This window comes from Saimiri boliviensis, chromosome 16, assembly GCF_048565385.1.
Source record: "Saimiri boliviensis isolate mSaiBol1 chromosome 16, mSaiBol1.pri, whole genome shotgun sequence".
Classification (NCBI taxonomy): Eukaryota; Metazoa; Chordata; class Mammalia; order Primates; family Cebidae; genus Saimiri; species Saimiri boliviensis.
Window position 1 is genome coordinate 53,098,420 of NC_133464.1, and position 144,179 is coordinate 53,242,598.

Genomic DNA, 144,179 nt, shown 5'->3' on the forward strand with positions numbered 1-144,179 from the left:
TATTTATGAAATCAAATACAATCACTAAAGCTGTACCATGATTTCATTATGTTTCTATGGCACATTCTGTTGCATCTCACAATTTCATTCTTATATTCTTTCTGAAACTTTCTGAGGAACAAGATAAGAACAGTAAGAGTTTGGGTTCAAATACCAGGGGATAACAAATTAACATAATAAAAAGTTCTTTCTATAATAATTTCTTTCAGTTGGGGCCCATATGTTCCCTGGAATATGCAAATATATTCTTGGGTATTGGAACATTTTCTCCCAGAACTTTTAAAGTATAGGTTTTCATTTTTTAAATAATTTTTAAAAATTAGTAAGTTTGAACCTAACACCATATTTGTAGGCTAAAGAGAAAAGAATAGAGTCATAATTAATATGTAAATGATGCATTCAGTCAGAAGACACTAGGCTATGTGTACTAATGAGTGTATTACAGTGGGTCAAAAACAGATGAGTGGTAGGAGATTTACGTCATTGTAAGATGCACAGTGCCAAACTCTAAACCACCTGCAGTCAGTCCCTAAACAGAGCACTGTTCTATATTCATTTTAACATTTCAAGTGGCAATTTGGCTTCAGCAAAACACAATTATTCATTATCTTAAATTAATTGTGGTTAATTTGAGTATTCTTTTTTAAAAAATTATTTTTAGTGACAGTCTTACTCTGTCATCCAGACTGGAGTGCAGTGGCAAGATCATAGCTCACTGAAATCTCAAGTGAGCTGGGCTCATGTAATCATCCCAGCTCAGCCTCCTGAGTAGTTAGGGCTACACTTATGTGCCACAATGCCCAGCTAATTTTCTTATTTTTATTTTGTAGAGGCAGGTCCCACTATGTTGCCCAGGCTAGTCTCAAACTCCTGTGCTCAAGCAATACTCCTGCCTTAATCCCCCAAAATTCTGGGATTACAGGCTAATTTGCATTTTCTTGGTGTTGTATTCCTGTTTATATATAATTTTTAAATGTTTTTGCTTTGTTTGTTATGTGCTATCAATATATGAAATCATATTACTTTGTACTTATTATACACAATTATATAAGTAATTTGTTATTAATAAAACTCTTAGACATATTTTTTAAGGAAGCTAAGTGTTTTAAAGAGACATTGAGAAATCCTCCTCTATAACATACTTGCCAAGAAATCATTCAATGTGCTTGACAGCAATTGATCAGTCTAGTCGAAAGCTTCCTACTAATATGATTTTCTAAATAAGTCATGATCTTTGAGGCATCCGGGTTTTGCATGTACTGCTTCAATTTCCTAGAATTATTTCTAGGAATTTCTTCATCCCTCCTTCACTGCACAAACTTCTACTTATTCTTTAAAACAGCTGTGTAATTACTTTCTGTGTCAATTCTTTTGAAAAGACATTTGGAATAATCGACTTATATGTGCTGTGGGTTAAAAAAAAAAAAAAAAAACGAATTGAGGTTGCATTTCCCAACATTTTCTTCAACAGTCCTAAAACCAAAAATCAAAACTACTATGAAACAAATTAGCTCCAAGCACTGAAATTATTGTGCTATACCCTTGTAATAGTATTAGTAATAATATTAGTTTTCCAGAGAACTAGAACCAGTAAGAAATAGATAGATAGATCTATATGTGTATCTATCTTTCTATCTAGAGAGAGAGCTTTATCATAAAAAAGACGTATAAATTAAATATTATACTCCTCAATATATAATTCAAAATAAATATATTAGTAAAAGAAAACATATTTGTAAGGAGACCAATTATTCTCCCCATAATCAACTTGATGCTTTAAAGATATCAAATATGAAAAATCATCTTAAACCTTTGCCTTTATTTTCATGCCACTTCCTACTTTGTGTTCTTTAACATGGGCATGGTCTACTTACTAAGAAATTCGTTGTATGTATCACCCATACCCCCAGCTGACCTCCAGTTGTGGATTCATTAAGTTCTTAAGTACTTAATACTAAATTGTGAACTGCATATCAACTTTAGTCATTATTTCTTGAGATCTCTAAAATGAAACAGTAATGAATAGAGATGGTTTCCTGAGAAAAGCAAAAACCAAGAAATTGAAATAAGATAAAGAAAGTCAGCAAAAGAACTGACTTTTCATGAGATATTGGCAATAAACTTTGTAGTAACTACATCTGTGCTGTCAAAGTATTAAGCAGAGTCTATTAGTGATATTTAAAAGTGCAGTAAATGCAGATCTGTTTTTGGTAGGTGAGGTGTGGAGCTCTGACTTTTGTAATACAATTCTTTCCTTCCCTTCACCCAATATTCAATAATGCTTAAATATTGTTTTTCAAATGTTAGAAATGACATGTAAAAATTAAAGGACAAATTTGGAGGACTGCTTTCCAGTGGTCTTTTATTTTATTTTTTAATTCTAGAACTGGCCTTGCAGGAACCTGTATATTGAGACATTTATTTGCGTTTAAGGATAATTTGGTCTCAACATAAATTAAAATAATTACTTGTATTAAATAAAATTATTCCCAAAAGTATATGTAACTCTAACATCTAAATTATGTTTAATATTTTTAAGGTTATGTTTTTATACACATTATACTTTGTAAAATGTTATTGGAAGTGCATGATTTGTGAGATAATACATATGTTAATTAGCTTGATTTAGCCATTCCACAATGTATACACATTTTAAAACATCATGTTGTATACCATAAATATATAAAATATTTATATAGTAATTTAAATAACAATACACAGTCATTTTGCATTTTATATTTTGTTTAATAAGTTTTTTATTTAAGCTTTTATTTTTAATGAGGTGAATCACATATAAATTGCTCCAATGTGAAATATTACCAAGAGTTCTTGTGGAATTCTGAGTTCGGGTATGCTAAAAATACAAGATTTTTATCATGGAAATTGTGTTATTTCTAGATATGATTAAATATTTTGCTTTTCTTTGAAAAACAATTGAATAGTTGTTAGGTTTTCTGATTTGAGAGTAAATCAGAAATTAAGTTGCTTTTTCCAGATAAGATACTAAATTTTTTAAATAACGCTAACTTTGCCTATGAACATTTAATTCTATTTTCTTATTTTATATTGATATTTAAAGCTGTTTTAATGAGTTTCAGTAGAGAAGAAAACTAAACACTTGCAATACTTTTCCTGATTTTTCCCTCTTAGCATCTTTTGTGTTTAAAATAATTTTATTGACCTTCAAGAAAACTTACTAATCTTTTTCTGTAGAGCTTTTAAAAAATAATTTAAAATAAAGAACGATTTATTTTTCCCCTATTAAATGATCTGTTCCCTAACCCTTTTCTTTCTTCCCCTCTTTTGAATTCTAAGCAAGCCTTTTCAAGTCCTTTTTACATTTTACCACCTCATTCATTTGTGATCCCTTTGTAATTTCCAGGTGCTTGGTTTCATGGATTGCAAAAGCTGAAATCATATATAATCAAATGCTTGCTGCAGCACTTTCAGTGAAACACAATTGTAAGTGATTTTGAGCATAATCTGAAAAAAGATCAATTTATTATTTTAAATCAGAAATAGTTTCAATGGTGGTACTTTTTAAAAATTCCATTGAAGACAATTTTCTTTTCTACCTGTTGATTTGACTTTGGGGGAAAAAATATACAGTTTTAACAACGTTATTACATAACAGGACTCAATCTCATCAGGTGGTATAAACTGATATGTTTAATAATGTAATAAAGATGCCAACTATGACAGAATTAGTTAGTTTGAAAATAGGGCAAAATGCCATTTCTTCCACAAATGTGGCTAATAAAAAAATATTGCTTACGATGTGACGAAACTTGTCAAGTAAATTTATGATATGCAAAATTTATAAGCTTTCACGTATTTCTTTGGAGTTTGCCAGCACAGGCAGTGTATATAGTGTACTCTCTTTACATAAGGGATAAACAAATTGAATGGGGCAGGCTGGCTAGTATGCAGTCCGTATTACAATTGATTAACTGGAAATATGTCATGTTCTGTGTCCAACTTTTGTCTAGAATATTCTTTGAAGAGTTATATATTTCACATTCAATTTTTATGTTCACTTGCAAGTTTCTCCGGTCTCACAATTCAAAGAGATTCCGTTGAAGAGGAAATTAGACCCTGTGATTCAGAATTCAGTGAGTCTAGTCCCTGCAGAAACTTGGCAGAGGCTAGAATCAGTTCTTGGGATGCCAAATTTAGTGGCCCCGAGCCAGATGCTAATTTTGAATGCATGGCACGCATCAGTTTGTGTCTCGATTAAGCCATGTCTGTAAGTCCCATGCAAGCCCAGCAACAGATTTTATGCAACATATGTATTAGTGTTCAGGGCATCATTGATTTTATTCTGGCTTTAAACATGTGACGACATTATTTTTATATATTATAACTTCCATCTCTTTAAAAAGAATAAGAAATGTTATTGACTTTTTGTTACCGATTATTTTTCTAAATTTTATATCAATTTTGATGATTTCTAATAAAGGCATATTCAGCAAAATAGAATTAAGCTTACCTAAATGTAGAAGGTAAGCGGAGATGATAGAAGAAAATTATTTTTCCTTGTCACCTTCCTGCTTTCGTGTATTAGAAATGCATTCATGAAATTGGATATATTCAGAAATATTTGAGAAAGCCAAGAAAAATTATGGAGCAGAGAAAATTAAAATCTTATCAGGGTATACCACTGTACTAAAAAGTTTTATTTGATTATTAATATTTTAACCTTATTTGAATCACACTGCTGTTTTCTCACCTGAATATCTTACCAGATTGCTTCTGCTTTCGGCGTCAGGATCCTAAAGCTTTCAGCAGGATCTGAGCCTACAGAAACAGAACCTTTTCTGGAGAAATATTTAGTACTTTTGGCATTGTTTTGTTTGGAAGTCATTGGCAAATACATATATATGTGTGCATTTTAAAATTAAATAAACAAATAAACAAAGCAGCTGATACATAATTTTAAAGTGGAAATTGGAGCCCCTGAATGACAGAAGATTGATGTGCTCTCTTAACGTACTCACCTTGTACTGTGCCAGCTTGCTCAGTTTTTAGTCCCCCTCCCCGAAAAAAAAAAAACAGGGTGATTCAGATACAGCTGGCTCTGTGAGTTACAACAGAGCACAGATTCTCACAAATCTATTGTGTGAGAGCTATACACAAGAGTCTTCTAGCTACACAAATACATTTTTTAAAAATCAAGCAATGTATGAGAAAACTTGACCTTTTGTTCAGAGAAAAAAAATCCATTAGTTAAATGATTGATTTTATGCTTTTTTTCTACAGCATTTTTTTTCTTTCTGTGTTCCTTTTCAGTGTGTTTTATGCAACTCTGAGTGTTTAGTCACCATAGAATACTTAAAGAGAATGGTGAGGAAAAGGCAAGGACAAAATTAGAAACTCCTTTTGAATTGTTGGCTTTTATTCCAGCCAATCTTCTTCTGAGTCAGAAATAATGTTGCTTTTTTTGGAGTAAAGGGGGAGGGAAAGAATTCAGTGTAAATTATATCGTTATTTTATAACATGCTTGCACTCACTGAAGGAAAACACAAATTGAAACAGAAGAAACTTTAGAAGCAGAGTGTGAAAAAATCAAATCATGTTTTCATCCAACATTGGGTTGACTTTGAGTGGAACTGGTCCAAATTGTGAGTACCGTGGTCATATATAATGGAGATGAGATTGGGTAGGCCTGACATCTCTTAATTTATTTATTCTACCAGGGTAATGCTAGCCACCTCCTGTTTTTATTATACCAATTTAATGCCAGCCATTTCCTGTTTTCATTAGACCATTGTAATGCTAGCCTCCTACTGTTCTCATTAGTGCAGGACTGTGTAATGGCAGCCACCTCATGTTTTCATTATAACAGAACTGTATGGTGCCAGCTGCCACTTGTTTAACTTTACTGAGAAGCATTTGACCATAGACCACATACTCCTACAAGCTAGTAGCAAACAAGGTAAAGGCCTTCAGATTCTGGTGAAATAATAATGCTAAATGCTTAAGTAACTTATTGGCTATTACTGTGTAAGGAATATAGTTTCTTGCAATGGCTAGGAGACTACAATAAACTCGGTCAATATTTGAACTGTTTTGTTATAGTTATTGTTTTGTCATATTTTGTTTTAGAAGGATTTGTCTGACAAAGACCTTCAACAAGATTTTGAAGTTATGTACTGTGGTTGGATGCAGATAGATTGATATTACTGAAAAGACCATTTGCAATAATGGATAATATTTCTTGAAAGATTATTATATGTACAAATAGTCCCAAGCTTTTTATGTATTACTTCATTTACTTCTTACAATTACCTCAGGAGTTACTGTTATCATTCATATTTTGCATACTAAGAAATTGAAGTAAATTGCAGTTACTTAATTTGAGAGCCAACCAATTTCTTCCATAAAGGGCCAAACAGTTATCTTTTTAGCTTTTGGGGACATACAGTTTTGTCTTAACAACTGAACTCTTTAGCTGGTAAACAGCCAAAGACGGTAAGTAAATAAGTGGGCATAGCTAGCTTCCAGTAAATTTACACAAACAGATGAGGGGGTGGATTTGGCTCAATGGCTGTATTTTGCTTATTAATGATACCAGGACACATAGTTGAGTGTGGCAGGTGAGAGTTGTGATTCTAATTGAGGTCCTTAAGAGTCTATGACTTCTCCATCCTCTACTTCCTTTCTGTGACTTTTTAACTGAAAATACTTCTGCAAATACTTCCTATTCCATTCATTTGGGAGCCTTTAATTGTGCAATGATTAAAGTTTTCAAAGAGAAAAATGACTTTGCTTAATTATGTGCATTTAATTTTTTATTTAATTCTGTATACTTTATGGTTTTGTTCCTAATATTTTTATTTATTAAGCATATAAGAATTATCTTTAGTAATAACATAAATATGAAATATATTATTGAAAATTCAGAGTTTTTGCCTAAGGATTAAAAAAATAAACTTTCAAATATGTTTTCACCTACATTTTCTTTTCTGTATGTAAAATTTTATGGAATAATGCTTCTTTTAATTCTGGCACCCCATCATTCTCAGATTGCTATGTTAACTTTCCCAATTAGGGTAATTGACACATGTGTATAAGTTTGTTGAAATGAATAAAAGCTGTTGAGACTTGTAACCTGTCAATGCTCGCTGGGGAACAAAGTCCTATCTGTCTCTTAGAAGACCCCCTAAATGACTGTAGTGAGTCACCTTTAAAATGACAGCTCTCACCTTAGAATTTGGACTTTGAAGCAGGAAAAAAGCCATATATATACATGTATATATGGGTTTTTATGTATAGGTTTTGTTGTTGTTGTTGTTGTTTTGTTTTGTTTTGTTTTGTTTTTGAGATGGAGTTTTGCTCTTGTTACCCAGGCTGGAGTGCAATGGCGCGGTCTCGGCTCACCGCAACCTCTGCCTCCTGGGTTCAGGCAATTCTCCTGCCTCAGCCTCCTGAGTAGCTGGGATTACAGGCCTGTGCCACCATGCCCAGCTAATTTTTTGTATTTTTAGTAGAGACGGGGTTTCACCATGTTGACCAGGATGGTCTCAATCTCTTGACCTCGTGATCCACCCGCCTCGGCCTCCCAAGTATAGGTTTATTTATATATAATGATACATGTGCTTCAACAAAAAGGGAAAATATATCCCCAGATATTGTGCTCTTAATAACATAAGAAAGTCAGAAAGCATACTTTTTTTTAACATCGTCTTGCTTTGTCACCTGGGCTGGAGTGCAGTATTGCAATCTCAGCTCACTGCAACCTCCTCCGCCTCTCCAGGTCAAACAATTCTTCTGCCTCAGCCTCCCAAGTAGCTGGGACTATAGGTACATGCCACCACACCCAGCTAATTTTTGTATTTTTAGTGGAGGTGGGGTTTCACCATATTGGCCAGGTTCGTCTCAAACTCCTGACCTCATGATCTGCCTGCCTTGGCCTCCCAAAGTGCTGGGATTACAGGTGTGAGCCACCATGCCTGATCCACAATGCTCTTTATATTAGGCTGTGATCTACAGTTTGGACTCCTGTTTTTCTGAGGCCAATAAAAGTCAGGTAGGCAGGAGTAATTTTAAAGATTGGTAAGTCATTCTATGTCTGCATGTAACTTCATACTTTGTCTTTAGCATTTCTCGGCATGAATACGCCCTTGTAATGAATTTGGTATGGCTTAGCATCACTTGTAAAAATTACCTTTATTGAACTGCAACAGTAGACACAAGCACTTGCACGTAAGCACACATACAGAGAGAGAGAGAGAAAGAGAGACAGACAGAGAGAGAGAGACAGAGAGAGAGAGAGAGAGACAGAGACAGAGACAGAGACAGAGAGACAGAGACAGAGGGAGCGGTGATTGAAACAGAAAGCCGGTACTGTCATACGCGACAGGTAGAAAGCATCCGGGTTTGGCATGCCCTATCCTGGCTGCCAAATTCAGTATTGTCAAGTGAGGATGCCTAACTGAGATGTTTCCAATATTTGTTCTCTTCTTAAACTATTTCTATTTTCACTGTTAGTTTTGGTGTTCCATCTAAGATAGGGCAGGTGGAGTAATAATATTTGTTGTGAAATAAAATGTAAATTTCACTATGCAAATAAACCATTAGGAGATAAATTAGCTTGAACAGTAGTGGTATATCACAGTTATATTGCTTTTTAAAATAGGAAGGCATACACACGTTTGTATATGTGCTGGAGTGGTTACTGAGTCTCCACTGGAAGGATCACTCCCAAGGCTGAGGCTGTAGTCTTTTCTTCTGCCTCCCTGTGTGAAAGTCTCTGTTTTTCAGTGTTCCTGGTCTGGTGGTAATATTAGGATTCACCACAGTGGATAATAACTTTATTTTTAACACACTTAGTGCATACTTAGCCAAATAAAATCCAGTCTTTAATGTGGATTGGCTATGGTAATTACTATTTATATTAATTAGCCTGTCAGTGTGCAGACTTTCAACTTTGCCACTGGAGTTCTTGTCAACCTTTTAACACATTACCATTATTATTTTAAAACTAGAGTCATTTCAAGTTCAAATTCATAAAATGTGCACTGGAACCGCCTACCCTGCCTTACAGATGGGTAAAACAGAATATGTGTCAAGATAAAAAAAACTTTTAAGTGACGTTTGCACTCACCTTCCCCTCACCTCATTTAGAATGTCAATCTGACTTTTTTTTTTGGCATTTCATGTTTTACTTTAAAAGAATTAAAATCAGTGTTTATGGTTAGAAGATACCTAAGAGATTAATAAAGATCTCCACTCATTCTGCAGCATTCAGGGATACATATGGTTAGTTAGCTTTCCAAAGTCATGGTAGAGACAGATTTCTCATATACATTCAGTCAGGTGACTTCAGATAGAGAATAGTTGGTATGCCAATCTGCCTAAAAAGCAACAGAAGGCTAGACCTTTGAGAGGGCCCCAGAGGCATATTATTTTCTCTCCTTTCATAGCTGGGAATTTTGTTTTACATTCCTTCCCTAAGGAATTCCCTAAGGAATCCATTTGGATTTCCTAAAGAGGAGTAGAGAAGGCAGGCACAGTGGCTAATAACTGTAATCTCAGCATTTTAGAAGGCCAAAGCAGGCAGATCATGAGGTCAGGAGTTCGAGATCAGCCTGGCCAACATGGTGAAACCCTGTCTCTACTAAAAATACAAAAATTAGCTGGGCAGACTCGCACATACCTGTAATCCCAGCTACTTGGCAGATTGAGGCATGAGAATTGCTTGAGCTCGGGAGGCAGAGGTTGCAGTAAGCTAAGATCATGCCACTGCACTCCAGCTTAGGTAACAAAGTGAGGTTCCATATCAAAAAAAAAAAAATCATCTCAAGCAACACCCTTCCCTTACATTCCATGGAGATTCTACCAGTATGTGTGCTTTCCTACTGACTAGGGCTTGAGATAATCCTCTAAGCTGCAGGAAGACACTGGCCCTGCCAGTCTCCAGAGAAGAATATATTCACAAGAAATTGAGAAGTACTGAATGCTAAGGAAAGAATCTCCAGAAATTCTCTCTAAACTCTGGGGAAAAAAAACATGTTATTCTATAGTTGGAAACTACTTATATTCTATTTCAGTGCCTAAATAATCAATTAGTACAAACTCCAGTAAACATAGACTATTATAGAAGAGCTAAGAAAGGACACCTCTATCAACTTGGAGGGTTCCTGAGACAGTGGACATACCTAAACAATTCTTAGGAATGAAATTATTCTGTGTAGCAGAATTCATGCACCAGATTTCAGGAGAGTCTTGGAGGATCTGGGAATATTTAAAAGCCATTTTTTAAAGGCATAGACACCTTTCCTATCATTCCCGCCCTTGATCTTCACCTCTCTCTTCTGTCTCTTTGCCTGCCAAAGCTTTAAAGATTATTTAAGATTTCAAAGGAAGAATTATTTCTGGGAAGTTGGAAATATACACACAAATACTCTGATGATGGTTTGAAGCTGAGAATTGCAAGATTCAGCAAAGTTGGCATTGCCTCTAGATAGTTGGACCTGGCCCAAGAACAAGGTGCTATTAGGCAGCGTTTTATAAAGAATGGATCACCAGGCAGCAGCAAGCTGTCCTAGTGTTATTTTCCTGAATTCACATTCAGCTTGGCAAACCTTCTGCAGAACTCTCCAAGCTAGGGAGCCTAATTCAGGTGTCCTTAGACTATTCTTCCTTGGGATAGACATCATGATGACATCTTCTAAGCGACACATTTGGAACAATCCCCACCTCATTCGAACCTACCTTTCTAACCCTGTTTAACTTTCTAATCAGAAAATATCCTGACTTTATTTAAATGTCTTTATACAGGCTGCCTCTCTCTTCTTCCAGAATGCATTTCCTGTAATTCTCTGCTGCCAAAATCCTGTCCTACCTTAAATGCTCAAATCAGATGCTGCTGTCTCCAAGAAGCTGTTACTGATTCCCTTTCCGACCTCTCATTTCCTCCATTGAAAGTACTTGCTTTTTCTTTTGGAAAAAAATTTTTGCTCACTGTGACTTTTACTTCTCTCATAGTACCAACTACAAGGTGTATTTTGTAAATATCTTCATTTCTCAATATATTATAAATTCTAGAGACAAAGACTAGATCTAGTTAATATCTGTATGCCCCATGATGTTGAAATATACAATACATGCTCCATGAATTACTGTTGAATTGAATAGGAATGTACATTCTCTGGAAGAAAAGGCACCAGAGAAGTCATATTTGACCCATTTATTTATTTCCTTTTCTCCTCTAGATTATAAACAGAGATTAATTTTTGTAGTTGTGTAAAATGAAAGAAATAATGAAATGCATGTAACTTTGAATTTTATAAATATTTAGGAAGAAATGAAGATTAAGAAATCATAAGCACATAATCTCAGAGGTTATCTTCTCTTACCCTCAAATCAAAGTCAAACACTTCACTTGTTGAGATCTTAAAATGATGATTGTTTAATACATAGGAATTGGTGATAATATAGTAAGATACTTTCTATCGCTTTTTCAATCTTTCAATGAAATAGCTAATCACTCCTGCATAAAGATTTTATCTGAGATTTGTCATCCTAACCTGTTTATCACTTTTTATACTTCCTTTTACAATTTATAATGCATGCTGTCCATTTTCACACTCCATGTAGGTTATAACTAAAGACTACTGTTAGTTTTCCTTCAGGTTTGCATAAGTAGTTTGGACATTTTTTACCTAATGTAATTATTAAGTAGATAATTATTATCTCCATCATTGCTTTACAACATGTGAACATATGCAGGTTATTTTAATGGAGAAATAAATAGATGAAAGACAACATAATATTTAGTTGTCATTGAGAGAATATTATGAAATGAAAATGAATATATGATAATAACACATGGGAGATAGTAAACAACCATTATAGATTGTTTAGTAATACAATGGACAAAAAGATATGGACATAAATTTGATTCTTAAAGGGAAAGGATAAAATAAAAGTTCAAAAATTTTATCTTAAAGTCCATTATTAAATTTAAGACAGCATTTAAACTGCAGTAGTAAGGAAAAATACTATCAAAATATGATTTAATACTGTTAAAGAGGTAGTATTGGGATATTTAGCAGATCAGTGAAACGAGTGAATATCCCATCTCATCTATTTTAATTTGGATTTCTAAAATATAAAATAAGTAATTAGTGATTAAAGAACATTAGAAATGTATTACTGCATCTTTTGAGAATAAGATGGATCTCTGTAAGTTATAAGAAGAGATATTAAACAATTTTTTTAGTAAGTTAAATTCAGAATTGGGCCAACCTCACTTGATTAACCACCCTGAAAGTAACTGCTCGCAATTGCAATATTACCTTTCCATCTGATCTTTGAAGAAGGCAACAACATTGCATTTATTTAATATAGATGAAGCATGTCAGACATTTTAAAATGTATTATTTATTTCTTAGCCATATTGCTGTTACCTAACTTCTCCTTCCCCTTTGTTTTATGATACTGGCTTCTGAAATTATTAGGCTCTCATGCCTTTATATGTGTGTGTTAATTCATATGTATCGGTGTAATATTTAAATATCTTTTAAATATTACTAGAACTTACGTAATCATTTCTAAGGAGCCAATTGATAATCCCATTAATTTTATATATGGAAAACTTTATGACATAAAGGAATTCAGTACAGTCTACGTAATTGCTCACATGAAAATATACCAAGCTCACTTAAAAATTCTAATGTGCCATAATATTTTTTAGAGCCCATATCACCAATGTTGTGAAATATCTTTAAAAATGGCAATGAAAAATTTAAGGCAATCTTGAAGAACTAATTCTGAACCATTAAGAACCACTAACATAGAGATGATCTAAATATATGATGTAACAATGAATTTGAAAAATCATATTAGTGGCATAATTTTAAAATTTTTTCAAATGATAAATTGAAGATACTAGAGAGGTAAGATATTAAATATGGCGAGAGTGCAGAATTCACAAAGTCTAAGATAAGGGGAGGAATTGAACTCTTAGTTCAAGTCTGGATAAAAGGCTTCCTAACTAGTTGCCCTTGAATAAGTCCATTGACCTCTTTGAGCTTCAGAATCCTTTCTTCTGTAACATCTTATAAATTTGTGAAAGTGTTCTGTGACTTGAAATACGCTCTAAAAGCAGGTTTTATTAGTATTAATTAAGGTTCTAACTTCTCCTTACTATCTGTAGGAAAATAAGCCTAATCTTCATATAAACAGCATTGAATGCCATTTTATAACAAAATATAATGATAATCTACTTGAAGTGAATAAAAAGGGGTTCAAAGTTTGGTTCTTTTCTTTACCATCTTTGGAAAATATTTTGAAATAATTTGAATTATGTAACTTCAGAAAGCTATATTTTTAAATATGAATCATAATTACAATTTAGTTTATTTGATTATTATACATAATTTAATGTGTTTAAGAAAAGGAGAGTGGAACAAACAACAAATCATTCCTCGCAAAGTGAAATGTTTCATTTTGTAAGAGAAAAAGTAGAGCATCTATTTAGAGCTAACAAATGGTAAGTTGACCTGTGTGATATAGTTCATAAAAGCTCACCATTATCTTCCCTCCCTTACTTACTCCTTGCATGCAAAATATTCATCGCCATAGTTTTGCCAAAACCTGATATTTTTTATAAGTCTTTCTTATATATTAAAAATGAGGAACATTAAAAGAAGCTGCACCCTCTTTTAGGAATACTGAGAATTTGATCCCTAATGTAGAATAGATTTCTCAAAATATCATTAGTGTTTAAAATGAACAGAAAATGATACATTTCATTGGCAAGTCATGTGCATCCATCTCGAAAAGCAGGTAATAAAGAGTTTTAAGATGGTCCATTAGCTGAATAATCTATTTGTATATGCCATATTGATGCTATACTGACCTTTACAAGTCAATTTTCTTCCTGTTCTACAAAGAATGATTCTATGGCCAAATAATTGTATCTAGTGAGCATACCTACTTAAGTAAATATTATTTGGAGGACATTAACATTTCATTGATATTGAGGAATATCTGTAATCTATGTCCCATCCACAATTTCCTCCCAAATGCAGCATAGCCAGATAGGGAACTTCATTTGAAGGACTCAGTACTCCCTCAGTCCTGGACAGATTGTTCAGGTAACTCAGTTAACAGCTTGGTCTGCTTGAGAGCAGTGAAGGAATGTCATGGTAAACATATAGTTTTTGTTATTCTTAAAAGTGAAGTAATTTTCAGTATGTAATGAAATTACTTTTATTAAGTAATAGTGTCAAGGTAGCATACGGTCAAGTCCTGTGATAGTAAATATCATCAAGCAAAAACCGTAAGTATTCTAAGGGCAAAATGTAATTGGCTTAGCTCTTCTTTGTACCCTACGATCCTTGTATAGTGCCTAGTGCCTAAGTGGTCTTCAATAAAAAATAAAAAGCAAGCAAATAAATAAGCAAAAGAATAAATATGCAAGTTATTTTGTTTATAACAATACATTTAACCCATAAAGATCTTCTTAGATATGGAAAAGCAATGTACTCTTCATGATATGTGTTATGCTACTGGAAGAAAAGTAAAATTAAAAAAAAAATCTGAACAGGCAGAATATTACACTGGTTTGAAATTTAGAAGATGTCACTGTTAGTAAGATGGCAGATATATGGGGTATGTGAATTAACTGAGAAAAAAATGCAAACAACCAAATCCAATTTATAAAGAGTACTGTGTATTAGAATGTACCTAATTACTTCTCCAACCAGATAGTAACCCGGAGACCATTCTTTTTTAATGTTTACTCCTGGGGCATCATAGCCCAAGGTAAAAACATAGTAGGAATGCAGTAGATGCTTGTTGAATGAGGAGAAAAGGAGCTTTATTATTTTAAAATGCCATGATAAATATGTGTTTACTTTAAAATACTGTGTCTACATATTATATATATGTTGGGTTCTGTACTATTTGGAGTTTCAGGCATCTACTAGCGGTCTCGGAACTTTTCTCCTGAGGATGAAGGAGGAATGTTCTATGTGCTTTCATAAGTCATATAAGATTATGACAGCGCTTATAAACTTACTTTTATGAAATCCTCTGGGATCTTATGCCAAATTATCTTTATGTCAATTGTAAATATTAAAAACCACAAATGTAATTAGGCTATGACCCCTTGGTAATTATTTAACTAGCCATTTTATCTAAGCTATCTGAAAGATTGTTAATCCATTTCTATTGAGAAACTAGTGATATTAATAATTTTTTTCAAAGTCTTATTTTACTGGCAAACAGATAACTAGCAAAATGAGTTGTGATGCCACCATTTGCTTTTCCAAAATAATTATGATCAGGGTCCCTGTGGTATGCAGTGTGTAACACATCCCTTCTGTGTTAATGAATTCAAGGGAAGGCAACACCACTATTAGTAATAGCTTTTTATTCGGAATCCTCATTTTCCAGATAGGTCACATTAAACACAGCCATTAAACAATAGCGTTGAGATAAATCCAAACAATGTATGCTGCTTTTGTTGTTGTCCTTGTTCACCAAGCACTTGGTGCAGCTAAGAACCTTATGGAGCGATGGGGCTGATAATGGAAATAGCCAACCTGCAAAACACTGGGGCCAGGAAAGTCAGACTTTAATCAGGTCTCATTCAATTATATTTCGAATCAACACATCTTGATAGCCAAAACTCTCATTTGAATTAATGCTCTGATAAATGCTGTCTCTTGTCAAGGGAATATAATTAGACAATTATGACTGGGCATATGTTATGCCAGACCTGTCTATTTGTTGACCTCAGTAACTTCTACTCTATTAGATAACACGCAGCTTTTAACCTGGTTCTAAAAAAGCATGTGCTCTATTACTACACGACTTTTTTATGGTGCCATATTTTAAATTGAGCAGTGTCTACATCCTTTCAAGGGAAGTCATGTTTTACAAGATTTCATCTAATTTTGGAAAACAAAACAAGTTAGTTTCTCAACCAGGAATTCAATTAACCTATGGAGTAGCGAGCCAATCTTTGTTTATTCCTGTGATAAAGTTAGGAATGTCAGGTTAAGAAATAACATGAAAGAATTCTTTGAAATTGCATGATGTCTCTTTAATATTTACTTGGTATAGGTATACCTAACAAGATTCTCACTACTTTTAACTTCGATGAAAAGGTTATTTTGTTACTGATTTTTTATTTTTAGTTCATCTGTAAGCAATTTTTAGAAGTTTGGGTTTCTTACTGAAATTTCCATGAAGTGATTTTTTTTTCTGTGCTTAACTTCAGTTACTTAAGGACCTAAAAGGCAAAGTGATCACATCACATATTTTGTATGTGTGAGATTTTTTTTTGAGGGGTTAGTACTTGAAAGATGTGAATTGATTTTTTTTCACATTCTAAATTATGCTAAAACCCCTTCAAATCTCACTGTTTGCTCATGCATCACCTATTAGAGCAAGTTGCTCCCTAAAGGTGTGATTTTGGCATCTCACAGGCTTCCTTGAAAGCCAAGCACCAGAGGTCTGTGATAAAGGCAGTTGCCAGCTAAATGAATAAAAGCGAGATTTCCTCAATTCAACTATAAAAGTTTAGAGTCCTGACTGCTGAATTGCCACCCACTTGTAAATAAATAATCACTACTAAATACAGATAATGTGTTAAACAGCTAACAATTGTAAATCACTGGTGACAGAGAGCCTAAAGGTAAACCCCTCACATATTGGCACAACCAATTCTTAAAATCTTATGATGTTTTCATGTCCTCAGACACATGTAATAAATCGAACAACTGGTTACTTAGCGTTAAGAATGTTTAAAAAATAAACCCTACCCTCTTTGCTGATTTCATTTACATACTGCTTTAGATTTTACTAAATGGTTATCTGTCTAGTAAGAGAGAGGCAACACTTGATAAGACTAAATGGAAATCAGTTTTCCATCAAATTTCAGCTATCAAGCTAAATCAACCTGTAGTCTTCTGGCAAAAATAACATCAAATAACAGAGACAACACATTTCAGATACATAAATTGTCCAAAATATAGAGAGTCAGTTAGGTTTCACATGTACAAGATCCCTTCTTTTCTAATTTAAACATTTATGAGTAATAAAAACCAAGAGTAGAGCTTTGAAAAGGCTGTTACTAGGAACCAAAATATAGTTCTCAAGAGAATAAGGCTGATGGGAGTTGTCCACTCTTCCCTCTCAAAGCAGTTTGCAAACGAGGTACAGTCTAAAATATTGATGGCATTTGACAGAAATATTTTCAGTAGAATTTTTTAAAGTTTAAAATTACAAAACTTAATTTAATTCAATGTTTGTTTTTGCTTTTGTTTTTGTTTTAAATATAAGAATTTTTATGACATTTATGCTGTTTCTACACTGGCTTGGTGGCCAGAAGAGAAGGCACAAAATTCTCCACCAGTTTGCAAATAATGCATTTTTCTGCTCCAGTGCTCAAACAGCCTTTATTTAACTCAGCACCACATTTTCTAAGGTATGGGCACAAAACTGTTTGTCATGAAGTTGTAAAATGCCAAAATTTTTAAATGCTGAAAGAAAATGTCAATCAAGGCATTTTCCCATCTGCTGCTACTTCTGCAAGTGCTAATTTTGTTTTTCCAAATTCCTGAAATTTGAGGTTTCTTAGCCTCACATGGAAGTAAGTTTGAAACTCGCTAAATGTCACAAGAAAAGGTGTAACCCAACGAAGGAATAGAAGGTGTATTGTTCTCAAAGGACACCAACAAAAAGAGGCAGAAGAGCACTGAGATAAAGGAAAACGTTTTGTTAAGACCCAGACCTCTTGAAAAACACTACACAATGCAAGTAACCACTGCTGGTACATACATGCATTAAAGCATTTTTCATGTTTTTGAAATATAATGGGAACACACATCTGAACCACTTAAAATACTTTTGAGGACCAACTGATGGTTTAATATCTACATAGGCAGAAGCTGTATGTTATTGAAAAAACATGAAGAAGTGTCAGGTATTGGTACAAATGTTAATTCTTGTGATTTAGCATGACTTTAATAAAAGCTTCTACAAGGACTTGCACATAACCATGACTGATGGATGTATTTTTTTTTGACCTTTCAGTTAGCTCCATCAGCTCACTCAAACACATTTTGAACAGATTATGTACTGTAGTACTTGGTAGACTATACATTAAACAAGAGACTTTGCTCTGAGGCACTGCTTCCCACACTCCATGGGGAAAAGGAAGCAGGAAAAAACAAAACTCATAGAGTTCGACAGCTACTGAGGCAACACTTGCCATTTACAATATAAGCCCAAATATTTTTGCAACACAACTATATATTAATTTAATAAAATACACAATATAGCTCTTATACACTCAACAATTTGGCTCATATGCACTGAATCTGCAATAAATCAATAAAAATATGTCATTTGATGTAAACACATTGAATCTTCTTACATTTGCACATTTAAATGGTCATGTGATTTGTGTATGTCTAAGACAATTTCACTTTCCTGAGCTATTTTAGTGTCCACAAATGAATAAAACATATTAATCAAGTTAATTTTATCTGAATCTTACCACTCAATGGTAACTATTTTTAAGAACTTTTCTATGTCAAATTTAAAACATACTCATCATTATTTAAATATTTGTTGGACACTAAAATGCTAAATAGGCATTTTAAATCTTTAAAATTTCTTCTCCTTTAATGACGTGAATTAGTCTACGTGTGTGCAGGACAAAATGGACTATATCTTTTTACATTTAACTTTTATACGACATGAGGTGTCTTACAAATGACCAAAGATTTTTTTTTTTGTTGTTTTTGTTTTGTTTTTGACTAATGATATGGAATGTTCTTTGTGTTTATATGTGTGTCAGGTAACTTTATACAGAAATGTTTACCACAAATATGTGTTAATGTTTGGTGTAGCTTGGACTACTGCAAGGTCTTTTCAGGACTTTGAGTAGAAGCCTGTGATGACTGCTAGAAATCCACCACAGATCACAAATTATGACCCTGCTTTGTACGGGGTTTTTCGGTAAACAGTTAAGTCAGCATAAATCACGGAGGACAGTCTGAGAGTGATCAGAAAAACTTCAGTTCTCACACTGCATACCTTCCTAACAGATTGTCAAAAGGTAATTCTTCTCCTCATCCTCCTTTTTCTTTTCTCCTTTTTCTTCTCTTTTTCATTCTTTTCTCTTTAAGCATCAGTAATTCTGTCCTAATATAAGTTTGGTCAAAACAAAACCATTGTTATCTCTGAAAAAGAAACAGCAGTGGAAAGAACATACTGTGGGCACTTCAGATGTTCACTAAAAGCCTTAAAGCAGCATTGGTCTTTCTTCATCCCTGTAAAATGGGTTATCACCAGGAGGGATCATTTTTAAATCAACAGAAGAGAGAAGAAAATGCCAATGCCTTTTTTTTTTTTCTTCACTTTCTCACAGCCACTGGGTCATTTCCCCGGCAGTCTTGCAAAAGCTTATCTATTTCTCTCACAACTTCCTCTGCATCCACGGACTCTCTGCCCAGATCCCTGTTGGGGTGGTCAAGCTGCTCAAGAACAGCACCCATCTCACTGGAATCCCGGCTGGCTCTGGAATGCACATCTGCAAAGACCCTTGCCATCTGATCGGAAGCCATGAAAGGAGGGTCTCTTGGTTGCTTACTGGGTGACAGATACTGACTGTCAGTGGGCAAGTACTGACTGCTTGCTTCAGCGAGGGCTCCTGGTTTTGCTTCACAACCATCCAGGGAGCCTTTTGTTGAGGTGCAAGGCTCGATGCATGCCTTGGTTGGGCTGCTCGATGCTGAGGGGACCTCTTGGAGAAGAGGGCTCAGGGCACGTTTGGCTTTTAAATAAGGTTTAACGTTGGCAATGAGAATAGTGTGCTCTCGCTTGTCTTTTCCAAATGTACAAAAAGTCTTTTTCCCAGTGGGATTCACAGTTTCGTAAGTCTCAGTCTCAACATTAGCTTCAACTGTAGGTACAAAGAGATTTGTGCGGTAATCTGCATTTTCAGCCTGATTGGCTGCAGGGAACTGTGGCATCCAACACCTGTCAGAATGACCAAGCACTCGGCATTCATCTGTGCAATTAACACACTCTTCCGGTTCTGCAAAACAAAAGAGAAAACAGCAAATCCAATCATTAGGGTTTTCTTTACATTTCTACAGAGGCTGTGATCAGCTCTTAATGGGCTTGCTTGACCTCTGGTCTCTTAATTAAAAAGGAAAAAACAATAATTAAAACATTTCAGGACGGTTGCATAAACCTACTTGTTGAGACAATGGTTTAATTTAAATCTATTCTCTAGATATTAACCGATTCCCATAGCCTGGGAAGAAGTAAGAGGTGGCCATTGGAGAATCATTCTCAGTAGAATAGAACATCACTGTAAACTAAACTCCTGGGACATCAGTTAGTCTTTGTTCTGTATAATTCATCTTAGAAACAGTGAACTTCAAAAAAGATTATCAGGATTAATTTTTCAAATCAAATAACAGGGCAAAAACTGGATTGCAAACTTCTATAACAAGTTCTAAGCTGCTCTTTAAAAAATGTTTTATCACTATTTTACTTGTAATTGTTATTTGGATGACAGTCATGAAATAAAAGGTTTCCTTTAAATGCTTACTTTTCCTACTGAGAGTGGCAAATGGAATTTTTTATCAGAATGTATTATGAATAAGCTTGTCAAAAAGTGCACATCCTTATTTTATTAGATAGGCGTATGGATCATGTAATCAGTTTTCTGTTCAGCTTTTTGTTTTGGGTGTAAGTAGGTGAAAATGCATTTACTCAACAGATATAGTTCAGAATGAATGACAAATCATGATTTCCCATTTTAAATAATAATACTTTCTGTGGGAATTTTTACTTTTTTCCATTGCCAGTGGAGAATCTAAATAAAGCATTCTTTCAATGATCTCTGTTTCACAGATGCTGAACATAGAATATGAGAAAAAAATTCCTTCATTATAGAACAGCTGTATACTTCCATTGACCCTAGTATTTTTAGCATTATATAACATTGAGCCACATCCTCCCAGTTGTCCCTTTCTTCTATAAGTGGTTGTTCCCCTTGTGGTTAATGAATGACTGTTTTGAAATCAGAGACTTTTTGGAGAGGATATTTACAATATACCTTTATGTCATAGGAATAGTAGTCCCTACACTTTTAGGAGCCCTTGGGATTGCCATTTAATTGGTGCTAGATGATCCCTACAAATTTAGAGTGTCCTGTGCAAGAAAAAGAAGTCCACATAAAAGATATTTAAAATAGTAGCAAATGTAATAGCATTGATAAATTTGTATATTACTTCTCAAAGTTATATATGAAACCTGAATTTTTATTTAAAACGTGTAAACAATTCTTTACATTAAAAAGCCCACAACCTGTTTTATCTCTAAAGATCTTAAGATAAAATAATTTCCTTATTTTATTTTAAATAAGATAAAATTTTGTGGGAAAAAAATTGTGTAGGAAGAGACAAATTTTGTAGGAAGAAATTGAAATGATATTTTGACAGAACAAAGATACTATGTGATTTATTCACATCTGTGAAACATCATAAAAGTATTTAAGTATCTTTCTTCTATTTCAATTGGTCCTTTTTTAAAAGAAAAATTTATTACAACTGATTTAATAATCACTGTTAAATTTATTGTGCAGAAAAGAATGCTGAAAACTAGCCTCACAGTGCATCCATAGACCCAAAGCCTTCCTACAAATTGAAAGACTGCTAGACAGACATAAAGAGCTGCAGAAACGAGGAATTAAATTTTTGTTGGAAGGCTCTATCTATGTATTTAAATTAGGGCTGAAAGCTTTTAAAAGGGGGCATCAGAAAAATTCAATATTGCCCGGACATGGTGGTTTGTGCCTATAATCCCACCACTTTGGGAGTCTGAAGCAGGAGGATTGCTTGAGCCCAAGAGTTTGAGACCAGCCTGGGCAACATAGCAAGACACCCCTCTACAAAAATAAAAAATTCAAATTAGCCAGGTGAGGTGGTGCATGCTTGTAGTCTCAGCTACTCAGAAGGCTGAGGAAGGAAGATGGCTTGAGCCCAGGAGGTCAAGGGTGCAGTAAGCCGTAATCATGCCATTGCACTCCAGCCTAAGTGACAGAGTTAAATCCTATCTCTAAATAAATAAATAGAAAAGCAAAAGGAAATGTTCAATATCAGATATCAGGCATTTGTTTCCTTTACCTACTCTAAATGGGAATCATAAATATTATCTCTATGTATATCTGCAAGTAAATGTTAGAAAAAACAATATCATTTTGACAAATAGATAACTTTCAGCAAATTTTGTCTTTCGCAAAGAAGGAAAAGTAGAAAACCACAATCTACTTCACTCAGTAATACCTTTGTATCTTCTAGCATCATTTTTTTAAATTCCATTATAACTCATACACTGTCTTTGAACTATGCTAATGTAGTTTTTTGTTTCATATTGACTGGCCTTTCATTGCAGCTATTTGGATAGCTAATATTGAATAAATTCAATATGAATTTAAGAGAGAGAGAGAGAAAGGAAGAATAATGCATACATATGAAAGTGAAAATCGACCTTAAATTTGAAACCAGCAACATAAAATGATTGTTTGCTTGTCACAGCTGAAAACCTGCAGCTTTTTACTTGACTCCTTTATGTCACATCGTGGGGAGCAAATTTTGAGTATTGATTATGATACATTACAAGCTGTTCACCTTGTGATTAGACTGTAATTTTGATGGCAGCAGTTCACAGACAGTGAAGAATATTGAATGGACACTTTTGTACAAATAGCAGAAACTGTAGCTTGCCTTGCAGTGAACTATAACTGTCAAGGGGCAAGTTGGAATTCATGAAAGAGGGGAATCATTTCTGAAGAAACATAAATAGATGAATAGGTAAATACCAGAAAAAGAGACATAGATAATATACACTGAATGGCTGGTTGGACAAAAAAAATAGACAAATAAAAAAAGAAAGAAAGATGAAAGGAAAGAAGCAAAACAAAGTGAAGGGAAGGAGGGAAAGGAGGATGAGAGGGAGACAAGGGCTAGGGGGAGATGAAGGGGGAGTGGAGTGTCGAGGGAGAAGAAGGGAAGGCTGCCACAAAGACAGGGTTTGTTTAAGGCAAGAAAATTTATATTAGCAGTATTTCTGCCACGTCTCCCTTCTCTTGTACATTTTTAAATGCTCTCAATAAGTTACGTGTGTATAGTGAAAAATAACATTGAGGAGTATTTACTTAAGCCCTACAGTTCTAAGGTAGATGATCAAACTGCTCACTGTACTTTAAAAGGAATGGATTCTGGAATAGATATGTTGAATTACAAGCTATAGAAATGAAAAAAAGCAAATTATTTAGATAGTCACCATTTGCATAGATTCAATATTTAGACCAGAAAACAAGTCCAGAAACCCCGGACAGAAGAAATCAAAACAAAAACAGTTGACCCAATATTCACTTTTTCCTTCAGATTCAATCTGGGATTACCAAGAGATTATTTACTTTTATTTTCCTACTTTCCTCAATATAACATGTTCACCCCTTCACAGACTGCATCCCTTGCCAAGAAACATAGGATAATCTAAATAGTATGCAGATCAGAGATACTAACAGATATGCATGTTTATATTGCAGAAAGAAGACAATTCTAAAGTCCACCAGATGGGACTCTGGGCAGTTCTGCCTATATTAGACACTGTAAACTATAGTGTTTATAGTTATAAATGATATAGTTATAGATATAGATATAGTTATATATCTTTTAAAAGCATGATTCCCTGAAATATATGACAATCAAATAACTTTAACACTTGTTTAGTATTAGGAATCACTTTCTATACTGTTCTTGCATCTGACGTTTATGCAAGCCTCAAAGGGAAGTGTCTAAATGCAGTAACCTTAATTAGTTCAATTATGTCTCTTAATTTATATGACATTTTTGCAAAACAAAGAGTAACTCAAAAGACTATTGTATTTACAGTTTAGCTGCACCGTAAACCAAACACACACTCATGGACACATATTCATATTGTATATAAACCTCTATTTTTATGTTTGTTATAAAACTTAGCTTTCTCCAAGACACAGTCTAAAAATTCATTCATAAAATTAAAAAGGTTAATTTTATAACCAAATGCATTTCTGATCATTAACTATTAGCAATTACCATAAGAGAAATGCAGGTGAATCACAGAAAGCTCTATATTCACAATATAAGGAATAACAGAAATAAGACAATATTTTATTGTTGTAAATAAAATAACAATTTTTATATATGTATTAACAAAGAATATATATATATTAATGTACACAGACACACACACACATACACATGTATATATAGATATAGATACAGATATAGATATAGATAAAACTTTCAGACTCAAAGCACCAATAAGCAACATTTTAATCTTTCCTTTACCGCAAGCCTGGGTGCAAAACCTGTGATTAGATGAACACGTTAACAGTCTCTGATTTTAGAATTTCATGTAATTAAAATGGATTTGGACATAAAGTTACCCGAAATCTGCATATTCATATTGGCTGATAATATCTGAAAGCTCTCTATCTTTCTCTTTTTTAACATACACTAAGCAGTTTAATAGCTTAATCTTAAGGATATCAGGCCAGCAATCATTTTGTGACAAAATATACCTTCAGAGGAATTAAGCTATTGTGAAATTATTCTAAATTATATCTATATGAGGAAAAAATACTTAGATAAAACACCAAATTATCTGCTTTTAAATTGTTGGGTTTTAATAGTCTCCCACAAATGTTACATAATTTAATTTTAAAATGTGTTTTGATTTTGTAATGTCACTATATCACAGAAGTGCATAGCTAGTTCAATAATGCAAAAAATGGTCATGTATGAGATGGTAAGTTGAAACAAAAATGTTATTAAAATTGACAAAGATTAACCAAGACTAAGTGGGCCTCAGTTGAACACAGTTATTTTGGAAAAGTCAGGGAAAAATTCTTGTGGGTTCTGGTTTTGTGGTGTCCAATGCAAAGGAAACATGCTTAGGAACCAGCCAAAAAAAGTCTCACTTTGGAGAGAATCTACCTCTTTATTCTATTCTGTCTTGCTCTCAGGCAGAAATTTGTCACAAATAAGAATTTTAAACTTATTTTTTCTGTCTTCAAAGCACTACAAAAGTAATTTGTGACCACTTAGGGAAATTTTAGAGAACATAAAAGGATTTCCTCTCCTGAGTTTCAGACTCAGTTGGTGCCTTGGGAATTCACATATTTGTACAACTGAAAACAGGCATATAGTTTCCAGCACTGGAGTTTCCTATATGCATCCAGTATTTGCCTCTGATTTACTTTTCTATAATGATGAGATAAATGTCTGCATTATAGACATTTAAAAGCCAAAATCTATAGATCATGGCGTCAATAAAGAAGGTTCAAATTGTAGCCAGGGGAAAAAGACATTTCTGAGAGTTATCTGTGCTTTATGACTGTCAACAAAATGATCTTATTTCTGCTTTGTAAACAAATTTAAATAAAATAGTGCTCTTCTATTACTGTGGTAGTTGGTATTGTTTCTAACAGCATCTTAAAATTAGAGTTGTTTCTAAGTAGACAACTCTATAAATAGAAGTCCAGTTTTTATTTGTTCCCACTGTTTTTTTGTTGTTGTTGTTTGTTTCTAATTTACCTTCTTTCCCCAATGTAAGCTTTTATAATACCTAATTAGCTGTCTGAAAAATCAGAGAGCAAGTACCCGTCTCTATTTATGGTCTGCACAAGTGTTCCGTAGATTAATTCTACAGAAAGCTAAGTACCCATCACAAATTCCTTATCTATCTGCAAACCAAGCCTAGCCAAGACCTTTGGCAGGCGGTTCATGTGCAGTAATAGTTTTCTGTTAAGAGGTTTCATGCTATGACAACAACTTGATTTTATGGTCTTTTTCTTTCTTTAGCACATACACAATTACACACAAATGCATGTGCACACACTTCCCTATGGTCAAAACAGATTATAATTTATCCCAATATATACTAACATAGAGAAAAACATCAATGCTAAAATAGAAATCTCATCAGAAAATAGTCCAACAAACCTCTAATAAAATGGATTTTTCTTCCAGTGAGTTGGCATAACTTACAACATCCTGTGAACTGACACTTCTCTGACATAAACAGTTCTTTCTTTTTTTGGCTATGTTGACTATTATTCACTTACTTCCTTTTCCTATCCTATAAAACCTTTACACTTGTTATAATGGTGGGGAAAGTCATTCTGTATAAATGATAACAGTCTATATTCATACATATTATTCTTTACACTTATGACTTCTATGTCCCATTTACTTGTATATTAGTTAAAAATAAATATTCTGATCTCACTATCTGACTGAAAGGAGTAAAAATTTCACTTTCAATATTATTTCTAGAGACAGTTTTGGAAAAGTAAGTTGTCTCCAAATAATTTTTTCCTGTGTCAGATTTTTAAAAACTGGTATTCTAATATTACAAATCTTCACAGATAATTTTCTCTACTTCCAAGTTTTATTTTAACACGATTTTTAATAAGCTTGTTTTATCCTTTATGCTGAGAACAGGGTTGGATAAGAAAAAATGTTAATGAGAAGAATCCATCGCTTGCTTAGCTAAACTATTCTTCTTTAATATTTTATTTCCCATGTGTCTCACTAAGCACAGGGATACATGTTGTTTCTTAAGTAGCTAATATACAGATACACAGATATAGAATGTCTTTTTGCTGCTTTGATTTTTTTAAATATAAGGGGGAAAATATATCTTGTTATGATACCCTTATTTCATGAGGTTGCCTGTTAGCATGTTGGCAGTGATATAATAAGAAAAAATTAGACATAGGACCCCAGGAACTAAAACCATTTTTTAAAAATAATCAGCCCTATAAAGAATTAGAAATTTAAAATATAGCTCAAATAATACAAATACTATGAGAATAAAATGTATGCATTTTGAGGACCATGCACTGCTTATCTGGCTTCCAGATTTTACTTTAGTTGTGAAGTGCCATTCTATCTGCTTTTGATAGCAGAGAGCACATTTTGAAGAGGAAGTTATTATAATGCTATCAAATAGTTAAACCATGGCAGCTTTGAAGTACCAATCCTCTAGCATGCACCTGCATCACACAGTGCTTCTGAATGTATTGCCATGGCTGCATACAGACACCAGAAATCACTGTCCTATATCATAAGCAAGTGAATCCAATCACAGCTGGGTATTTGGAGCTGCTTGGAGCATTTGCACTTACTATTCAATGCACCTGCACACCTTCAGGGATGGTTTTAAGTGTTTGTGACCCTTTGGACATAGTAAAATGTTTACCAGAGTAGAATCTTCTGGCGTATATATTGACCACACATAGATAGTGCTCTGAGGTGAAGAGAACTTAAGACAAATTGAAATGAAATTTATATTAATGAATAAATGCAATAGAGAATAAATGCAATACAGATACAGAAGCACTAGGACTACATAGCAATAAGAATCAAAACCATGCCTTGGAAATTTATGGCACAAATATAATTCGTGTCCCATGGCATGCCTCTTTGAGATTAACATTGAAAATTGAATCTGCTCCTTCCCCGAATTCCCTTCTGTAGGGACAACCATCACCTGGGGCAGCAGCAGGTGCTTGGAAGTGAAGGCACAGCTAAATGGGACCAGCTTTTTCCTAACAGGTACCCTGAAGAGAACTGGCTCTAGGTTAATACTATACCACTAGAAGAAGGTTTATATTCACTTTGAGAAAAGTACACTGACAGCGCGTTTCAAGGAAAAACAATACAATTCAAAGTCCCCACCAGCGTAAGCACAGCTCCCATTTTCTGGGAGCATTAGATGTGTGTAGTTCAGCAGTTACTGTAAAGAAGTTACATGCAATAATGTATAAGGTAAGAATGCAGTAGACACCTCCCCCTCCCCATGCCTAGGAATTGAAAGTTTTCAAGGAGGGGTATCTTGGATAGAATGTTGTTGAATGAATGTTTTGTTGGGTAGAGGTAAATAAACCTAGGTCTATCTACTTTTAAAATTCTGAAGTCTGTAAGACTAAATCTCTTTACTGATGAGTTTAAACTTTGACTGGAAAGTAAAAAGTGGATGTGAAACCACCATATGGGAAATAATTTATGATCAATTACATTTTGAACTATGTCATATGAATGTCAAGTAGCAGAAATACAGAGAAAAGCGTAGGTTGTAATATTGTGAAAGATGTTATGCAAGAGGTGGTGTCTGAGCTGTGATTCAAAGGCTGATCAGGGTTTCAACAGAGTGGAGAGCAGAGAGAGGGCGCTCCGGGTAAAGGATTAAGGAAAGAAACACTCCTCACATAGGAATGAGCGCTTCACAGGGCAGTAAGAGATCAACTTTATAGGTCAAAGGACTTAGGCTGCAATGCCAACACTTGACATAATAATGTAGAGAAAATTTGCTAGGATCTGAAAAAAGAATGGAAACGTTCTAAATAAAAGACGAAATTTAATGCAGCAGGTAATGGAGCACTAGTATAAGTATTTGAGCAGCGTATCATGTGTCTCAAAGATTCTTGAATTATTTCGGTGCTTGGTTGGAAAGATATCAGACACCATTTATGAACTACAGAACTGGGATGAGTTATAGGGCAAATAGAATCCAAATCAGCATTATTTCTAAAAACAGATACCTAGAGTTTTTGGCTCAACCATAGTATCTCCAACAGACACAACAAGACCTGAACGATTCACTGGAATAGGCATTCCAGCCCCCAGACTCAGCTTTCAGCTTTCATCTCATCCTGCTTCTTCTAAAGAAAGTCATACTGTGCATTTAAACTGATATTTTATGTTACCACTTTTGCATTTTTTAATTCTTTTTTTTTTTTTTTTTTTTTTTTTTGAGACGGAGTTTCGCTCTTGTTACCCAGGCTGGAGTGCAATGGCGCGATCTCGGCTCACCGCAACCTCCGCCTCCTGGGTTCAGGCAATTCTCCTGCCTCAGCCTCCCGAGTAGCTGGGATTACAGGCACGCGCCGCCATGCCCAGCTAATTTTTTGCACCTTTAGTAGAGACGGGGTTTCACCGTGCTGACCAGGATGGTCTCGATCTCTTGACCTCGTGATCCACCTGCCTCGGCCTCCCAAAGTGCTGGGATTACAGGCTTGAGCCACCGCGCCCGGCTTTAATTCTTAATTAGAAAAATTTTTCCTACATCTACTTTATATTTCTTCCCACTTCCTCTAATTTTCTATTATCATTAACCAACTGTAACTTTTCATATGATAAAATATTTAAAATATTAGATAATTATTTTAGAAGACCAGAAAATGGAGAGTCTGGGACAAAGGAGATTCTTTAGTATTGAAAAGAGAGGTAAAAAATATATCAACAAAGCAAAGAGAACAACAATACGTAAGATGGATGTTGAATTTCAGAACACTTTTCCAATCTGATACACCCTTGAAAAGGTTTTTGATACACTATATAAACAACAGTAAATTTTAAAAATTCCCATTTTTAAAAAATAAGCATTTATATTTTGTTTGAAGATAATGTAATAATTTTCCCATTGAATTATATTACAACATTACTCAGCATTCCTTATTATTTTTTTATCTATTTACATAGAGACCCTAAATTCTCTTGAGATCAAGATACTACAGTATAGTCTTTAGCATTCCATTCCTTGAATATATGACACACTCTATGTACACTCTGAATTTGAACAAAATGCTTTAATTGATGGAAAGGAGCATTAAATTGAAAGGTGTCAAATACTATGGGTAACTTATAATGGGAACAACTATATACTTTAAAAATTACTCATTTCAGTACCATTCATTTGTGAGCCTAAAATGTCAATTTTCAGAGTGATCTCAGAACCAAATGAAGTTGTACATAATAGCTGTCTATTGCTGAGAGATACACATTACTTACAGTAATATCAGATGTCTGTTAGAAACAATGTTTATATAGAAAATGTAAAGTTCTTTATTTATTATTGAGGATACCTTTCCAAATTATGAGATAAATAAATCCTTCCTGACATATATGCTACTCAAACATGGAGGTCAGAATAATTTCCCCTTAGGAAATTTTTAAAAGCAGTGACAGTGTTATTGAAATCAAAGTCTATATTTAAATAATCACCTTTTTATAATTTTAAATTATGGAAAACAGTGAGTATCCTGAAAACTACACGTCAGCACCTATAGGTTTTTTTCTTCTCTGTTAGGTTTCTCTTTTGTTTTTTCTTCTACTGCATTGCTGTGTCAAATGAGACAGTTTTCTCTTTTAAGTGAGCTGTCTCTGTATCTTACACTTTAGCCAAAAGCTATCATCAACATATGAATTAATTAATAAGTCTTTGTAATTTTAGCGTCTTGAAATGGTTAATGCAAATCCCAAAAGAACCTGATTTATATGCAGTGAGAAACCTATGCTCTGACATGCAGTAGTTAGCAAAAGCTGTTTGGTTTACAAGGACAAATTTAAAAATCTAGCCACTTAAATAATACTGTGAATTTCAGACCCAAGACTGTTTAAGTATTCTGCTATTCTTCATTTTCAGAAAGGATGTTTTCCTTGTGATTTTATTGCCTCTGTAAGCTAACCCCATCTCTGATAATGACACCATTTTTGATGACATGCATGAATACATCTAAGATTCAACACATCCTCCTAGTAAAGTGATAATCCTGTAAGGTAGGTCAATGAAAACATGCCTATTAAAACAAATTCGTTGTAAGAAGCAAGCAAGATAGTCTTATTAGTGTTTTTCTCTGCCTGCTATCTGATTGCTATCGGGATGTATATCTGTTTACTAGTTTAAATCCTGTTGTTCATCTTGTTTCTAGCAGCTCTTGTTTCCAGTTGCTAGAAACAAGCAAACAGAATCAGGTGTCATTTTCAGCACTCTCAGAACACAGTTAATTCAGATGCAGTTAATCTTCTCTGGCTTATTATTTAGCAATCGGCCTCTGCCAATAGGATATGGGAGTTCCACAGGATAGATTTTTAAAGAATGTTTTAAATATTGTAATATCTTTAATGGCATTCTAGTTTTCAAAAGCCACTTATTAAACTCACAGAATTCTACTCAGGATAGATCTAAAGTTTTCTTTGTTAACTTAAGTTAGATGGACATGTGCAGAAGAACAGATGGGTGTCTTGCTCAGACACATATTTTCAAAAATATTATATTTTTGAAGAAAGAAGTAATACAAAAGTTTTTTTAAAAAAGATTCAAATGAGTGAGAAATATATATGAAACTATACTACTCCATAAATGATTCCTGCAAAAAGTACTTACATAACAAAAATGTAAAAACAAACTATGGCTAATGCCCTCAATGTGCTTGTACACATGTGTACATGTGCATCCATGCACAAACACAGAGAAATAATAAATAGGTACTTTGACCACAAATGTCACCTATGAAATGGAATCTTTCTGAGAGTACTATTAAAATGATAGTTTCTAAAGGTAACTTTTGAATAAAATACAGGCATTTGGACCTAAACAACTTGGATTTGATCTTACTCAAACATGTACCCCCTACCCCTAAGCTGCTGAAACCATGACTATTATGGCTACTATTATTTTAAATAGTCAAAAATATCTATAAGGAGTAGGAAAGGAACAATTACTGACATTTCAAATAAAGGCTGTTATTGGAATTAACTCCCTAAAACCACTCTGTTCTTATTACCTGTAAGTGTACTATAAATTTATTGGAAGCTGATGTGTTTTATCCTGTATGATTGGTTCATCCCAAGAATAAAACTTTAAGTAAAATCAATGCACTCAATATCCATGTTCTAAAGTAAATATACAGAAATGTTTCTTGTAATACATTTTACTGGCAATGACAAGCCATTTTTCTAGTAACAGCTTTAATGTTTTGCAATCATTAAAACACACTGAAGCAATGGAGAAATTGGTAAAAAGAGGTCAGGAAATTTACATATTAAAAGAGAGGAGATGTGGCTTTCTAGATTATCCTGCTATGTAATCAAACTGAGAGGGGAGAAAGCTACTGGAGAGGGCCTTTTAGAATCACAGTGAAGATAAAAATGTGTTTTTAAAACAAATGGTACCATGCATCCTGCAGTATGGAGATAGAAAAGTGTCCACAGTGATGTTTTAAATACTTCCTTATCTTGGAGAGTATTTTCTATGATTCCTTTGATAATCAGCCATAACCAGAACAAAGACGAGATAAGTGGTAAGAGTGAAGTGCATTTCTCAAGGGTAACATTAACAAGAAAATAAATACAAAAATATAAGGAATTATTTTATTTTCAGACTTGCAATCTGAATCTTCTCTAAAAAGGAATTCGTATTGATAGCACAAAAGAACTAATTAAGACAATCTTTCTTAATTCAGGCATGCTGTATTTGAGTTTTTCTTAGTAAAAATCTTTGCAATCAATATTAGAAATAAGTGATTTTTTTTGTTGTTGCTGCCAAAGATATTTTCAAGAAACTAATTAACAATTTTCGGGCCGGGCACGGTGGCTCAAGCCTGTAATCCCAGCACTTTGGGAGGCTGAGGCGGGTGGATCACAAGGTCAAGAGATCGAGACCATCCTGGTCGACATGCTGAAACCCCGTCTCTACTAAAAATACAAAAAAATTAGCTGGGCATGGTGGCGCGTGCCTGTAATCCCAGCTACTCAGGAGGCTGAGACAGGAGAATTGCCTGAACCCAGGAGGCAGAAGTTGCGGTGAGCCGAGATCGCGTCATTGCACTCCAGCCTGGGTAACAAGAGTGAAACTATGTCTCAAAAAAAAAAAAAAACAAAAAAAAAAAAACAATTTTCATATTCATTACCAAAAATGGATATATGATGAATATTTGATGTTCTAAGACCTCCATAATCTGGCCCAAATAAATTTTTTAGTCAATTCCATTGTTAAAGAGAAAACAAATTTAAATTCTAGCCAGTCAGATTTTTAGATTGGCTTTCACAGCAAATTTCTTTATAATGATTAGGAAAATAGCAGTAATCTTCTAACTGGACCCTAACATTCCTTTAGAAATACAGTTAATAAATCAATTGGAGAATGTGAACACTTCCATTGGACACATAATTGGGATCACAAAGTCTCTGCTCAAAGGAGAAAAAACTTGAATTTAAGTAAATTTCACTCTAACCTTGAATGTGTAGGTGACTTAATTTTTCAGGTTCAGATGAGTTTTTGACTTGAGTTAAAATTACCCCGTATTAAAATCCAAGATCTACCCATAAGTAAACTACAATTTAACTATTTGATTTGAGTAATTTCCAATAATATATTAATTTTAATACCCATTCTTTAAATGATAAAATTATTTATGATCATAGAGGAAACCTACCTGATATTATAAAATGGAAAAATTGTTAGGTTAGCAGTACTTGGTAAAAAGAAACTTTCTATCTAGGCTTTTTTTCTTATTGAGTATAGTTGTTTTATTACTAAAAATAAATCTATCTGCACATAATTTTGCATAGAATCCTCAATATAAATAATGTATTATTAGATTAATAATTTATTAAAAAGTGTACATCCTAAGATACATAACTAATTGGTATATTTATTACCTATAAAACATAGAAATAATATCTATGTGAACTGTGTATTTGGGAGACTATTTAAACAAAAATAAATATATTATTATTATTTTATAACATACAATGTGATTATATTATATTAATTTTATAATAATCAAAAATATATATGCAAAATTACATTCTGTAAGCCTCAATAATTGCATTCTAAATTGAAGAGTTTTACTGTAGCATATATGTTAATAGAACATATTTGCAAACTTTGCTATCCTGATTATCTTGATACTTTAACTGAGAAAATGTAAGTTTTAAAATAATAACTTCAAATATGTCACATAATTATCACCCAAGAAATACAGCTATAAAGCAAGTGTACATATAGTTATGCATGCACCCTTCATACACATGATTGTAAAAAATACGTTCTTAAAACAGATGGAAATGAATAGAAGGGTCCTTGCCTAATGGCAACAATCTCTAAGAACCATGTAGTGGACATATAAAATAAGACAATTTACCTAACAACAGCTTCCAGTTTTTCTGGTGATCAATCACAACACTGTCTCCATGTTTCTTGGTAAATGGCCATGGTTATGCACAGGCGTGCATGTCCCTGTGCATGTATGCACCAGTGAGCATTCACATACACTTCAGCAGAAAATGGATGTGACATTAAGACAAAAATATATTTATAAAATAATATATATGAATTTACATTCTGAAACAAAATGATTTATTGGTATGAATGGTACCTTTGAATGTAATTTTTGCTGAATAAAAAAATATAACTTATTCCAAATGATTAAATTTTAATCAATGTGGAATCACATCTATTCAGAGGTAACAAGGAAGATGTTATACACACCTTATATGTGTGTGTGTGCACACACGTGCACACACACACTTGTGTTTCAAACTTCTCACCTTATGACTCCCAAATGAAGGACTGGTTTAACTTTCCCAACTATAACCTTGTCTGTTTAAAGCTATTTTTTCTCCAATTTCCATTCATTTCCATACAAGTAATAAAGCAACTCTGTATCTTTCTCTGGCATGAATAAAGCAAGACAAACTGTGATTCTTAGATTCCTATAATACACATGTATGTTTTTCAAGCACAGCAACAAACTGATATAACCATTTTCTCCAATAGCAAGTGTTATTCTTATGTAGAGATTAAACTATTCAGAAACCAGTCAAATCTCCTGAAAGCATTCAAATGATTCAAAGACTTGGACAATATCCAGATACACAATAGTATAATATGTTGAGCTAAAATTTCACCTGAGATAAAAATTCTTTTTCCTGGTTTTTACTTAATTTTTCCAGTTACTTCACCTGTTTACGTGTTTTCCAAAATTATCTGAATCACATCAAGAGCATGGAGTTCCACAGATTTAAATATTTAGTTTCATTAGCCATTATAATTTATATAATTTTAGCTCTGTCTTGCCTTTAGGAATTATATGGAGGTGCTACGTAAAGGTTTTTGAAAGTATTGTGTAAAGAAGCCTTTAATATAATTTCACAAAATAACACTTAGCTAATATTATGTGCAATTGAGTCCAAAAGGAAAGAGGAATTTGGTAACTCACTTTCTCAGGTGAAACACAGTTCTTTAGGTGGTAACAGTGAAGCAGCTTGCATCACCCCAACTTACGCCAAAGAAAAGAATCAAGTCCTTTTTCCTGTACAGCCCACTTTCCATTCTATCAGTTTATTCTACACTATCTCCTAAGTGAAATTAATATAAGTGGTAGAATTTTCAAAATACAAAATAATTAAGAATTGGCACACTTAAACTCACTTAAGAATAACAAATATGAAAAACCAGGTGTAAGACTAGATTCTTGTTTCAACCATTAACACTAAATAGTTTTCCTGAAATGCTAAGAGCATTAATGCAGAAACAATAAAGAAAATTATTCACTTACTGTGCTATTTTCCTTTAAAAAACTAAAGTCCACATGTTCTGTTTTGCAAATGTATAGTTTTATGAGTGCTATCATCTAACAAGTAAAATTTGGATCACAGAGAAGAAAGCTAGCAGATGAAGAAATTGCTCACCTGGAGGAAGCAGATCAACAGACTGAAGTCTACTTGTGATGGTGTGTAGGGTGAGGATAGCAAAGGAAAGCAAAGTCGGGAATGCTTGAAAAATAAAATATTTTTAGTTAACAAATAGAAAAAAACAAGTAGGAAAAAGGGCCAACTGAATTATGAATCCTTCTCTACTGATTTTAACTTTTATATTAAAATTCCTTAGAATGATCAATATCTAAAAAATATGGTCACTGGTATTCCCTCAGCTTCATAAGACTTAGTCTTATTGGAAGAAAATTACTTTTGCAGGGGTATTTAAATGTAGATGAGATGAAAACAGTGCAAAGTAACCAGATGTATTCCTAGGCCAATGGAAAAAATACACTCATGATCATGATGCATCCATTTATCTTAAATAAAATAATTTTCTGAAATAGTGGATAGAAGATGTGAACAAGCAGGACACCAAAATTAAAATCACAAACTATTCTATAATATCCCTAGTTACCAAGGTTTGAATAAAAATGTGTACTGCATCTTAATGTTAGTTATACAATATATGATGTCTAGAACTTGAAACGAGACTATTTGTAATTTATTCCTTACTCAGTCACCTATTTTAAGAATGTATTGACTTTAGCAATGAGAAATATATATTTATTTTTCTAACATCTTCTGTTTTTTTACCTGACATGAAACATGTATGTAATACAAAATTAAGAAAATGCTGTAGTATAGTTTAGCTTTTGTTTTTGTTGTGCTTTTTATGGGCCTCTAACTTAGATATGTTATGCACATGCATATTTACTTCTTAGAGTAAAACAAACAAAAAAAGAACATTTTGTTTTGCCTTAATGTTATTGAAATGCACTGTGAATATGAGAAATCAATTGCTGCCTAAAAGTCCTGCCAAAAAAAAAAAAATGCCTTTTGGTGAGCCAGGTAACTTTATTTTTAAAATAGTCTGAATTTCTGAGATTCAACCTTTATTCAACATCTGTTGTTTGCCCCTCCCCTGGAATATAATTATGTAGGATTCCAAGGTAAAACAGGTTGGGCAATTAATAACAGGCAGCTCAAATGCTTTTTTTCTCACTGTTGCCCTGGGAATGTTTCTTTCATTCTTTTCTTTTTCCCCTGGCTTTGTGTTTAATTTGTATATGTTTCTGTCCTATTTTTAAAATATACTCTCACAACAGATGGAAACACCTGAAAATAAGTCTGCCTCACGCACATGTTTAAATGATGACTATTGGAATATTTAACACAGTAAAGAGAATACCGAATATACTGAATGTTTAGGAAAAAAGAATAATGTATAAATTGCCTTGTTATGCTCAGCTTGAAATTCTCAAAAAGCACTAGTTCTTGCCAAATACATATTTAAAAAAGTTCATAGTCTACAACTTTCAGATATTCTTACTTTGTTACCAAACTCATTTGTCTTTTTGGCATGTAACATGACCCTCTTAGATTTTCAGTCCTACTAACAATAAGGCTTTTTAATATCCATTGACTGTTTTACTATGCAGAAGGTACTTTACATTTACTTGATAATACTCCGAACTCAATAGTCAATATTTAATGTATTTTAGATATTTTCAAAATATTTCATATATTTTAAAAATTATATAAGCAGAGTCATATAAGTTACATGACTCCTTAAATCAGAAAAGTAGGTCTCATCCAAGTTGGAGAAAGAACAGCTATAGGCTGTGTACTTGATTGAATACTGCCCCCACCCTACCCTGCCCAATGTATGTCAACCAAGAACATCAGAATATGACCTTATTTGGAAATAGGGCCTTTGCAGATGTAATTACTTCAGATGAGGTCATGCTGGATTAGAGCTGACCTTAATCCAAAGACTCGTGTCCTTGTAAGAAGAGAAAACAGAGACACAGAGACAGTAACGTAAGGTGAATATCACAGGACCATCAACACAGAGACTGAAATGTGTGTGTCTAAGATTGGTGGCAATCACCAGAGGCAAGGAAGGGTCCTCTCCTAGAACTATCAGACAGAGCATGGTCCTATTGATACCTTGATTTTGGACTTTTAGCCTCCAGAACTATGAGATAATAAATTTCTGTTATTTTTAGCCACAGAGATTGTAGTACTTTGTTACAGCAGTCCTAGAAAACCATTACTAATTTTGGTACTGTGAAGTGAGGTGCTGCTGTAAAAAATATCTAAAAATGTTGAAGTGACTTTAGAATTGTGCCATGGTTAGAAGCTAAAAGAGCTCTCAGGTGCTTGACAAAAAAAGCCTACATTGTTTTGAATATACTATCACAGGAAATAATGACATTAAACTTGATTCTGCTGGGGGCTCAGAAAGAAGCAAAAAGAAAGCTAGAGAAAACTTTCACTATGACCATATAGATATATCTGGTCATATATTACAAACAAAGCTACAGAGAAAGCTTTTTATGAATATATGTATATATATACACATTTCCATTTGAGACCATTTCCATTTATGACCATATATATATATATATATATATATATATATACACGTGTATATGATCAAATACATATGTGTGTGTATGTATATATATATATATATATACACATATACATAGTCATAAATGGAAATGGTATCAAATGGAAATGTATATATATACTCATAAAACATATATGTGTATATATATTCATACCATATATATATGTGTGTGTGTGTATATATATATATATATACACACATGTATGTGGTTATAAATGGAAATGGTCTCAAACAGAAATGTTTTTGGACACTGACAGTAAGACAACCCTTGTTATAAAGTGGCAGAAAACTTTGCCAAATTGTGATCTATTACTAAGTAGAAGGTAGAACTTGGAAGTCATAAACTTGGATGCTTAGTCCAGATCTCCAAGCTAAGTGTGATGCATGTGGTGTGGTTTCTCCTTGATGCTTATATTGGCTAGGTGGGAAAGTACTTGTGGTTTTGGCAATTTCTATAATGGCAAAAAACACTATTACTTTTGGCCCAAACTATGTTAAGATGAGCAAAGAAAATTGAGAAAATTAATTAAAAGAAAATAGAATAATTGAGGAATAAACTGTTAAGCAAAATGGAAGCAGCACTTGATTTGGAAAATTCTCAGCTGCCATTCAGATAGTATGCTTTGGAAACAGAGCCAAGGGTGGCTCAATAACCATTTGCTGAAGAGATTAAACAAGTGACTTATGGATCCAATCTGCCATTTCAACAGTGGTCTGGATTAGAAATGGAGTTACTGAACAAAGATCTATGGAGAACTATTTTGTGTAAGTGGATCCTGTCAATACAGAAGATCAACAAAGTTTTTGAGAATTTTATACTAGCAGAAACATTGCCAACTTAAACTGAAAGGACAGAGATGAGATGAAATGAAGAATATGCCATTAGGGAGAGCATGGCCCTGCTAAACCTTGATTTTGTTATGTAGAGTCTCCAGAACTGTGAGAAAATGAATTTCTCCTGTTTTGAGCCACCTAATTAATGGGACTCTGTTATAGCAGCCCTAGGAAATGAATCCAGGATACTGAAAAAGAAACTTCAAAACATAAAATACCTACATAGCAATAAAAAAACAAACAAAAACTGTTGCTGAAGCAGGGTGCTGTGGCTCATGCCTATAATCCCAGCACTTTGAGAGGCTGAAGCTAGTGGATCATGAAGTCAGGAATTCAAGACCAACCTAGCCAACATGGTGAAAACCTGTTTCTACTAAAAGTACAAAGGCATGATGCCAGGCACCCATAATCCCAACTGCTCTAGAGGCTGAGGTAGGAGAATAGCTTGAACCCGGGAAGCAGAGGTTTCAGTGAACCAAGGTTGCGCCACTGCACTCCAGCCTGGGATAGAGCCAGACTCAGTCTCAAAGACAAACACACAAACAAACAAACAAAAACTTCTGCTGAGAATGACAGTGGGGCCATTTAAAAAGTAGGTTGTGAAAAGATAAAACAAGATTAAAATGAAAAAATTCAATTTTTGTCTTCTATATTATGGTTCATAAATAAATAATTTGGCAAAAGACATAAGTACATACACCAGTAAAATTGATTCTGGTGACTGTAAGACTCTATTCACATCAGCCAAGAAACACATATGTAATTGTTCCAAATCTTACCAAATACTTTGAAAAAAAAAATTTCTTAAAATGTCCACAAATTAATTGCTATGTTTGCTTGTTTCTTAAGACTACTGAAGCTTCTCTTTTCAGTTTGTGTACCGTGTTTGATATTAATGTATGTTATATCAGATGTTTGGTATCATCTCCAGGGCAAATTTACTTAAAATTTCTATACATACTGGTGAGTTATTAAATGAAATGTGTGACAATACATGTGCACAAAATGTGTGCATATGAATATGAGTATTTGGATTAACGATAAAAAGAGATAGTCTTCTGTAAGGGGAAAACATGTGTCTATATTTGTAAATATAGCTCCATATACATGCATGCTCTCAGTCATATATTTAATATAGATAGTATGAATGGATGATGCCAATAGATGATACTGTGTTTTTTCAGACAATATATTAATAATTTCCCCACTTTTCTAGAAAATGAAAACTTAAACATTAAAAATATTTTATTCATACATTTATTAAGAGGTATTGCTTATATTTTTCATTTGATAAAAAAGGCATAAATATATTTCCTTAAGAAAGATAATGCTAAATTTTACTAAAATGTACTATATGTTAGCAATAGTTACATGGATTATTAGCAAAGACATTTCTCAGTTTAGCACAAATGCACATATTTTGCTTCTTTGGGGTTTTATATTTATATTAATATTAAGTCATATTTTCCCTCTAAGGCATTCTACTACATGAAATAAATTTTGTGAAGGAGGAGAGGAGCATAAATGTCAAGTAGCTTTAAAAAGAAATTGAGTCAAACTTTAAAACTGATTGGTTGTGGGTTGCTAAAGAAATTCTATATCACATGTATATAAATACACACATATATATGCATACACATATACACATTATATAATGTATATGTATATATAGTATTCACATGTCCTAGCAAGTGCAGATCTTACAAATCAATCTATATCCAAGTTACATAATATACCTCAAAGTGGTTAAACCTAATTGTGTGTAAAATCTGACAACAGTATCTTACACACAAATTCATTAAAATATCTCTTACTGTCTTGTGATATTGTTCAAAGTAGAATGTTTCTGCCATGTTATTTCAATTTCTTTAAATGAAAAATCAATGTATGTTTTATTGTAGCATAGCAAATTACCCCTTGTGATTTTCTTTCAAATAATGCCTTCCAATTATTGTGCCCATATCTTGGGTTTCAGTAGCTTTTTTTTTTTTTTTTTTTTTTTTGATAGAGATTTGAGTCAGCAAGTGAGGATTTACAATAGGAAATAGCTATTAAACTAAAATTATTCCTAATATTTATCTATCAATCATTATGATGACTCAGAAATATAATGCAAAATTAGATTTTAAAAATGGTTTAGGTTATCAGAATTATAATAAAAGGGAAAAACGCTTGATAGATTTTTGGTTTTCTACAGAATTTTTGCTGCCTACTAGAGTGCTTTAGAGAGCAGATTTTGTTATCTGTAATGCCTACCAAAAAGTCATGAAGACATAATAAGCTATGTAATCATCATTATTCTTGACAATGGCTACAAAGAAGAGAGAAACATTTAAACCATTTCACTTTGATGTCAAAACAAAATGGCACACTGACAGGTACAGCTGGGTTGTGATTAAATTTTAGAGACTACGAACCTATACAGCTGAATTCTCATTCATTTTAGTCTTGAAATCAGAGAACAGATATTTAAAAGTATAAAAATATCCAACTAAGTCAAGAATAAATCTTATCTGAAAAATTTTTTGTGACTTTCTCTAGCTCAACAATAGTAGCGGCAGTAGTAAAAGTAAAAAGGCAAGTTAATATTCTTACGACAGAAAACAAACATCACTGGTCGACTATGCAATCAAAAATTCTGAGTCTATATGTATTCTACAACTGAGAATAATTTATTTTATGAAAGTTTATTCTTTATTTTGACTTTTAGAATTCAAATAAAAAATTTGCTACATTAAAAAGGTCATAAATAAGTAGATTCTTAGTATAATTTACGAAAACATGCTAAACTCAGGGTTGCTGAATTATAGTACTAACAACCATGGTAACAATATTAGCTCATAACATTAAGTTTATTCATTTAGCTATCGTTAAAGGTATGGTACTTAATTAATAGCTATATTCAACATACTGTACAATTGATCTAAAAAAGAGAATAGTAACTCAGGCTAATTAGTTTGAAGTTCTAGCAATTAATCTGAAGTCTGTGAACAGAACAATAAAACATAATAGGATGTGCAGGAGAAAAAGAGCTACTTTCATTCTTCTGGGACATAGACATGATTTTATGAAGAGGCATGACAGAAAAGTTTGTTTTACTCCAATCTCCTTTGCTCACTCCTCCTTATCTTTCCTCGACTATACACTTTCTTGCATCCCTAAATTTATTAGAATTTTTTGTTAACCTAACTGGGAAATGTCACCTTTAGTTATTTACTATGCCTAGAAATTCTCTATGCATCCCAAATTACCTATAGGTTTTCCCTTTTCAATAACAATTTTTTGAATGCCAAGAAGTTTATAGCTGGAGTTTGTTAGGCATAAAAGCAAGCTGATTAAATTAGATTCAAAGTCATGTGGCTTAAAAAATCCATAACCTCAAATTTTAGAGAAAAAGAGTATGCCTTTTATGGACTTTTAAATTCATGTCTTTGCAAAAGAGAATGTGTCGTTAAAAAGCAAGGAACAATTACAGAAGCCAGTAAACTCCATCGCTTGTGAAATTTTAATAAAAGTAGACTGGTGACATAAAAACGAAAACAAGGCAAAACACACATATGCATATGTGCACATGCAAACACAGCACGCACACAATACACCTACACGCACTTACATGCTTTTGCAAGGAGATAGGCAGAAAGGTCAGAGTCAGGTGGAGCCTGCCAGCATCTCTAATTGTGCCTGCTTCTATTAGCTATTTTTTCTAACCATTTTTTGAACTCATCATCAGCAGTAGCAGTTCAGAATGTGACAAAGACAGTAAGAGTAGGACAGTGTTCTCCTATGGGTCTATATGGGTCATTTACAGTCAGAGACTGGCTGTCTTGCCACATGCAGCTGCATATGATACTGCTGAGCTCTTTCAGTACTTGCAGAGCACCGTGGAGGCAAAGGGAGAATATGTTTACTACCCATTGACTCTAGCAGCCTGCTTTGTTTGAGGAGTTGAGAATTTCAACTTGAAGATCTGGCTTATTACACATGTAAATGATGTCTGGCAGTTAGAACATTGGGGAAGGAGAGAGGTTGAATTTGGCAATCTCAACCGGATTTAAAGTTTTACTATAGGTGTTCTAGATCAAATATTTTATGCTCCATGTTCTTACACTTCCTCCTCTGTGAAATGGGGATATCCTCACAGGGTTTCTGTGGGACTAAGTGAATACATGCATAAAAGCACTCAGTGAATACTACTATTAGGTCATAATGCCAAGTAGGGCTGGATGGGCCAATTGTAAAAGTACAGTATATTTCAGACACAAACTCTGTTTAAACACGGAGTCTTTTGTGAGTGAAAACCATTTATTTTGAAGCTACGTTTTAGCATCAAAAAGAAAAACAGGCCAGGCACTGTGGCTCACGCCTGTAATCCCAGTACTTTGGGAGGCTGAGGCAGGTGGGTCACCTGGGGTCAGGAGTTCGAAACCAGTTTGGCCAACATGGTGAAACCTTGTGTCTAATAAAAATACAAAAATTAGCGAGACATCGTTGCGTGTGCTTGTAATAATTCCAGCTACTAAGGTGGCTGAAGCGAAAGAATCCCTTGAACCCATGAGGTGGAGGTTGCAGTGAACTAAGATGGTACCACTGCACTCCAGCCTGGGCGACAGAGCAAGACTTCCTCTCAAGCAAACAAACAAACTAACGAAAAACAGTTATTGTTGCTTTTAATACACTTACAATTTTAATACACTTAAAACTTCTCAAAATTTAAATATGTAATAAACAAATACACAAAACTTTTGAGGGTAGTATTCAATTACAATTTAAACAAAACTGTCATAAACATTCTTTACTTCCATGTCATTTCTGTAATGAATAGAATCAGAACTTCAGAGCCACTGGTCATCTATAACCATACTTCTCTAATAGGAGACTATGTTCAGGACACACAAAACTGAAAACAAGCATGGCACATTTTTCTGAAGAATAAAATTACTAGATGAAAAATAATTTATAACATTACTTCTCTTAAATAATATTGAAATTATAAGACATGTATGTTTTATTTTGCTTTAACAAAGTCATGGAGGTCTTAAATTTAAAATATGAGAACCAAATACTTCTAGCAGTTGTTGGAAGGCCCACAAGTATGTATTTACTCTTTTCTGCCTTTAGTGATCCTTTAGTGGAAAATTCTGAGAAGTGGGGCCAGAGCAGAGCAGAATGTAGAACAACATCTGATATCAGCCATACAAGTTATTTTCCCACCACCCTTCATTTCACTTCACTTCTACAAGTTATGTTAAAAAACAGACAAATAAACAAACAAACAAGAGGGAGAGACATAAAGTAGCACTGTGACAATGTAGTTTGATGAACTATGAAAAAGAAAAAGAATACTAGCTTTTGTTTGTCTTTGACTTTTTTGGTAAACTATACTTCATTTTTAAAAATTATTTTTCATCATGTCTTAATACTGGAAGAAAAAAAGGAAGGTTTATTTTTAGTCTAAACACCCAGTTATTGTTTATATATTATTTATTGATAATAAATGGTGACACAAGAACATTATTGTTGCTGTTATTATTATTTTATTATTATTATTATTACTGAGATGGGGTTTTGCTCTGTTGCCCAGGCTGGTCTCGAATTCCTGGGCACATTTTTTTCTCCTGCCTCAACTTCTAAGTAGTTGGCATTACAAGCACAAACCACCAGGTCTGGCTTAAAGTACATCTTATTTACTTCTTAAGTGAACACTGTGAAAATAACTCTATTTCAGAAGTGTTTGTTCTGAATTTTTCTAGTCTGGTCTAGTTCAGATTTTAATGTGCATGACTGACTGCTTCCTTGACAGTCACATTAATAGATTTACTTTATATTTTTTCCAAAGACAAATGCCTTTGGACAATATCAACCTAATTTCAAATAAAAGAAAGAATATATTTACTTCTACAATTTGGCTTCTTTAATCCCTCAAAACAAATATATCCATCTAAGCTTCCTCCCTTGCAGCTACTGTTCATATGTGTACATAATCTTTGTATAGTTTGAGTCTCAAAAGAGATGTAATTATGTGTGATAGTTTATGTTTTTAGGAGATGAGGCATGTTAGGTATCACACAATAAAATATATTTATTTTTCAGGTAAGAAAATTGAAGTCCAGGATTGTTAGGGCAGAACAAGAATTATTCAACTGATGTCAACTCTAGTCTCTTCCCACATTTCATGTATCTCTATATTTTTCTTTTTATGTTTCTTTGTGATGGTTACTCATAACAGGTTGACCACATAATGTATTGTCCAAACCACAGCAATTTTGAAAGTGATAGGAGCTGCTATTAATAATTATGTGAGAATATGTATAAACAGAGATTTTTCTGAGTGAACCATCACTTAAGATATACCTACTCATAAGGCAAAGAAGATCAAGTTTAGCATCCTTTGTTTTGTTCTGACAAGGTTGTTTTAAAAAGCAAAAGAAATGAAAATTTCATTGGGTTGAATAATTTTAACTTTTTTATGGAAAATAATATAAATTTGTAATATTTTAAAATTTAAAAACAGTTGTATATTTTTTGACTGAAAAGAAGACTCCTTCCATGGACGTGGAAAAATGTGGTAGAAAAATCTTTATTATTTTTGAGAGAAACAATAGGTACCACAAAGGACAGGAATAGGGAAATGGTAAGAATAGCCACAGAAAATATTAGGCTAATCAAAAAACTTTAAACCAAATAAAGACTTATAAAAGAAGCAATAAAAATATGCCTTGTTAAAAACAAATGTAATATATAAAGTAGCTAGTAAAGAACAATAGGTAAAAACAAAAGAAGGATAAAAAGGCATGAAGATCTGGAATGAAAATGCAAGTTTGCAAAGAGACTGTGCAAATTAATCATACAAAACAGGAGAGAGAAATGTAATGTGCAAATTTGATGAAAGAATTCTGGTGCCGCTCACTTGAGTAATCAAAGAATGACAGATCAATAATTAAAATTATTAAGATAGCTGGGAGAAGAGTTTCTTAGGAATTCAGGAAAATTAAAAGACACGTTCACCTTTTTTTAATTTGGGGAATATGAAAACAGAGATATAAGTTATTTCACACCCATACACATGTACACACTTTAAAAACACAAATCAATGAAACAGAGCTAAGTATGAACTTTCTGATAGCTCTGTGACAAAACATCAATGACTACAAGGGAATGCATACACATTACAATAATACAAGCTGAAACCATTGAGATGTACCATGGCTGGTAATTATCTAGGACACTAAAAGATCCTGGCAAAAGTTAATCTAATAAATCTGCCATTATCTCTAATACCTCAAATCTGTGCCGTGAGCTAAACAGTTGTCAGAATGGAGCTCTGTTTACATATAACTGAATCAGAGTCAGTGAAAAAAGATGTCAAGCCGGTTTTATCTACCGTTTTTTTTTTTTCCTTTTCCTTTCAAATTTTGACATAAAATAGCTAGTGTTTAATTCTGATTTTCTACAAGGTGCCATTGATCACTATCCATTCTTTAATTTCTCATAAAGATATGCTACATAATGTGAAGGTGACTGCTCCTTTGAGTTATTTCACTCTGAAAGCCCAGCATTAACAGTGTTGAAGGCCATTTTATAAGGCATCATTTCTGATCATTATATCTCTATGACCTGAATGAAAGCTTCCTTGTCAGCTTCAGAGTGAGAAACAATATGATGCACTTATTCCTGAGAGGATCACATTATTAAATGATTTCTGTGGAATAGGTAAACTTATTTCACTATATAGTGCTCAAAATTAGCAACTGAAATTGTGAAAAGCACAATATGCTATTTGGTGTCTTTCAGTATGAGCAGGAATAGTGCCCATACTGTATAAACAGCCTCTGTTTTCCAGGAAGATCGAGAAAGCAGCATGATTTTTCTCAACCCCTGAAAACCAGTATCTAAGCCCAAAATTTATCTCAAACAGAATATTTATGTGATAGGCTCTCTAGCCTCAATTTTTCTATAAGGTCAACAGGGAATATTTGTTTCCATGAATATATTCTAGGAAAGGTACTTAAGCATATGAATAAAGAATTCTGAGTTATTTTTTTAAAAATAACTAAACAGGACAAAATCTATATGTGTGTGTATATAGATATGTGTCTTTCTATATATATTTCTTTATTGTCTTCATACTTATATATAGAAATGATTCAATTGAATCAATTCAGAACATGTTACGCTGGAGAATACATTAGGGCAAGGTAAAATATTACTTGATGAAATGCTTGTGTATAATGTTACATCAAATGTATATTGCACAGCTTTTTGAAGGCCATAAATGTTCACTATCACTGAATTCAGATGCCCTACTTCTGTGATGTAGTTATCTATGGAAATAACTGAAGAATATCAGGACTACTAAAAAATATTTTAATAGATTTGAAATATTCACGGGAACCCAAAGTAAAATTATGGTCTATTTAATTTCATGTAATAAATATAATTTAAATTTATTTAACTTAAAGTACCCCCAGACTAGGAGTTTTGGTTCTGTGTTTTGTTACTAACTCCTATTCCAACTTTCATTCATCCCCTAAAACAAAATCACTTTTGTTTTGAGCTCTAGGATGAATATGTTAACTATATACTCTGTATTTTATTTCATTATTTGCAATCCATCTTCTTTTTTCTCCTAAATGCCATTTTTGATTATTTATCGTTTGACTCTATATAGAGCATATGTAATGACAGTCATTTTTATCCAGCCAATATGAATTGTTAACAGGAGGCTCACAGTTTAACTTTTGGAAGTTACATGTTATTACAAGCCTAACTATTAGATAACAATGGTAACATAGCTATTCATGCTGGATATTATAAATAGTTGGCTTCTTAAGATCATTTAGCCTATTTTGCCTATTTGGCAAGATTATTGCATTTTTTTTTCTATGTGAGTTGTGCACATTAGATATTAAATCTTTTAACACAAATCTAAAATGATAACTTAAAAATCCAGTATCTTTTGAGGAAAAGAGAAAATCATCTTAGATTTCTAGCACAGAACACATGAAAAAATTTGCTGAATCACTGTTCTGCACCATGGCTAATCTGCATAAAACCATTTAGTTTATGAATAAATAAGAACTACTATGTCTAGCCATGAGAGATCAGAAAGAATAAAAAACCGGCCTGAATTCATGCGGTTTTCACTTAATGAAAACAAGCTCATGCAGCTTAATGAAGAGAGGGGCATCCGAAAACTGAAGCAGATGCCCCATTGTATAGAAGATGGCCTCCATAAAGATTGGACTCCCTACCTTAATAAAAGCAAATGATCCCACTTGATGCATGTATTTCCTAATGATTTTTTCAAGTCTACTTAAAAATACAAAAAAATTAAGAATTATGTAAAACAAACCAAATGGGCAATTATCAGTTTGTTGAGACTGTCAGTCAGCTGTGGATGCTGGAGGAGTTTAAGTAGATGAAAGCACTGCCAACCTTTATATTTGACTCTTCTGCTAACACAGACAAAACCTTTAGCAATTTCACTGCATTTAGAAGGGAAAAAAAGGCATTTTCCTTATTTTGAATCTCAATTTATAGATCTGTTCTAATTTCCATTGTTAATACTCAAAATGTGTAAAATCTGGCATCTTGCTTAAAAAACAGAACCCTTAACTTTCTTTATCCCATGTAAATGACAAAATAAATTTCAATTTTATTACTGATTCTTTGAAATATATTTTAAAATATGGCATATTTTAATGGATACCATACAAGATAGACTGCAAATAATTCATTCTACAGCATGTAAAAACCGTCCAATTATAATCCACATTTGTATTTTTGCAGTGGGTAGATATCTGTATTTTTCTTTATTAAAATGATGTATTTTAAGTAACATTGACATTTTCCATCAATATTCTATTTTATCGTTATTTCTCTATACATTTAATATAATTCTCTTAAAATATTGGGAATAAAATACGATTAATTTACACAAAAATATCAATCTACTTTTTTTGAACATTTGTAAAATAAGAAAAATTTGGCTGTTTAAAAATAAATATTTAAATCATTTTGTATTATCTACAGTTTTTCCTTTGTAATCCAGACAGTATAGTTAGTATTAGCTAATATTTTCATCAAATGTTGTTTGTTAAAAGTCAAAAGTAACTAGTTTGGAAAATCAAGGTAGTAATTACAAATAAAATATAAAGATCAATTATATATTCCAATTTTTTACTAAGAACAACTTATATTGTCATATGTATAGAGTTTTAGGGTTCACACACTGTATTCACATGTATCAATACACTTGAACTTTATGTTGATACAGAGATCACTGCTAACAGTTTCGGATTTCAAATGAGGGTCCTGAATCCAAAGAGTTAAAGGGACTTGATCTATGTTAGCAACTGACAAAACTAAACCAGGTCCCAGATTTTCTGCTTAATTGTCTACTTTTATATGAAATAACAACATATCCTGGGTAGAGCAGAGACTTAAGTTACAAGAATGCTTGTTCACCCATAATTTGTTTTTTAAGTAACATGGAAATAAGATACAAATTACAAAGGTTTTAATCTGTGAGGATAGAAATGATGTATGAAAGGGCTGAATATAAAGTAGAGTCGTGGTAAGTGGTAATTCTATAATCTATCACATTGGCCAGTAACACTTAAATTTGGCCCCAAGTTCCAATCCTTAAATTGATGTCTCTTCAGAAAAGGGTAGTTTTGAGAAGGGAATTATAACTGCCAGACTATATGTTAAAAATTGGTTGATTTTCATTAAAATAGTTAGAGTAAATACATTTATTTCTCCTGAACACAAAATTTACCTTTAGAAACCAATCTTTTCCATCCTTTCCTCTGTGTCCCCCCACCATTCTGTCTTTCCTCTTTTCTTCCCTTCCTTCCTTTCTTTCTTTATTTCTTTCATTTTCTTCCCTTTCTTCCTTTCTTTCTTTATTTCTCTCCCCAACCTGAAATTTACCTAGTGTGCCTTCAGACAAAAACTCCAATTTGCCAGCATCTCAAAACCAAGGGTTTGTGCTAAAATTGCTAAATGAAGGAGAAAAATGTGCAAACTAAATATGATCATCTCCTTCCTTTTTGACAGTTACTTAATATTTTAAAATGTAAATTATCAACGTACTTGAAGCTTTTGTTTGATAACAGATACACTACAATAAATAGCTGGTAACTCAATCTTCCCTTTTTCTCTATATATTTGATTTTAATTTATTTAGGAAGAAAAAAAAAACGATTTCATTCTTTTTTCAGCCAGTGGGAGATTATTCTAAAAATTTAATTCAATTGGATAATTGAGACTTGCACTTACAAAAATGTGTCCTACTTAGCAAATATCCTGAGCAGCAATCAAGTGGTTAATAAAATACAAAACACTAAATTCTATATAGCACAAAAGGCCAATATCTTTCTATTCCTCATCAGGGAATTACAGAAACATCCTGACCCAGCTCTTTGGACACACAGGAGTTGCCATCCTGATTCAGATCCTTGATTAATATACTCTAGCATGATACATCTGGCAATGGCCTACATAGGATCTCTCTGAGGACTGGGGAAAAAATAGACTATTAAAATGGAACAATTATACTATTATATACTGTAACCATTTTTTTTCTTTTGGTTTTCAGAGAAATTTTGTAAAAGAATACAAATTTTTTAATAATAAAACGCTGACCTCAAGAAAAAGGAGTTTACTACAGGAAAGTATAAAAAAAAGAAAACACATAAAATTTACCATGTTGTAAATGAAAACCAGTGTTAAGTGCGTTTATACAATAATTGAATTTGCACAGGATATGTTTTAAAGGTTCAAATTTCCTTTTGACTTCAGCATTAACAAATGTTTTCTAACACTTTCTGGACATGCATTTTTTAATAGAAGAACCCCTATATATAAGAATGCGCAGGTTAGAAAGAGACAAAAGAAAAGAGAAAGTCCTTCATTCTCATCAAAATCTTTTCATATTCATTGCTCATTGGATTCTAACAATTGCTCTTTATGATAAGTATGCAAGATACTGCTGACATAATTCTATGAATAAGAAAGTAGGTATTATAATGTAGCCTTTATATTGCACTCCAAAACTATTTCACATAGAACTCATATCCATTGGGCATTTTTAACAACAAACATCTTTAACTGAGAAAACATAGCATAAACTCATACACCTGGACTGATTTACCAACTTCTAGCTTTCACATCCTGACAACTCAGTCAATACTCAACTCTTGCCAAATAAAGATCGGATTGATCTTACTCTACATCTAACTTGATCTAGATGGAAATATAAAACTTGACGATGAAATATTCAGGATGTGCTGCCTAGACCTGCCTTGTATGCCACTGTTTAAGTCATTTACCTCAAAAAAGAAAAGAAAAACACTTGATTGAATGCTGGAGTATCATTTCTAAGATTTACAATGTGTAAGTTGGAAATATTCCTGCAACCTCCTTTGGTTTAATTGGTCTCTGAAGAAAGAACTTGGATTGTCATATAGAAAGGATGAAATCTAAAAATGTAATAGTTTGAAAATTTTGTAAGTGAAAATCAAGATTTTGTAAAACTATTTTTTCTAAAGAAAATAAGAGATTTTAAAATGTGAGAAAAATAACATAAAAACCTATATAATTTAAAAAGTAATTATTTAGACTGAAATGCTATATAATAATTTAATCTTTCATAAAAGATACCTGTGTAGCTGAAAGTTATAAAAGCATGCAATTATCATTTTTAAATCATTGTGTCCCCCCACCACAATATTTGAAATAATAATATCCAAATGATTTTAAGCGAAATAGAATTTAAGAAACTTAAGAAATTTCATTTAAAAAATTTGACTTCATTCACCATTTCCAAATAATATATATAGGGCTCACATCCACTCTAACCTATCTGCAATTCCTCTAAGTTAAACCTTAAAAATAAAGTATGAAAGAGCAATGTAAAATTTTTAAATGAATCAGAATCTCAAAATCTAAGTATTCCCTTAGAGAAGATATTTTGTATCCTAACTCCTTGATATATATATGATATAGGCGAACAAATGTCACAAGTTTCTTAATTTTTTTTTACTTTGAATACTACTTCAGTCCACAATTAGTTATTAAACAGAAATGAAAAAAAAAATGTTAGTCTGCATTCAGGTGTTCACCTTTAGTATTTCAAAGAGCACTAACTTTCTAGGTGTTTGAAAATTGTGGAAATAAATGAAAGTGGAAATCCTGACAACAGGCACATCCTTTGAGATTAATACAGAAACTATAACCATCCATTCAGTCTGAGTCATGGATTTCTTTTTGGCTATGGAAAAGTTAACAAATTCCGCTGTCTGTATTTCTTCTATCGAAAAAAATCTTTATGCCTCTTATATCTATGTATTTGCAAGAGAAATGAGCATATAATAATTTGATTATAAAACAAGTTCAAATAAATAAAAATTCAAAGTTTTTACAATATACTTCATCTTACTGCTGAAGATATGTAACATATAAAATGTGTAATTTGTTTTTTAATTGAAATGGTACTTTTAAAAATGAGATTTATGTTTATAAGCTGAGCTGAGAAAACTAACTAAGCTTTTTTTCTCCCCTTCAAAAAGGAAGGCTTGAAATGGCGACTAAAAAAGAAAAGAGTAAGAATGAAAGAAAAATAATGCTCAATCCAAAATAAGTGAATATTAAAATACAAGCTAATTTGTGTTCTGTCTTCTTTTCATATTGCCACTTTTAGAGATGTGTTCCAATAAAAGGATATGAAATGCATATAGCATTTTAACATTCCCAGATGTAGCTCTTACATATTGAATAAAACATTTAAATTACTATAAAAGTAGCTGAATTAGTTTATGGCACATCTTAACTCATTTTAGTACAAAGGCTTTAAATGTCTTATTTCATTGTAAATAAGATCCCTAAATGTCAGCCTAGTTAACTTTGAACATCTTACAACATTTAAAAAGTAAAACTTTAAAGTAAATTAATACAGATATAATTAACTGCTGATAAGCCAAGAGAGCAGTTAGTTAAGGTAACATTCAATTGATGTATGGAAATAAAAACTGCCAGTATGCTTCCTGGGCATGGCTAAGAAATTGAGACTCTCTCCTTTATTTATCCATAAAATTGCAGACAATTTAATAATAAGCGTAGAACTATTATTCAAGGCATGAAAATGCTAAATATCAGTGTCTGGATACCAGAAAATAGAGGATGAAAAGAAATAGTAAGAGAAAATGTTATCAGCCTGCACCATGAAACATTATCAAGTTGAAATTATCTTCCTGATTTTATAAGCATTTTAACTTCCTGTTCTCACTGGCATTTATTAAACCATAAGTCACCTTAAATTGGTTTACTTGTATTAAAATTTAATAAGCTCTAGAATACTTTCAAAATAGACAGTCTGATATGCATTCAAATATAGGTTTGCCTTCAATTCAAAAACAAAATATCTTTATTAGTCAGCATTACAATAATTGTGTTTATTAATTAGGCAAAGGCAAAATATGTAAGGAAACTATATTTTCATACTGGAAGAAACTAAAATTATCCTAGAGTGGCCACTGTCTCCATAAATTAAAATTTAAATATTTTTTTTCTCATGGATTTCCTTTCAACTTACCCATTTCTACTTTTAAATACATAAGGGAGATGTATCAAGCTATTTGTAAAGCTTTTAAACTTTTAATTGATGTGTACACATACTACATCTATGAGTACCAAAAATAGCTTACATTCTTTTTAAAAATTAAAATGTAAATGTTAAAAGCTTTAACATTAAAAAATAATCACAAGAAGGGCAAATAAAATAATACTTAGTTTATTTCCCACTTTTTATCTCTCCATGGTCCTCATGTCTTTGGTTTTCTATATGATTACTTTTTATTCCATTATTTTAAAAAAATTATCTATTATTAGGCTGGCCATAAATTCAGATTTGTCCTGAAATATCTATCCCAGTGAAAGAATTAAACATGTCCCTTTCACCCTCAGAAATTAGCCATTTTGGATGGGGTGATGGTTGTAGCAAACCACCATGACACCTTTGTACCTGTGTAAGAAATCTGCATGTTCTACATATGTACCCCAAAACTTAAAGTATAATTTTAAAAAGTAGCCATTTTGAATTATAAGTTGTATGATCGTCCTACTAAATACTTTCAATATGTGGTATAAAAGTGGTCATGCACTGAGGAAATGAAGTTCATTTTAAAGGAACAAAATGTTTGCATTTTTTTTTTTTTTTGCTTCTTTCATTTAATAACAGAATTTTGGCTGAAATAATTAAATATTTCTTCATAATTATTTCAAATTTAATTTTGGTACATTTGACTAATGAATTGGTGAATAGTAACCAAAGAATTACTAATTTATTATACTTCCAATGAGCGAGAGTAAAAGAAAAAATATACATATTTCAGACACGAATCTGAGACTGTAATTTTTAACTCAAATGCATGCAATTTAAATGTCTGTAAAATGATACTGCCAAAATGTTGATACTGCATTTAAAAACCACAAGGGATACCATTTTCAAAGGTTATACAGTTATACTGTCAAATGAAGGGCATACTATATAGCTAGTTAGAGTAACGCAATTAGTGAACATGCTCTGCTTAGATTATCACAAAAACTGTATCTGGCACAAGGTAAAGATTTCATGATTTATATCACACATAAATGATACTACAAAGAACTTATATTTATGGATTATGCATTGTATCAAGTTTTCCTACCCATGAAAATTTCTGGGTTTATTTAGAAGTCATATTCTTTGATCCTAAGTATATATTATATATACTATTTCACCTAATGAAATTCATGATTTTGCTCTTTCTCACCTTTCCTATTTAGTTTCAGTTGCATAATTTGATAAAACAAGGTATAGTCATTCGTAAATATTACAGCAATAATTTTAGGTTTTCTAATCGGCTCTATCTAAAACTTGAACTCCCTTACACATCATTAAATAATCTCTTTACATTCTAATTAAAGAAACTTTGAAAACAACCTCCTACACTCTTTATTATATTAAAATAATAGTATAGTAATTCTTAAAAGTTACTCTAGATTCTATTCGTTCACCTGATATTGCTTCTTTTTGTATTGCCACTTTTAGAGATGTGTCCCAATGAAACATTATGAAAAGGATATGTTTTCACTAATTTGTGAAAACACTTGTGCCCAAACAATGCCAACAATACAGTAAAAACCCAGCATGAATATGAATAGGATGCTAGTCTAAATATTAAAATAATTATATTTCTTACATGATTTAAAAATCTAAATATGAAATATAAAAATCTAATTATATTTCCTTCTGAAAAGTATTTCCTTTTTGGATGCTGGCCTGGTTTTGTGAAAATTCTGAGGAATCTATAGTCTATTAATTTTATTTTAACTTCCTTTAGAGTTACTGTTTTCATCAAGAACCTTTAAAAATATTCATATCCTTTGAAACAATAATTTTGCCTCTAGTGTGACTTCTTAAGAAAATAATTAGAGATCTTATTTTAAGACATCTTTAACAGTATATTTAACAGTATAGTTACTATATCTGTACGTGTAATTAGAATAGCCTATTATTTATAAAAGTAATTATAAAATGCATGTGTATATGTATTTTTTCCCACAATAGAGGTATGCATCAATAAAGAATTCTTCACTCACAGTTCTGAATACTGAGTTGAATATGACTAATGATTTTGAAGAAATTTAGCAGTCAATGATTTGCTTATAATATAATGCTAAGTGTTAAATGTACAAATTATATATTTGGAATAAATCCAATTGCATTATGCATATACCAAAAAATACACTCAAAGATACTTATTTAGAAAATATGCAATGTATTTTTAAAGGTCTATGTAAATTTTATTATAATTTGTAATTTCCATGAAGGTTTTATATTTTACTGTAAGAGAACCTCATCTAGAGTATCCCTTTTAAAAACAGATTACAAACATCATCAGTAAGGTAATAAACCAGCAATTGTGCCTTCCCATTTTTCTATAAAATCCAATACAATCCTCTTCAACATTCTCCCTTCCCAAACTGAGACTTCCTCCGATCTCAAATTTGTCCCTTCTGCCCCAGCCATGCTGAACTTTGTGATTTTGATTCAGTATGTCAGACAATTGGGAAATGCACTGGTCCTTTTCTCCGCTCAGAATTCTTCCCCAGGGAGTTACTGGTTGTACTTTCTCATTTCCTTCATATGTTGACTAGAATGATGTATTGTTCCTAAGTATTGTTGTCTACCCCTTCTACAATGTACCTTGCACATTTGTACTCAGAAAAAGTTGTTAAATGAATGAATCTTGTTGTTCAGAAATATTTGTAATTATTAACACAGTATCATCTTTATCATCAGCAACAGCAGGATTGCTAAAATTTTTCAAAAGCAAAAATGAATTTCTTCACTAATGAATTTTTACTCATTAATATTACCCATGAAGAATTTATCATTGCCTCTTCTATACTAAGAAAATGTTTGGTGAAATTCAAGTAGAGGATGCCAATGCTTCAGTGGTGGAATTAGAGTTGAGGCTGATACAACAGCAAAACTTCTCCATATTATGTGTATATACACTGCATTATGAAGTGTTAAGATAAATTAGAGATAATCTAGTTAGAGATAAGATAATTTGATCCTCCCATTTATGGATAAGGAATTTAAGACACAGCCAAGTAAAGGAAAGTCTTAGCCAGAGACATAGATCTGCAGCTGGTATTATTGCTGAGTCAACACTACAAGTGAGCCTAACTCCTGATCTAACATTCGTTACAATGATGTGTAATGTTTCAAGTCTTCTGTTGTGCGTTTGATGCTAAAGTACCTTGAGATAATATACATCATTTCTGGAAATACTCATACACCCTAACAGACATTTTAATGTCAGTAAATATTTGAAAACTAACTTGTACACACACATACACATCAAAACACAAAATTTGAATTAAGGAGAAAGATCAGCTTTAATGAAAATAGCCATTAATCTTCCTTTTTTCTGATAAAATTTTTAAAATTGCATTACTATGTGTTTATTAGTACCAAAAGGAAAATTTTATTATACTTAGCACACACAAACACAATGTTTCACAGATATTTTTATATTTACTTTATTTTCGAGACAGGGTCTCACTCTTTCACCCAGGCTGGAGGACTGGAGTATAGTCATGTGATCTCTGCAGCCTAGTACTCCTGAGCTCAACCCAAAGAGTTCTCTCATGTCAGCCTCCCAAGTAGCTGAGTAGCTGGAACTACAGGTATGCAACACAATGACCGAGGATATTTTTAAATGTTTCAGCTATGTAACTCTTGAAGGAGCAAAGCCCATGACTTCTAAAGATATCAGAGAAAATGGTGGGGTGGGGGAGGGGTGGAAGAATGATTGAATTAATCTTTTTCACTGGAGAAAGTATTTCCAAAGATGTTAGTAGCTCATTGCCCTATAAGGGATACAAATGAACAGCCTCTCTCTACACAGTTTATCTTGACTATATACTCTCACAGGATTCCAACTCTCCTGAATATATTTGCACTTGATGAAGATGTAGGATAATCTGTCATGTGTGAGGACTTAGCTCCACTGGGGGAGCTCCCTCCACAACTTCAGCCTTGGACAGGAGTGACAGAGGGAAACAAGACGGCTCATCATTACAGAAGAATTTATGTTATTCATCCTTTCATGTGGACACAACTTTCATTATCCTTTTCAGGTATTCGTGGTCAAACTGGGGGTCTAATATTTAGTTGTTTTATATATTTTAATCATAATATTTTAAATTACTGAATCCAAATGAAAGGCATTATACAGGGCAATAATGAAGGCAAAACTTCTTTTTAATTTTTTTCAAGCAAATTCCTTCATAGCTACTTATTTGATAATATAATTTTTGATTTAGAAAAATGAAATTAGCTTCATTATTAAAGAATGAACCTCAAAAGTGAGTCAATCTATATAAAGCAAATGTAAATCTAATTGAGATTGAGATTGCATTTATTCCAATAGCCAACTACTTCCAATTTGAACACATCAAAACACCTACAAAAACATTCTAAGAAACTCCATTGAAATCAAAGGACTTGTTTCATACACCTAGGAATAAGTTTTAGTTCTCTCTCTCTCAAATGATATGCTGGTGTTTTCTTGGCCACTTTCAAATTCTTTAATTCCAACCATTTACCCTTCTTTTAATGTTTGAAAAGTAATTTACTTTTCACTTGTGAAATACAGAACATAAAGTTGTTTTTAATAATGAAAAGTAGAAATGTAAATGAGAATAAAATAAACTACCTAAAATTGCATTTTATCAACTGAATTTGGAATTGCACGATATGCCATTTTTAGACTTCTATTACAACCATTATTTAACTATTCTGAATACATATTAGATATTGCTCATTAAAAAACAGTCTGGCAGTTGGGAAATTCCCTATTTTACTTCTAACCCTTAGCTATACATTTAAAGGATGTGGCTCACTATGTACTTAAGATAAAATGCTGGAATTTCAAATAAAACACAATCGTCATAACAAAAAGATTTGTGAAACAGACCACAGTGGCATTCTAGGCTGAAAAATTCTAGGCATCCCTTGAGTTGAGTATTCAAGAGGTTTTCAAATTATTTAATCATAGACCATATTTCGAGGAAATAATTAAACTTTCACTTTGCCTTGAGAATTCAAATATAAGTTTTTTAAACTATCTAGTTTAATACCATTAACAACTGTAATTTTAAAGTCTAAATTTTATATTATTTTCATATTTCCAAATCTAGTTTTTTATATGATAATATATCCCTTCTCTAAATTACCCATACTTTGTTTTTCCTACAGATGTCATATCCATCTAATAACCAAATGCTGTTATTGATTTCAAACTATCTCAAATCTTCATCCTTCCACTCATACTAACCACCACATAAATTCTGATTCACATCACTTTATATGGAAAATAGACTCAGATTGGCCCCTTTGACATCATCTTTTTCATCCTACAATTTGTCTGTGGAGTCCTTGAAAAAGCTTTCCTAAATGACTGCATTAATTATGTTATGCTTCTACCTCCATATTTTTGATGGTTTCCTGCTGATCATTAAAAATGTTCAAATTATCAGGTTAACATCCAAGGTTCTGCGCAATTTGGCCTCAGTCCTTTTCTGCTAACATTAGTAATTTTTTAAATACATTCAAAATTTTTTAATTATTTCAGATTTATAGAAAAAATGAGCAGTTACTACAGAAAGTTCCAATTTCCTCACAAATAGTTGGCTCTATTATTGAAATCTTCTATTTGTATGGTACATTTGTCATAATTGAGATCTCCCTGTGTCACCCAGGCTAGAGTGCAGTGGCACCATCATGGCTCACTGCAACCTCAAACTCTTGGACTCAGGTGACCTTCCAGCATCAACCTCCTGAGTAGCTGGGACTACAGGTGCATACCACTATGCCTGGCTATTTTAGAAAATTTTTTCATAGAGACGGGGATTTCACTTTGTTGTCCAGGTTGGTCTTGATCTCTTACCTTCAGGAGATGCCCCTGCCTTGGCCTCCCAAAGGGCTGGTATTACAGGCATAAGCCACTATGCCTGGCTAAGCCCATACTTTATTGTGATTTCCTTAGTTACTGCCATATGTCCTTTTTGTGTTCTAGGATCCCATCCACAACCTGATTCCACAATTTTTTATTCTATTTAAAATGATTATGATTTCATTATACAAACTAGACACCCACAGGTAAGATAAATTTTTATTCCAACCAACTTCTATACTCAACTCCCATGAATTATTTGATATTCATATAGTAGATTTAAGATATTTTTAGACTGGTATTTATAACTAGCACAATCTCAAACTACATATTGTTCCAAAAGCTTTAACAAACACAAACACCAACTGAGGGTAAGTGAGCTTTAAAAGATCAGGAATTAGGCTTTAGACTTGTTTGTACATAATTTCACACCTTCATTCCTTATATAGTGGTACACATAACTGTTGAATCATGTAATGCAAACTATATTTGAGAGGGTCGAAAAAAATGTATACCACTTTGAAGAATCAGTAATGCTTTATATGTCAGTACCATAATTGCTATACGAATTTTACCTTGTCCACTATTTTAATAGATACTACATATTAAAAGCATAAAGATAATTATAAGGGTATACTTACAGTACTAAGGGACCAAACTAGTTTTAATCTCCCTCAAGTAAATTAGAAGAAAATTATAGATAACATACTAATTACTATCTATCATCTCTATTTATCTTTGAAGATTTTAATAAGAATTTATATGGCAACACACTATTGACTCAGGTTCAATTTCAGTATGATGTTGAACCAAAGCAAATAAAAATCTGACTTCCTTTTAAAGTAATTCATAATGCAGATAGATTCCCCCCAAGGAAGAATTAATTACTATGCTATATTATTAAGTGAATTTGGGTAGTTTGACATTATTGAACCGGTATCAGAAAAATTTGGTTATGTTAGAAGAAAATGATAGCATATCACTTGAACATTGCTGGCACTAACACATGTATCAAGCATATTCAAATGAACTGGTGATACGTTAAGTAACAAATATAGTAAAATGAATATACATATTTATATTCGTAACACCATAGTTCTAAAGCCAATTAAGTAAACTATTTATCCTCTATTCATAAAAGCATAATACTCATAATGTAAAACTAATAACTTGCCCCATGGCTTTGAAAAAGCAGTTTCTTTCATTCTTTTCAACATTCAACATTTTTAAAATGATGGTTAATGAAATATTGTCATATGAACACAGAAATAATTAGGTTGATAAATAATGGGTTTTGAATACTTCTGTGCTAACAAGTCTGTGAAAATGTGTTATTAACTATTGTTTATACACTTTGGAATTTCAAGGACAAGTTCCTAGCAACCTGGTATAATTTCCAGGCACAATTACAATATATTTAAGAAGTTAATAATATTCTGGTAGATGTAGGCTAGGTGTAATTTTTAAAATTTTAAAGAGCTTATGTCATTTAAACTTTGAATATAAAGGTAAGTGTATAAACAAAATAATATAAGTTTATATATATATGTGTGTGGCTATGAAGCAGAACATATATTTAGTAATCAAATATAGAAAGTCAAAACTGCATCTCATAAGAACAAATCTAGGTGGAGATTTATTTCTAACCTCTAGGATTCTATGTAGCCTAGTTTTTAAAAATCTCAATATATTACAGAAGGAAAGTGTCAGCAGAAACATAGTATTGTTTTCCTCATTAAAAATGCAAAAAAAGAAATCCGGAAAACTCTGGCCTCTGGAGAGTCCTTCTTTTAACCTTTATTATTTTAAATATGGGCTCTCCTACAAGTTTAAATTCAAGGGGATCTCACCTCGTGACCCAGAGGCACATTACCCCTCTCTTTAGAAACTATGTACATGTGAGTACTTTGCTGCTATTCCTTTTCTTGGTGATGTCTTCTGATTGCTTTCAGTAAATCTTTCATTTCTATCATTAACTTCTCTACATCTCAATCACTTTAGATTAACTTATCTAAATTGATGGTTTTTAAATCAGTGCATATATATGGCTAACTGAATCAGCATTTCACAAATAAATGCACACTACTATTTGGGTGTTCAAATCGAATTATTTACTTAGAAATGTGTCTTCTGGATACAGTAATAGGAAAGGCCATTTTTGAGTCCTGAGGAATCTTTACCAGCCTCGCCTGAGGTCCTTATTATATTTACTCACAGGATAAGTAAGCTGTTATTTTGCTGATTTGTCTCTTGCGTTTCACAGTGTCAATTTGATTCACTATTTTCCTGAAGGTGTCAGCTTAAAACTTACTGTAATTTTTGTATATACTTTATAGTACAAAATCAGTTATAGAAAATCAAAAGCTAACCTAAGTTTTCCTATCTTTGTCTCAAGATTACATGATATTCTGAGCATCTGCAATCACATATTTCAAGTAGAAGAGTCACACGTTTCAAAATAGATTGCACTCATTTTTTGCAATGTCCAGATTCTCTTTCCACTCTTCCTATTGAATCATTTGTTTTCTCTGCACGTTGTTTTTGCCAGCCAATACTACTTAATAGCCCAACAGTATCATTAAAACCTAACAGAACTTCTTAGTACTGAAAAACATGACCATCCTATCAAAGATATCCAACTCCCCAATAAAATGTTAAGGACTTTATTCTCCAAATACAATCATGCTCATGACTCCCTCTTAACTACCACCTAGGCTGGTAAGAACTTCATTATTTCTCACATGGGCTATGATCACTGTGAAATAATAAAAATGCTTATGAAATTAGAATTAGACATCCTAAGCTAAAATTTTGACTTAGTCACGCAAAAGCTCTAGTGGCCTTAGAATGGTTATTTCCTTCATTCCAAATGAAAATAAAAATGCCTATCTTATGAAACTGGTGAAATTTTTGTATGTTTCCTGAGATAAGTGTACATAATTCTATTCTTTGAATAGTTATTAAATTTTGTATTTGCTTCTGACTTCAACAGAATTGCCCTAAGGCTTAAACGTTATTAATAGTTTGATGTGTCATTTACAAGATCAAGATCCTTTAACATTTACCCACTATCGACTGCACGTTCTCTAAATTCTTCTCCTTAACAGGTGTTCTTAGTCCTCGATCAATCTCTTTTTTTCTTGTAATCTAATCTTTGGGAATATATTGGAGAAAAACAGAAATATTTTCTTCCCCACACAAAGCCTGCAGAATACTTGTGGAGACAAGTTGGTACAAAAACAACAACGAAAAAAAAAAAAAAAACGAAAAGAAGAAACTGCCTCGATGGCTGGTGTAGAGTGAGCTAGCAGGGTGACAGAGAGGATTTGTTGGCCAAGGTTAAAAGTTTACATTGTTTTGGAAGTTGTGTGCATTGTAATTGAAACAGTGAAATGACCTAATTTACATCTCCTGCAGATCACTTTCTTGCTAACTGTTGGTGATTGACAACGAAGAAAACAGGTGACGAACTGAGAGGGTATTTTGAGTAAGAAAGGTAGCCTGGGTAGGGAGATACGCTGAGGGTGAGTGAACTGAAGAAATTTCGAGTAGAACTGAGGTGTGGAAACACGGCTTAATGACAGTTGTTAGCATGAGGAAGAGAAAGGAAAAAATAAGAGTTCCTTTGTTTTTAACTGGAGTGACTAGGTAAATGGGAGGATTCTAAGAAGGAGGATGGCTGGGGAGGGCTTGGGATGGAAATGAAGATAATGCTGGCAGGTTTGGGATGGAGAAAACAATTCGTTAAATGGAAATCAACCAAGTATGTGGGGTTTCTTTGTTCTTGCTCTATTTTAATTATGCAAAACCTTTGAACAAGTACCTAGAGAATTGTGAAATTTCTTATGAACACAGAGGGACTACAATGTTTTGCACATTGTAGGGTCTCTAAAGGGGAATAAAATTTGTGTGTGTAATATAGATATCTTGGAAGAGTCTGAGATTATTCTAGACATAACACTCATACTAGCACTTAATAAATACCCCATTTAAAAAATTTTAAACAAAAGATCTTTATTGCTCAAAATTATCAGAAGTACCATTTGTCACTGAAAGGCACTGAATCGGGAGATAGACCATATACTTAGAATTGTTTCATTATATCTTGTTTTCACCAGTGGTTATATATTAATAAGCTAGGCCTCATATAAAAGGGTGGTTTTAGGAGTATATAGAAATTAAATTATTTTTAAATGGTGTTAATGTGTCAACACAGAACTTTTTGTGCATTCGGTTCATTTCCAGTGAGTCTGACCAGGGTTAATTGCAGAATCTGTAGCAATAAAATACAGATTATTCTGGGTAAAGGCAACTCATCTATATAAGCACTAAAATAATCACAATTAATCAGATAACTATAGGTGGTGCTGAAGTACTCTCCATAAATCTTTAAATTTAGTTATAAAGGGTACAGTTCAACTTGCCTTTTAAAAGCAACATATATCACTATTTTGCACACTCTCCTTTGCACATCACTATTTAAGACTGTAAATAAGCAAAAAAGAGTACAGACATGGCATAAGACAGAAAACTCCTGCACTGCTAAAGGCATCAAAATAGACAAGTTACTTCAGTTCTATGATGCTCAGGTTTTCATCCTTTAAAGGCGGTAGCAGCAATATCACCAATTTGAGGATGAATGTGTTTAAAAGCACTTGCTGCAATGCTTGACACACAGCAGATGTTTAATAATTTTTTTCTTCATATCACCTATTATTACTAGCTGGTCTTTGTTATCTGATTGAATAAGTTCATATGGTTTGTTATGTATTTATACTGTTTTAAGAGTTTCATTAGGAATTATATTTAAGGGAGGGGTGTCAGCTCTGCTGTAAAAGTGAGTGGGAAAAATCAACTCTGATTATCATCAACAAACAGAAATTGATATATTGTACAATATTTCTTGTGAGTTATGCTTATTGTTCAGAATAATTTCAATAAAATTCTTGGGCACAGCAATTAAATTACCTGATATTATAATACACAAAAATCAGAAAGTTTTAAACATGCCACTGTCCTTCTGAAACTTGATGAATGATCAGCTTAGGCATCAAGTTATTTGCATTTCCAATCCTCCTCAGGAGTATCATTAAATAATCATTCTAAAGTAACAACCTGAGTAGGTAACCACACTGAAAATAAAGCTTTTTGCTGAGTCTACAAAATAAGATTTATCTTTGTTAATATGGCATTCAAAGTCCCTCATAATGTGACCCCAACAAATTATTTTGGTCCAATTTATCTCCATTATAACCCTACATACCAATAAAAAATATTTTTATTTATTTGCCATTTCTAGATTATGCTATGACTTGCTACATCTCCAGTTGTTTGATGATGCTGTTATCCCACCTTTAAACACTCAATTCACTTTTTAAATTACTGTCAATTTTTGTAATTTTTATATTTCACCTGACAGAGCCTACTTTCAAGACCCTATTAAAAGCTCATCTAATTTGTGAAATTATTCCTTATTTACCTCTCTAGCAAAATCAATTACACACACACACACACAAACACACACACACACACACACACGTATATGTATATATAACATTTACCTAGTGGATTTAAGGCTAGATTAATAGAGAGTTGATATCCTCAAAGACAAAACACTTTGATGGCAAAAGTGTCATATACATGAGTGCTGAAGAAATATTCACCTAATTACTTTAATCATGTATTTATTAATGATAATAAGATCTGGCCTTCAACAAACATCAAAACATAACCCCGTGAGTAAAAAAAAAATTATCAGATTTCTATGTACTTAAGATGTAAACTTTTGTCTATTGTTTTTTAGCAGAGTGGAGTAATGCTTGCACACATCATGAAGTTACTCCGTTTGGACTAAAATTTTCTCAGGTTTTCTTGCCGTCTCCCATTAAATACTATAAACACTGCTAGCTTGTAGGGGTAAAAGGTCAGATGTCTGTATAAAGAATATTACATAATGAACACAGTAATTCATATTAGAAAGAAAATGACTCAGAACAAAAACGAAACAAAACAATCTTTTTTCAATATGAATTTTCAAACCCTCAAAGAAAATGAAATCTAGAGCAGACAAATCAATTTCCATTAAATATATATTTTGTTTCAAAAATAAACCCAGTGTCAGAGATAAGAGTGTATTGGTTATTGGTCTGCAAATCCTAAAAGAGCTATTCAAAATGATCCTATGCTGTGATTATACGTTATCATGTGCCTAGATTACTTTTTAGCTTCCATCACCACTTATACTCCTTTTATTTTATATCCAGTCCAAAGATTCCTAACTGCACAATTCTATTATGATTTCATAGAATATTAGATTAAATAATTTCTCTTGATAGTGGATAATTTTTTTCATTATACAGCTACATAAATCATCATCAATATAACTTGTCATCAAGAATTTTAAAAAGGAAAAGCTGTAACATGCAAATTAAATATAAGACTGCATATTCTTTGTTCATAATTTTAAAATAAAAGAAATTCATTTTTGGAAGTAACTTGGTTACTTTTTTGGTGAATAAAACGGACTTGAACTGACATAGGTTACTTATATTATTAGTTTACCCCATTTACTGTGAATATTCAGATTTTTCACTGGATAATGTTAATGTGTTTGATTACGGATACTGCCACAGATTCCAGTGGAAATACTACATAATGTATGTATAGGCACTATAGCACCTTTCTAAGATCAGAAAAAAAATTAATTCTGGAAAGCATTCAGTTCCAAGAATTATAGACCTATCTATCATTACATCAATTTTCAAAAATTCATGAGAACTCTGAGATTCAAAAGTAAAGAAAATATTAATTTTAACATGTTAAAATATTTTGTTTGATATATCATGCTCCTATTTCTTGTTTTTTTACCAATTATAAATATGAAATAATGGCCACATGTGTTTTTGACATGTGCACCTTGTGGTAGAATATCTTGGTAATTTTCCGAGTTTCTCTGAATTTTTACATATCTGAATGTCATTTATATAAATGTTTATGTGAAATAAGAGATTAATGGACTTTGCCTTGCACTTTATAGAAATTAGAGCCACCTATTATAAACTTTCAGTAATTGTTTACCCTTTTCTTCCACATCTCTGTTTATGTTTTTAAATTCATTTCTTTATTCTTTTCTTTACGGAAGGGTTTATCTTTACTTTAAAGCTAGCCTCCCCATTATGCTTCGATGAATATCATTTTCTAGTTCAGTCCTTCAATACTTCCTCCTAATTGGATCACTTGCCTCAGTATATTGATACTGTTTTCTTGAATAGTCAAAGCATTTTTCTCTTTTTATTTATTTATTTTTTTTTGAGACGGAGTTTTGTGTTTGTTGCCCAGACTGGAGTACAATGGCACAATTTTGGCTCACTGCAACTTCCACCTCCTGGGTTCAAGGGATTCTTCTGCCTCAGCCTCCCCAGTGGCTGGGATTACAGGTATTCACCATCATGCCCGGCGATTTTTTTTTCTTTTTTTTTTTTTTTTTGTATTTTTAGTAGAGACAGGGATTTCTCCATGTTGGTCAGGCGCATCTCGAACTCCTGACCTCAGATGATCCACCCGACTTAGCCTCCCAAAGTACTGGAATTAGAGGCTTGAGCCACCTCATCCAGCCAGCATTTTTCATCCACAACGCTATCTTCCTTAGCTACTCCAGCTCCTTCTCTTCTCCATTACTTGCCAAGTGTTCTTGAAACAGGAGGAAACTTTCTGTCTCCAATCTCTGACCATAATTACTTGGCATATTTCTCTTTTTAAAAAAAACCTATTTGTCATATACAGTAGGATGTTTTGAGGTATATATACATTGTGAAAGAGTCAAATCTGGTGAATTAACAAATGTATTACCTCACATAGTTATTATTTATGTAGGGAAAACACTTAACCATCCACTATCTCTGCATTCCTCAAGAAAACAATATATCGCCTTTTACCATAGTCACCACGCTGGACAAAAGATCTCTTGAACTTATTTCTCCTAACTATAATTACATATCCTTTGACTAGCATCTCTCTAATCCTCTAGCCCAACCCTTCAACCATCTCAGCCTCTGGTAACCACCATTTGACTCTTTACTTCTATGAGATCAGCTTTTTGGGATTCCTCATGAGTGAGATCGTGCAGTATTTGAGTTTCTGTGCCATGATATATCCTTTTGAAATGTCTTATCTTTTAACATCTTAACTTCTCTCATGGAAATCAGGAGTGTCCTGTCGGTTGTCAGATTGTATAGGTGTTTCTTGAACTTTATTGTGTTAGATTTCTTTGAAGAACCGACAGTGTGTCTTCTTGCCTAGCTTCGGCCACTGTGACTAAGTAGCTTCCTACCCTTCTCCTTCCTTACTGACCACACTTTCCTGTTCTTACTGAGAACTCTTCTTTCTCTGCCCATTCTTTTCTAAATACATCAAACAATTCTTTATCCCTCAAACATTACATATACCTTCTATATTCCATGATTGTTCATGCTTCTTAAGTTTCTCCTTATCACTCAAAGTAAAATCCTGTTCATCTGTTAAGTCCCAGGTCAAATTTTAACTCTTATGTAAAATATTCACTGAATAATTAGTATTCTATCCCTTCTGTTTAAAAGTCTCATACCTTTTCTTTTACACCTAAATGAAAATACATAATTTTCTACATTTTGCCATATTTTCAATATACATTTCATTTTCATTACTAGACTGTAAATTCTTTGAAATAGGTTTCATGAGTCCCAAGTGAGTCTAGGGAATTTGCTAGAAGTCTTCCCTGGACTGTAAGCTCTATGTGAGCAGGAATATTTATTTCACTTACTACTCAATCAACACTTGAAACAGTATCCATCACATGCCAGAAATGCAATATATATTTGCTAAACAAGCATTCAACATAGCAATTGAGACAGTCCCATATGCTTAGTGGGCACTAGACAGAAAGTTAGTTAAAAATTCAAAATATATTTTTTCAAGTAAATCTTTCTTTTTTCAAAATAGTGAGCTTGAAAAGGTTATACATTTATGCCAGTGACACATTATCACATATTTGGTACTGCTCTGAGGATTAGTTTGTGACCCATAAAATACAATCAGCTCAGTATACTCTGTTTTAAACAGAAACAGCACTATTCAACTAATCTATTGACTTAATTTGGCAATCAATTATACTTGGCTGGAAATGAAATCTAAGAACTGTAGGATTCAGTGAAATACTTCATCTATGGGTCTCTAGATTTTGGATTCCCACAGAACATACTAAGTATTTTTTCTTAACAGGCTGAACTGTTACTGACCTCTTCTTCTTCCTAGCTTCTTAGTGTTGTGTTCTGTGAATTTTGTTATAAACCCTATTGTCTTTTCTCCCAATATTCTTTCACATTAATTTACTTGGATTTAAGTATAATTCTACGCCAATGACTTGCTAGTTTATACCTCCTGACCTCTCTGATTGCCAAACTGCAATTGCCAGCTACTTCTTCTGATACTTTCATATGGGTGCCTCAGACATTTCTAATTAACATGTCTAAATCTAAACTCTTCTTTATACAGCCCAAATGTTGTCCTTGCAGTGACCTCACCCTGTCTTCACCACCTTAGTAAACTGGACCATTGTTTAGGCAGCTACTTAAGTCCAATCCTAAGATACAATAACACATCAAGTTTTATACTACCTAATTGTTTTCTGAAGGTTTTCTCAAAGATCTGGTTAGCTGAAGTTGTGTTTTGTCTTTTTCCTAGCATCTCTGAAAAAAATTTTAAATGCTCCACATTATTGACTCAATTCTAATAAACATATAAACATTGGACACTTACAGAAAATTAATACATAAATAACATTAAAAACTGAATTAAGGCATTAAATAATTCAATTAAAATTCCATTTATTTAGATATGAAGTCATTTTTTTCTTTAAAATTCCTTATCCCCAAAACTAATTTCAAATAAAATACTAATCCATCAATTACAATTATAAAAGTAGTGGCATATCTCAAAACAAGTTTTTAATTGTTTACTTTGTTTATTCCTCCTACCTCTTCACTACTCTGGGCCTCATTTTATCTTGCCTTGGACTACTTCCCAAGCTTCCTAATTTATTTCTTTCTCCCAAAACACTGCCAGAAACATCATCTCTTTAAAACGCAAGTTTGCAATGTTACCTCCTGAGCACCCCTAATGGCTCTCTATCAGGCTTCGCATCACTGGGCTTCCAGCCACCCCCCCAGTCTCGTATCTGCCATTCCTAGTCTCACACATCGCTACTCATCTGCACCTAATAGCAACTTACCATACACTGGTTCACTTCATCTGTGCTTCTGAGTGTTTCCTGTCATCCTGCCTCCTCCGACTTCACTCTGCCAAGTGCGCAGAAGGGTCTGCTCAAATGTCTCTTACTCCACAAATTCTCTTTGATTCCCTAAATCTGGGCTGGAAGATTCTACATGAATCTTGTGGACATATGTCTCACTGCACTGACCTCATAGTTCGTTTGTCGGATTCTCTTATGACAGTGTGAGTTCTTTGAGGTTCCGGTCTGTGCCTCAGCTCATCTTTGTATTCTGTGGTCTAGCTATTTATTTTAAAACAGTGAATGAATAAATAAATGAGTAAAAAGCTTCCTGTTTCCACAATTCCTTACAATACTAAGGAAAGAATCAACAAGCAACAGGTAAGAGAAATGCAGATATTGTGCATAGATTAACAAAATATATACATCCTAGTGTTCGGTGATAGCACGGTAGTGTCAGTGGGTACATCTGGATTGATGTATTTTAGAGCTTTCATTCAATATACATTAAAGGATCAAGAATCAGGCTCTCAAACATGACCACTTACATCTTCAGATTTCCTTCACGTAAGAAAATAAATCTAAATTCTTCTTTATATAGCCCAAATGTTGTCCCTGCATGACCTCATCCTATCTTCACCACCTTAGTAAACTGGACCATTATTTAGGCAGCTACTTAAGTCCAATCCTAAGAGACAATAGCACATCAAGTTTTATGTACTACCTAATTGTTTTCTGAAGGTTTTCTCAAAGATCTGGTTAACTGAAGTTGTGTTTTGTTTTTTACCTGCCATCTTTAAAAAAATTTTCAAATATTCCACATTATTGAGTCAATTATAAGAAACATCTAAGTACTGGACTTTTAGAGAAAATTAACACATTAACATTTGAAACAACTAATTTAGTAATTCAATGAATATTCCATTTATTTAGATATTAAGTCATTTGTTTTCTTTAGAATTCCATATCCCAAAAACTAATTTCAAATAAAATACTAAGCAATTCATTATCATTACAAAAGTAGTGGCATAGTGGCATATGTGCTGCTACAGATGTGATGTGCTTATTTGGAGACTTCAAAGTCTCTATTGTGTGTTACAGAAATGGCTTGGTAGGATAGAAAAAGCCCTAGAGTGGAAAACCATAAATCTGGAACTAATACTGCCTTTGCCACTAACCTGAAGACTCAATGGAAACTGTCTTTTTTTTTATGTATAAAATGGAGGTGTTATACTTAAAGGTTTCTTCTTACCATAATATTTTGTAATATGGCTCTTAAAAGAACAGAGGACTTCTAATATTGGAACATACTCTCAAAGTGAAGTAAGAGAACATTTCTGGGGGATGTTTTGGAACTATTAACTTAACAAAATTATTTCCTTAAGTTCTTAATTAACTGATGCTGATAACTAGTCTGAATTTTAATAGTGTATGGGCACTCTGCTAGTTTAATAAAAGTGTACTTAATAATAGTACATCATTTTTCGTAATACAAAATAAAGCTGAGCACAAAATAAAGCTCTGACTTGTAATCCCAGAACTTTGGGAGGCTGAGGTGGAAGGACTGCTTGAAGCCAGGAGTTTAAGAACAGCCTGGTCAATAAAACAAGACCCCATCTCTATAAATTTGAAAAATCAGCCAGATGTGATGGTGTACGTCTGTAGTTCTAGCAACTTTGAAGTCTGAGGCAGGAGGACTACTTGTGCTCAGGAGGTCAAGGCTGCAATGAGCTGTGATTGCAATATTGCACTTCAGCATGGGAAACAGAACAAGACCCTGTCTCTAGAAAGAAATAAAATGAAATAAAAAATAAAAACAAAATATTGTCATTATAATAAAACTTCAAAAGGAAAATCCTCTGATGTGTTGAGATATTTACTTGAAAGATACAATAATTACAAGGCAGGAGAGGGTACTCTTTGAGGACTTTTGGAAATACAGTAACAGCATTCCCTAATTTTAGCAAAAGTCATTGCTGTCCTTACTAAAACAAGAAGATTCTCAAAATCACAAGTCCATAGTAAATTATGCAACACTTGTTAGGAGGCTTTACAATGAGCAACAAATATGAGGATCATAAAATCTCTGTTTTCATGATATCTGCCTCTTGATTCTAGAAGCAGATGTTCTCACATGTGAAAATGATATTGAAACTTTTAAAGTTAGGTGAACTATGGGGCAGTTGCAAAGTTTGGTAAGCAAAAATAAACCACAGCTGCTTAAAATTTGGGAAATACTTTATCCAGAAATCATAAACCAAGATGAATTTTGAAACTCTTGAAAGACACCACAGGAGGGTGGGAATATTGAAACAGAGATGTTATTAGACAAACGCATTCTAGTAAAACCTTACAGACCTTGGAAATAATTGGAAGTCCTGGCAAATCATGCAGTTTCTTACATGTCACCTATGTGAATTACAAAGCATCTGTGTCTTTAAAACTTTCTAAGTAATTTTTTTCTGGCATTAAATATTCAGCAGTTTCTTGCTGTCCCCCATATACGAATATGATAGTAATTTTCTATTTTCTTCCTAAGACAAATTTACTATTAATAAGCTTACAGCAGCATTTCTTTTAAAAATTGTTTCAGAGACTGGCAGATGGCTGCTACAAGGAGGGACGAGGGACACAGTCATCTTGGTTATGTGGAAGTGGTTTTGTGGCAGGTCAGGTCTCACTAGCAGCTGAACAGCAGGCTTTCAAGACAACTATTTCAGCACTGACTGTGTGGTTAGGTTAAACATTAAAAGCTGAAAGAGCCAGTGCCCCTAATCAAAGTCTGGAATGTAATAAAAGCCCACCAAGAGTCTTGCCTAGGCCTTTTCTGGGCCTTAAAGCATGACAAGTTAACAAAGGAATTCTTAACAGGAATTAGTTACATAAAGGCAGGCTGTAAGTCAAATTAAACATTAGGATTAAACAGGTTTTACCAGGGGTCTGAAGAAACTTCCCAGACCTCCACAAACAAGTTTTACTGGGGATCTAAAGGAACTTCCCAAACCTCCATGATTTAGCAGGAGACAAAATGAGGGTAATCACGCCTCCACCCCTGCAGCACCTGGACTCATCTAGATTAGGTAAATTTACTGAGGCTCCAGAGGAAGGTATTCAGGACTCTGACGTTGGTTATAGATTAGAAGTTAATCACTTATGTCTTTAGACAAAGGCACACTTACACGTAGACATATAGCTTAGAAGGTATGTAAGCTCTGGAAAACTTTGTAATTTTGAGTGGGTCTGGCGATATTTTCCTAGGCTTCTCCCTGTACCCGGTTACAGAAATAAATTCTCTTCTTTCCCAGTTCCTCTGCATCTCGCTATTGGGACATAAGAATAAGCAGCTCAACCCTCTCTTTGGTCCTGGCACAGTTTGGTTGCTGTGTCTTATGGGAAGGTCTGGGAAAAGGCCTAGACTGCTTGATTGGAAGAGTCAGAACTGCAGTAACCATTAGGCAGACTAGAACACAGAATACTACCACTTTTTAATTTAGTGTCAGTTGTAGGGAAGATGGTAAAGTAAGTGGTTTGTGTTCAGCACCTTAAACCTCTAGCTCAAGAACTTCACACAATCTGAATGTGTGGTTCTGCACTCAACCAGGTGGGCACAAGCCTCAACTTCTACTTCCTTGCTACTGCTTTTTTAAATAGTTCCTTCATGGTAGAATACTGGTGATGGAAAGTTTCTTAATAGGTTTTATTTCCAAACACAATTAGAAATATGATGAAATTTCAGTCATTCTATGGTGAATTAGAAACAGAGAGTTGAGGGAGTGAAACTCAGAGCCTCCCCAACCCTCACCCCTAGGCAACTGTGAAATTACGTAACAAAGACTGCCCTCGTTTAGACTAATCAAAGCCTATTTTGATTATGGTGCCTGCCACTCCCCCGCCCCCCACTCCAAAGCAAAATTCAAATACTGACTTAAAGAAACAAACAGAATCTATTAGCTTTAGTTTCTGTGATTTTCTATAATGAAAAAAGGGCTATCCTTCAGAAATAAGTTTAGTTTTAAAACTGGAATTCACTAAAGCAAACCAAAGGTATTTGGTATTCCTATTACTATCAATTGTTCCTGGATTTTTAAAATTAGATTTGAATCAGGAGTTTCATTATGAAATGTTTTTAACTCAGAATGTAATTTAAAAAGTCAGATTTTCTAACAGCAGAGGCAGGAGAGGGAAGCCATAGAATTGAATAGAAAACTAGAAATTACAAGGCAAATAAATAAAATGAAAAAATGAGAAAGAACTTGAATGGCAATCCCTGGGAAGCAGAGAAGTCTTTGAATCCAGTCACAGGAGAAGGGACCAACAGCTGGCCACCCAACAAGGGTGATGTTAGAATTGTGATGTCCCCACCACCACTTCTGGCACAGGTTGTCAACAGAATTATCACATACACTTCTATTTCACTAGCTTCAGTCTTCAAGGAATTGGTTTCAGTCAATTATAAAGATATCAGAAGACTGATAATCCTTGGAAGATTGAGAACTATCACTAAGCCATCATTAAGAAGCTCAGAGAAATTGCTGGTAAGTATTTATGAGGACTGTAAATTTATTATTTAGAAATCAGTGGAGACTACTAAATTTTAGAAAATGCTTATTAAATCTTTTAATGAAGAAAAGTTGTTATGAACAATCAAGGCTTCTAATGGATAGAAATTCAAAGGTACAGTACTTACTTAAAGAAGCTAAAGTGTGAATAATATTCTGAGGTTTAAGAAAACATTAGCTTCACAAATTCATAAAAGTTGCATTCTTTATAGAACTATTTGTGGCTCTTCTTTACAGAAACAATATTATATTTATTTTCATTAGGTCTTGATATGTCAGTTTATCTTCTCCCAAAATATAAAATCAGTAAAATAATAGATAGATGTATTTTGCTCACTATTCCTTTCTTTAATTTGCCATTTAAAAAATAAACAATGGCTTATTAGGTAAAAATACCTTTACCTTTCTTAAGTAATATGCTATTACGGTATTATATAACTTCCAAAACATCTGAAATTTTTTAATCTATCCATCTAGCTACTATATTTTATAAAGGATGGGGGGAGTATGGAGAAAATCTAATTAATAGAAAACTAGGGCACAAACATGCAATAAAATGGAAATAGGCTAGGTACATTCTTTGAATTATTTCCCATCACACTAAAAGAAAAAATAACCTCTCTCTACTAAACAGTTTATTAACATTAAATCCTTAAAGCTGTCTTCAGCTATAATACAGTACATCATACGTTCAATTAACTGCTGAATTATTTTAAATTATTTGGCAAAAATAATAGGCAATACATTACCTTTGCTATGTATTTGGAATTAAACTAATGGTAGCAAAAATACACAAATACGAGAAACAGAACAAACAGAAAAAATTTAACTGCACAAAAGATGAGAAAAAAAGTAATATTTGAGCTAATAAAATCAAATCTCAAAAGGCCTGTCTTTTCCAAAGGAAAACCATTATTAACAAAGAAAGTACTGAAAATATGCAGATTATTTTTGAAATTGATTTTCATTTCTAAATTAAAGGAATATTTCAATTTAAATATAAAACATCATTTTTCTAAAATGAGATCATTTAAATTGGAAAACAATGTAATACAAAAATATAAAATATGCTACTACATTTTAATTGAAATCTGTGTAAGGCACAGCTACAAATTTTTAGTAAGAGAAAAAGACTGATAAACGGATCTCCTTTCTTTAGCTCTAATTTTTCTCATAATAAGAAACTTACTTTTGTTTTTTAGGATAATTTTGAAACTATTAAAATTAGGCTTTAATATTTGAAATCTATGTGAAATAATTATTTGGATATGGCTGTCATCATCTCTAATCTATAAAGAAATTTATATATGTTATATATGTGTTTGACTTAATTGTGGAATTGTCTTTCATGATGTTTTTCAAATAAAATAACTAAATATATTGATCAAGACAATAGCTACCTGCTTCTTTAACACTTTAACATTATTTCTGAGTAAACTGCTCATTACATGAATAGTATAAAACATTGTTTGAAAGGGCAGGCTTTCAAGGCATTTGTTTTTATTTCTATACTGCCCTCACTACTTATGACTGCAGAACATTTTAAAAAATTATTTAACAGTTACTTAATATCTACTGAATGTGAGAGTAACAGTAGTTTTCTATCTACAAATGCTATGAAAATTAAATAGGATAATGTATTTCAGGTACTGAGCAGAATACAGTAGTTCAATCAATGCATATGAGCTATTTTGATCTTCTTCTCTTTGGTTTACACACATTAACTCAAGTTTTTACTTACTTTTTGATGTTTATTCAATATCTTCTCATAGCAATGAGTCAAAATGGTTATTTGTCTCCCATTTGGAGACAAGGATGTGTGGAAGAGAGAAGAGGTAGAGCCATACCCAGACCTAGGATTAAACTCCAGCCTGCTGTGCTAGTTAATAAACTTCAATTTAGCTCAATTTTTATGTGTAAGATAAAAATAAAAACTTCTTAAAGTTTGCAGGTTAAAAAACCTAATGTTGAAATTAAGTTTGCATTGTTTAAGGTAAGTGGTAAGAACTCAATACAGTGTAGTCGCCTCCTCTAAATCTAGATAGACAGATACAAACAGAGATACTTGAAAGACAGGGGACTGCGACAGATAGATTAAATAGTTGACATAGGAAATGGAGATAGATAAAGAGATATAAAGCTGAGAGATAGAGAAATGGGAGATAGAGGAAGGAGAGGAGTGAAAGCAAAGGAGAGAAACATGAAGAGGGAGGGGGAAGAGAGAGAGGGAGATCACCCATCTGTAATTAGTTACATATGATTACATAAAGGCAGGCTATAAGTCAAATTTATTTTTGACATATCTGAATAATCTAACATTTCCTTACATATTCAAAGCATTAATAGATATTTATCAGATGAATGAATACATCAAATCAATGGATCAATCAATCTTTGAAATATTATTTTAACTAACTTTAAAAATCATGCTTTAAATTGGAAGTCATTCTTTTATGCATAATTCATAGATTACTTGAGTATCTTCTAGATTCATAACAATTTTCCTGTATTTACTAATAGGGATGTGTGGAAACTTCTTACTTTACAAGAGACATTTCTATAGGCATTCTTAATCTTAGACTGGCAATTATTTTCTGTGAAATATTAATTAAAATATATGCCACATTTGGCATTCTCTTAAGAATAATAATCACCTTCCCTAGATTTCAGTTTTCAATATCAAAATTGAAAAAAGAGCTTTTTAGAATAAACTACACTTTCATACATAATAAATAAGACCATTTTCTTTCTCTATAAGAGAATATACATAAAATTCACTCTAACCAAATACCTCGCTAAGTTAGTGGTTGGCAAGGAATTAAGCAGTTAATGTGAACAGCAGTTGTTTCTGTTGTTGTTGTTTGTGTTGATTTGCTCATTTTAAAAAAATTAACAGAGTTTCTCATAAAGATACAACAGTTTTTACTTACTTTAGATAGTTTCATAAATAGTAGCCAATCAATTATCTATCGATCATTTTATGTATCATACATAAAATGTATCATACATGCTGTGTATTTACATATCAAGATTCAACAATCTATTATTTAAAATGTGTCTTCAAGATTCGTATATGTTATCATATCACAGAGCTACAACTCATTATGACTACTTAAGTCACTTCAAGTAAACATACAAATTTTCAGAAAATGGAAATAGTAAGTATTCACATTGCTTTGGTTAAAAAAAATTGTAAAACGATATTGCAATATTAACACAGAAAGTTGCTATGTTAAAAGATCATGTAAAAAGTAATTGATCTAGCAATTATTTTTTAGAAAATAGCTTTTTGTGAGGCCCTTAAAATAAATTCAGTGTAATTGCATTTAGTGCAAAAATATTAACATATATTTTATACTAAATATATACTAATTTTGTTTTAAAAAATATAAAGAAGTGTATATAAACATGTATGTATATACTTATATATATGGGTGTGTTAATATTTGCATTAAACATGTTCATATGACTAGAAAACTTAACACTACATATGTTGATGTATGTATGATAGAACAAATTGCCCTACAGGCAAAAATTCACTTTCTATAAATCACTAATCAATAAATGACTTAGAGGTTAGGTTCACATATTTTAAAAGTAGTTTGTTATTCAAAACAACTGAAATAATAATAAGTGTAAATATATTTCAATACTATTAATATTCTGAAGACTATTACTATATCAACTAGTCTAATTAGTGCATTTGTAATTGTAAAATCTGATTTATACTACGAGTCTTTTCATTTTTTACAATAGAACATAAAAACCTATTCAGTTTTTAAGTCTTATACGTAAGAGTAGTTTAATTTACTTTGGATGAATCATTAGGAAACATTTTATTGTATTTGAAACAACAAAAACATTAAAATTGATAAAAAGCCATGAGATGAATAAATTAGAGATAAAATTTAACAAAAATATATATTTATTAAGACACATTTCTTTATTCTCTCTATCAGAGTAAAAAGTTCATGTTTATTTGATATCCACGTAGTCTTATATGTAAATTAAAAGAAAGTCAAAACTCTGATTTACCTATTACTCTTGAAAAATTATTTTGAAACTAAACATCCAAACAAAATAATAAACCAACAAACACTGGTAAGAGCTATAAAATTCCAATGATTTTGTTTTACCTAATAAGTCTTGAATTTACTAATTTTTATACTGTAAATTTATAAATATAACTATCTAGCTAATATACCATTTTCCTTGATAGTATAACCCAAAGTAGGAAAGGATAGGAAATGTCTATGAAATAAGAACCATCAAGAGACTTGGGTCAAGTTCTTCCTTTAGGATTAATGAACGATATCCATGGCCATCCTTTTATGTTTTGACTGTTACTGAATGGTTGCTTTTTGTCTGGGGCAACCTCAAGATTTGCTGTTTCTTTGATATAATATCCATGGTCCATTCCACTGTGATAAACTGCAACTCTAGTACTAATAGGTTTATAATGACTGCTTAAGCTTTTCACTTTGTAAGCATTGGAAGACTTCACTCACCTTGTTCAAGTGGTTGGCTTTTAGTTGAAGTAGTTTTCATCTTGAGTGCCTCCCTAACAGACATGTCACAGCAGGAGCCTTTGTTAGTGTCTTGGTCACTGTCAGCCTGATCACTGTCCCCGTGCCCACTGTCTCTCAGGCTGGCTCTTTCTGGGTCCTTAAACGTGGAGCTACTGAAATACATATAAAGAAAAAGAAGAGAAAGTGTTGTCTCTACTAGTTTGAATCTGAAGTGTAGTCTCTTGCAAAGCAATTTTGACACGAATGCAAATGGGGAAGCTGAGAAAAGTTATTTAATAGGCCTTACCTTTGAACAAACTGCTGCCTGCTGCCCATGTAATTGGGCTCTGCGGGAAAATTGTCTGTCTGTGAAAGAGAAGGAAAAAAATACGTATAGTTGTACACTGGACAAATCTCCTGCAGAGCAACAAGATTTCCTAGTGGAAAAATGATTAATAATTCAAAAATTCCCTTAATCTTCGGATTTGTACATTTTAATTAAATTGGAAATTGCTGACATGTAATTATGTACTCAGAACAATTAAATGATTCCGGTCCACAAATTACCTGTTGAAGTAAACAATGAGCCTGTCATAACTGGCATTCTCTTTTAGTACCAGGATGGATAACACTGTCTGTGTTGTTTCATTACTTAGATATTAAGATTGAATATTTGTGGGAGGAGTGGGAAAATGACCTAATTTCTCCATATTAAAAGTGTGAATTATTTAATAATACTCATTTTTAAACATAATTGCATCATCTGCTGGGATTCTATGCCTTTCTTGATGTAATATCATTTAAAGTCATCCACTCCTCAATTAAGAGATGCAGGGCCTTTTCTTCAAATTTGGCCAGTAATGGATACAAGCATATCACATATGGTTGAACTCATCTCCATAATTTATTCTCAGCTACATCCGAACTATGGAAATTATATTCAAACAATCCAGTGGAAATGGATTTCTATTTCACTTTCTAGTTATTAAAAACAAAGTAAAACAAAAATAAGAAAGATAAAAAGTGTTACTTAAAACATGAGCGTAAAGACATTGAGAAACCAGGCTTGTTTTGCAGTTGTTTTTACTGCTTCCAAACTGACGTGGAGGTCTGCCAAAAAGAACTGAATTCTCCTTGTATCATGGAACAGAGTCTTTTGGGAGAAAGAGACTGGATCTTTCATAGATTTCCCTATACTGTACATTCATACACATTACTTCTTCTTGCAGCTGACTCAGTGACAAAGCTTCTCCTGTTTTCTGCATCAGTTAATATCACGGCATTATACTCTGAAGCAGCTATGGGTTCCTACAAGATCATCCAGCATACAAGTATCAGTGACACGGGGAGGATGCAATTCATGAAGCAGAGGGCCCAAGGTAAGACTTAATGTAGTGCAATATGTGCTTTCTTTATTAATCAGGCTAATTTAAAATAAGATACTCTTTTTTTCTTCATCCCATATAGTAATATAGAGCATTTGGCTTTGTGAGCGATTACAAGAAAAGAACATGTGAAGAATGACAGTTTAAAGTATTATGTAAGTTTCAGTGTCAAGTTTGGGAACAGAAAAAGGCCTCACAAATTTCTTAACATACAACCTTTTTTGGTTTGTGCAAATGACCTTTATTAAAGTACATGCAATGATAAAGTGAGCAGGGTAGATTCATTGCTCACTCCTAATCGTCTTTTACTAGCAGTTGGTTGCAGACGTTTTCCATTAATGTATTATATCAATTTCTAGATTCACTGAAGCATCTTACTTTTAAAAAGTAATGGAAAACTGACAAAGTATCAGTTTTAAGGATAACTTGATGTTATAGTAATGTTAATAGCAGTAGTCAACACCAGTGGCAAAAATGTTTGCAAAAAAATTTTGAGAAATTTAAAAACTGTAATTACTTAGTCACTTCACATTTTAACTTAAAAAATCTAATTAATCCTTTGAATTGGTCAAACACATGTATCTAATCCACTATTGCTGTCAGTTGAGAGCTAAATATGAGTGTTTTAGAACACTTTAAGAAAACAAAATCCAAGTTATCAAAGAGACAGTAAAATGTAATGTGAAATTAGAAACTCTAATTAGAAAATATAAGTACTATTAAAAGTAGTGTTGTGATTTTAATGGTTTTAATTAAGTGAAGCCTCATAGGATGTGGATCCCTGTTCATTTAGACACAAGGAATTAGGCTGAGGAAACTTTTTTCTCTTGTCTTGATAGGAACAGTATCTAAAAAGGTTTGCATATTATCAAAATTCTAAGCATTGCTAATTAAATAAGAAACTTAAGCTAAGAAATAAAAACTTATTTCCATTGAATGAAGAATTATTAAAATTATATGCACACATACATGTATTTATGCCTGAGTATTTGATGAACTCTGGGCAATGATACTGCTACCAAATACTGTCCGAAGGAAGACAGAAAAACAAGAAAAAGAGAGAAAAGAAGGGAGTTCAGGGAAAACAAAAGAAAAGCCAAAGAAAGGCTGGGTGGGATGTCTCATCTCATGCCTGTAATCCCAGCACTTTGAAAGGTAGAGGCAGGAGAATCACTTGAGCCCAGGTGTTTGAGACCAGCGAGTGCTGTCAACATCTTGAGAACACATCTTGATAAATAATATTAATAATAATAAAATTAGCCAGATGTGGTGGTGCCCACCTGCAGTCCCAGCTGCTTAGGAGGCTGAGGTGGGAAAATTGCTTGAGCCCAGGATGTCGAGGCTACAGTGAGCTGTGAAAGCATCACCACTCCAGCCTGGGCAACCTGTCTCAAAAACAAAAATTAAACAAACAAGCAAATGTCTGAGAAAGAGAAATAAAGTGGGAGAAACAAAGGAAAGTTACATGAAGGAGGAGGAGCAGAGTGAGAGGGTGAAAAGAGGTAGAAAAATGAAGTCGGTTTCTAATTATAGAATTTCACAAAGTACAATTTTGAAAGTTTGTAATTTAATCACTAGCAGAGTAACAGAAGTTTACTAATAATGTCTGCACTCATCCATTAAAGTAGATAGGAATATGAGAGATTGTATGAGTATATAATTACCATAATGTAATAACCATTTGGTCTTTAACAAACATATAACTAATTCACTATTAAAATCACACTGGTTTAATAGAAAGTAATATTTTCATTATCTAGACTCTAAAGGTGTCTGAAAATTCATTTAAAGTAATCTGAATATAAAATAACAGTATTTGCATAGAAAAATAAAAAAGAGAAAAAAACCATATGTATGACAGCATCATTTAATTAGAAGTAGAAGAGCTTTCACATATTTTACAACACTAAACTCTAAATATTGAGTTTTACCTTGTCCATTTATAATTCTTAAATTTTAAGTCTTGGAAGAGAGTAGAATTTGAGGTCAGATACTTCTACATATTAGGGCTTAGCAGGGTAATTAAATATGAATATTTACAATGCTTGAAAACCTTGTCTTTCATGCAAGTGTTTAAGATCTCACCACTGCACCCCAGATTGGGCAACAGAGCAAGACTCTGACTTGTATGAAGCAAGAAAAATACAGGGCATACAAATTGGAGAGAAAGAAAAAAAAATTCACAGATGATATCATTGAATTCACAGATAACCTTGTTTAGGCAAAAAATAGCAAGGAGCCAAAACAAACAAACACTTCCTTGAACTAATAAGTAAATTAAGCAAGGTAGCTATATTTAAGGTCATCACATAAAAATCAATCATATTTCTGTATTCTAGAATGAACTATTGGAAACCAAAAATTTTGAAATCAATACACTTACAATAGCTCCTATCAATTAATTATTCAATAAATATTTTTTAAATGTATAGGATCTTTATGCTGAACATTATAAAAACAATGAAATAAACTTAAAGGACCTAAATAAGTAGAGAGATATATGTTTATGGATTGGAAGACAATTCAGACCCCCAAATAATGTATACATGTAACATAATTCCATGCAAATTCTTAGCAAAATTTTCTGTTTATTTCAACAAGATGATTCTTAAATTAATGTGAGAAAGGAGATGAACTATAATAGTCAAAACAATTTTTAAAAAGATGAGTCAACTTCTGAAGGAATTAAACTATTCTTTTTTAAGACTTACTATTGGGCCCAGCCTAGTGGCTCACCCCTCTAAGCACTTTGGGAAGCCAAGGTGGGTAGATTACTTGAGGCCAGGAGTTCGAGACCAGTCGGGTCAACATGGTGAAATACCCCTTATCTACTAAAGAAAAATACAAAAATTAGCTGGGTGACATGGCATGTGCCTGTAATCCCAGCTACTTGGTGGCTGAGGCAGGAGAATCACTTGAACCCAGGAGGCAGAGGTTGCAGTGAGCCAAGATCTCACCACTGCACCCCAGATTGGGCAACAGAGCAAGATTCTGACTCAAAAAGCAAGAGAAAGAAAAAAAAAAGACTTACTATTGAAGCCATACTAATGAAGTCTGCATATTGCCAAATGAATGAATACATACATCAATGGAACAGAAGACAGAAGCAGACCCACACAAATATGAACAATTGATTTTTGATGAAGTTGAAAAGACAATTCAATATGTAATTCAGTAGAAATGAACCTTACACATTACACACACACACATACAGTGTCTCTTTTTGCTTCTCTCAAACATGGAGCATAGACCTAGATGTAAATCATGAAACTAAAAGAATTCGTAGAAAACTGAGCAGAAAACCTTTGTGATATGGCACTAGGCAGTTGTTAGACAATATCTAAGCATGATCCACTGAAGAAAAAGTTGGACTTTATGAAATTAGAAATGTTGGTTTTACAAACACACTGTTAAGAGAATTTAAAAATGAGCCACAGCCCTTGAGTAAACATCTGTATGGTGTATGCAGACTATATAAAGAACTGTCAAAACTAAGAAAAAAAACAAACACTTGAAAGGCTTAACACTAAATCATACAAAATATATTGATGGTACATAAGCACATGAAGAGATATTTACTATAATCTGCAATTAGGAAAATCAAAATTACAATTACAATAAAATGACACTATATATCTATTAGATTATATGAAATTTAAAAACTTAACAATACCAAGTGCTGATGAGGATGTGGAACAACTAGAATTCTCATACATTTAGGTGAAAACACAAATTGGTACAGCTACCCTGGAAAACAATCTAGTTATTTCTTATAATGTCAAATGTAAATCTATCATATGACGCTGGAATCCTACTTCTAGGGATACACCCTAAAAAATAAAAACTATGCTCACACAAGATTCTGTATGTTTGCCCCAAACTGGAATCTGCATATGTTTCAAAAGGTGTATAAACAGACTATCATACATGTTCATGCATATGTATAATAAAATACCATTTAGTAATGAAAAAATGAACTTCTGTTGTAAGAATCCAAGTGAATCTCAAAAGCTTTGACTGAAAAAAATCAATCTTAAACATTCGCATACTGTATCATTCAATTTATAAGACTACTCATAAAAATAAGCAAAATTATTATGAAAGAGAACAAATCTGTGGTTGCTCAGGTTAAAGGTTAGGGAAAGTGTGATAGAGAGAGAGATAGCATAAGGAAGTTTTTAAGTATCTTGTTTGTTTCATGGAACAACACACATATGAACATTCATAGAACTATACACCTATGAAAAGGTTCATTTTACTGTAACTATTATTAAAAGCAAATGGTAATACCAAAATATACCTCCTGTGATTATCTGTATAACATGTATGTTGAGTATTCTTCTGTCTCAGAAAATAAATACAATACTACAAGTTATTTTATTGAATATTATCAGCAAATAGTGTTTCTGAATTTGACTGAGCCAATTATAAAACCCATGTAGAAATTTCACATTTATTTGGACAGAATAAAAATGGATTTGGATATAAAGATCTATTTAACCACACCAGCAAATCCAAGCAACAGATCCATAGCGCAAATGTTATTTAATTTAAATTTTTGAGACAGGTTCTCACTTTGTCACTCAGGCTGGAGTGCAGTGGCACAATCTTGGCTCACTGCAGCCTGGACTTCCCAGGTTCAGCCCATCTTCCTGCCTATTTTTTTTTTTTCTGTTTTTTTTTGGTAGAGATGGGGTTTTGCCAAGTTGCCCAGGCTGGTCTAGAACTCAAACTCATGAGCTCAAAGGACCTGCCCGACCTTCCAAAGTGCTAAGACTATAGGCATGAGACCGCACTCAGCTTTCAAATTTTATTTCTTTCAAAGAATTTATTTTTTTGTGTGCATCTCTGATTTACCCAGTCATAAAATAAATACTTTATGTAAAAATTTCAGATTGCACTTGTTGCAAAGTAGTAGCTTCTCTTTTGACCATAGGAAGGAAACATGGCTAGATCATGGAGGACTGGAATTTATCTTCAGAAATGGTGAATTGTTTCAATTTTCAAAATGCCACATAAAACTGATTCTACCTTTGGAAGTAAGTAGATGCCATACTTTGTAAAAACCCAAAAGACATGTAATACAAAATTGCCTCTGAGATGTATCAAAATGTATGCAAATGTTGTCAGAATAATTTTACAACTTTGGCAGCAAAATTAAGATAATATAATAGTATCTAAAATGTGGGGTTGTAAGTTTACATGAGATAATGTATGCAAATTTATTAGTTTATAATACAATTCTCATAAGTTTTTAATTTTTAAATTGTCTATGCAGCACTGTAATTATATGAAATAATGATAACTGGATGAGTATATGGTAAACTTTAATACAACACTTGGATTGCTATAAAATTAGATATCTGCGGGATGAGAAAAATAAAGCCTTCATCATTTTAAATCTAATTTCTAATGAATTTCTAAGAAAAAATATCAGAATACTAGGCTTCAAATATATCCCTGCAAAAGGAAGAGAGAAGAATAATGTGAGCAGTAGGAAAGCATTTTATGGTCAGTTTTTCATCATCATACATACCATTTAAGTAAATGCTGCTAGAATTCAATCTGGGATTAATTTACACATACTCTGATAATTATGTATCAGAGTATACACACACTCTGATGATTATATATGTATATAATTAACCTTGGTGCTAATTAACCAGAATTATCTTATGCTACCCATTATAGAGTAGCATATTACAGGTAGAGTAGCATTATATAGAGAGATAATACATATACATAATTATGTAGATATATAATGCTACTCTGTCTATATAAGATATATCTGTATAAGATGTAAATAACCTTCGTGCTAATCAGCCAGTATTATCTTATGTTACCCATTGCAGATAGAGTCATGAGATATTCAGGAAATTTCCTGTGAAAGGAACAATTCTGGCATAGAATTCTGACATTTCCAGAATTATTGGTGTGGGGATATAAGGGGCAGTGGATTATAAACTGTTAGCATTCTTTTGTATTTTTAGTAGACACAGAGGCTGAGGCAGGGGAATTGCTTGAACCCAGGAGGCGGAGGTTGAGATGAGCTGAGGTTGCATCACTGCACTCCAGTCTGACGACAGAGTGAGACTCCGCCTCAATAAAACCAAATCAAACCAACCAAAAAAACCCCTAATAGCATTCTTGAAGTCCTCTTGCCTTTCTCTATTTTTTTACCAAACTGGAACCTTTAAGACAGAGTCTACTACTCAGCCCAGTGGATACATTCATTTCACAGATGTACATTTAGCTTAGAACATAAGCAGTATCAAATCCAGCATCAATAACATAAAATTCACAATATCTGAGATTCAATCAGAAATTACAGGGCACGCAATAAACCAGGAAAATATAACCTAGACCTGGGAGAAAAATTAATAAAAACAGATCCAGGGATGAGAGAAAAGCTGATAGGATTAACTAATAGGATCTTAAAAATTTATTAGAAATATTAAAAATATGTTCAAGAATGTAAAAGTGAGACATGGAGAGTGTCTCCTTAAATCTTGTGCCTTAACTACCTCCCTTGCCTCACGTTAATTTTGGTCCTGAAAGAGAGAAATAGAAGATATAAAAATGATTCAAACAAAGTCTAAAAATAAAAGCTGTAGTATTTCAAAGTAAAAAATACACTGGATGGGAGTGGCAGCAGATTAGAGACTAAGGAATAAAAGATGCAGCATTTTGCAGCAAGTTCTAGAAATATTTGCCTCAATAATATAAATAGATGGTACTTAAATGTATTTTCTGCATTATCTGTTTAAGTTTTACATGTTTGTGTCAACGTTATTTTTATACATTTTGAATAAACTATAAAGACAAGTATGTCAAACACAAAATGATCTTCCACTGTTTGAAATATAAACAGGAAGACATTTTTAATTCTACTGTATTAATCTAGAATAAATGTAAGTATTTATGCCATTAAGAGACCAACTCATTTCTTAAAATCTATTTTGGGGGTTGGATGTGTAGTGAACAGAACAACATTTTTGTCTAAAAAATAATTGTTCTGATATGGTGTTAAATCCTATAATTATAAATTCAGTCAAACTTATATTTTCAGTGTTTTCCTAATCCAAGGATACAGAGACATAAAATTTTGAAAAAATCCCTTTGAGTTAGGGACAGCAGGTTGATTTCCTACCTTGACGCCATTGGGTTGAAAACTAAACAAAACAAGTTTTTGCCTTAATTCAAAGCCATTGCTTTTCACATTGATAACAAACATTCTGTTTGCAGTAGACTGAACACAAGGGAGTGTTAAGAGGTGAATAATTCACTTTAAGCCTTTTCATACCGACATTGCTTCTGATAGCTTTGCCTTCCACAGAATATATGGTGTGGTTCTTTCTACATTGCTGAAGTAGGCAACAGCATTTTAAGCCACCACTTATAAAGTTATCTGACAGCACCTATGGCTGTGGAATTTTTAAAGTGCATGAAGTATAGCAAAAACTGTATTTATCAGTGGTTTTCAAAATAATACATTTTATACAAGTATAGTGTGGGTGACATTTGTGCTTTGCTACTAAAGGCATAATAAAAACATAGGGTATTCTTACAATATTGAGCAAAACCCAGCATTCCTTTAAATTAAAAATGAGAGTACAGGAACAGCCACATCCTGTAAGCAAGAATTTTAAGTCTGCTGCTCAATGAGGATGACTTAGATTTTTTTTTTCTTAAAGTAATCTGGGTATATATTAAGATCTCTTGCAAATGCTAACTCTTTGAAATGACACTGATAACATTAATAATAACTGATGTGCCAGCATTTAATTATGTGATTTATGAATCTTGAAAAAATTTATCTTTGACAAGAACAAAGAAAACTGAAATTATCAAAAGGTAAGACGAACCCTATTTGTTATCTATGAAAGCACATAAAATAGAGACTGCCATACATCCCCTTTACATATTTGCTGAATCGTGAATCGCAGGGCTAACTGAGATGCCACTAAATGCTGGAAGTGCTTTCTCCTTGGCAATGGCAGAATGTTATGCCATGAGGACAGAAATTAAAATACTTAAAGACTGCTAACTCCAACATCCTCAAACCACCGATTCTCTTCAGTGTTGTCAGCCTCTTCATCTCAGCCCTATTCAAAACTCAGTCTTCCCTTTTTATTCCAGTGGCGGTGTAGGAGTAAATTTGAAATTCTTTTCTTTTCTGTTTTTTGCTATCTCTCAGACAGACTTATCTCTGGAGACTTTCCTCTGCTTTCTTCCTCCCATGCTATTTTTCCATCTCTATTAGGAATACTGAAGACTTTCCCCACTGAAAGAAATATCTAAAACTGGCTTCTCTGCCATTGGACCTCCTGGACTAAGAATTCAAAGGTTATTTGTGGCCAGTGAAAATTCATTACATTTCTGAAGCAGCTTTTTCCAATATTCTCAGCATATAAAGACAAAGAAAGTGAATATAAGGAAAAAAATATAAATTAGTGATATTACTTTACTTATTATCACTAAGAATGCAGAGTCTTTTGGTAGATATATTTTCTTAAAATTAGATATAATTCAATTTAAGAAAGCTGCTGAGACACAAAAATAGATTTGTACAAATTAAATTTTTATGAACGAGCCAGTTTTTAGTCTAATTTATTTAGCTGCTATGGACATGTTTGGAAACTATAGTTCTATAGTTGACATTATAAACATACATTTAGACTCAATATAAACTATATTATTTATAATGTCGCTAGTTAAATTCTGCACTGGGAGATTTAGAGTACAGTGTCTTGTATTAGGATCTACAAAAGAGTATATTACTGTAGCGATGTTTATTATTCATTCTTCTCAATTGCCCTAGTAGATAAAGTGGAGGTATTGTTCACATTTTTTTTCAAACAGAGAAACTACAGCTAAGTGACTTTCATAGATTTGTCCATCATATACCCAATTCATGATAGAACAAGGACAGTTGCCAGAGCCTGCCAGCACCAGTCGGTTGCTGTACTGCCTCTCTGAGATAATGGAGAAAAATAAGGAACCATTCCAGTATTTTTGGAAATAAGTTGATGAGAAATCAATGTAACTTGCCTTGAAAATACTTTTTACAATTAACTGTTACATAATAAACAAAACTAGAACTACTATCACCCTTAATACCAAAAAGATTCTTTGGATAAATCTGTACTTGTACATTTCTAAACTTTCATGTTATTGTTTTAATATGCTGACCATTATATGTAACTCTGATAACTAGATTTTTCTTTGATCAATAACATTAAAAGGCAATCATGGCCATTTATTATCAAATATTCTAATGCATGCAGTAATGCAGTAGGCTTAACCATATGATTACTTACCATCATTATACTCATATAAATTGTCAAACTAGACACCTATGAATACCTACCTTTTTAAATGCAAAAGAAATTTAATATGTTACATTTATTCAATCATTATGTAAAATTCCTAGGTAAAAAAAAAATAACTATTTTAAAGGGCGATCCAAATGTATAACAGACTACAAGTCTATTATATGTATTTCCATCAATTTATTTTTTCACAATATATTGAAATAAGAAATTTTATGAATACAATAATTTTGGTAAACACCATTCACCATTCTTATACCTTAAAATGTTAAATTGTCAATTAGAAGACAAATCAATTATTATTTAGGTAATGTTACCTTTGACAAATGAAATAAAAAAATTAACAAATTTACTTTTCTTTCTGTTTCGCATCAGTCTTTCAACCTGTCACCTTTGTAGGTACATTTTAATTCCTAATAGAAAAAAAACAAAATAAAACAAACGAAATTCAAGATGAAATGGACTGACACAATGCCTTTCTATTTTTTTCCCTTTAACTCTTAATAGGCATAAAGAATTTTTACTTTTTTATAACTATAAACAAGTCAGTCTACTAGCTAATCAACCAACACATTTTACAATAATTAATAAATAGTTTGGGTAAATTTTGAAATCCTCAACCTTCTACATAGGCTTCAAAGATAATTTACCAATTCCAACCAAAAAAGGAATGAAAGACAACCTCTGACATGAGGAAAAAATATTCCCAAATTTGAGGAAAAATATAAATATTAATCAAATTAATGAATATTAGATTTCTACAGTATTTATCACTTTCTCTCTGAAATATAAGGATATATATACCACATTTAAAATGTATGACTCAATGGAAATAGTCTATCTTTACTAGTGTTAACATATTTTTAATTAAATATTAGCACAAAATTAAACAAAATAGCTATACTTTTTATAAGACTGCCACTTAATATCTGCAAGCATCTTCAGTTTTTTCTTTGCTTAAAGATTTTAATTTTAAGAATTTTCTTTTAATGAAATAAGCAATCTTACTTAATGACAATTACTTCATGAGACAATAGGCCTGTGTTCTTCTATATCTAGCTTTAAAATAATCATTTTGATTTTGTTAGAAATTTTTATAATCTACATGGCGCAATTTTTACAGGCACACACAAACAAATGGAAAAATAACTTAAGAAATATTGGTAACAGTCATGCTTTACAACAATGGTTGTCTCATGGCCCATTATCTGTTTTTGAAAATAAAGTTTTATTGGAACTCAGTCATGTCCCATTCATTTACCTGTTTTCTATGGCTGCTCTCCTGTTTCAGTGGCAGAGTGAAGTATTTCTGACAGAGATTTCATGGACTGCAAACTCTAAAATATTTACTGTCTGGCCCTTAACAGAAAAAGTTGTTGACTCCTTATTTAGACAATGTAGATCTAGGTTCTTAATCATGTAATTAAATTTTTTACTCTGTACATTTTTATAGATAATATATTAAAGATGAATTTTTATGTATGCACTATGCTTAATTAGATCATAGTTTAGAAAAAACACAAATCATTTTCTTTCTCTGTAGGATGCAGACCTCCCTCACAGGATGTACATTTGGAAAGCACTTGATTGAAAAACTGTTCATATTTCTTTTAAGTGGATTTCAGTGTTAGGTGATTTGCAGCATGTTTATATTCAATTCCAAATAACTTAAAACTGTGGAAACAGTACCACCATGGGAACACCTGAAAACAAAATGCACTTCGACACATGAAGCTTCCTGAAGCATATTATAAATTCCTCTAGAGTGTGCTTAGGATAAAAGTAAATACCCGTTCTTTCCAGCAACATTGCTCTTCAGCTCTTGGTTACTTGGAAGGACTCACCCTTATACCCAGAACTTACTCTTTTGTATCTCATACTTCCTCACCTGTTTTATAGGATGATCTCACCACTATATTACAATATCTTCCAATCTATTTCCTTTTATCCTCACCTCTATAGGTCCATTATAATTATTTCTTTCTGTGGATGGGGAAACTAAGGCCTATGGAATTTATGAAAGGTTGGTGAAGGTTTCAGTATGAGTAAATAATATGAACAAGTTTCTTTTGACTCAAATTTTGCACTCTTTCAAGTATTATATGATTCACCTAGCTTTTGTGTGTATTGTGTTTTCTATTCTTTCTATTCTATTCTATTTATCACTGTCACATCTATTTTACAGATTTATTATTCTCATTCTAATTAACACTCCCTACAGTTTCTAATACCAGGTCATACCCCCTGGAATGGTTTTGTTCCTAACTATTCAGCAGTGAATTAGATGAAATACAAATACAAGCAATGAGATCTACTAGACTGTTTTGACTAGAATAAAACAATAATCAGAACCATTTCTATGATTAAATCTGAGAATTGATTTAACTAAATAAATTTAATAAAACTAAGTAAATTTAATACATTAAATCTGAGATTACATCTGTGAGAATTCTGGGCTGCTCTATAGTATCCAAAATTTGTGAATACTTTTACTACGCAGGACCAAGCTAGAGAACCTCTTGAAACTACTGCCAGGTTCCTATTTGAAAGCCCCTGTGGCAATGTGTCATACATAGGTCACAGCATAGTTTTTAATGTTTAATATATCGAAGGCTTTAAAAATTCTCCTCCAGAGTGATCTGCAATCTAGGAACCAAGTTGCAGTACTTTATAGCAGCAATTATTCATACTATATAAGTTCTCAAACTCTATAGCTACCTCAATATGATAAACACATGCCAATCATGAGATCCCAAGTGGTATAAAAGCATGAACCCTAAACTTTGAATCCAATGACATTAGTTCTATGTTCCTAGCTGGCTGTAAATATGTGAATGAAATCTCTGTACTTCAATTTCCTTATAAGAAAAGAAGTATAAATGGAATCAGAAGCAATTGTATGCATCCAAATTTCTAATATTCTTTATACTACAACAGTTCTTTGGTAGAAACTTCCCCTCATTTTCTCCCTGATGTGAGCTTTCCTTCCTGCAAGGTATCCCTCCATAAAAAAGAAATCACAATTTATAGAGAAGACTTAACATTTTTCCACTTTAGAATTTACTTTGTTATTTTAAGTTTAAAATATCTAGAAACCACTTTTTTGAAAATCCTCTACCAAAAGCTTGTCACTTTTAAAATCATCTATTAAAAATTAAGCAAAGGTGACCAAGCCTGGCTTAGAGGGTGCAAAATGAAATGTATAATAAAATTAGTTAGCATTCCAGTAAAATTACTTTTTTATGATCATAAGTGTTCTTGAATAAAAGCCTATTCTTATGCAATTGCTAACATTTAGGCCAAATGAAATATTGTTTTTATAGAGAATATGTCTGCCCATCGGTATCCTAAAGTTTAACTGCACCAGAATGCTGTATGTAATTTGCTTTTAACAACAATAATAATATGTGTTAACATGTATTTAGCACTTACTGTTGATCATATTCTTTATATGAATAATTACATTTTATCTTTAATTTTTACAACCACCCTATAGATAGTAAATGTTATGCCTTAACATAGCAGAAAACAACACAAAAAAAAGATTCAGCAACTTCCTGTGGATGGCATAGCTAATATATATATTTTTTAGTCAGGAATCTTAAAAGCAGAATCCCAGGCATAGTGGCTCACACCTGTAATCCCAGAACTTTGAGAGGCTGAGGTGGGCAGATCTCTTGACCCCAGGAGTTTGAAACCAGCTTGGGCAACCCAGAAGAACTCCATCTCTAAAAAAAGTACAAAAGTTAGCCAGGCCTAGTGGCACATGCCTGTAGTCCTAGCTACTCAGGAGGCCGACGTGAAAGGATTAAAATGAGCTGATACTGTGCCACTGCACTCCCAACTGGGTGGCTAAGTGAGACCTGATCTTGAAAAAAAAAAAAAAAAATCTAAAGTTAGCAATCTATCTATCAGAGAGTAACTGATTAAATGAATTTTAATATATCCATTGACTGGCCTAGAATTCCATAATTAAAATAATGTAAAACTACATTATTGACATGAAAAAATGAAATAGTATATAATTTTTCATAAAATTTTAAGGAAAATGCAGTTTAATATGTTGTGTTTAGTGTATACAACTTTGTATAAAATATATAATTGTGTGTTTCCGTGCAGGTGCACAAGAATGAAGAAGTAGAAAGAGATACAGGCTCACAATACTTTTTTTTCATTTTGTAAGCCAATCCTCTTTCATATTTTAGAATGATATTTTGATGTATATGTCATGTATTATCCATCCCAGCAGGGACTAGTAGAACACCTCAATATTAAACATACCAATATCTCTGCAGTGAAAAATCTTGATATCCACAGTAGGTAGAATAAATACAAATTATAAGTAATGTTAAATCAGTCAGGTCTGAGTCTTTTGAATTTTATAATTGGAAAGAAAGAATTACAGATTTAGTCATGAAAAAATTAACAATAGTCCTGTTTGAATAGTAAATTATAGGCAGTTTAACTCTATAAATGCAACCTTCTGTATCTTCAGTCCACAATTATATAACGAGTTCTTCCTATACACTAAACACTGTTCTAGATATTTATTTTATTAGAATGTTTGCCATAAACAATACTGTTTCTTAAAATTAGGAAAAAATAGAGTCATAATTTTGAAAAAAGTGAAAATTAAACTCAGACACATATTTGAAAACAACTTGAAGTTATTTTAATATAAAAACATGGATATTTGAATATCAGGACTTTGTAATAGTTGTTTTTCCCAGGAGTAAAGTATCTTTTTGCCGGGAAACTATTGACTTGCTAAAAATCAAACAGGAGAGGAGTAACTGGCCCTGCAGTCAAATGCAGGCAATTCATCCCTGGAGGTTGACTACAGATTCCAGTTCAATGATAGACTAGTTGAAATCCAAAAGGCACTAGACTAGCAGTGCCTGAATCTCAACCACACAGGTCTAGAGGCACATAGTCTCAGTGGAGTAGCTTCATTTCTGGAATATGTCATTCTACAAAACAACAACAACAACAACAACAACGAAAAAAAAAATCAAGGGTCCAGAAATCTCAAATGTTTATCTCTCATCTGGGCTTACAGAACTCTCTTTTACAGGTTGTTAATTCTATGTTTTGTTTTGTTTTGTTTTGTTTTTTAGTTATGTCACCTTCTTAATGGTGCATTAGACACATAGTTGTATAAATACAAAACACCAAGTACATAATTTTCTCCTATGGATAAAAAAGCAAAAGAGTTGTGATAGCCTGCTTTTCTCTTCCTTCTTTTCAAGTCATGTAAATCAGGTTGTTACATACAGCTTGGAAAATAGAGTATTCCTCTCATTGAAGGTGTGTAAGCTTATTCAAGTAGAGTCAGGTAATTTATAAAAGCTATACACTTAATATAAAACAGACAAAATATGAAACTCTTCCCCTAGTCTAATTTGATTTAAGGATCTTGATACCCCTTTTCTTGGGAGGACAAAATATCACAAATATAAAATGGTACACCCAGTAGCATAGTGCATAAATAGTTCAAGCTGAAAGCATAACAATATATTCTGCTTCTATTATTGCAGAACCAATAAATAAGCATAATGAAAATCATGACACATTATTACATTATTCTGTATTGCTTCTGTTCATTAAAAAAACAGATGAGTGCATTTAAAATAATTTTATGTCAACTGACAGTAAGCTTTGCCACTGAGAGGATGCTGTAAGGAGCAAAGATGCATGGTCTTATATGGCTTATATCAAGATTTGCATAGACATACAAGGGATCTGAGCACTAACTACTTCACACCAAAATGGTTGTAGCCTGGTATCCAAAACATGTTCATTATTCATGTGTGCTATCTGTTTTCTGATATTATAGAGTCAATAAAAAAAAAACAAAATAAAAAGCTTTAGGAAAAGCTTCCCTGTCAATTTGCCCTTGGATGGATTCTCGTTTTTCCATTTTAATATACTAGATTATATTAACAGAACTGGTTTGTAAATAAGGAGTATTTGAATCCTATTAATGGGGATATGCTGCCAAAATAATCAGCTTCATACTTAAGTTTCCAAGTATTTGGGAAAGCTGTGAAATGGGATTACAAGGTTAGGCTGTGTACATCTGGCTCATCACTATATAAATATTTCAGAAATTTGATATCATAGGATGAAGAAACACCTGTCTAATCATGACTCTTTTCCAAGGTACATGAACTTCAGTAAGCAGAGCAATACACAAATGCTGGCAAGAAATCTTTATCAATTTACATAATGTACTTCTTATATTAGACACACAGTTTTATCATGCATCATCCTTCTGAGTGGCGACTTAAAAAATATTCTAGAAAAATTTTGTGGTATTATACTTATATTGGCAAAAAGAATTGGGAGTGCCCAACATTTTAAAACTTAAGATAACCACCTGAAATACTAAAAAGTTTCATTGATTTTTTTCCTTATATCATGGTATGTGATTTTAGTGTACTTGAATGTTGTAAGTATAACATTCAATTACACTATGGATCCAGAGAATATTTCATGGGAGGTAGGAATTTTCACATAAAATAACAATAAAAACTTGAGCAGTCCCTCTAGTTAACAGAAATATTAATGAAGTTGAACATCAGTTGCTTTTAACCAGATCCAGGATTAAATAACTATATTGACTCTGTCAAATATACACTTGCCCATTAAGCCTACCTTTATTTTTTCAAATTTTGTTCCAACAAATAATTGGATTTAAAAAAATGCACTGAGTATGGCTCTTATCTAATTAACTTCAGATGTCCAACTCAAAAATACAGACTTTGAAACTGTTGTACAAAATGGCAGCTAAAGGTCAATGAATAAAATTTCCAATTATATTTCCTGGGAGCAGATGGGTGCAATGAAACCTAATGATTGAATTTTAAATGCTTTCATGCACCTTTTATCTGTTTTCCAACATGTTGATTGTACCTTAATGCTCTAACAAGATAATAGGTTTATTACAATTAACCAACTGAAAAGATATCTTCACTCTCCAATTATTTATATTACCTGGGGATATTGAACCACAGCTCCTTCCCTTCTCTCACCCCTAGAGCCTTTCTATCACTATCCCACACTTCCAACCAAAAAATCCAAACCATAATATCATTAAATAACAGATGTCTCCTTGGCGATTTGATTTCTCTAGTTAAATAATGGGTATTTAACACAAATGTCAAGTTTATGTTCACTGAGACTCAATGCAAAATTTCAAATACAAATAAATTTAAGGAATGTGTTGACTAAGTTTAACTATAAAATTTATTTCCTTATGTGATGAACTGATACATTAGCTTACCCTGACTTGCATATTATAAATATAGAAAGAAGGTTTACCAAGAGGTTAGAAAAATTAACATTCAGGAATGGCAGATGGAAAATTTTATCTTGACTATATCTTATTAGAGCACACTCTTGCCCAAAGAACCACAAGAGGAAATCATGTGGCGAAGTTTATTTTATTGCGTTTATATAAAAGAAAATCGACATTTTATGTCATAAAATATATACTCACGCCTAAATTAAAAGAAATTGAAGAAGCTTTTTATTTTAGCTAATAAGCAAAAGTTTCTTGTCTATTAAATGCATTTTTTAAATGAGAAAACACTGCTCAACCCAATCCATCTCTGTATATATGCACTATGTAAAGTCAACTGTATAGATCCCAGGTCCAAATGTACATATAGTTAAATATTAATCTGGTGATATTCACCACCATGGCTCATCAACATATTTATTTGCATTAAAAAATACATTAGATGTAGATATACAAGGTGCTTAAGTATCCCTGTGAAAAGCATATTTTCTGCTGGGATGTCACAGAAAAGAGACCAGATGGCAAGGATAAAAATAATAGAATTAGAAAAAGTCAGCATAAGACATAAATAATAATTCATTTCCTTTCTCTTTGCTCAAAATTATATATTTTGGATGATACTTTTAAAATATTTAAATCACTTTTCAAAGTCTTTTAAACAAATGATATATATTTTTAGATTATAAGGTTTGATGTAAAATCTAAAAAGTGCTTGTAAACTAGTGTATTTATGAAACATTCAGGTTTTTACCAACATTATTTGGAAGTCACATTGCCAGTAGATGTCTAAGCTATATTCTTTAAAATAATGCATGTATGGGCCGGGTGTGGTGGCTCACGCCTGTAAATCCCAGCACTTTGGGAGGCAGGAGGTCAAGTGATAGAGACCATCCTGGCCAACATGGTGAAACCCTGTCTTTACTAAAAATACAAAACTTAGCTGGGCTTAGTGGTGCACACCTGTAGTCCCAGCTACTCAGGAGGCTGAGGCAAGAGAATCACTTGAACCCAGGAGATGGAGGTTGCAGTGAGCCGAGATCTAGCCACTGCACTCCAGCTTGGTGACAGAGCAAGACTTTCTCTTAAAGGAAAAAAAAAAAAAACAGACCAATTATGGAATATGACAGGCTCAATTTCTGGCCGAAAGTGTCTAATAGAAAACCTGTTCCTGGCACACAGGCTTCTTGTAGTAACATGTAGCTAAGACCTATTTGACATCCCCCTCAATCAAGACTGAGTAGCACTGATTGCTGATGTGCCTTATTTTCAAAAATGCCAAATATTTCAGGGTGAATTAACAGATGAACTTGAACTATTAGTATAATATCTAGATAAATGTGGATATAAATTCTGCATTGATAATTTATTTGTGGGATAATCTTATATGATATTTAATCTTTAAGAAAAACATCATTAAATAAATTTTCTCTCTTGTCTATGAATGTTGAAAATGAATTCTAAACATTTTAAAATTACATTTCTATGCTTCTTTCTATTTTTCCTTCACTTTTTATCTCAGCTACTCTAACTAATGAGGATAACTGAATTTTTAATACATTTGAAAATTTATTCTGCCTAAACCTTTATTCCATAAAGCCTCCTTATGGTTTGACATGGATTTTAAAATGTAAAATTCAGACAAACAGTAACTAACTAGGGTTGGGTGATCCTTAAAGCCTTAAAAAATAGACATAAAATCAGAACTGCTTCATTTTAATACCATATAAACCAAGGAGTGAGACAAAAGATAAAAATATATGATACAATCAACACGATTTCCTCTTGATACACCATTTTCGTGTTTGTGTTTGGGTACATATATTATATATACCATATCTAATTATATGTAATATAAACAAATACTGTGAGAGCATGATACTCATAATTGTGAACCTTGATCACCTATCTTTCTCCATGAAGTTGTAATATTATTAATAAAATTATATATAAATTTTCACAGTAATGATGTAGTAACTATAAATTTAAAAAATATCAAAATGCCACATTCACATAAATTATTTACCAGCAGATCAATATTTTAGCATCTTTATATTAATATCTTAGACTTTAGCCTTAGTCATATCTAGATTTGAATCCAAATTCCAGCATATATCTAATGGGTGATTGTTGAAAAATGACTTAACTATAGAAGTCTCAGTTTCTTCACAAAGAATTCATATTTTTTAAAGGGTATACTACATATCAGAAACTGCTATATTCTTTCAAGTACAGTGACAAACAAGATGGATGTGGCTTCTGGTTTAAAGTGCTCTAGTCTCTAGACTGCTTTGAGACAAAATAATCTTACAAACAGAGTTAAAACACTGATATAGAGGCTTAATACTGTACAGACTTAATATCATTCATTATTTTGTATGTAGATCAATTAGATCTTTATTGGGAACAAAGTACACACAACAACCACAAAAAGAAATGAATGGAAATTAGTGGGGTGTTCAATTTCCTGTTATCCATCCAATATTAATATATTTTTTATTGCTCTTTAAAATCCCTAGGCATCACGTAGCTTTGAGATCACTTCCATAGTGTCTACTGGATTAGATATTACTTTACCACACTTTTCTTATTCCCTCCTAATCTAAGTCCTGCTTTCTCAACATTGTCAGATGGTCTTACTCTCTTTTACTTCAAACTTAACCAGGCAACAGAGGAAAGTGATCGAAAATATTATCTACTTCTTTCCTGAGACGTTACATGTCAACTTTCCACCTAAGGCAAAATTTAATGGCTGATTTGTGGATTTTTATTTCTAGAGATTTACTATGAGAACACTGACATAACCTTTAACCAGAGCAAAACAGGCACTCTAATAAGCAGGCAACACCAAACCTAAAAATGCACGAAGAACAGAAAGATCCTGGCAGGAATTAATCTGCCATTTTCACACATCTGCCCAAGGGAGGTATTGTAATTGCAAAAATTTACTCTAAGACTGCTGAGACTCATAGTAATTATGTTTCTTTTTTTTTTTTAAATAGAAATAGCCACAGGTGGTAACAAATTGGGTTTTGAGATGGGGAACTGGGCATGCATTCTAACCCAAATTACTATGTAATTGTCTTGATTATAAAAAACTGTGGAAAGTCTATTGCTCAAAATCAGAAAAAAAAAAAGTCTCTATAAATGTATTCTTTGTCTTTTCTAGTTTCGCTCCACTCAGGCATAGTGCTTCATTTGTTGGTATTGGCACATCTGATATCAGAGCCACACCATCAAATAGACTTCTGCCAAGGATTCTTAAAGTGTCCTGTGAGTGGGATTTGTTTAATAGGATGGTTCTCTTATTTCCATCCTTATTACCATCTAGGGATAAATAGTAGCTTTCCTAAGAAGGTCAGAACCTGGGAACTTAATAATTACTACCCATGCATCTGCCAACACTAAAAATGAAAAGTTATGAATATTTTTCAAGGTATGCATTGATATTAAAATGATTACCATTTTTCATGTATATCTGCTTTCAACAATTGTGTATCTTACTCTATACTTTGGTGTATGGCATAGCACCAAAATATTTTTATTGTTTTCTAAAATGATAAATACATTCTATGTGTCCCATGCCAAGTAACATCAATGCATATCTATCAACTTACTTTTTTAAATCAGGAATTTCTAATTTAATCAACCAAGATTACAACATGAGACAAGACATTGGCTTAGCACAAAAATAAAAAAAATTCATTAATAAACACAAGGTCATACAAAGCTTCAAATGGTAATTAAAGCAATCAAGTGTCTTGCCTTGAAACTATGGGAAGGTAAGTTTATATAGAATCCTTAATTCTAACACAATGAAAATGATAATAAAGATGGACTATTGATTTATCTTTTTTGTATGACTTATAACTGCCATTATTCACATTCTTAATGCAATGAATTGATTTGGGACATACTATTTTAAAATAGATGTATAACTGCAAGAGCAAAATACAGGGCATAAATTCTGGGACCCAAGAAGACACTAATAGAATGCACCAATATTTAGATGATAGCTTTTTTTGTTGTTTTGTTTTGCTGACAGAACCATGAAAATAGAAGTAATTATTTTTAACATTGTTTAGGAAGTTTTCATGACTAATAATTTATATTAAATGTATCATTAAGCACTTATTCAAGTTTGAACTGGAAAACATTTTCTTTTAAACAAATTCCCTTTTCCAAAATACTAAAATGATAACATTTTTCTTACTATATTTTGCTAAGATTTTAAGCATATAATTTCTCAAACATTCTAATGTCTTAATTTTATTTTATCTACTGATAAAATAAGGACATCAGTAAAAATTTCACACAGCCATTTTACACGTGGTTAGGTAATTCTTTTCATGATAATCAAAGATGAATTGCTTTATAAATTCAGTAATGCATATCCAATTTTTCTGTCACCATGAAATAATAGCAAAAACATATCAAGTATTCAGGTACAACAATTTCAGTATACTCTGTTAAAATATGTTGTGTGAAAAATAAAATGAACTACTTTTAGCAAAGATATTTGTATTGGGGACTATGAATTTTAAAAGAATGTTGTAGATTAAGGGTAAAAACTACTTTTAGGTGTTCAAAACCGATGCAAATGTTTGTACTGGAAATACAAATTTAAGAATTTACATGAGACATGGATAGTCTGAAATTGTATTATAACAATAAAAAACTATTTTGAACCTCATAACTATTTCTGCCTACAACAAACACCTGTTGCATTTTTATTGGAATTTCTAATATAAGCTAATTATTTCATGTACATATTTTGAATTTTTTTCTGAATTGAAGAACATGAAAATTTTAGGCACACAAAAAAACAATTCATTGTTTAGAAATAATTATTAAGTATTCAGGTGGAAATCCTATATAATGAAATGTATCAATTCATGACTCAGTGCCTAATTATATTTTTAAAATTATCATCCAAAACTGATGACTAAAATATATCTAAAGCACCATAGTTGTTGGAAAGAAATTACATTTTTAGGGTAGTTGTATGTTAAATCTGTTATTGTAAAGCGTAGATGCTATCAAAATACCATCAGAATCTTTCAGAATATCGAGTCATTATCTACATTATATATTAATATAATTTACAAACATGTAACCAGTGTTTTTTAAAAGTATATATCTACAAAGCTATTATGAATGTATAGCTTGAAACTTCAAATTGATTTTCATGCTCTAGCTTTCAAACTCTACAAAGGCTGCTTTTAGCTGATAGAGTAAACAAGAAATGATCCTTTAAAATAGTCCCTTTAATGTGTTCTGCTAATTAAAAATCAATCAAAAACATTAAAGGTTTAAAAAGTATTAAATATTTTTCAGACAAGATATATTTCAGAACCAAACAGAAGTTTACAATATTATATTTATCTTTACCTTGGCATTTTTCACACAACTTAAAAATGGTGTATCACTACCATATTAAATAGAACCATAAAGAAAATAAGATAATATAGATCGTTAAACATTTCAAGATGACTGAAATAAAATGAATTTCTAATACCATTAAGTTATTTTAATATATTCTACTCCTCTAATCAGACCAAAGTCTATTTATGTAGATTAGTTACATCTAAAGTGTCATTTATCCAACCTGTATTTATCCTTTGATCACAAAGCTTGTTAACTTAAATGGTCTTTTATTGTTATGATTCGTTTTCCCTTAATTATGCTGTTTAACTGCCTTATTTTTTGAATAAATATATGCAAACGCGCCAATCATATTCAGCACAGTTATGCTAGATGCTCAATGAACTGTAAGAACCATTTCACTACAATCAAATTGCTTGGAATAGATCCAGGGCAAGGCCTACAAATACCAGTAATGTCACTAGGACCAGAACAGACAAATACAAGTATGTCATATATATATATATATATATATATATATATATATATATATATATATATGTATATATATATATGCACATACATGCATACATACATATATATGCACACACACAAATATATATGTGTATATATATATATCTATATATATGTAGATATATATAGATAGATAGATATATTCTCTCAAACACTGTCTGAAACCAATTTTATAGTCTGTCCCTGGAAGAACTTGGTGCATACAAGCAAAGGATGCCACCCACAGAGTCACAATTTTTCATCTATATTATTATTATTATTATTATTTGCTTTATCTTAAACATATTGATCTTAATATTTCTGCAGTAGCAAGGACGCATAAACATGCTTCTCTTAGTCACAGTAGGGATGGTGATATCATTAAGGACTTCTTTATTGTCCATAACTTATTTCAGAAGACCAAAGATAGCAATATGTCATTGTCAAAGGAGTGGTGAAAGCTTATGACTAACTGTAAAGTACTGTATGTCATTGAAGAAAATTCTTGTCAAAGCCTTCTTTACTAAAGTAAGTTGACAATAAATTAGTGTAGGTCTAATGAACTTTAAAAGTGTTTTGTAGGTGGGCGGCAGAAGTCATATTATCTTCTAAATGATAGGCAAAATGAACTTTATGCTATTCTCTAACTAATATACAGTCATTGGTTTAAGGAATTTAATACAAAAAAAAAATTCCTTCCCTAATGGCTTTACTAAAATACGACCTTCAGATAATGCCGTGTGGGATTTATTAAACAACAGAAGTATCTCTGAGGGGAATACATTCTAGAGCAATGACTAATATTGTAATTAGCAGGTGCATTTGTAAGAATTTGCCCACTATTGAGTGTATGGCATTCAATGACTTCTCAGCATTAGGGAGTTAAGTTTTACTTCCTAACTGGCATGAGCCCAGTTATGGTGGCTTCTTCTTTCTCCTGTTGGTGTTTCATCATCAGGCTCACAGCCTATATTCTCACAATGCTTCCAGGTCTCCTGCCATCTTCTCAAAAGAATCAGAAACTTGGGGAAGATTTTTGTTTCTCTTTGTCTACATGAGCTCAAGCTTATTGACCACTGAAGGCCAGGTGGTCCTTAAATCCTCCTCTCTAGGGTCACTAACTCTATTTTTATGGGACTTCAAATTGTTTGAAACTTTAAAATAGTAAAGTTTTAACATATTTTCAAAGAAAAATAAAAGCTTGAGCTCTTCCCTAAATAGAGAAGAATTGCTTTTGAACTAAATAGTATAAAATTGGACTAGTATTTGTACTTAAGTACTTGCATATATTATATTGAAAATATAAAGACATATACATTTATACACATACTTAATATTACCAAAAATTATTTTTATATTTTTATAAATATAGGCATAGCCAAATTTCATTTCAATAAATGCATGTGAACCTTTATTAATCTTAAATGTATTTTTTCTTAATGTATACTCTTTATATTTGTAGATACATTTCTGTTGTGTTATAGTACATAAGCAGCTCTAACAGTGAAAAATTCGAAACCTGAAACAGAAGAATAATACTGAAACATGATAAAAGTATAAATGCTATATATTTAAACAGGATTAAATATTACCTGAAATTTTTGAAGGGTTTTTCTTTTAAAATAAAATACATCTTTGGAAAGTGTACTTAGTTTTTTAAAGAGAGATGATATTTGGCATTATTTTAACCTCATATACAAAATCTATATGCACTTGAAAAAAGTGAATAATATATGTTATAGCATCAACTTTATGGAGAAAACATTCTGGAAATTTGGGGAATTTTGTATGTGTTTTGTATGTTGAACAGTGTATTCAAAGGGAGTAATTTTTTTCTTTTTCCTTGACTAGAAAAGTATATGCAAGTATTTGAAATAGCAATTTTAGGGCATACTTTTCTATGCTGATATTTTCATGATAAAACACAGCCTTAAAGAACATGAAGATGCCAAGACTAAAATTCCAAATTTTTTGCCATATGCTTACATCTGGTAATATTTATTGAAATTATAGAACTTATATAACTCAAGTGAAATTAAAAATTATTTTACTCTTGACATTTCCAAAAGACTGAAGAATTATAATCTCAAAACAAGAATGATAAAATATTAACTTGTTTGCGTTTTGAAAATTATATTGAAAACCAAAAGCTAATGGAATCAAGAAGTTATTACCTTACAAAAAGTTGTATATAAAATCAAGATTCTCTGGTTTCTAGCTTATATTATTATACTTTATACTTCCTGTGTTTTCATTTATTGGGAAATAGAGAAATGGCAGATTAAAATTGGAGCTAAAATTTTCATAGATGCATATAAAAATAAAAGTAACAATATAATAAGCATGATGATACTAATTTTTAGATTTTTAGGAGTTTTAAACTCATCTCTAAAAATACCCTAAACACTGAATATCTTATATTTAAACTAAGTGCATTTACTTTATTTACACTACTTTTAATGCATGATAAAACAGAAAAAATGTAATTATTGTGTACTCATGTTAATCTCAAATAGGAATCACTCATTCTATCTTTTCAAAACCTTTTAGAAATAAGTGAGTAAACACTCTGGAAGGCATGCAGTAAGAAAAGGACATTCCTTTCCTACTCAAGATACCAGAATGCCTATAAGTAGAGATGTATATATAGGTTATGGAAACTACTGCATATACTAATTAAACAGCTGTCATAGAATAAAAATTATAGTAAAATATCTCCAAAATCATAAATATCAAGAGAAATTGTTCACACATTTTGTGCTTCTCACTGAAATCATTAATAGGCTAGAGTATGAAATTTTGAAGATCATGATCTTGGGAACTTATCTGAATATGTCCCACAGTGAAAATCTTCTTGTAGGAGAGCCAAGTGGGAATAAATGCATACAGCTGATAATGTTGTGTTAAAGGTGGAGTCTCCTTTCACCTTTTTATTCTGCAATATTGAGTTTATTGTTTACACTATGATACTTTAGTCCTCTACACTTCAATATCATTTTTATATATTTGGATTGGCTCTAGGTATTTACCATATCCTTAATTCCCTGTTATTGAAAAGGCCATGTACATCTATCAAAAGGATTTTATCTTCCTAGCATAAAGACTCTAAAGTCAACCCAAATGTGAATCGTTTGAAATTGATTTGTAAAACACTGAGTAAGAATGTATTCCTTTTTAAAATTTGTTTTAGTAGATCTTATTCTGCTGGCTCAATATATTTCATTCTATGAGAGCATATTAAGATGACTTGTAGTAGTGCTACAAAAAAATGTGAAAACACAGATGTTCAAACAAACTGGGAAGTCTCCATCAGTGAGAAGTCCCCAGCCTCCTCCTCTCTTTCCAACAAGACCTTCGTTGAAAACACCTGTTGAGAAGCCACCCTGAGACTTAGCAACTAATTACTGATAAATCACGATAAGCAGTTATTCTTGAGAACTAGTAATAATCTCTTTACTTGACTTTAGATTGCATATTAATATGTAAAATAATTCACATGAAAACTGCTCCTATAAAAGTGCTCTTATGAATTTGTATAATAAACTATTTGCCTTACATACTGCAAAGTCTATGCTCCTATTCTTCAAAATCAGTTTTATAGGTTTAAAAAGAATTAAATATTTAGTTATAACTGTGTTGTATTATGATTCACCCTATTGTGGGTATTTAGTTGCTAATCTACTATTTATATACTTTATACTTTAATTTCAAGGAACTTGAAGAAAATCTAAAATAAAGTTTCTTCTCACAAACGACACTGTTTCTATATCAGCTTATATGAATGCTTAGCATCTGTACTCAGTAAGAGTACTCCTATGCCCAAGGAGAACCTACTGACTTTAATCTTAACATTTTAGACCCTTTGACCCACACAAAATGCTTGATACTTAAACAAGTCTTATGTTAGCTGTAATGTGAGCCTCCATAAATCATAAAATTCCTAAATTTCATATCACCACACTGTACCAGTGTATTTCAACACAATTATAAAATTCTTTTCATTCCATCAATAGAATACATCGTGCGTCCAAACAGAACACAGATGCTATAAAATAAAGATGAATCAGACGTAGTAGCAGTTAGGCCAAGTACACTCTGTGGATTAATATTCCACCTTCAGAAATACATATGAGACTAATAGTGTGTTTCCTTTGGATTCTATATTACATATATACACTAATGAAAGCACCTGATAACAAATTGTGGAATACCTAAATGCTTTAATTTATGGATGTCACTTTAGCAGAAGGTGTTTGCAGCACGCTAGTTAAGAAAAAAAAAAAAAGTCCCTGTAGTTAATTTACTGTTCTCCATAATTAATATTGAGATAAACCTGATATATTTAAAAGAGAATTAACATATTAAGAACTCACAAAGCATCCCTTAGAGGATTATAAAATTTGAATAGAAAAAAAAATCCTGTTTAAACAATGCATGTTGGGGATATTTCTAGGGCAGAAGAAACATGGAAAAATAAGCCACATTTCTAAACATCTAAGAACTTAAAACAAAAACATAGTTTGTGTCTTTATGACATGAATTAAGAGTCTAGAAGAAAGGAATAGGAAAAAACGTTTTCCCTTTGGATTCTGTTTAAAAACATGTGCTTTGGCTTTAGTTTTACTGCTAATGAGAAGAATCATCAACCCCTCCTTAAGCAATGACTACCTTCAAGAACAGCATGGTGCAATATTCTACAGGCATCACTACTTCTCAAAACCTCTGGATATTTCAATCGAAGGTTGTTCCTCACTAGTCTAACCAAGGAAACAGGCTTGTTGAAAATTCTGCACCACCTTCATTTTTACTGGAAACTAAATGAAAATTTAACTCACAGCACTTTAAATGGAAGCATTAACCCTCTGTGACATCTTTGTAATTGTCAATAATAAGAATATAAGAAAGGTATATAACGTGTGTGTTTATAAAATGAATGTAGCAAATCTGTAAACACATGTTTTAACATCTCATTCTAAATACATATTGATTATCATAAATACCAGTTTTACAAAGTCACAGAAAGACTTTCAGACAAACTACATTGTTTTAAAGTGGGAAATTTCTTTTTTGGTTTTATATAAACCTCAGAAAATCATGATCACTGATATACAGTAAACACTGTAAGCTGTGAGATTTAATACTACAATTGATATTTTAATATTTAGTAGTGTCAAGTGTGAGATTGTTTTACAAGGACATTACACTATTATAGGAAAATATATTTTTCTAAGTATTAGTGTTTGGTGTACTTATGTTAGAAATAATAAGATTATGAAATTTTACTTCTCCATCTTAACCATAAAAACATTACTGAGTCAAGTGTCATCAAAAGTTATTTGCTTTTCAAAGCATTAAATTATGAACAAATTATTTTCATTTGCCCCAAACTAATCTTTCTTGCAAGGTGTCACTTTCAGTTAAGCTCAATTTTGAATTCCACATACTGCTCATCCAGAGTAATTTGTTGCAACATTCAATTATAATAAGCAAGAATTAAGTTTCTCTGTGACACAACTCAATAGTGGGTAAAAGAAACAAGACAATGACTAGGCATTGTATAGTCATGTGCTGCTGTTAGAATCTATGTTCATGCTGGATCCAGTCATTTAGTTTTGTCATATTATCAATAACTTTAAATCATACTATCTCATATATATTAAATATCACTGAGATATACATAAAATACACACTATACAAACTAAATGCATCTTGGATTCTTTTTGGCACATCAACTGCCTTCAGTGTAACTTTTCCTCCTTTTTTCAGTAGCACAAAATGAGTCTCTGGTCCTCTGCTATTTTCATTCACTCCTCAGTGACTCCAAGAAACAAATCAAGATAACCACAAGACAAAACAAATAAAAACTTTTCATAGATAGGTCCTGGTCATTATGCAGAGCCCGCATGTATTCAAACTTTTCAAAGTGCTTCAGAGTATAACTCACATTTCAAAAGCTTTAGATGTATTAATGCATTATGTGGAAGTTTTAGCATAATGGAATGATGAATAAGTGAGATTCATGTTCTTTAAAGCACCTCACCTTTAAAATATGAAACGACTTTTTAAGGGGTGAAAAGTTAGTTCAAATTGATTAAACTCTGAAATTCGGACTGGTTGCTATTTTGTACTATAAGAAGTTAACTTCTTAATATTTGGTTATAAATTTATTTCATTTTTGGCATCACTTCAAAAAAGAATTAAAATATTTTCAAGACAACTAACTAAAACATTTGTTTCTGCTCTGGGAATTCTTTTTTATGAAAAGAAATGTAAACTAACAAATAAAAATAAGTAAAATAAGTTATGATTATTGAACACTGCTAACATTTTTGAACCTATAAAAATAAATTTTAAAATGAAAACAGGAGTAAGATATTTACATCTTGTAGACTTGAGACTATTTACATGGGAGGGGTTATGTGTGGAATATGATGTATACACAGTGTCAAAAGTGTAAACCATTTTCATTTCAATGTTTTTCCCTCTCATAGCTGCTGGCAGAGTGGCTTGCCCTGTTCCAAAGGTTTCAGGGCAGCTCCAAAACCAGCAATAAAGTGAAGTCCCAGTTATGCTAAAAGTCTCCTACCTGAATTATGGACATCCGAGTGGCAGGGGTGTCGCTTGCATTAGTCCCTTGTCCGGTGAAGCTGGTGTGGCAGCCCGCGTGCCCCTGAGGGACAGTCAGGTTGTTGGAGGCCGGTTTGAGATACATCACCTCTGACCGGGGCGAGCTGAGGGGCAGGCGGGTCTGGTAGTCGAAGTACATGGGGGAGGTGGCCAGGGAGGGGCTGCTCACCACGTTCATGACGTTCATGGCGTTCCTCTCCTCCACTTCGCTCTGCACCAGCATGATATCATTTTTGTTGATCTTCTTCTTCTTGCCCTTGCCCCCGCCCAGCTGCGGGTGGCTGTACTCGGCGATGCGGCAGTTGTAAGTGCGGATCTCCTTGTTCTCGCGCTTGCACTTGACGGCGATGGTGATCATGGCCGCTAGGAGGATGATGGAAATAGTGCTCAGAGTCACGATGAGCGGCAGCGACATGTCCCAGTGGTGCTGCTCGCCATTCACCCGTGGTACCCCCTCGGGAAGGGAGCCGCTCACGGAGCGGATGATGAGCTTGGCCACTGCGGACAGGGTGGGCTTGCCGTGGTCGGTCACCTTCACCACCAGCTCCACCACGGGCGTCACGTCCTCCCAGAAGGGGTGCAGCGTGCGGATCTCGCCGCTGGACGGGTCGATCTCAAACAGGTGGTCGTCGTTGCCGTCCACGATCTCGTAGGTGAGGCGCCCGCTCTCGCCGAAGTCACTGTCTAGGGCGCGCACGGTGCTCACCAGATAGCCCAGGCCGGCGTTGCGCGGCACCTGCAGCTCCGCGGTGTCGTTCTGCAGCGTGGGAAGCACGATCACCGGCGCGTTGTCATTCACGTCTAGCACTGTCACCCTCACCGTAGCGTTGCTCTCCAAGTGCGCGGGCGCCCCCGAGTCCTTAGCAAGCACCTTGAACTCGAAAGACTTGGTCTGCTCGAAGTTAAAGGAGCGCAGGGCGTAGATGGCCCCGTTCGTGGGATTGACAGACACATAGGTGTAGATGGACACGTCGCCGATGTGCGAGGGCAGGATAGAGTAGGACACGGTGCCGTTCTGGCCCAGGTCGGGATCCTGGGCGAGCACAGAGCCCAGGTACTCTCCCGGGATGTTATTCTCGTGCACCTGAAGCACGTAGAGCCCTTTGGTGAACCGAGGCGGGTTGTCGTTCTCGTCTAGAATCTTGACCGCGAACGACTTGGTGGAGTTGAGGGGAGGCGAGCCCCCGTCCCGCGCCACGATGGTCACGTTGTACTCGTCTTGCGTCTCGCGGTCCAGCGGGCGGTCAGTCACCACCGTGTAGAAGTTGTCGTAGTTCTCCTCAAGCTTGAAGGGGACGGAACCCCCGGGCCCGCCCAGGCCCCCGCCGCCGCCGGTCCCTCCTCCGCCCAGGACCCGACACTGCAGCTGCCCGTTCTTGCCCGAGTCTCGGTCAGTGACCCGCACCAGGGCGATGACGGTGCCGGGAGGGGCGGCCTCGCTCAGCGCCCCCTGGCGCACGGAGACGAAACCGATGGACGGCGCGTTGTCGTTGCGGTCGATGAGCTTGACCGTGACCTTGCAGTGGGCTGGGATGGGGTTAGGCCCCAGGTCTCGGGCCTGCACGTCGATCTCCAGCATCCCGTTCTCCTCATAGTCCAGGTTGCCCTTCACACGGATGAGGCCGGTCTTGGGGTCGATGGAGAAGAGCTCCCGCACGCGGTCGGGCACGTAGCTGCTGAAGGAGTAGAGCACTTCGCCATTGGGACCCTCGTCGGCGTCGGTGGCGTTCAGATCGATGACCACGGTGCCCAGCGGAGCGTTCTCTGGCAGTTCCACCAAGTAGGACGGTGCCTCGAAGACCGGGCTGTTGTCGTTGGAGTCAATCACCTTCACGTTGATCTGTACGGTGGCGGAACGTGGAGGCTCGCCACCGTCCAGGGCAGTCAGCACGAGCGTATGGTGGTTCTGCTGCTCACGGTCCAGGGCCTTCTGGATGACCAGCTCTGGGAACTTGGTGCCGTCGCCGCGGGACTTGACGTCCAGTGCAAAGAGGCCGTGGTCGTCGCGCGTAAGCAGGTAGGTGCGGAGCCCGTTCTCGCCGGCGTCGGGGTCGTGTGCGCTGGTGAGGGGAAAGCGGGTGCCCGGGGCAGCGTTCTCCGAGATGTCCATTTCTATCTGATCCGAGGGGAAGGAAGGCGCGTTGTCGTTGATGTCCTGGATCTCTACCTTGATCATGCAGATCTCCTTGTCGTTGGCGAACACTTCTAGGGAGAGCTGGCACTTGGCGTTGTGGCGGCACAGGGACTCGCGGTCGATGCGCTGCTTGGTGTAGAGGAGCCCGCTGTCTGCGTCCACGTCCAGCAGGTGCGGAGCCGAGTTCTCCAGCACCCGGTAGCTACCCGACTTGCTGCGCCCTCCGCCGCCGCGCTCTGCAGGCGGAAGCCCAGGCTGCAGTCGAGCATCCTTGCCGATGTTCCCGATCACCGTGCCGGCCCCCTGCTCCTCCGGCACGGAGTAGTTGAGGTTCTTGAGCGTGAGGGCAGGGGCCCATAGAAGGAAACAGCAACAGATGGAAAGGTACATCCCAGACCTGTAAGGTGGGGGCAGGAGCCGGCGGACTGGAGGGGCCAGCGAGAGAGTGAGCGCCAGCCTGGGGCCCTGGAGCAGGGTGCGCGCGCGACGCGAACCACAAGTCTACGGGTCCTTCCTTCCCTTTGCACCCGAGCTGCGGCACCCGGTGGTCTCTCCTTATTCAGCTCAAGTTCCCTGAACCTGTTGATCTACAGCATCCGCACTGGGAGAGAAGCTGCGGTGCAGCAGAGCCGCAGGGGCTTGGAGCAAGGCGGCGGCTTCCTGCGGCTGGGGGCGAGCCGGGGGTTTGGTCTCTCCCGCCTGGACTTCGGGAGGCTTTAAACTTGAGCGATGAGGCAGGCGATAAGAAGGAAATCTCGTCTGGGAGAGATGATAATGAGCTAAAGAATCAGTAGGTTTTCCTAGCTCCCGCTAGGGTACTGCAAATCTACTCCCGCCCGGAGCCTCAGGAATACTCTTCACATCCAGGAGGAGGAGGGAGCAGGGAGGTGTGTCTCTAGGCAGATCCGAAAGTGAAATTCTTACTTGCTGCTCGCCTCCCGTGATGAAATTGATGGGGATGAAGAGCCACGAATACAGAGTCACAGATACATTCTGAAGCTTCCCCAGCTCACCGTGAAATGTCTGCTCGCTGCGCGGGCTGGTGTGTTTTCAGGCAGTGTTTTGCTGCATTTAGAGATCTAATCTTGCATTGCTGGCTGAGGCAGCGGCGGCGGCGGACTGCATCTCCCAGCCAAGCGTATTTTTTTTCCTCTCTCTCTCTCCTTTCCGAGCAGCCAAAGGGAGGGGAGGAAATGCAGCGTAAAGAACTAGTGTCCCGATTTGTAGTTTCCTCTCCCCACCAGGCTCCTCCCTCTCTTCCTCGGAAAAGGCTCTCCCCTGAAATCAGGAAAGCCACAGCCTGATCAGCATTTGCTGTGTGAGTCTATTGGGAGGGGGGAAATAGAGAGATATATCTTCGCCTCTGTTCGTAGAACACACTCTGTGATTTCTCTACGCCAAGCCAGTAGCCGCCGCTACCATCCCATCCTCTCCCCGCGAGCAAGGACTTCTCTCCAAGCAGTTTAATTCCAGTTTGCTTTTCTTCCCAGGCGAAGGGAAATCAACAGGCAACTCATGGTTGGACGTGCAGATTTGAAGGGGGAGGGGTGGCGGAATAAAAAGGAAGGGGGAGCCTCCCTCCCAGTCCTCGCACACACACTCTCCCTGTCTCTCGCTAGAAGGGAAACAGTCTCTGCATTCACAGGGCTGGGCTGTCAAGTGCCTCTCTTTTCTTTCTATTCAGCATCTCCTTCCAATAGCCCTGCCTCCCAGTCCTCTTCATCTAGAAAAGAAAACCTTGGCGAGAAATAAAAGTGATGAATATTTGAAGCAAATAAAGTACGTTTTTTCCCCCTTCAGTTTTCTCTTATAGTGGAAGGAGTGGGCTGGATGAAAGCAACACATCAAGGTTTGGCGTGATGCATTCTGCAGTCTCGCTCTCAGTCTTTCTGGGCGACTCAGGGAGGGCAGGGGGTTCGGAGCTGCGGCCAAGGCGGTCCAGCCAGGGGCGCTCACCCCGGGGAGATGTTAGGCACAGGTCTGTCTACACATTATTTCGGGTTCTGGAGGCGCCCCGACATACGGGAATGACACATCCAGAAATGCAGGTGTTCCGATCTGCCGGATGAGTCAGAAGCAGCGGAACGAATCGTATTCACTCTCGCCTCATGGTCCTCCCTTCACAGACATTAGTTGCGGCTTCTTCCTAATGCTTTCTCTGACTCAGTCTATAGAAAGAAAAACCAGATTCATGTTTTGGGGGAAAAAGAAAAAGCAAGAGAAAGGGATGGAGGGAGGAAGGTGAAGCTGAATCCAGCAGCACTTTTACTCTACCTCTTTCTGCCGGAGTCCGAGGCTCTGGAAAACAAGGCGTCTGCTTTGCTAGGTGTATTGGTGTTTTTGTTTATTATTGTTACTATTTTAAAAGGCTTTCCTCTTGGTTAGGCGAGAGGCACCCCGAAATCTCTCAGAGTCTTGGAAAAGGAAAAACAAAATCAGGTTTCCAGTAATTGTTCCCAGCTTAGCCTCGCATCACAGTTCAAGATTTTCCTCTCAATTTTCTCTATTCACAAAGTCCAGCATCGGTGTGTATAGTTAATTGTGCAGTCTGTTGTGGAGGTTTTTTTTTTTTTTTTTTTTTTTTTTTTTTTAAATTCCTCCTTTCAGTCTGGTGTCTCTTTCAGTCTGGTGCCTCTCGGAATCACCCCACAGTCTGAGAAAGATGTGCGGATTTCAAAGCAAATAAATCCATCTCCGCAAGCAAAGTAGCGGATGAAAGGAAAGGTGAAAATTCAATTCAACAGTTGGAGCAGCGTCTCCCCAGCCGCCCTCCGCCGCTGCCGCATCCGCCGGGCTCGCGATCCCTGCTCTCTCCCCAGCGCCTCTTGCTGACTGACTCTATTCACCTCACGCCGCTGCTTAAACATTGATACTGATTCCCTGCCAGCCAATCCGAGCGGGGAGCAAGGCCCTGCCTTCTCGGCCCGCGTCCAATGAGAGGCGGAGAAGGGGCTGGCGGGGGCGGGGCCAGGAGCCCCAGCTCTTCGGAGTCATTGATTAGATCAGTTAGACGGGGAACCAGCGGGGCTGGCCGAGCCCAGCGCTCCGCCGAGGCGGACGCGCCCGGGGCTCGCGGGTCTTTAGCTATCGGGAATAGATTCTTCCACCGCCTTCCTTCGGAAAAGAGAATCGACCAAAAAAAGTTTAACAGCGATTGAGTTTTTTTGTGGTCCTGCAGACACAGGATCGGGAATCGCGGCATGCCTGCAGAATAAGGTCGCTGCGGTCTGCCTCATGGGTTTCTCTACACGCGCGCACACACGCGCGCACACACACATTCCACACACGCGCGCACACACGCGCGCACACGCACATTCACACCCGCGCGCACACGCGCCCGTGCCGAGGGAAGCGCAGCCCTGACTCCGCGTGGACCCGTCTGAATGAGGTGCGGAGGCGTGCGTGTGGGTGTGTGCGAGCGCGTTTCCACGGCTGAGATGCGTATTTTGGTGAGTGTGTGTGAATTCGAGGGCGCTCGCGAGCCCGTTTCTGCCCGCGCTGGTACGAACACGCCGCGAGCAACAGCAATCAATAGGTAACTTTCTTCATCCTCTGAGAAAAATCAGCGGTCCCCAGCCACCCACGCAAGGAAAGTCACTTAAGTATGAAAGTGTTTCATAAGAAAAGCAGACGCCCTTGAAAGAGAGGCCATGTCTCCTAAGAGGAATAGAGCCTCCCCTTTAAGGAGAAAGACTGCCTGTCAATACAAGCTTTGTAGCATGTTAAAACTCAAATCTGGCTGAATACTACTTAAGGTTCTACCCTTTTGGGACATCCTTCCCCACTATCTCAGCCCAGGTTCAAAGTAAAGTGGATACCCACCCCCCACCCCTGACACACACACACACGCCCGCACACACACACACGCACACACATTTTGGTGTTTTGTTCACCTCCATTCTTGTTATTAAAGTGTAACATTGTAATTTGATTTTTTTCTCCTTAAAACCAAATAGCCCTTGATAACCGCATTTGCCAAAGCTCCATGAAAACAAAACTATAAAACATGAAGGCCAATCATTAGGATATCTAAAATTCCTGTTTTGTAAACCGTAACACACACACACGCACACGCACACACACACACCACGTACAAAACACACATACACACACTGCCTTCTGATTCATCTATTCTCCAATTTCATTTGCTAATCTCAGAGCCGGTTTCTTCCCTAACTATTATCACAAACATCTGCAACTGGAGACTGGTTTGCTCGTGATCCAGCAGTTCCGAGAAAGACTTAAGAACAAAAAAGAAAATTGAAGTATTGAAATAGAAAAGGTGAGTGTTTTGATTGCTAGAGTATTGATCACAATTCATAAATACTGAAGTTAAGATGCCATTTATAAATTGTGAATGACTAACATACAAGTCTGTAACATGAATCATTCAGCATTCAAAGAAAATCAAATCCAAACCAATTACAAGAAAGTTCTGAAGACTTGTTGGGATAATTGCTTAAAGATTCAGATATAGGAGCTATTTATTTCCTGGAGTATTCAATGAGATAACCTATAGTCTGAATTTGCAGTCTGATCTGTATCCAAAATTCGCCACTCCCTTAAGAGACTCTAACAGTTTAAAAATTCAAAGCGAAGCTGTTTACAGCCAGACTTTTAAATCCTAAAGTGTCTTTGTATTTTCTATATAGGTAGTTTGTCACGCATATACTATAGCTGAATGGGAGAGCTAGAGCCTTGTAGAAATCTGGATTGTTTTCCTGAGTGGGTGCTTAACCATGCTGCCTTGGGAAAAGCCAGTTTTATGTCTCTTTGGGATTTGTACCTCTGTCCCAAGGCATGTATTTTGGGAGCTGAGGATCAGAGGCTTTAAGGCTTTAAAAGCAGCAGCTAACTTAAATAAAGAATAGTGACTGCACATTCATTTATTAATCATTACTTTTTAAATGCAGCAAATCTATGTCTTTTTTGCATTACACACTAATTCAAAGAAAGTCAAAAAATATCCTTGAGGTTTGCCATAAAGCAAAAACTAAAGAATGGAAAAAATTCCAAGGAAAGGGTATTATGGCTTATTGATTAGCCTTAATGTTATGTGCTGGCATGCAATTGAGAGTTGTTAGAAATGCAGTGTTTAAGAGACTCAGTGATATGAAAATACATCCTCATAGAGATAAATTTGCTTATAACCCCTCCGGAGTAATTATGTCACATCGCCCCCTAGTGTATATAAGGAGAACTACCATACTTTAGGTGACTACCACAGGGTGTCTACAGAGAAATGTTATCACCCATCTTATTTGCTTTGTTTAACCTATAGGATTAACTTTTATTGTTGAATACTGACATATAACCAAGGTAATTAATTTTCTTCCTTATGTCCCATAACTAGTTTATGTTCAAAGGAAATGAAATTAACTGATACCTCATTTCCAATGACTTGGCTTTCCTTTAACCACAATACTTACTCTTAATTTTTAACCATCTCTTAAGACTTATATTTTTCCCCAAATATTTTTTGTTTATAATATAGTTATTGAGAAGCATATTTTAACTATATTTAAAATATTAAACTTAATTTTAAAAAGAGATAATATTAATATGGTTAAATAGTTCAGAAACTTATATATATACAATGACTGAATTGTATGTATATATATATATATATATATATATATATATATTCGAGACGGATAGATAGATAGATAGATAGATAGATATAGATAGATAGATATAGATATATTTGAGACAGAGTCTTGCTCTGCTGCCCAGGCTGGAGTGCCATGGTGTGATCTTGGCTCACTGCAACCTTCGTCTCCCGGGTTCAAGTGATTCTCTTGCCTCAGCCTTCTGAGTAGTTGGGATTACAGGTGCCCACCAACAGCCCCGGCAAATTTTGTTTGTTTGTTTGTTTGTTTGTTTGTCTTTTGAGACGGAGTCCTGTTCTGTCGCCAGGCTGGAGTGTAGTGGCGCGAACCCGGCTCACTGCAACTTCCGTTTTCTGGTTTCAAGCAGTTCTCCCAGCCTCCCAAGTAGCTGGGACTACAGACACACACCACCGTGCCCGGCTAACTTTTTGTATTTTTGGTAGAGACGGGTTTCACCATGTGGGCCAGTGTGGTCTCAATCTCTTGAACTCGTGATCCGCCCACCGCAGCCTCCCAAGGTGCTGGGATTATAGGCGTGAGCCACCGCGACTGGCCCAGAAATTTTTTTTTTAATACCATAGAAGGCTGTAGACATAGAATCCCAAGCTGAGTAATCTAGAAGAATGTATGTTGTATATAAATAACTTAAGATGCCTGCAGTCTCACATTCCTAAGAAGAGACTGATTGATAATTGTTATTTATAATTACAAACGATTGTCTTAACCTTAAACAAAAATTATGTCTTTTAGTACACATACATTAAACATCTAAGGATTTTGTGAGTTATTCCAACTACTTATGTGTGCATACTCATTGAGAAAAGTATTTGGAAAGACATATAAATAGATCGTGTCTAATTAATAAAATACGCTAGTCTAGGTAACTTTAAAAGGTAAATTGATTGTTATGTTGGAATAGCTTCAAAAAGACAAGGATTAAAATCTATTTTTATAGATGGATAAAAATGATTAGTATTGCTATAGTATTCCAAGGATTGAATTAATAGCATTATTATTAAGGAACGAGGTTAAAAATGCTATTTTATCAAATTTGTGTAATATAACTTATTTAACTTTGCTCAGAAAGACTCTTTAAAATACATATTTATTTGTTGTAGTTGTAGTTCTAAGAGTGTATGCATGTAGTCATAATAGCATCAGTTTTAACATTCTTCAGCCACTTGTCCTACTTGCTGTGTTCTTGAGTTCAATAAAATACAGTTCTTAAGAGACATTTTTAATGCTGATGTTTTCAATGCAGTCATTGTTCATATGAATAAAAAATTATTCTCTCCACAATTATTTTCTCTTTTTCTATCATTTTTACCACCATTTCACTGCCTGGTTTTATATACTTTTATGCGTTAACAGAAAACTTTCAAAAGTAAATTTAATAGCTAAACTGTTTTAGATAAAATATGTATCAAAGAGTTCCATGTCACATTTAAATTATCAAATCAATGATAGTAGTTCCTTCACAGCTAGTTCCCCTAGCTGCTCTTTTGTTTTAGAGATATGTGTGACTCACCTCTAATACACAGTCGACAACCATTTTCTGACTTTTTATCAAAGCTTTACCTTTTAACAAATGAGAAATCCACTGGACAATTGCTAAGACATATCTTTCTCCTCGATGATAAATGTGGACTGTATAAAAGCAATGTAATTTAACAAGAATTTTTAAAATTCTGGAAAAAATTTAAAAATCTGTTTATAATTTTAAAAATATATTTATTATTTTTAAATTTTTTGAGAGCTCAATGTTGCCTACAGAGCAGCATAATAAGAAAAAGCATAAAATATTTCTATAAGCAGACAGCACTTTACATTTAATATTGAACTTTTTCTGTTTTTATTACAATTGTGAAGTCTTGGTATTAGAAAAAAATTAATCAGGAAATACATTTTAATTTTATTCAATATTATGTCTCTGTTATGATATGTAACTGTATAACATACATATCTATTAATGTGTGTTCTTGTTAACACATATTAACCCTGCGAAGACAGGAAGTAACATATACAAGAGATTAATTTGTAATTCATGCAATAAATGAACTAAATTTATGTACTTTATGTACAATTTTAAGTTTGTAAGTCAGAAGTAAATATAAATTAGTAGTCAATGACTACCTCTTGAATAGTGACGCACGTTTCAGGGCATATTCTGAAGTACTGAGACATATTTAAAATTATTTTAAGATTTGTACATTTAAGTTTTAAAATTGAGCGTCATTTAGTGTGGTCAAAATAAATTGTGTATGTATAGGTAGACATGACCATGGATAAAAAGCAATTGACCAAAGAAAATATTTTACACTCTATCTGATGTACTAGCTAGTACATATTAAGAAGAAGAGTTAGATTACATTGTGCAAAATGTAATTCAGAGAAAAACTGTCTTGAGCTTCATGAGTTTCAGGTGGCATATTCCCATCCTTTCCTAATTTGTCAGCCAGAAATAAGATCAGTTCATTACACAACCTCAATGCTCCTGCCCCATAAGAAGTTACATGCTAGCTCCCCCTTGTGGTTACATTGACAATAGAGCGAGACATTCAGGCATTAGGGAAAATTACTTCTTAGGAAAATTAGGTTTGTTTAATCTTTGTATAGTGCTTTTTACAAACAAATGAAGAGCTTATGAATTGAATAGTTAATTTATAGATGTGACCACTGGATTGTTAAAATAAAGTGGCTAAAGCTGGAAATAAAGATAATGATTTCATGCATGGTGCAGCAATCCCATTATTTCTTATAGTGAAGCCTGTTAGGGCGATTCTAAAACTGGAGATCAGCCCTTGGAGGGAACCCGGGAAATTTGATTCAGTAGGTGGCACTCTTTCCTCAGAGTCAGTTTAGTAACAATGACCTAAAATGATGTTTCAAAAAGCTGTGTCACAGGAGGTCCTGCCTTTCAGGTGAGGCAAAAACCAAAAGCTTATAATAACTTATGGATATAACAAGCCATATGTTTCTTTCCATAAGTCTGAGGTATTTAAACAGCCTGTTGTGTAGCTCTCGCACAGAGATCAATGAGAAAAATATAAAAGTACGCTGAGCTCTTCAGAAAGCAAATAAGCACTCTACAAATCCCTGCATTTTAATTATCACCGTAATCATTAACCCTCCCAAGTTTCAGCGACAAGGTCTTGCTTGGATAATTACGTTCTGCTTATGTAGATTCCTCTTTTCGGTGAGCTAAGCATATTATTTTCTCTTATCTTTTAAAATTCGAAGCATTTCAATTGAAAACCAAGCGCTGTTAAACAGCTATTGTCTGTCACCCTCAAAATAGCGCACTCTTGTTTTAGGTAAAGCACCTTTGTTTAGTTTTTTTTTTCCCCAAAAAATATTCATAAACAAGTATACACCCAATGAAATAATTTCTCTTCTTACTTGAGTGATATTTTTGAAATTATGTTACATATTAAATAGAAGGAACCACTGGAATGAAACATCTTTAACATTACCATGGCTGAACTGATTTTGGGAGCTACTGAAATCTAATCTATCTCTATACTCAGATTTTTAAAGAGTATAGCTTTCTGAGTCACTGTCACTTGTTTCCAGTGATAAGAGAAAAGATAAGAAGAATGTGTAGGGAAGAGGCCATGGTCATTTACAAATTGCCAATACTAAAACAACAGAAATAGAATGATTTATAATATTTTAATTAAATGTTGAAAGACTTAAGTGGAACTTTGGTAGTAAATAAGTGAGACATCTTAATTTCTTATCAGAATGCTTATTGTAATATATATTTGATATGTGACAACCATAAGTGTAGTATTAGAAAAAAAGGAATTTAGATTCTCGAGTGCTTATTTAAATATTGGCCAAGTATTCTCAGAAAAAATATAGATTAAATTCAGAAACATATTGGTTATAATAATTATATGAGTCAGGGTGATCCATTTTCCTGTCTTTGGATAATATGCTCAGGGAATAAGACCCAAAGAAAGGCACAAAAATAGATGAATTTAAAATTTATTGTACTGCTCAGCCATTTACACAAATATAAATTAACAATATTTTGAAAGTATATCAATAAGGAATACTGTGAATTAAACTCCTTTGTTATGAAGATCCATTCAAGAATATGCTGAATGCCACAAAACCTCTTTCCAATAATTTTGTTGGTGATCTGTAAATTCAATTTATACAAATGTTTTCATAAATGCTTGTAGGAATTGTATATCATTGACTAGCATACTCACTGTTTGCAAACATTGAAGTAGCTCTGTTTGAAAAAATTGTCAGAAATTAGCTTTGATCTGCTAATATTAAAATTTTAAGAAGGGTAAAATCAGTTTGTGTAATGCATTACACAATACGCTCATATTTTAATAAATGAAAAATCTATTTATACAAACAGGTTCCTGTACTTATGAGCAGAAACTTCATTTACAATGGGAAGCTTATAACTATTGTGATTCAAGTGCATCTCACAACCAAGAAAGAATGAAAAGATGGTCCAGGGTGCAGCCTTTTTACTTTACTATTCAGGCTTAGCAGCAGCAAATCCATTGAGATGTAGAGATCTTTCTCACTCTGATTGGTGAAAGATGGATGGTATAATTCCATCTAGTTAGAGGTAAAGAGCACTACTGATGTGAACAGGCAAGAGCAGTCAGAGAAGGGCATAAAAATGGTGAAGATTTAAAAGTTTATTTTATGGCTCAGCCATTTCAACAAATACAAATTAACAATATTCTAAAAGTGGTAACTAGATTATTAAGTCATGCACCCTTCCAAGAATCTGCTGAATGCATTTGAATTCCAAATACATTTCCAATATGTTTGCATATAAAAGCATTACATTTAAAATATGACATGCTTTTAAAAAGGTATTCATGAAGAAGCAAGCTACGAAATTGCTTATGATCCCTGGACTCCAGATTAGAAGAAACTTAAGCACCTAAGAACTACCTAAGATTAAACACAGTTTAAAGATTTGTCCTAGTTTTAAATTGAATTAGTGACATGTGCAGCTGTCATGTATTCCTCCTTTGCCTCAAATCTTGCTAAACTGTCATTAAAAATATGAGGAAAAAAATACAAAGAAAATTGTGCATGATTCCAGAAAGAGCAACAGTGACATATTTGATTAACTAAGAATGCTTTATAGATACAGGTGAGATGGGACTAGATTGAAGGACATTTCACAAGTCTTGACTCCCCAGAGTCACTTCCCTGGGAGGAAGAGGAAGAGATCCGGAAATAATGTAAATATGTCCATGAAGAGTAGAGGCACAAAGAGTCGGCTGTGGAATGCATTGGTTGCAAATTTTATTTTATCAGTAGCTATAGAAATTGAATCAGAAGTTTCAGCCCTCATTTTTGTCTGGATTTGATAAAAATCTGCAGGCTCTCAGGGAACCCATTCTAACCCTCAAGGATCTCCCTCTGTGAAGATGAGCAAGGTTAAGTGTATCATCATGAAAAATAGTACTATAAGTTAGAGTTTCAGGACCGCATTGAGGAATCAAAGTGCACCTTCTCTTACTAAGTGGAATTAATACAGAAACAGAAGAAAGTCTTTGTAAAAAATCTGCATCATGGTGTAATAACCTAGCTTGCACTGGCTTAACTGACTCCATCTTAGCTGCAAACTCCATTTTGCCTCTCCCTCCCTGCCATGTCTCCCTCGGGTGCATAACTGGGCCACACTGACGTTCTTATGTCATGCTGACTCTGTGCTTATCCTGCCGTATAACCGCTGTAACTATATCCTGCTTGGCAAGCACACCTGCTATTGTTAATAACTCTCCTTGGAGCCCCCTTGGTGATTGTTTGGAAATAGCCTGGCCTGCAACCATGTCCCTCTAACCTACTCATTCTGCATCTGTAAAATTCCACTTCAGCTGGCCTCCCCCTCCACTACCTAAATCATGTATAAAAAGAAATCAAGCCCCTTCCTTGGGGCCCACAGAGTTTTGAGCCTTAGCCATCTCTCAGTCGCTGGCAAATAAAGGACTGTTAATTTGGAAATCAGAGTGTGGCACTGTCCTTCTGACTCGCTCGAATGTAACAATGGTCTCAGAAAGATTTTTGGAAAAAGTGAATCCATGAAACTTGAATAGGTGACCATGAAGAAAAAGTGACAAAATTCAAAATATCATGACTGCGAAATGCAAAACTGCAGTAAGTGCAGTCAGTAGTGGAAAGAATATTGCAGCAAACTTAGAGAAATGCATGGGAAAGTTCAGATATTTTTCTACAACTCAGAACAATGGGATGGCTGAAGAGATAAATAAAATCAAAGAAAAATAAATATAATGACAAGTACAGGCTATCCATTACCAGAATAGAGTAACAAATAACAAAAAGTTTAAAAAAAGAAAACAAAATAAAATGGGAAAAGTGGGGAAAATCTATAACTATAAAAATGAGGAAAAAAGATTGAAAAGGCCTAGGTTTATAAATTAGACCAGCTCATCGACTACCAGCAAAATGTAAAAACCAACATAGACATATTCCCCCGACATTTGAAATTCAAGGATGATGAAAAAAATTTCTGCTAAGTGGCAACCCCAATTTATGCTTTCCATAACTGCTTTGGGAGATCACCGAATTTTGCATATAAATTGCATTTTATGAAAAAAAAAGTACTTTTCTTTTAATTTTCTTTAAATTTTCATTTATTTTAATTCTCATTAACTCACTTTCATGTCTTTTTCTTCTTCTGAAAGACAGATTTGTCTTCTGAATTTCTCATCCTAACAAATACTAAGTATGTAATACCTGTATAGAAATTTGAGCTCCCACAAATCAATTAGAAAAGTGGAATTATTCTTCAAGGAAAAGAAAAAAAAAATCTTCAGCAAGTGATATCAAAGAACAATCTCAAAAAAAAGAATATAATTTATTTATTGACTTGACAAATGAGATGTAAATTTTAGGGCATGGAATTATAATAGTGAATGAGGCAGACAAGGAAGGTGCTTCATCCAAGGTCCAACTGTGTATAAATTCAGTGTGTCACTGTGGGAGGGAGGTCCACATTTCCTTGCTGGTTCTTAGATAAGAGACTCCCTCAGCAGTCTACATTCTTTACCATGTTGCCCTTCCATATTCAAACCAGCAAAGCCTGATCCTTCTCAAGCTTTAAATCTGTCTGATTTCTCCTCCTGTGTTATTTCTTTGGCCTCCAGTAGAAGAAAATTCTCTGCTTTTAAGGGCTTATGTTATTAGATTGGGTCCAGTCAGATAACTCAGGACCATTTCCCTAAATCAGTCTGCAACCTTAGTTAAATCTGCAAAGTACTTTTTTCCATATAATGTAGCATTCTGACTAACCACAAAATAATTGGATAAATAAATTATACAATTTAATATGACAGCATTCTACCAAAATGTTAATATAAAAATTAATAAAATGGAAACAGTTAAAATTTATACTAAAACCAAATAGGAACAGAGTAAATATTAAAACGTTCTTAAAACATGTGTGTACACATTTGTATGTTGAAAAATAAGTGGTGAGGAAAACATCAAGCATTTATAAAGACATACTATAAATATTAATGTCTGAATGTTGGAATGGTGGGTGACTTCTTAACATCTTGTATTTTATAAATTTTGTTTTATGAACACATAATAATTTACGTTAAAGAAAATATAAAAATAGGTAGTGCAATTTTCCCTCACCAATACATTTAGTATCTTATACTTCACTACCTCTCACATAAGCAATATCAATTTCCATGTTTGCTTTTGTTCTTCTCACCAGGCAAATCTTTTCTTTCGCAGAAATCTGTTTTCCAAAACCTGAGAGTTCCACAACAAACAACTGATTATACTACTTTCTCTTGCTTTCCATTATAATAGTTGTAGTAAATGATTTATCCCCTATATAGAATAACAGTAATCTAGATATAGGTGCATGGTGCATGACTCACAATCTTTTTTTATTTTAATGCATTGATGAGACACCAGTTAATGAAAGGAGAAATTAATTTATAGGTAAATGAAATAAGAACCTATTGATATGCTATGCTGTAACTTAACATTACAAAGGAAAAAAAACACTTGTTACTGCTTTCTGCTTTTATTTCTGTTACTTAACTCCATAGATTAGGTATACTAAATTGTTATATTTTAATACTATTGTGTATATAAGGTCCAATATCTGGTGAGTTTTTTTAGTGGATCAATTAGATTAGTGCTACACTGATAAACTATTGTTTATGAAAGTATGAATTAATTTACTGTAACTCACAGTTCTCTGTGCTTCTTTTCAATCAAATATATTTATCTTTTATCTTGATGGGCTTAAGATATCTATAACACAAGGCCAGAAGCAGTGACTCATGCCTGTAATCTTAATGCTTTGGGAGGATCACTTGAGCTCAAGAGATCCAGATCAGCCTGAGCAACATAGCAAGACCTCATCTCTGTTAAAAAAAATAATAATAATAAATTTTTTAAAAGATGTCTATGACTCATTGATTTATGTGGACTTAGTAAACATTTTCTTTTTTATTTTCTTTCTTTCTTTCTCTTTTTTTTTTTTTTTTTTTTGAGACGGCGTTTTGCCCTCATTGCCCAGGCTGGAGTGCAATGGTGCGATCCTGACTCACCACAACCTCTGCCTCCTGGGTTCAAGCAATTCTCCTGCCTCAGCCTCCTCCAGCTACTGCTGGAACTACAGGTGTGCACCACCACAGCTGGCTAATTTTTTTGTATTTTTAGTAGAGAGGAGTTTTCACCGTATTAGTCAAGATCATCTAGATCTCCTGATCTTGTGATCTGCCTGCCTTGGTCTCCCGAATTTCTGGGATTACAGCCTGAGCCACAAGGCCAACATTTTCAATAGAAACATTAATAAGTTCATTTAACAACACATTCATAATAATAACACATAATAAAGCACATGAAATTATTGGCAGTCTTAATTGAACCTAAATGTTTCCAATAACTGTTGAGGTGGGGGGGGGGGTGGGCGGTTCATTAATAAAGTTGGAAATGTTATCGGAATACCTTGGTTTTCATTTAGTCTAGTTAGTAGGCAAGTTAGCTAACTTCACAGACACTAAATGTTCTCATCTCAAAAGTGTTAATAAAATATTTGATATTCCTTCTATCCACATTTGTGGGAACCAGATTATATTTGAAAAAATTTTCACTAGCTCTAAAAAACAGTTGTCACTATAATTATTGCATTAGTAGTCATTTGTAGCTAAATTATGACAGAAAGGAGCATAATGAGCATTTGAGAATTAGAAATTTGTGTTCATAAGGATATAGTTTTCATATCTATTTAAAATTACAACTCTCTTAACCATCCCATATGCTGTTTATTCTTAAATGTTCCAAATATTTTGAAATATGCTTTCTACGTTGATATTTTATTTGATTATTCAATTACAGATTTTTACATATTTGAGATTAACTTGCTTATGATGTATATGTTTATCTGTAAATAGCTAATGCAGTCGTATTTTTATTCTTGTTTACTTTTTCCTTTGTTTGCTCCTGAATGTGTGGCAGCAGAAACACAACTGTAAAGAGCACAGATAAGCTTTCAAAATGTTACATGGCATTTTACCCAAACATCTGTCAAGTGAAAGGTTAGAATTTTCACTTCTAAAAGAAAAACATATACCAATTAGCATCAATATTCTGCTGCCTATCACATGATTTTGGTGGGGGGGAATTGACATGCTTGTTTATTATACAGATGGCATTTCTGTATGTGACTTTTTCTGCTTAATGTCTACAAGTTGATTCAAAAGATAACTTCACAGTATTTTGATGTTTATTTGATATATATACCGTTTCAGCCTGTAATCTGTTTGATTATATACTAGACATATTACTAAAAATTATTTGTTTAGTTAATTAATAATAATCTTACATATTCCAAAGCACCAGTGGATACTGCTTTTCTGAATTTGTTTAGAGAATTATTTATCAGAAGTCCTATATTGAATAAAATACTTGAGTATAATATTTTTAGATGTCACTAAGATTGTTATAAATACCTAATATCAGAAAATTGTGGATTAGTAAAATTTAAACTTTTGTTTAGAATTTAGGAGAGGTTTTAATTATTTAGATTATTCTTAAATATAACTTGGATAATATTTTGAGCATGTTTTTGATACAAAATAATGTTGACATTTTTGAAATGTGATTGTCATAGTTTTTATAAAAGCAGCAATACCTTAGCAAACATAAATAAGACATAATAATCAAATTTTTATATGATTTATTTTTCCTCCAGTAATGATATGCCAAGAATATCTTCCATAGCAGAACATTATGCTTTTGAATGAAAATGTAGAATTTCATCATATAGATATTAATATATAACTAATTCCTTCTTAATAGGTATATATACTGATTCTGATGTCTCTTTTTCAGTGTTGAAATTGACATAATGCCTTTTTTATTCTATATTTATAGTAGTATAAACATTGCAACCTCTGCCTCCCGGGTTCAAGCAGTTCTCCTGCCTCAGCCTCCCTAATAGCTGGGAATACAGGCACGGACCACCACACCCAGCTAATTTTAGTAGAGACGGGGTTTCACCATGTTGGTCAGGATGGTCTTGATCTCATGACCTCATGATCCGCCCACCTCGGCCTTCCAAAGTGCTGGGATTACAGGTGTGAGCCACTGCATCCGGCCAGGACTCTGTATTGAAATTAAAAAAAAAAAAATTCTAAATGACAATATTGGATAAAATGACAATATTTGAGTACCCTTACTTGATTGGGCAAAAATAAATACATACTGTACTTATAAAAAATACTGTATTTTCTTTTTTTCCCTTTTTCTCTTTTTGAGACAAAGTCTTGCTCTGTCACCCAGGCTGGATTGCAGTACTGCGATCACTGCTTACTGCAGCCTCAACTTCCAGGGTTTACAAGATTCTTCCACCTCAGCCTCCTGAGTAGCCGGGACTATAGGCAGCTGCCACCGCACCCGGCTAATTTTTGTGTTTTACAGAGATAGCGTTTCACCACATTGTACAGATTGGTCTCAAACTCTTGAGCTCGGGTGATCCACCCCTCCTGGCCTCCCAAAGTGCTGGGATTCAGTGATGTGATCATAGCGCACTGCAGCCTGGATCTCCTGGGCGCTTGCACTTAAGCACTCTTCCTGTCTCAGAGTCCTGAGTAGTTGGGACTACAGACACATGACACCATGCCCAACTAATTTATTTATTTTTATTTTTTATGTTATTTAAAATAAGGGACTTGAGCATCCACTGAATTTGGAATCGGTGTAGGTTCTTGGAGGTTCTTGGGACAAATTCTACACCACCTGTACCAGGGGATGACTGTATCATCCCTTGATGGCAGTTCCTCTACAAGGGGGTTATTTAACGCAATATCCTTTTTTTGAGGAAATACACATTAAAATATTTGAGTGTGAATGGCTATGATTTGTAAACCTTACTTTCAAATGATTCAGAAAGTAATGCATGTGTATACACAGATGATATATATATATATGAAAATACACTTAATGGATGTGTATGTTTATACATACATGCCATATAGAGAAGAGAAAGAGAGAGAATGAGAAAGCAAATGTGACAAAATATTTACAAAAGCTAAATCTGGTACAGTGTTTACAGGTGTTATATCCACACTGTCGCTTCTACTCTCTTTCTTTACTTCCCTCCATTGTCAAAAATCTATTAGACAAACTAAAATGAGGTAGACAGGCTGATAGTAGGCATATTCAAGTCAGTAGGGCCCCATGTGAGGGTGTGGTAGCTTCACAGATTGGCTACATACAGGAGGATTAAGATGATGCAAGTGTATTTCATACTCCAGGAAGCAGGGTACAAATCTGGAAGTGGGTGGAAGTAGTCTGACTCCACAGTTTTGCAGTGGAATTAGAATTACTAGTATTTACTCCTGGCTATCAACATAGATATAAAAATAAATAGGAGTGTGTGAATATCACATATTTTTACACTGTCTCATCTCAATATTGAAACTTTTCCTGCCTTTTGTTTTAGGAGAGTTGAGTTCAATCTCTCTACCCTATCACAATAGTCTTCAATAAAATTTTCCTGCTGGTAGAATTGTTCTTTTCCACACCTTACCATAGAAATTGTCTCTAGAATTGGATAATTAATTACATTATTACATATAAAAAGATTATAGTAGTCTTAAATTTTCAAGGAAGAGAGTCATCAAAATTAAATAAGAATTTATATTTGTATTTTCATTTTAGGTAGATGGTTATCAATTTTGTCATCATATGTTAAATACTTGACAGGATTAATTTTGGAATCATTTTATGACATGTCTTTTAATTTGCTTTATTGTTTCAATTATCCTCATGAAGTTAATTCCATTTTTTACTGAAGTGGCAGTTCCACAAATTTTAGCAAACTGCTTTACTCATGTAAGTCATACATACAAATGACTTGATGCTACACTTTAAATGTGTTATGTTAATTAATCAAGTACTTAATTCTATTTTAAAGGGAAGACTCAAGAAAGCATTTTTATTTCTTTAGTCATTAGCCGGATCCTAGAATTAAAAGTAATTTATGAAATACCAAACTGTCATAAGCAAAAGTACTTGCTGTTAAAAAGTTTTAGATACACTTTTTGTGGTTCAATCACTGTAACAAATATAATATTTACATTTCCTCATACTGTTATAGAGATTCCATGTTATACATGTGCCAAGTTTTCTATAAAGCATAGATGATGAATGATATGGTTGATAGGGTAAATGAAGTGATATATATTTAATGCCACACATAGGTAGTAGTAGGTATTGAATGGATGCCTTTGATCTTTTTCTCTCTAGCTTGTCTTAAATTCTTCATTTATTATTTTATTTGAACACAATAGAAATGGTTCAAATGGCAGAGGTAATGTTAGAATAGTACATAAAATTGGCATAAAGTTGATTGTATATGGCTATAAATAGAGGTAACATGGTTTGAAAGATAACATTACTGTGTAAAAGATCAATTAAAACTTGAATGGGCGTTATGTTGCTGAACTGAATATTGTTTAGCTCCTTGCTATCATAATGAAAAAAAAAAAATTTGACAGTCAGTTCCATTCAGTAATATACTTCCATTCAGTAAAAAGCAAACTTCCGTTTTTAAGTCCAATTAGGATTATACATATTTTTGATGACCTAAATATAATAAAATATCATTTATGTCCCAACATAGGAGACTTATAAATAAACCTAACAAAATTAAAAACTGAAATGGAAGGCAACAAATAGAAGAAAACTAAATTATCCATCAATGATTTCACTATGCAGTAAAAACATGCATTGCACTCCAGCCTGGGTAACAAGGGCGAAACTCCGTCTCAAAAAAAAAAAAAAAAAAAAAAAAAAAAAAAAAAAAAAAACATGCATTATAACATGCAACTTTTTAAATGCAGATTTGAAAAATTCGTAATTATAAGCACAAATATGTCATCATGAGTAGACACAATATTTGAATTTTTTCACAGCATTTCTATTGATTTTACAAGAATAAAGATACCCATGGATTTCAACTTTAAGAAATAGAGTTGGTTCAAAATATACTTTGAATTCCTAAGTAATTTTTTTCTATTTTTAGCTTGTAAACTATTTAATGAAAAACAAGGCTTCCAATTACAGTTGCAAAAAGAGAAAAACAACTCATATAAAAACATAACTTAATAATTTTCAACTTTAAGCATACTATAGTCACGTTATATAATTTGCAGGTGTCATTTTAGAGACACAATAAACTATGTACCCAATTACATTCCTTTTTCAGACAACAGTTTGCAATCAGGAGATTGTGTGATGAGGTTTAATCAAAGATTAGAAATTTTTAATTAAATAGGGCCTTTTGTGACTAGTCATTTGACATTAATTACTGTTTTAGTTGGATTCCTTTTGATTTGTAAAGGGCCCTGAGCATTGCAAAAATTATATTGCATCACAGAAATTGTTGATAATTAAAACAAAAGCTTGTCTTCATTAGCCCATCATACACCTTAAAAAGAAACATCATTTTAAATGTTAAATGGATGCCTTAAATAAACAGACTAGAGGGTTTTAAAGAAAAAATAACAGATGGCATGTCAAGCCAGTCGCTTTGGATGGACAGTTTGAAAGTTGTTAATTGTAATGACTTAAAAGCTGTTTTGAAATTTCAGTCAGACTTTTAGGGGCTAACTAATGGTAAGAGGTGTGTGTGCAGTTCTAAGGTCTCAACACTCCTATGAAAATCATAAACCTAACTCATATACCACTGCTATGAATAGAAGTCATCAGTCAAACTGCATGGTAAAACAGAAACTGACCTAAAAGTTCAAATAATATTTTTATTTGTGGGCTCATGGAGAATGAAAAGAAAGTTGAAACTCTTTCTAAGAGTTCTAAATCTAGGTAACAATAGAATACCCATAGTAAAAACTACTATTCATCTCTCTGATTTGGAGTATATATGCAGGGGTATCTTTATCAAAAAGACTCAAATTATAGGTGATTTAAAAATTAATGAATTAATTTGTCTGAAAGTAATCTGAGAAATAAAGCAAGAACCTAGAGAGATAAAGGTAATTAAAAATAATAATAATGTGCTGTGTTTATGTAAGTGTATGGTGATTTGACCTGTACCACCATGGACATTGAGTTGTATTCTCAGTTGTGAAAATGAATCACATATGTTCCATTTCTGGCTGCCTCGTAATAAAGGGCATTCAATTTTAGCACAATTTTAACATAATTTAGGGTTATGGTCTGTGGACAGAGTAAAGCTAATTGGCTGGAAAACTGATGTCACCCATGCCCTTGGCTTCATTAGCAACATGCACTAACCACCTGAGTAAAACAGACATGGTGTTAATAAAACTGACCTTGAAAAATACCTGCTTATATGAACAAAAGATATGCAATACCAAGAATGGAACATGTTGTGACTACTTTTGCCTTTATTACTCTGTGTGTAAAAGCTAGTTAGCTAAAATGTGTTCAATATGATTGCACTGAATTATCTTAAGGAAAAAAATTCTCTCACAACAGTACAAAATACTTAAATGATATCAACTGAGTCCACTTCAATCTCTGTCAAAATAAAAACTGTAAATACAAATTTTTAAGAGGGAATAATCTATGTTGCTTCTAGGTGTACAGGGTGTGCATTTAGACTTTTATTAGCAAATATTCCAAGTTTATATTTTATGCTATTTTCATGTCCAGTAGAGAACTTCATATGAAAACATCCAAAAGAGGAAATTAATTGCTTATTATGGTAAATAGCTCTAGGGTGTTGAGGAGATTTTATTGACCTCACTCTTCTCATCTCTAGCCCAGGGATTAAACAAGCTGGAACCACAACAAAGGAAACTTATGTGCCAAAGTTTCCAAGATAATAACTAGATAAATGGACTGTGCCATTGTGATATGTCCAAATTATCATGAAAACAGACATTATATCCAGCAAGCTGCAGAAATGTAAAAGTACAAAATTAAAAGACTAAAGGAAAATTTATAATAAATCATTAAAAATATTCTCTACTTGTAGCTGACTACTTACCAATTTACACATATCATGCCATTTAGTCCCCTCAACAACACTTTGAAGTCTGATTGTCCACATTTCACAGATGAAAAAATTTAAAGAGCTTAAAAAACTTTCCAGGATTACATAGTTAGCATGATCTACTTAATTTAAAATTAAAGTCATATTTGAAAAACAATTTTAAGATTAAAAAACAAGATTGGAAAAAAGATTAGCTTCAAATGCACCATTTGGTATTTTAATAAGTAGATTACATTCCTCTTAACTGTTGAGATATGCATAAGATATGGAAAATTGAGTAAAAATTACAAGACCAGAGATACAGGGTTGAAAGAGCTACTGACATTAGAAATATGTTTGTACATTGAAGTGTTATAAGAACAGACCAGAAATACTTTCCTGAGTATCTGTGTATTTAATCACAGCCTGTCCAGTTCAACCTTCACCTCAGTAATTCCTGGCTGGCCTCAGCCACTGGGTTCCACTTTGGCTTTCTGTCTGGTGTCTTTATCAAGGATGTATAATTGTCATTGCCTACCTTTCCTGCTTTCTCTCACTTACGTAAACATAAATGTCTCAGGAAAAATCAAGCTTTCAGCCCTTCTTTTACCCTTTACAAAAGAATTCTACTACCCCATTTGGTTAAATATAAACCCTAATGGGAAGGGAATTCTGTTTTTGGGTTATCATCTCTATCCTGCTGTCTAGCCTACTCCTGTAGGTCCCACCAGCTTCTTTTGAAATTAGTCATGGCAAATTCCCTTTTGTTTAAACAAAGCCAAAGCTTTTCATTAATATCCCTTAAGATGACATTCTCTTGCCCCCTTTAATGACTATGGTCAGGAATTTGTGCTAAGAACACTGTTTGTGGTTCTTTCCAAGGGTTCTTGCCATGTACGTTAAGAAACTAGGAGACAAAAATAGCAAACTCAACAAAATTCCTGTAAAATATACCAATCCTCTGATTCCTGTTGTCTGTAGACAATCTATAATATTTAGTCTTTGGGAGAGAACCCTTCTCATTTCTCTTGTAAGTAAAGGAACTGATTCCAGACCACTCATTGATAGCAACGGTCTTTGGCATAGCATTAATCAAAACAAGGTTAAATCTAAGAAAAAACTATTCATCTTAGTGTCAAACTCTACTACTACTAATTTTTCCTTTTTTGCTAGAAGAGCTGATGACCTTGCACTTCATTTTATTTTGCTCCCCAGGAAATGAAGAAAAGCTAAAAGACAGAAATAATAGTTTTGTAAAAAATCTGATTTCATAGTTTTGTGAATACATTGATATTTTAAGTTTACAATCAAAATTAATTCTATTTCTGTGTACCTATGAAAGACAGGCTCAGATCTAATCTAAGAACATAAAATATGAAATAGTTAAATTTACAATTTATAGGTTGCACTGCATTTAAAAGAAGGAAGGTGATAATTTTTTACTGTTTTAAAACTCAGAGATATATCTTATTAAAGACAAGTAAACATAAAATCAATAATTATCATAAGCATGTTTACAATTGAAATAATTAAACTATTTTTTTTCCAGTAGAAAATGTATTTGGAAAAACAACAATATTAAAACTGCATTTGGTATTCTTTGCACTACTTATTTTCCCGTATAAAGCCTATCAGTTAAAATGATGAATTTTTAACCTTTTCCATTTCTCCCAGAGAACATTTAATTCATATTCTTCAGGCTTTTTGAAACTGGTTCCTCATACTAATGAAGAAATTATTGTTTTTGTAATATTTACTAAAGCCCCGTTACTGAACTTTTCTCAAGGACATCCCGTTTGCTTTTAATGTATAAATTTCTGATAATCATTTTAGTGGGGGAGGGAAAGCATAGAAAAAGCATTAAAATATGCTGCTAATTGTGTAGTTTAATGACTTTGAGTTAAGTTATAATACATTATATTAAACACAATGTGTGTGGTGTATAGGAAATAAAAAGTCATGATATCTAAGAATAGTAACATCAACAACTGGAATACTAATGGACAAAAATGTTCTGTATAAATTATTCTTTTGCTCTGAGTCCCAATTTTGTTTCTTCCAAACTGACTGTTATTAAAACTGCTCAAGAAATCCAGCAATATGATTCCTTTCTGTTTTCTGACTCCAGGAAAGTACAGGATTAGGCTGTACATTAAAAATGTGCTATTTTCATAAATAATTAAAGTATAATGTTCTGAACACTAATTATCTGAAAATGTACACAATAAGCTATAATTTAAGAAGAATGACTTCTTGACTGTCTTTACAATGACAGACATTGAAACATATTGCTCAGAATATGTTGAATTATCTAATGGAAAGTACCACTGCAGATGGTTGTCCCAGAATAATTACCTAAAAAAATGTATATGTGGAACTGTGGTAGCTGGAGTTGGTCCTCATGACTTTTTTCAGTTTCTTCTAACCTGAGGAAGTTTCCACTCAGGAATAAGGTGAAAACCATCACCTTTAAATCTTTACTCCATGACCCTTCTGGTATATGATTTGAAAATTTCTAAAGTACATTTTAGGCCTGGTGTGGTGGCTCACACCTGTAATCCCAGCACTTTGGAAGCCAGTGGATCACTTGACATCAGGAGTTTAAGACCAGCCTGGACAATATAGTGAAATCCTCTCTCTACTAAAAATATAAAAGTTAGCCAGGCTTAGTGGCACAGGCCTGTGCTCCCAGCTGTTTGAGAGGCTGAGGCATAAGAATTGCTTGAGCCCAGGAGGTGGAGGTTGCAGTGAGTTGAGACTGCACCACTGCACTTCAGCTTGAGTGACAGAGAGAGACCAGAAAACAAAGTGCATTTTAGTGAGACAAAACCAAGCTACAAATTGCTAAATTACATAACATTTGGCATAAAACAGCCTCTGTATTTTGAATTTCTACATAGAAAACTACAAACTAACTTAGTATATGGTTAAAAAAAAAACAGTACTGTAACATAACTTGAGAGTATATTCTTATAGCAAACATCTGTGTCTCAGCCAATCACAGCAGCCAAGCTTTAGCCAATCACAGGTGGGCAACTGATCAGATCATGTTCATATAAGGCAAATGCTAAGCTATAGCCAATCAAGCTGTTTCTTTGTGTTGGTTTCTATTTCTGTCTATAAATGCCACCTGTGTATGTTCCTGGATGGAACTATCTGAACCTCTCCTGGTTCAGAGTGCTGCCTGATTCATGAATAGTTTTTTTGCAAAAATAAACTGTTAAATTTAACTTGTCTAAAGTTTTTCTTTTAAATAAATAAATATATATATATATATATATACCTGGTCCATCTTTCTCAGATTTTACTTCTCTTGTGGTAACAGGAGAATGGGAATTTTGCTTTTCTAGAGCTAAGAATGAAAAAGGATCAGGTGGTAAAATAAAGCAGTGTTCATTAACATACAGCAGTTACATGCATTTCTGATCCTGAACTAATTGGTATTTCTTAAACATGCCTTATGTCTTCAAGTATTTTCCTTTCCAATTAAAATGTCTCCAGCACCTCATCTGTACATATGAAAATTACATTAATCCTTTTATTTTAAAATTTCTTAAAATTATCTCTTAACATCCCTCTAAGTCCCACCTAAGTGAAAGTCCTATTCTCATTCCTTATAATTGGATGTGATTTCTCCTTTCTTGGATTACATAACAATTTATCATTTCTTATGACACACATTTTATTTTGTTTTTCATTATCATTTTTATTTAATTATTGTTTCACCTTAATCCATCACTTCACTTTAAAGACCCAGAGAACAAAAATATTTTTTAAAACTCTGTGTAACTTACTGTATCTAACAGAAATAGCTCCCTCTTAATAAAAATGGAATTAAATTGTTCTGCCCTTTTTTTTGTGAGTAATCTTAACAGTATTTTGTTCTCTCTGTCAGGATACTAGTTGAACATCTGAAATTCAGAAATATAGTTTTCCAATTATCTTAGAACACCATAAATACAAGAGAACTATGTAGTTATGGCCTCTCGACTGACTTCCATTAGTCCAAATGCCAGGTATGAGTATAACTTATTACAGCTGGGTCAAAATGGACTAGTGAGAAAATGTTTAATAATTATGCACAACATTTAAATCTATAAATTGAAAAAGATAAAAGTATTCTATTCTTATTATTTATAAATCATTATAAATTAATGACATTAAATAAATATAAATATATCCAGGACACATGAAAAATAAATGGTAGAGTCACAGATTAAAAGTCATCTTCTAAAATCATGGCTAATATAACTCTTATTTTGCAAATGGAATGTCTTAGTATATTACTTTATTGTCCTAAAATTATTCTTAATATTTAAGGGACTTCATCTAAGCTTCTTAAAATATGACATGGCAAAAATTAGCATAATTTGTATGAATAACAAATAACGATGATGATACTGCAGTTCCTCTAATGAAATAATTCGTTATTTAAGCTGTCTAAGCATTATGCATGACAGCTACCCTATCAACAGAGGAGTTAATTCAATTCACATGGAAGAACAGTTTAAATATTAAACAATCAATCAATCATTCTCTCATCCTAGCTAATGAGTAAAGACTATTACTTCAATTTTTTTCTCTTTTCTGAAAGTCTTAACATAATCAAATTGGAATTTTCTAGATAATAAAGTGAGTTAACATTTATGCTCCATATTCATATACGTTTACATAGAATTACTTAGAAGTAGTGTCTTTGGTAATAATCACTCAAATTCTTACGTGAGCAAAGCATTTAGTTTGAATCTTTTGCATATATTTTATTAACTTGAAGAGTTTCTTTCAAAACTAACAGAGGTTGTTACTGATTTGCTCAAATATTGTGTATACGAGAGAAATTTTGCTGTGTTTCACAGAATGCAAGAAAAATTTTTGTTACCATATGGTTATGAACTAATACTATGAAAAAGCTTGAATTATATATTGAACAATTCCATCTTTAAAAATGTAGGCTATAAAAGTGAAGTAACTTAACCAAGATCCTTACTGGACTCTTGCAAATATATAAGTAGAGAATATCTGTAGATGAGGACAACATGTATTTCAATAAGGGCAAAGGGCTAAAAATAATTTTAAACAAAAAGGACAGTATGCAGTTATGTCCCAGGCCTCCTAATTATGTCCAAGAAATCAGCATATAAAAATGAACAGACTCGTAAAGTATCAAGCCTTTTGTTTGTTGTTGATAGGCTGGAATTAGAAAGTCTTATCATGAATAGTAGGCTTTTACAAAGAAAACAACAATCACTCAAACCTTCCTCTGTTAAAAAGAGCTATGGTGAGAAAATGTTGGGGGATTCTTATAAATTAAGTATGCAATAAAGAATATATGTATGTGTAATTAATATACAGAAATTATATAGAATGAACTTTCATGATAATATAATGCTTTAAAAATAAGAACCATTAAGAGGACATCTCTAAATTCTTATGTTGAAAAGTTACAATGAATTGATTTGAAACAGCTTTTTAAAAAGGATTATAAGAAAAAATATTCCAGAAGATTCAACCATGATTAGCCATTTAACTATTAACTACTTGAGATCATAGATTTTTATGAGGTCTAGAAAATAGGGTTTGTGATTTACAAAAAAAAGAAAAATTTACAAAATAATTTAAAACATAAGAAATGCAATGCATTTTTTAAAAATCTTTTTCATTCTACTGAATTTATAAAATACATGTCATTTAATATTAGCTGTCACATCACAATTTTGTAAAGTATTTTCTCCTTCACAATCCTATACTATGAATAACCCACAATCTAATATAAATATAATGTACATTTACAAAAATCAAAATTAAAATTCTGAAGATATATGCAGGATTTCTTGAAAGCAATGGAAGTGATATTAGAGAACTCCAAATGCCGGATTTACAAAATATGCAAAACTAATATAATACATGTCAGTGTTAAAACAGCTAACCACTGATGAAAAAACTTACCAAAGATCTTTAAAATATTTTAATTTTTTATTTTAAGCTAATTTTCCACACAAACTTCATTGTGCCTTCTCTTTATATAAAATGTTAGTCTTTGCTTTAAGATGATTAAGTGTGAGTGACTTTTTGTTTCTCCTTAGGACTGATCATCTTAGATAATGAGAAGCTCCTTTATTAAAAGAAACTAGAAAGATGTAACCGTTAACATGCTAAAAGACAGACAAGCAAACAAAAGTACGTAGAAGTTGTTGAGAAAGATTTTTGAATATGTAAAAATAAACTGGGTTTGGACTTAGGAAGATTAAATAGAAGAGCAACAGCGCCTGTGAACACCAGAGATAAATGTTCCTTCCCGTGTGACTTCAGACAAGCTCTAAGGTTAGGGTCAATAAATCTGAAGTACAGAAGATGAGAAGAAGAGATTGTCTAGGTAATTTATTACAGAACTTTAATTAAAACATCTCAGCCAGCCTGGGCTTTCCTTTTATCCCTTTGCCCTACTAGGGTTGCAGCTGGATTTAAAACTAAGACCTGTTCTTTAAATTCATGACAGATATGCTACAGGTAGCTGCAAATGTGGATGTCAAGGCCCAAAAGAAAGAAATCATAGTTTTTGAGGGAAAAACTTACAAAGATGGAAGGCCATTAGTTTTGCCTTGTAGTGAAATTTACTGAAGGACTGTAGTCAGAGTAAGTCCTCTTTTCTCTGGAAACTGTGCTGTGTTTAGGCATTCTGCAGTGAAACATCCTCTTAAATGGTGCTGTCATAGTCTCACTTACTAAAGAAGAGACCTTCTGTAGAACAGACTCACATAAATGAAAAGGAAGTCTATATCAACTCCTTATGTTAAACACATGGTCTTTTTATGTAAAAATGAACCAAATACTGTAATTCCTATGAGGAATAACAAAGACATGAAAAAAAGACCGCATTGATACTGAACAATTCAGGAGGAGAACATTAAAAATAGCAACAGTACCAATAACACATGCTAATGAAATTCTGGAGAAGTTGGGTAGTCAAAAATACACAATGAAAAATAGACTTCACTGTAAGAAAATAAACAGCAGAGAGAGCCAGTAAAATTATTTAGTTTTTGGAATATAAAAGTCAATGAATAAACCAAATAATGTATTAGCAGGGCTAAAAGCCATCTCATTGATAAAATAAATAGATAATGTTTTTCTTCATGGTTATAATAGGCTAGGAACTGTTCTGTAAACCTGATGCTGTTCTTAACTATTCCAATTCTCACAATAAATCCATAAATTCAATTATTCTCTCATATATAGTTTATAAATGAGAAAACTGATGCTGAGTGAATTTGAGTACCTTACCTAAGACAATATAGCTTGTGGTAGGCAGCTATGTTTTGAATGCTGGTAGTTCTGTGACTAAAACACACACACCTATCAATCTTCAGTGATTTTGAAGGCAAAGTGAAAGAAATGCCCAAATGTTTATAGTAAAAATTATGAAGAGTTTAAAAATTTTAAAGAAAAATAAGATGAAGAGACTGATGAGTTCTGTTATTAATTCACTACAACTAAAATAAAATAAAAATTTCCTGATTAAAAAAAATGTTTCTTCATATTGAGAGGATCCAATGAATGAAATCAGAAGAAGAAATTTGAAGACTTACTCTTAAACATAACCTAGTCAAATCCTGGAACAAAAAGGAGGTTGAAAATCCTAACTCTATCCAGAAGCAAACCCATGTTACCTACAATGCAACAAAATAAGAATGACTGATTCAGTTTTGCATCATCAGCAATTTCACCTGGAAGCAAAATAAAATCTTTTTAGACACGCAAAAATTTACAAAATATACTTATATGTTTAGCAACAAACACTATAATATTTTAAGTTTGTGCTTTTCAAGGCTCTACAAGAAAGGTCACAAAGCGTATCAAGATTTGGCATTCCTTAGGAAAATGAATACAAAAGCAACTCTGTTCAAATGTGTCCTGCCAAATGGGGAAAAATGAATGTAAGGCCTGCAGAGAAAAGTCTCTCAAAGTAGCTCTTCAATAAGAAGAAGACATTAATTTAGGAATACCTTAAAAAATTGAATGGCACTGAATAAGAACTGCAATATTAGAATTTGTATAAGGAAAATAAATGTCTACATTTATGGAAATAATTAGCAATGAATTTAGAATGAAAAGGTATACAAGATTCAAGAAATGGTATAAATTCTATGTGGTTTAGAAGAGGTAAAAAAAAATAAAAGATTAATCTGTGAGATATTCACTGTAGTATGACCACGGTTTAATCACTTGGTTTTAATTCTATACTTTTTTTCCTTGGGAGCAATCACATCACTGAATGTGTAATGACTCATGAACATAATGTTGCAAATTCTATTTATATGTTTTATAATGTAAAAATTGACCTGTAAAACATTAATAGCTTAGCTATAGCCACAGAGTTAAATGCAGTATTTATAGACAATATAAACATAAATTATTTTATATTCATTTAGTTGTGCTTCTGTACAAACATAGTTTTCTGTCACTGTTTCAGTTAAAGCTGGTGGGTGTTAGTTTAATTAAAATAAGTTATGTGTCTCTAAATGTTCATATTAGACTCCATAAATTTTTCTTACTTTGTATGTATATTTAGACATAGGATTACATAATAAATATCTATCATGTCTTTTTTTTGGTTCCATATTCTGTATATGACTATGATGTTCCTTTATTTTTCAACATCTTGATAGAGAAGCATTTTTAAGAGCAGGGGCTGGGAAGAACTAAATTGGTAGCAAATTAGCTCTGGTGCACTTTCATTCTATTGTGATTACTTTTTCTATAAATGAGAAACATGTTCTCTTTGTGCTTTCCCATTTATTCCCATTTCCTCTCTTCACCCTGTCTTTATATACTAAATTAGCTAAAATGAAGAAATGAAAGTCAAGTATAACACAAAGTTGGTAGAGAATACCATTGGTTTCTTTATTTTGTTTGTTTACTATACTCCCAACTTCTCTTTAGGTGAATTAATTACCTTTAACTCTCCAAATTTAATGCTGATATTCAAGTTCAGGTGGTTCTAATTCTATTTCTGTTGCTAGTTGATAATCAGTATTTTGAAAACAGTATATCTCTGGTTGAGGGATTGTATGTGGGAGTGAAAATGCTTAATGATATTAAAATTTTTAAGATACCCAAAATAGGTTAGGTGATATAAGAAAAAATATATCAAATCATTATTACCTAACATTACACCAAGTTCAAGGGCAATTTAACATAAAATAATTTGAAAACAGTGACATCTTTTGGTTGTGTTTTATTTTTAATTCTATTTGTAAATATGCAGTCTGCTCAACTGCCAGAAAAATAGACACTTTTTGGGTTTCATGGCTTTAAAATCCTAGGACATAAGCAGGATTGTCAGGTAACATAACTGTAGGAACAAACAAAATCTACAACTTTAGCAGCTACATTACGTATTGCCACCTTAAGTATTCAAGAGCATCCCTCCTTTCTCAATAAAAATTGTAGTTTAGTCTAACTTACTAAAACCCTTTGACTGCCGGAGGCATTGGAATTGCTTTACTGAAAATACTTTCAGAAACCTCAGGGAGTCTAATGTGGGGTGAGCTCCCTGGTGGTTGATTAATACTTTGTCTCCTAAAATACTGCTAGGCTTACATGTTGTTTATACTAGCCATTCCACAAATAACAATGCAGAATCAGCAGAGAAGTTTTGCTTTGAATTTGTATATCCACTTAACAGTAGTGGTTGTAACAGAGGTTCTTAAGATTTCAGCAACAATCTACCATGAAGAACTATTTTGTTCATGAGTAAATTAGATTAACTTGGTTATCCAGTCCACAGCCAGTTTTTACTGTTTTGTTTTGCTCTTGTTTTCTTTGGGGCCGTGGGGAGGGTAGAATATCCTCTAGCTTATGTGAGAACCACCAACTATAGAATGAACTGCACTGCCAGCCATATAACCATTTGTATTAAGAATTATAATTCCCTTCTTGTGCTTTGAACACAAACTGTAATTGCAATATTACTTTAACAGACCTTTCAACTATGTCATGCTCCAGAATAAAATGTAATAAATATGACTCTAAAGTGGTGTAAGTGTGTGGTATTTTATATTTCAATATAATGTAGAGAGAATATTCTGTAGTCATCTTAATATTCTTGCATCTAAGAAAATCAAGTTAACAATCATGAATATGCTATTCTTTCATCAAGAAGAAAAATTAAGCTGATTTTAAGCAAAGAGCTTCATATATACTGTACTATAATAAATTCCTCATTAGGTATATCAACTCTACATGAAAAGTAAACGTTTGGATTCGCTTTTTCACTTAATTTTAATTCATTTGTTCTGAGGAAAGAAAAGCTTGTGTGTAGTTTGAAAAGATTTGATGCATTTGCTAAAGGTGTGAAATTTCTGTACCGTCTTTACTTTTTGCTTTAACACCGCTCTCCTTTCTGTAACACTTAATTATCCAAACTTCTTGAAAAAATGGAAATCATTAGTTTCACAAGCATATATTCATACATTTTTATATTAGCTGATTAGTTGAATGACTCCACAAATATGTATGTGGACTACTTAAATCAATTTAGAGGAGCAAAGAGGATAATTATTATGATATTTTTGTAGGAATGAAACTCTGCCTAAAGTTACAGTGTGAGAGAAAGACTTTCGAGTATAATGATGTCTTAGAAGTTAATAGAAAAATGAGTACAAAAACCATGACAATGGTTAATGCCGTTTATTAGCACCATCTATGTTTCAAAAAATTTGCTTATCTATTCCTTCATTCTGTAGTAACTCATTCAAACAGAGATTAAAAAAAGAAAGAAAGAAAGAAAGAAACAACAACAAAAAACAACAACACTAGTGTCCCAATTATGGTATAATCAAGACATAGCCGTAAAAACAATTAATCGCAATTGTTAAAGTGGCTACAAATAAAAAACACAGTTGGTGCAGAGCCATAATTTGAACCCAAATCTTCTCATGCTAAATTCAACTTTAAAAACCATACCATACCTCAAAGCTCAGGAAAAAAGAAAAAAGAAAACAAAGCAAAACAAAACAAAAAAGATTATACCATGCCAATATTCCATAATACAAAGAAAAATAAGTAACAATATTGCAGTTATTGCTGTATATATATATATTTTTTTTTGAGACGGAGTTTCATTCTTGTTACCCAGGCTGGAGGGCAATGGCACGATCTCAGCTCACTGCAACCTCCGCCTCCTGGGTTCAGGCAATTCTCCTGCCTCAGCCTCCTGAGTAGCTGGGATTATAGGCACGCGCCACCATGCCCAGCTAATGTTTTGTATTTTTAGTAGAGACTGCTGTATATTGTTACATTTCTGTTTCTTTCTAAGGATTCCTAAGTTAAAATCATCCCACTCTTTACCATGAACGCTATTTTTAGTGATCTGCGAGTAGTTAATACACCTTTCCAAGTTCCGCAAAATACAATTCAAATAGTTTTTTAATTCAAAGTAGTTTTGAACTAATTTGAATTTTGCTAAAAAGTAAAACTGGTTTTATACTAATTTTATGAATGCTTCTCAGGTCCCTGATATACTCTGCTTTTTCTTATATGCTTTTTTTTTTTTTTTTTTTTAAGAGACAAGGTCTCACTTTGTCACCCACGCTGGAGTGCAGTGTGGCACCATTATAGCTCACTGCAAACTCAAACTCCTCCTCACTCAAGCAATCCTCCTTGCTCAGCAACCCTG

General features: G+C 33.5%; 1 protein-coding gene across 4 annotated transcripts; it reads right to left on the reverse strand.

The window, feature by feature from the left end:
- Positions 1-15,365: 15,365 nt before the first annotated feature.
- PCDH17 (protocadherin 17) lies at positions 15,366-114,225 on the reverse strand. 4 transcript variants are annotated; one of them, XM_074387644.1, is made up of 6 exons: positions 113,666-114,225; positions 109,217-113,559; positions 79,044-79,102; positions 78,737-78,909; positions 35,574-35,657; positions 18,246-20,065 (listed from the first exon to the last, which is right to left on the reverse strand). In XM_074387644.1, exons 2-6 carry the CDS (start codon positions 111,779-111,781, stop codon positions 19,383-19,385), a joined length of 3,564 nt encoding a protein of 1,187 aa, XP_074243745.1. In that variant the 5' UTR covers positions 111,782-113,559; positions 113,666-114,225; the 3' UTR covers positions 18,246-19,382. The 4 variants fall into 4 exon arrangements, with proteins under 4 accessions (XP_003927241.1, XP_074243745.1, XP_074243746.1 ...); XM_074387645.1 differs by having other exon boundaries at positions 78,737-78,906; positions 109,217-114,225; XM_074387643.1 differs by having other exon boundaries at positions 109,217-114,225.
- Between the last annotated feature and the right edge of the window lie 29,954 nt (positions 114,226-144,179).

Bases quoted from the DNA above. Each gene is read 5' to 3' on its own strand.
- PCDH17 (XM_074387644.1), bottom strand. From the start codon at position 111,781: ATGTACCTTTCCATCTGTTGCTGTTTCCTTCTATGGGCCCCTGCCCTC. The intron at 78,910-79,043 runs GTAAGGCCTATT...TATGTATTTCAG, and splicing joins AGGCAGCAGTTTGTTCAAAG to TAGCTCCACGTTTAAGGACC. The intron at 20,066-35,573 runs GTGAGCAATTTC...TTTGTTTTGCAG, and splicing joins TGTTGATCTGCTTCCTCCAG to AACCGGAAGAGTGTGTTAAT.